The sequence below is a fragment of the Stylophora pistillata genome, chromosome 2 (genome assembly GCF_964205215.1).
Source record: "Stylophora pistillata chromosome 2, jaStyPist1.2, whole genome shotgun sequence".
In the NCBI taxonomy this organism is placed as follows: Eukaryota; Metazoa; Cnidaria; class Anthozoa; order Scleractinia; family Pocilloporidae; genus Stylophora; species Stylophora pistillata.
The window spans coordinates 40,685,407-40,829,585 of record NC_142520.1 but is presented as its reverse complement, the minus strand read 5'-3'; the positions used below and the strand labels follow the sequence as shown (position 1 = coordinate 40,829,585).

Genomic DNA, 144,179 nt, shown 5'->3' with positions numbered 1-144,179 from the left:
GCAAAACTAGCATATGAATTTAAGTTGCTGTTGGCATTATCCGATATATGAATGTCATAGCCCCATCCGAATGTTGGACCGTAATTAGAAATGCTGTAAATGGCATATTCCGGCTGCAGCACCATGCTCTTAAATGGATGAAGCTCCTCTTTGTTCCGGAGAGAAAATATAAACGCATTGGAGGTGGTGGCAGAACCACTTGTAGAGTCTGAAAAACAAGACCGTGCACATTATTGAGACGTGTTTTCGATTTGAAAATGCAACATGTGTAAACCTATTAATAGAATAAGACAAATGGCGAATCCAGCCCTCCTTCTCAGTTAACTCACAAGGGGATTTCTACATTGCTGATTTTAGCATTATGCAGGATTCGTGTTACATGTGAGTGATCTCATCATAGCCTCTCTGTCTCATTTGAACATCACTGGAGTGCGGAGTCTGAAGGTCTCACGTTAGATTCTTCTTGGGAATTCTTAGTTTTCTCTTTGTCCCACGTTCGTGACAGGACGCTTTTCTGATTAATCATGCTCATACTCATGTACACAGTTAAAAGACTATTTAAGTTTTGAAATGATATCAAACCAGCTTTTTCAATTGTTGAAAAAAGTTCTACCTTCCCTTCTTGTGAACTTTGCTAACGGGAAAACCTCGAAAGTTATATTTACCCCAAGGTATATCAGTGTATCCTCCAAACACGTACTGGTCATTTTTGATGATGGTTACGGTGTGATTTTTATGGTCGCACCTGGTGTGGAAGGTTGCAGCAGCCCAGCCGTGTGTGGAGGCGCGGTGACACAGCAACCACTGTGAATTATTTCCAACAGCAGGCTCCAGGAAATGTGAAAGGTTGCCGAGAAACATTGGGTTGCCCACCAATATTGCAGAATTGAGCGAAATAACTAAGAGAGAATATAAATGTCCATTAGACATCAAACGGAATTAAATCTAGCCACTTGTCTGTTGAAATTAACCCGCCAGACAAAACATGCTAAAAGTACTTACTGTTGGCTGCACTCCAGTCACAAGCAGTAAAATAGATGCCTTTTACTTTTTGTTTTCTTTTTTGTTTATTTCAATATGATAAAATAACAAGATGGCGTAGTGCTGAAATTTTTTTTTTTGTGTGTGAAAATTTGGTCTGCTACCAGTGGAACCCATATCCGATTGCACGGTTCTTCATCTCTTAATTTGGATATATCAACAAAGTTGAAATGGTAAATTGGCCACCGTAATGATTACAAAAGCTGACGTTTCGAGCGTTAGCCCTTCGTCGGAGCGAATAAGGGCTAACGCTCGAAACGTCAGCTTTTGTAATCATTACGGTGGCCAATTTACCATTTCAACATTGTTGATATATCCAAATTATTTCGTTACGCCCACCGACGCAGCCCCAAACAGTTTCTTTCGAAAATATCAGCCTCTTCATCTCTTACTTTGGACTCATCCTTCGATCGAATTATATATTTTGGGGATTGTGAGGGATGCTGTATTTTTTACAATTAAAAGGATGTAATTCTTTTGTTCACTTATTTTGCAGTTATTTTTGTTCGTTTCCTCGTCAATTGAGGGTTTGATTTTCACGCAAGAGTAAAAATTACATATCTCAAGCGTTATCTCAGAAATAAATGCACTCTTGTCTGGAAATCATTATTCAACAAGAGCCACAGCATTACTGCTGGTCCTTAATCTTAGATCTTGCGTGTTTAAAGCCTCCAATGGATCAACAAGGGGTTGTAATGAAACATTAGTGTCAACACTCCCGTGCAATTCATGATACATACATACATACATACATACATACATACATTCATTCATTCATTCATTCATTCATACATACATACATACATACATTCATTCATTCATTCATTCATTCATACATACATACATACATACATTCATTCATTCATACATACATACATACATACACACATAAATACATATAATTTATCATCTCGAACTTTCAGAGTAGCTCTATTGAGCTCAGATCTTCGAGAAAGAAAAATACACAAGTCAGTCAAATTATAAACAGAACTACTACCAATACAATAATAAAAAAAAAATCACTACTACAAGTTTATTTTCCTTATGACTATCTTAAAATCTTTAAATGATGTAATTGTTCTCGTGCTGTCCAGGAGCGAATTCCAAGTTTTTGCTGCTTGATATCGGATGCACCCAAGACCATATTTTGTTGTTTTTGGTATAGGAAGAGTCAGAATATTCTTTCCTCTCAGTGAATAAATATATCTTATTAACCAAGCGCGAGGGCTGTACTGGGAGAATATCGGCCCGAGGTCTTGACAGTACGGACCGAGCGCAGCGAGGTCCGTACACAAACAGACCGATGGCCGATATTCTTCCAGTACGGTCCCGAGCAAGCTTGGTTAATACGAGATTTATTACACGACCGAAGTTCAAAGGGATACAAGTGCGGTATCATTCGGGACCATTCGGGACAGTGCCCGTTCCAATACTTAGAGAATATTGTCCGGCAATAGAGCATTTTGATTGGTTGATTTTAGTTATTGGCCCTCTGACTGCCCGAGTCGTGTAATAATTAACAGTTATTCCACGAGCGCGCGTTGGATATGAGATGACAGATAGCCAACTCGGCGCTACGCGCCTCGTTGGCTATAATCATCTCATATCCAACAAGCGCGAGTGGAATAATTGTTTTATTAAAAACGTTAAATTAAATTATTAAATTTTATTAAATTTTTAGCTCCCTTTTAATTTTAAGCTGACACGTACGCTTGCCATATTTGTAGATTATGGTATATTGGCTGATATACCATAATGGCTAAGCCAATAAAAAGTCTTAAATTGCATTATCCAATGATCTAGTTTTTAATAATTGGAATTATGAAGAACAAAAAGCTCTTTTAGATCTTCAGGATAATAGAAACAAATAAGCTCTTGAAAACTACCATTAGAAATTTGTAAAATCTCCCAGTATATAAGGACGCTATCTTTGCTTTCTTGAACAGTTCATCACGACTAGACAGTGGATCATTAAAAGTAAATCGTAAAATACGTTTGTAAAAGACTCTAGTTTATCAAAATTTCTAGAGCCAGAAAAATGCCAAATGAGGAAGCAATCAAGGGCGTAGCCAAGGGGGGTCCTGGGGCGCCCGTAAACCCCCCTTGGTGGGCCTTCTTTAGAGCAAACAACCAACAATATTCATGTGGCGAAAACGCCATGACAATATCTTGACCGTAAAAGCCATTGTTGAAAAGCCCACTTTTTTAAAATTTCTTTTTTTGTAAAGTATTTTCGTCAACGGCTCTTGTATTTAGTTAATATGGGCCTTCATGCCACGATAATACGACGGAGCCTGCTGATACACACGGGAGAGCAGCGGTGTTAAAAGTAAGTAGCCTCTGTGACCCCCACTTTAAAAAATTCTGGCTACGCTCCTGGCAATATTGAAAGTATGGTAGAATAAAAGCTTTCTATAAACGCAGCATTACATTACTGGTAATAATGTTTTTAAATTGTTTCTAACCCAAGGGTCAAGATTTCATCGAAGGAATTGGCAAGTTGAAAAAAATCAGTGTTACGTTAAAGAAGTAATATATATAGCGCTGATAGAATGGTTACAAAGGACAGGAAAGTTTTAACCTAACATATAAAATCCTTTACCTGTTTCGCAGTCTTTCCCCTCAAATCCATTTTTGCAAACGCACACATAGCTATTTTTCTTGTACTGTGCTACGCAAGTTCCATTGTTGTGACAGGGTCCTTTGCTACAAGGGGTCTAAAATGGAACCAGAAGTAATACAGTTAGTCAACAACACACATGAACTTTGCCTTAGAAACGAAAGTATACCCCGCTCACTAATTATAAACTAGTGCCAGTTCTACATAGTTGTATATGTGCTGTATTTTGTCGATTATACCTGCTAGTAAAGCAAGTTTTTTTCGCAAACTCTGGCTTGTCTGATCAGGTGTTTCTATGAGGCTAGAACTTAATCAAGGCTATGCCCATCTCCGGTCTTTGGCGGGGAAAGTACGATACACCTGATTATGCAAGTGCAACTCAGTCACGAACTAATGTAAGACAGAAATCAAGCATTAATTATGTGAGGAAAATGTTCCCAAGGAAAGATGGCAATCACCTTCAAAAGAGACTTTCCTCCTCCATATAGCTTTAGAGGAGCTGGATATCTCAGTAGTCTATCTTCTTCTTACGGTGGAACAGAGAATTAACTCTGAAGCGTAAATTAAAGTGCTAAGTGTAACCCATGTAAAGCTCACTAAGCGTTAGCCCTAGTAAAGGGTATTAGGGAACCACACGAGGTAAAGAGAAAACTCTTATGACCACGGTGGGAGTCAGTCGAACCCACTACCTTCGGATTAGATCTACTTTTGCTCTGCCGACTAAGCTACGAGGTCGGACAAAGAAAGTCGGGGTCGATTAAGGTGGTGAATCGCGGTGAAGAGAAAGTAAAGGCCCGTTTAAACGGTTTCAACATTTGCTTCAACATGCATTCAACACTTTGTTCAAACAAATGTTCGGTGCGTTTAAACAGGTCGTCCAACATTGTTGAAAACGTAAAAAATGTTGAAAGCTTGTTGAAAGCGTGTTGAATGAAAGTTTGAATCGGTTTAAACTTTCATTCAACATCGATTCAACTTTTCCTTTGTAAGATCTTTGTGAGGCCTTTGAAAGGCCTCGGAAAAACTTTGTTTTCGCGTCCAAACAGAGAAAGTCGGAGTCGATTTGTGTTCATCCCTCGTAGCTTAGTTGGCAGAGCAACGGGGCTTTTCAAGGGTTTCACTTCGCACTTTAATTTACGCTTCAGAGTTAATTCGCTGTTCCACCATTTGTGTTCATAGTGCTACGCGGCACAACATTTATATGCATCTTCTTCTTAGTTGAGTAACTCCCCCTTTCCTCGTTCGAAAAAAATATAGAGATATTCGCTTCCCCTCTCTATTTAAAGTAAGTAGTTCTTAATATTACAAAAGATCAAGGAAGGTTTTGTTTAAAGCAGTATAATTATATCATATAGAGACAAGTAGCTATAGAGTAAAAATTATTGTTTCGCGTGAAGAACAGAATAGACATTTTTCTTTAACATTTTGTTCAAATTTTCATAAAAATATAATTTGAATTCTTTCGCCATTAAATTTATTTGACTTTACTCAGCTGCAGCTATCACACATAAGGCTACATAGCTGCGTGAAGAAAGATAATTAAGTAAAAATAGGAGACTTTTTTCTACTTTTAACATTCAATTCTGTGGCAACCGTCTTCTATGCTTCTGTTTTCTGAAAAGTTTTCTTTTGTTGGATGTTTTGCACTCGTGAATTTGCGTAATCAAATTGAATTCCGTAATCATGTCGCATATTCATTGAACACGCAAAAGACGTGACTTTGTAAGCTCTGAACCGAAGCCGAGAGGTGGTTTTCAGTTGTCGAAAATCAGACCACCGCAAGGAAAAACAATTATCTCTTCATACGTTATTTGCGCGCTATGGAGATATGAAGCATTTGAGAGGTTTGGAGAGCACCCAAGATGCTAGAAATACTTCAGGGGACATTAGCTCCAATTAAATCGGAGAGGACTGTTGCGAAACCCTGAACGTGTGTGTTGCAATCCTGTCTGATAGCCACCTGTCTAATTAAATGTTTCTCCTGGGGAACTTTCTCCAACAGCACGTAAAACGTTATTAATGTTGAACAGCAGACCACTCACCTGGATCCTGTAATGATGGAATCTCTGGCTGATGAAAACTTTGTCCGAGTTGTTGTACTTGTCTGATGGTAGCAGCTCACATACACGGGTTCCTGTTTTGGAGACACTTGCCTCCAGGTTGTATGAAAAACACAAAGGGTCGGTAAGGCAGGCAAACCCACACTCGCCATCTTTTTGAACCTCAACTGAATTGATCTTGCTGATGTTTAAGTAGGAAAACGTTTCTTCTACTATCTTCATCAGCCACACGTTGTCTGAGGATTCTCGACTGAGACCTTTGTTAGAAAAGGTCCGGACGTTTTTATCACCTATCAAAGGGAAATGATTTCGTCACTTGTAAAGCTATCCTGAACGCTCTCTAAATTGAACAAAGAAATTGAAATAAACAGAAAATATGCTTTGTAGTACCTTGCGAGGTATGAAGACAGCAAAAAAGGAAGAGCAGTAAAGGCAAACAATAAAGGAGTCTAAGGCGAACCAGCTCCATATCTTTTTTCCTGATATATTGCGTTGTTACTTCACTCAATATGAATAATGTAACTAGGTCCATCTTCATAAGTTATCATTCTTAATAGTTACAGGGAGTTTTTGCTATTGGACGAGATCATGATCAATGACCATTGCGTAATTTGTAAACTGATAATGTTCAAAGGAAGTCCTTAGATCACCTGTCTCGGTGAGATCTTGATTATTGCTCAACAATTTAACAAAACCAACTGCACCTGTATAAAACAATCCCTTGACGTTGTTTTATAAGAGAATGGCTTAATTGCTAAACGGATCGAAGTAGAAATTAAAGCCTTTGAAAGTACGGGGTATATAAGTAACTTTCAACAAGAGATGAATTAGATGTTACATTTTGGCAACCTAAATACCTCCATCTCACCAATTTTAAACCCAATTTGAATATCAAAGAGATGGTAATGTGTGGCTCGCCGTTTGTTTTAAAATTACTCAGTTGGTGACAGGGAACTTAATTGCACGAGATACTGTTAAATACTGATGCTTTATTTTCCATCATCTATCTTGATATCGTTTTAGCTTATTGTTCCATTTGCTTGCTAACTTGATGCGAGAGACTATAAATTCTCTTGCTTCATATCAATGCTATACTTCCACGATGTTAGTTTCTGCCCTGATATCATTAATCACCGTGAAGTTACATGTAACATATTCTACTTTAATTAGCACTTCGCCACTGCTAAAGAATAGGGTTTATGTTCCATTTCAGTGTCTTGATATCGAATCTTATTTTCTACAGCCACTTTTCTAACTGTATATCAATTGGAAAGGACAAAGGCATCACACCAATTGAATGTTCCTACCTCAACATCATTTTATGTAAATTTTACGCAGTATTTTCTTTTCTTTTCTTTTTTCTTCTTTTTCTAAGTTTTGTTTTGTTTGGTCATGTTTTGCTTTGTTTTGTGACTGTTTTGTTTTGGTTTGCGTCAACTTTTTTCAATTTTGAAAGGGTGAAATCAATAAGTATGTTCCAAAAAAATGTATTTGACATCCTTAAAAAAAGTTCTATTACTTCTCTGCATTTCACAGCCACGAAAAGGATGGAATGTAATGCTGCGAAATATTTACCGTGTAAAAGTTATTTAACAGAGTTTTTTCGTCTAAAACTGGGTCTTTTGTTCATGTGGACAACACAGCCCAACTGCCACTCGTGATCAGAACCAAAGACCTCGCTAAATCAGCACTGAGGTCTCGGTTTTCTCACAATTTTTTTTTCTTTCCCCTTCTATGTAAATCAGTGCCAACAAGCAAGACCAGTTAGGGTGTTATACACTAACACCTACGAGAAAATTCGTCGAGAACGAAAGATAATTATTGAAGAAAAATGTAACAGAAGTTTATTTCTAAATGTTTTCATTCGACTGACGCGTTACACCGCATTTGCAATACGTATTTCATGATAAATAACGTGGGACTTTTATTATTGGTAATGGAAAGTTGTCAGAGCGCCGTGAAAAAAACCATAACATTTTTAGCTTCTTCTTTATCTTGTACAATTATTTAAAGGATGGAGTTTCTAATTTTCTCTTTGCGAAAATAACGAAAATGGATTAGGGTATATTTCGTAGTAAGTTTCAGAACTGAGTACTACGCTAGGAAATAATTATGAAACAGACTGCTCGCCACAGATAAATCACAATGCCAATGCGAAAATTGAAGCCGGTTGATCGTCTGGAGATATACCGAAATTTTTCTACTGTATCAAGCAATAGTCTGTATAAATTATTGGCATCAAGCGCTTCAAGATAAGTATACAACCCAAAACTGCTTTGACGACGGGACCTCCGCGAAACATTTAGCTCTGCCCTATCTCACAAAAGAGACATGATCTACGTTCTACAGAATTTAAAAGGTAATTTCAGACGTTATCGAAATTTGCTGTGCGTTCAGTAGGACACAATTCATCAATCACCCAACGAGGAGAACCGAGAATTCTGCAATGCTAATCGATGTTATCCTGGCTTCGAATACAAGCTTGGTAAAGAATGCAAAAACTGTCTTCTGTACGATAAGTGAGCATGATCTTGTTTGTGTAATGCTTCGCCTACAGAAGGTCCGTCGCAAGCCTGTCTATATCAAGATACGAAGACACTTAAATCCATTTTCGCAAACGCACACATAGCTATTTTTCTTGTACTGCGGTACGCAAGTCGCATTGTTATGACAGGGTCCTCTGCTGCAAGGGGTCTAAAATGGAAGCAGAAGTAAAAAAGTTAGTCAACAATACACATGAACTTTGCCTAAGAAACAAAAGAAAACACCGATCACTAACTATAAACTAGTGCCAGTTGTGTATAGTTGTACATGTACTATATTTTTTCGATTATGCGTATTAGTAAACCAGGCTTTTATTGCAAACTCAGGCTTGTCTGATCAGGTATTTCTACGAGGCTAGTATTTAATCAAGGCCATGCCCATAACCAGTCTTTGACAAGGAAAGTACGATACACCTGATTATGACAGTGCAACTTAGTCACGAACTAATGTAATACAGAAATCAAGCATTAACTATGTGAGGCAAATGTTCCCAAGCTAAGATGGCAATCACCCTCAAAAAGAGGCTTGGCTCCTCGTTATAGCTTTGGAGGAGCTGGATATCTCAGTAGTCTACCTTCTTCTTAGTTAGGTAACTACCCCTTTCTTCGTTCGGAAAAAAGTAGAAAATATTTTCGCTTCCCTTCTCTATTTAAAATAAATAGTTCTTAATGATACAAAAGATCGAGGAAGGTTTTGTTTAAAGAAGTATAATTATATCATTTAGAGATAAGTAGTCATAGAGTATAATTATGGTTTCGCGTGAAGAACAGAATATAAATTTTTCTTTGACATTTTGTCCAAATTTGCATAAAATGTAATTTGAATTCCGTCGCAATTAAATTGATTTGACTTACTCAGCTGCAGCTATCACACATGAGGCTACGTAGCTGAATGAAGAAAGATAATGAAGTATAAATAGGAGACTTTTTTTCCACTTTAAACATTCAATTCTGTGCCAACTGTCTTTTTGTGCTCCTGTGTTTTGGAAGGTTTTCTTTCGTTGCATGTTTTTCGCTTGTGAACTTGCGTATTTAAATTGAATCCCGGAGGCATGTCTCATTTTCACTGTGCACGCAAAAGACGTGACTTTATAAGCTCTGAAGCGAGGCCGAGAGAGGGTTTTTGCGCTGTCGGATCTTAAACAACCGCAAGGAAAATATGATGAAATATCTGTTCATGCGTCATTTCTGCGTCCATGGAGATTTGGTCAAACCATTAGAGGGGTTTGGAAAGCACCCAAGATGCTAGAAATACCCGAAGGGACATAAACTCCAATTAAATCGGACAGGACTGTTGCGAAACCTTGAACGCGTATATTGCAATCCTGTCTGATAACCACCTGTCTAATTACATGTTTCCCCCTGGGGCATTTTCTCCAACAGCACGTACAACTTTGTTAACGTTTAACACCAGATCACTCACCTGAATCCGGTAATGATGAAATCTTTGGCTGATAAGAACTTTGTCCGAGTTGTTGTACTTGTCTGATGGCAGCAACGTATTAACTCACATACGCGGGTTCCTGTTTCGGACACCGTCTTGCCTCTAAGTTGTACGAAAAACAAAAAGGTTCTGTAAGGCAAGCAAACCCACATTCGCCGTTCGTTTGAACCTCAAATGAATTGATCTCGCTGATAGGAAAATGTTTCTTCTACCATCTTCATCAGCCGCACATTGTCTGACGACTCTCGACTGAGACCTTTGTTAGAAAAGATCCGGACGTTTTCATCGCCTATCATAGGGAATTGATTTCGTCTGTGATAAAGTTATGCTGAACGCTCTTCAATTTGAACAAATAAATTGAAATAACAAGAAACTATGCTTTTTAGTATCTTGTGAGGTATGAAGACAACAAAAAAGGCACACCGGCAGAGGCAAACAATATCAGGTTCTAGGGTGATCCTGATCCATATCCCGCTTTTTCTGAGATATTGAATTGTTATCAGACTCGATGTGACAGTGATAACCAGGTACCTCGACAAAAGTTTTAATGGCCAGTGAAGGGGCTTTTTAAAAGGATTGTTTTGACAGGAAGTTCTTGCTAATTGATAACGTACGTACTTTGTTAATTAATAGTGAGCAAGGGTAGTTTTAGAGCAAAGGGTGATAGTTTCTAAAGAAACTGTTTGGGGCTGCGTCGCTGGGGGGAACGAAATGATTTGAATATATCAACAAAGTTGAAATGGTAAATTGGCCACCGTTACGATTACAAAAGGTGACGTTTCGAGCGTTAGCCCTTCGTTGGAGCGAATCAGTAGTTTTAGAGCACCTATTTGATTATTAAACTGATTACAGTTTAGCAAAAGAAAATACAACGCACAAACTAATTGTTCGATAATGTTTTTGTACACGGTGGGCACAGGGCCCAAAATGATGCACGCGCACGCAGTAATATAATATGTGGGCAGCGGCAAGTCCGCAAAAATATATCCAAAGAAGGGGAAAACTTGCATTAGTAAAACCTACAATCATGACTTCATTACTAGCGTTACTTTGCTCACGAATAAGTTGACGGCCTTGAGCAGTGCTAGTCAGAGAGAACACTTGAAGTAGTATTGAACTAATGTGCCAGTTTCCTAGCAGAGATTTATTGGGGTTCATCTACCTATAGGTTGATGAACAGTGCATTGACTGTATCTCATCTTCAACGGATTTTTCTGTGAATTAGTGGAACAGGTTAGTCACATCTAAACAACAAAAACAAATAAATGTGACCATTATTGTGAAATCAAAATTAATTTATTATAGATGAAATAGGTGATATTAGCCGTGCTAGTTACCTAAAACAACAAAAGACCCTATTTACACTTCATGCTATTTTAAAACTGAATATGATCAAATTAACAAATAGATACCATTTTGTCTTGCATATGTCTAGTTATAAATCATAGATGACGTCAAAATGTAGTAGGGACAAAAAAGAGGCACGCGAGGTACAGCCTAGCTAGACTATAATTATTTTTATTAGTATTTGCAAAGTATATTCTTAGTTTATCCCTCAGCAAGTTGAATTGTAGTTACTAGTAGTACTCTAAATTTCTCGGTGCAGATAAGTAGAAACTTTCTCGATGATCAATAGAACAATAGATAAAACGTGCTGAGACTAATATAACAGATAATTTTTCTAGTGCTATTGAAAGTAACGCGGTAGCATGTAAATAATCTTTCTGGGGTAGCTCTCATGGCTAATTGAATCCCAGTCTAGTAAATCGTTTTGATGGCAGTAATGTGGATGGAAAGGTATTTCAACCAAGATAAAACACCTCCCAGTCATCAGGTGAGAAGTAATATTTACCGGCCAAGATTGTGGTTAGATCTTGCACTCCTTTTGGTGACTCGTAGTAGCCACCAGAGGCAAAACTAGCATATGAATTTAAGTTGCTGTTGGCATTATCCGATATATGAATGTCATAGCCCCATCCGAATGTTGGACCGTAATTAGAAATGCTGTAAATGGCATATTCCGGCTGCAGCACCATGCTCTTAAATGGATGAAGCTCCTCTTTGTTCCGGAGAGAAAATATAAACGCATTGGCGGTGGTGGCAGAACCACTTGTAGAGTCTGAAAAACAAGACCGTGCATATTATTGAGATTTGTTTTCGATTTGAAAATGCAACATGTGTAAACCTATTAATAGAATAAGACAAATGGCGAATCCAGCCCTCCTTCTCAGTTAACTCACAAGGGGATTTCTACATTGCTGATTTTAGCATTATGCAGGATTCGTGTTACATGTGAGTGATCTCATCATAGCCTCTCTGTCTCATTTGAACATCACTGGAGTGCGGAGTCTGAAGGTCTCACGTTAGATTCTTCTTGGGAATTCTTAGTTTTCTCTTTGTCCCACGTTCGTGACAGGACGCTTTTCTGATTAATCATGCTCATACTCATGTACACAGTTAAAAGACTATTTAAGTTTTGAAATGATATCAAACCAGCTTTTTCAATTGTTGAAAAAAGTTCTACCTTCCCTTCTTGTGAACTTTGCTAACGGGAAAACCTCGAAAGTTATATTTACCCCAAGGTATATCAGTGTATCCTCCAAACACGTACTGGTCATTTTTGATGATGGTTACGGTGTGATTTTTATGGTCGCACCTGGTGTGGAAGGTTGCAGCAGCCCAGCCGTGTGTGGAGGCGCGGTGACACAGCAACCACTGTGAATTATTTCCAACAGCAGGCTCCAGGAAATGTGAAAGGTTGCCGAGAAACATTGGGTTGCCCACCAATATTGCAGAATTGAGCGAAATACCTAAGAGAGAATATAATTGTCCATTAGACATCAAACGGAATTAAATCTAGCCACTTGTCTGTTGAAATTAACCCGCCAGACAAAACATGCTAAAAGTACTTACTGTTGGCTGCACTCCAGTCACAAGCAGTAAAATAGATGCCTTTTACTTTTTGTTTTCTTTTTTTGTTTATTTCAATATGATAGAATAAGAAGATGGCGTAGTGCTGAAATTTTTTTCTTTTTTTTTTTGTGAAAATTTGGTCTGCTACCAGTGGAGCCCATATCCGATTGCACGGTTCTTCATCTCTTACTTTGGACTCATCCTTCGATCGAATTATGTATTTTGGGGATTATGAGGGATGCTGTATGTTTTTGTTTTTTACAATTAAAAGCATGCAATTCTTTTGTTCACTTATTTTGCAGTTATTTTTGTTCGTTTACTCGTCAATTGAGGGTTTGATTTTCACACAAGAGTAAAACTTACATATCTCAAGTGTTATCTCAGAAATAAATGCACTCTTGTCTGGAAATCATTATTTAACAAGAGCCACAGCATTACTGCTGGTCCTTAATCTTAGATCTTGCGTGTTTAAAGCCTCCAATGGATCAACAAGGGGTTGTAATGAAACATTAGTGTCAACACTCCCGTGCAATTCATCATACACACATACATACATACATACATACATACATACATACATACATACATACATAAATACATATAATTTATTTCAACTCGAACTTTCAGAGTAGCTGTATTGAGCTCAGATCTTCGAGAAAGAAAAATACTTAAGTCAGTCAAATTATGAACAGAACTACTACCAATACAATAATAAAAAAAATTACTACTAAAAGTTCATTTTCCTTCTGGCTATCTTAAAATCTTTAAATGATGTAATTGTTCTCGTGCTGTACAGGAGCGAATTCCAAGTTTTTGCTGCTTGATATCGGATGCGCTAAAGACCATATTTTGTTGTTTTTGGTATAGGTAGAGTCAGAATATTCTTTCCTCTCAGTGAATAAATATATCTTATTAACCAAGCGCGAGGGCCGTACTAGGAGAATATCGGCCCGAGGTCTTGACAGTACGGACCGAGCGCAGCGAGGTCCGTACAAAAACAGACCGAGGGCCGATATTCTTCCAGTACGGTCCCGAGTAAGATTGGTTAATGCGAGATTTATTATACGACTGAAGTTCAAAGGGACACAAGTGTGGTATCATTCGGGACCATTCGGGACACTGCCCGGTCCAATATTTAGAGAATATTGACCGGTAATAGAGCATTTTGATTGGTTTATTTTAGTTATTGGCCCTCTGACTGCCCGAGTCGTGTAATAATTGGAATTATGAAGAACAAAAAATTTCTTTTAGATATTCAGGATAATAGAAACAAATAAGCTCTTGAAAACTACCATTAGAATTTTGTAAAGTCTTCCAGTATATAAGGATGCTATCTTTGCTTTCTTGAACAGTTCATCACGACTAGACAGTGGATCATTAAAAATAAATCGTAAAATACGTTTGTTCAAAGACTCTAGTTTATCAAAATTTCTGGAGCCAGAAAAAATGCCAAATAAGAGAGCAATCAAGGGCATAGACAAGGGGGGTCCTGGGGCGCCCGTGAACCCCCCTTGGTGGGTCTTCTTTTGAGCAAACAACCAACAATATTCAGGTGGCGAAAACGCCATGACAACATCTAGGCCGTGAAAGCCATTGTTGAAAAGCCCACTTTTTTAAAATTTGTTTTTTTGGAAAGTATTTTCGTCAACGGCTCTTGTATTTAGTTAATATGGGCCTTAATGCCGCGATAGTACGACGGAGCCCGCTGATACACGCAGGAGAGCAGCGGTGTTAAAGGTAAGTAGCCTCTGTGACCCCCCCTTTGAAAAATTCTGGCTACGGCCCTGGCAATATTGAAAGTATGGTAGAATAAAAGCTTTCTATAAACGCAGCATTACATTACTGGTAATAATGTTTTTAAACTGTTTCTAACCCAAGGGTCAAGATTTCATCTAAGGAATTGGCAAGTTGAAAAAAATCAGTGTTACATTAAAGAAGTAATATATATAACGCTGATAGAATGGTTACAAAGGACACGAAAGTTCTAACCTAACACATAAAATCCTTTACCTGTTTCGCAGTCTTTCCCCTCAAATCCATTTTTGCAAACGCACACATAGCTATCCTTCTTGTACTGTGCTATGCAAGTCCCATTGTTTTGACAGGGTCCTTTGCTACAAGGGGTCTAAAATGGAACCAGAAGTAATACAGTTAGTCAACAATACACATGAAATTTGCCTTAGAAACGAAAGAAAACCCCGCTCACTAATTATAAACTAGTGCCAGTTCTACATAGATGTATATGTGCTGTATTTTGTCGATTATGCGTGCTGGTAAAGCAAGTTTTTATTGCAAACTCTGGCTTGTCTGATCAGGTGTTTCTATGAGGCTACAACTTAATCAAGGCTATGCCCATCTCCGGTCTTTGGCGGGGAAAGTACGATACACCTGATTATGCAAGTGCAACTCAGTCACGATCTAATGTAATACAGAAATCAAAACATTAATTATGCGAGGAAAATGTTCCCAAGGAAAGATGGCAATCACCTTCAAAAGAGACTTTCCTCCTCCATATAGCTTTAGAGGAGCTGGATATCTCAGTAGTCTATCTTCTTCTTACGGTGGAACAGAGAATTAACTCTGAAGCGTAAATTAAAGTGCTAAGTGTAACCCATGTAAAGCTCACTAAGCGTTAGCCCTAGTAAAGGGTATTAGGGAACCACACGAGGTAAAGAGAAAACTCTTATGTCCTCGGGGGGAGTCAGTCGAACCCACTACCTTCGGATTAGATCTACTGTTGCTCTGCCGACTAAGCTGCCAGGTCGGACAAAGAAAGTCGGGGTCGATTAAGGTGGTGAATCGCGGCGAAGAGAAAGTAAAGGCCCGTTTAAACGGTTTCAACATTTGCTTCAACATGCATTCAGCACTTTGTTAAAACAAATGTTCGGTGCGTTTAAACAGGTCGTCCAACATTGTTGAAAACGTAAAAAATGTTGAAAGCTTGTTGAAAGCGTGTTGAATGAAAGTTTGAATCGGTTTAAACTTTCATTCAACATCGATTCAACTTTTCCTTTGTAAGATCTTTGTGAGGCCTTTGAAAGGCCTCGGAAAAACTTTGTTTTCGCGTCCAACATTTGCCCAACATCCGTTCAACTTTTGTTGACGGAATGTTGGTCAAATGTTGAATGAAACCGTTTAAACGGGCCTTAAGAATACATATAAATGTTGCACCGCGTAGCACTATGAACACAAACAGAGAAAGTCGGGGTTCGATTTGTGTTCATCCCTCGTAGCTTAGTCGGCAGAGCAACGGGACTTTTCATGGGTTTCACTCAGCACTTTAATTTACGCTTCAGAGTTAATTCGCTGTTCCACCATTTGTGTTCATAGTGCTACGCGGCACAACATTTATATGTATCTTCTTCTTAGTTGAGTAACTCCCCCCTTTCCTCGTTCGAAAAAAATATAGATATATTCGCTTCCCTTCTCTATTTAGAATAAATAGTTCTTAATAATACAAAAGATCGAGGACGGTTTTGTTTAATGCAGTATACTTATATCATATAGAGACAAGTAGCCATAGAGTAAAAAATATTGTCTCGCGTGAAGAACAGAATAGACATTTTTCTTTAACATTTTGTTCAAATTTTCATAAAAATATAGTTTGAATTCTTTGGCCATTAAATTGATTTGACTTTACTCAGCTGCAGCTATCACACATAAGGCTACATAGCTGCATTAAGAAAGATAATTAAGTAAAAATAGGAGACTTTTTTCTACTTTTAACATTCAATTTTGTGGCAACCGTCTTCTGTGCTTCTGTTTTCTGAAAGGTTTTCTTTTGTTGGATGTTTTGCACTCGTGAATTTGCGTAATGAAATTCAATTCCGTAAGCATGTCGCATATTCATTGTGCACGCAAAAGACGTGACTTTGTATGCTCTGAAGCGAAGCCGAGAAGTAGTTTTCAGCTGTCGAAAATCAAACCACCGCAAGGAAAAAAAATTATCTCTTCATGCGTTATTTGCGCGTCTATGGAGATATGAAGGATTTGAGAGGTTTGGAGAGCACCCAAGATGCTAGATATACTTCAAGGGACATTAGCTCCAATTAAATCGGACAGGACTGTTGCGAAACCCTGAACGTGTGTGTTGCAATCCTGTCTGATAGCTACCTGTCTAATTAAATGTTTCCCCTGGGGCATTTTCTCCAAAAGCACGTAAAACATTGTTAATATTGAACACCAAACCACTCACCTGGATCCCGTAATGATGGAATCTCTGGCTGATGAAAACTTTGTCCGAGTTGTTGTACTTGTCTGATGGTAGCAGCTCACATACACGGGTTCCTGTTTTGGAGACACTTGCCTCTAGGTTGTATGAAAAACACAAAGGGACGGTAAGGCAGGTAAACCCACACTCACCGTCCTTTTGAACCTCAACTGAATTGATCTTGCTGATGTTTAAATAGGAAAACGTTTTTTCTACCATCTTCATCAGCCACACGTTGTCTGAGTATTCTCGACTGAGACCTTTGTTAGAAAAGGTCCGCACGTTTTTGTTACCTATTACAGGGAAATGATTTCGTCACTTGTAAAGCTATCCTGAACGCTCTCTAAATTGAACAAAGAAATTGAAATAAACAGAAAGTATGCTCTGTAGTACCTTGCGAGGTATGAAGACAGCAAAAAAGGAAGAGCAGTAAAGGCAAACAATAAGGGAATCTAAGGCGAACCAGCTCCATATCTTTTTTCCTGATATATTGCGTTGTTACTTCACTCGACATGAATAATGTAACTGGGTCCATCTTCATAAGTTATAATTCTTAATGGTTACAGGAAGTTTTTGCTATTGGACCAGATCATGATCAATGACCATTGCGTAATTTGTAAACTGATAATGTTCCAAGGAAGTCCTTAGAGCACCTGTCTTGGTGAGATCTTGATTATTGCTCAACAATTTAACAAAACCAACTGCACCTGTATAAAACAATCCCTTGACGTTGTTTTATCAGAGAATGGCTTAATTGCTAAACGGATCGAAGTAGAAATTTAAGCCTTTGAAAGTACGGGGTACTGATATATGTAACTTTCAACAAGAGATGAATTAGATGTTACCGTTTGGAAACATAAATACCCCCATCTGATCAATTTTAAACCCAAGCAAGCGAGTTTGAATATCAAAGAGATGGCAATGTCTGGCTCGCCGTTTGTTTCAAAATTACTCAGTTGGTGACATGGAACCGTGAAGTTACAGGTTGCATATTCTACCTTAATTAGCACTTCGCCACTGCTAAAGAAAAGGGTTTATGTTCCATTTCAGTGTCTTGATATCGAATCTTATTTTCTACAGCCACATTTCTAACTGTATATCAATTTGAAAGGAGAAAGGCATCACACAAATTGAATTTTCCTACCTCAACCTCATATCATGTAAATTTCACGCAGTATTTTCTTTTCTTTTCCTTTTTTTTTCTTCTTCTTCTTCTAGGTTTTGTTTTGTTTGGTCATGTTTTGTTTTGTTTTGTGACTGTTTTGTTTTGGTTTGCGTTAACTTTTTTTCAGTTTTGAAAGGGTGAAATCAATAAGTATGTTCCAAAAAAATGTACTTGACATCCTTAAAGAAAGCTCTCCTTTCTCTCTGCATTTCACAGTCGCGAAAAGGATGGAATGTAATGCTGCGAAGTATTTACCGTGTAAAAGTTATTTAACAGTGTTTTTTCGTCTCAAACTGGGTCTTGTGTTCATGTGGACAACACAGCCCAACTGCTACTCGTGATCAGAACCAAAGATCTCGTCGCTAAATCAGCACTGAAGTCTCGGTTTTCTCACAATTTTTTTTCTTAGCCCTTCTATTTAAATCAGTGCCAACAAGCAAGAACTGTTAGGGTGTTATACACCGACACCTACGAGAAAATTCGTCGAGAACGAAAGTTAATTATTAAAGATACATGTAACAGAAGTTTATTTCTAAATGTTTTCATTCGACGGACGCGTTACGCCGCATTTGAAATACGTATTTCATGATAAAAAGCGAGGGACTTTTATTATTGGTAATCGAAACTTTTCAGCACGCGGTGAAAAAAACAATAACATTTTTAGTTTCTTCTTCATCTTTTAAAATTATTTAAAGAATGGATTTTGTAATTTTTCTCGTTGCGAAAATAACGGAAAAGGATATGGGTAAAGGCAGAAATTGCAATATTAAGGATGTAAATTGATTTCAAAGTAGAAAATGAGACACATCATGGTGGTAAATTGATGTTCAGGCTAATAAAATACGATATATGAGTCACTGTCAAATATATTAATAAATAGACAGAAAAATTCTTTACGAGGCAAAGTATATTTCGTAGTAGGTTTCAGAATTGAGTACTTTGCCAGCAAATAATTCTGAAAGAGACGGCTCGCGACAGATAAATCACAATACTAATGCGAAAAGTAAAGCTGATCGTCCAGAGATATACCAAAATTTCTCTATTGTATCAAGCAATAGGCCGTCTATAAATTATTGGCATCAAGCGCTTCCAGATAGCCTATACAACCAGAAACTGCATTGATGAGGACTTCCGCGAACATTTATCTCTACCCTATCTCACAATAAAGACATGTACATCCTAAAGGATTTAAAAGATAATTTCAGACGTTATCGAGTTTTGCTGTGCGTTCAGTATGACACAATTAATCAATCACCCAATGAGGATAATCGAGAATTCTGCAACGCTTATCGACGTTATCTTGGCTTCAAATACCAGCTTGCTAAAGAATGCAAAACCTGCCCCCTGTTTGTGTAATGCTTCGCCTACAGGAGGTCCGTCCCAAGCCTGTCTATATCAAGACACGAAGTTCAAAAGTGAAGATGAGTTGCCTTTCAGAGAGACATGTTTAGTGCCCCTTGGTTTGTTTTTGATATCTTCGACAATGGAGAAGGTAAAGAAAATACATTTCATCTAATATTTAAGAGGATAATTGAAATTTTTGGTTCTCCAATTGGGTCACTTTATCAGGCTCCAGCTTATACCAGGTACACAACATTGCATATCAATATTATCATATTTTCAAAACATTTCTTAATCTCTCCCACCGCTTGTTGAATTTCCTTTACAATGATTACCCTAAGTGATTCAGTGTGCATAAATGGAGGCCATCTATATAGATAATCTATGTAGTAAGTGTAGTGCCGAGAGTAACAGATAACTTCTCTAATTTTTTTTATAACATAACCAAAGTAAAGCGCGCGTTCTGATTGGTCAATTTAGCGTCCCCCATTTGCCCATGGGTGTACGCTGCTGACGTGGGCAAATGCAAAGACTATTTTTTCCGCGCGCGCTTGTTTTTTTTCTGGTCACGTAAGATTTGTTAAATAAAAGGGAACTCTTTAGCTACATTGTATCAATGTTATGTTATAAAACAAATGGTAAAAACCACAGCGTACACTATTTAACAAATGGTAAACACCACAGCGTACACTATTGAGTTATGAATGCACGCGGGAGGTTGCTAAGCACGAAAGAAGCGTAAGAGTCGCTCGAGGCGATAGCCGAGAGCGACTCTAGCTTCTTGAGTGCTTAGCAAACCTTCCAAGTGCATCCATAGCTCAGTAGTGTACGCTGTGGTGTTTACCATTTGTTTTATGACATAACATTGATACATTGTAGCTAAAGAGTTCCCTTTTATTTAACAAATCTTACGCGACCAGAAAAAACAAGCGCGCGCGGAAAAATAGTCTTTGCATTTGCTCACGTCAGCAGCGTACACCCATGTTCAAATGGGGGACGCTAAATTGACCAATCAGAGCGCGCGCTTTACTTTGGTTATGTTATAATGACCAATCAGAGCGCACGCTTTACTTTGGTTATGTTCTAATGACCAATCAGAGCGCGCGCTTTACTTTGGTTATGTTATAATGAGTTATGGTAGCAAGTAAGTAGTACTGAGAGTGACAGATAACTTCTCTAATTTTTTTATGAAAGTGAGTAGCCTAGTGGGATGTACAAAGAGCCTTTTAGGTAGCTTTCATAACCAATTGAATCTCAGTCCAGCAAATCATTTTTGATGGCAGTGATGTTCACGGTTAGCTCAATGGATAGAGCGCTGGACTTTTGTGCGGGAGGTCGAGGGTTCAAGCCCCGGCCGGACCAACACTCAAGGTCTTAAAATAATTGAGAAGAATTTGCTACCTTTCTATAACATCAAGTAATGGTTAGATATTCTAGTCCTCTCGGATAAGGACGAATAAATGTAGGTCCCGTCCACTACAGGGTTAGGGGTAGGAGACGTTCATTTCCCACGCACGAGATTACTGTGTGATGGATGTCCTCCCCTTGGGTGGGATGGGTGGGATTTAATGAGTGGACTACTCGCGTGGATCGCATATGTTCCGTTCTAGTCCTATCCTACTGCGGTGATGCAGTGAAAATGGATTAGAAAATATATTAGAAAATTAGAGTCTAAGAGCTCCATATCTTTTTTCCTGACCTATTGAGCTGGTACTTCATTCGATATGACTACTGTAACCAGGTGCTTCTTCATAAGTTATGATTCTCAATAGTTACAGGAAATTTTTGCCATTGGAGCAGACCATGATACAATAACCACTGCGTAATTTGTTAACTGAAGTGCTTCGAGCATCTGTCTCAGTGAGATCATGATTATTGCCCAGCGATTTAACAAAACCAACTGCACCTGCACAAAACAATCCCTTGAAGTTGTTTTATCAGAGAATGGTTTAATTCCTAAACAGATCGAAGTAGAAATTTAAGTCTTTGAAAATGCAGGGTACATATGTAATTTTATGCAAGAAATGAATTAGATGTTACATTTTGGCAACATAAATGCCCCCATCTGATCGATTTTTAAACCGAAGAAAGCGATTTTGAATATCAAATAGCTGGTAATGTTTGGCTTGCCGTTTGTTTCAAAATAACTTGGTGACATGAGTTACTGTAAAATCCTGATAGGTTATTTTCCATCATCTATCTTGATATCGTTTTTAGCATATTATTCCATTTGCTTGCTAACTTGATGTAAGAGATTATAAATTCTCTTGCTTGATATCAATGTCATACGTCCATGATGTTAGTCTCTACCCTGATATCATTTATCTCCGTGATGTTACGTGTTACATATTCTACCTTAATTAGCACTTCGCCAGTGCTAAAGAAAACGGTTTGTGTTCCATTTCAGTGTCTTCATATCGAATCTTATTTTCTACAGCCACTTTTCTAACTGCGTATCAATTTGAAAGGACAAAGGCATCACAAAAAATTAATTTTCCGACCTCAATCTCATTTTATGTAAATTTCACAGAATAGTTTTTTTTTTGTATTTTGTTTTTTGTTTTTTTCTTCTTCTAGGTTTTATTTTGTTTGGTGATGTTTTGTTTTGGTTTGCGTTAACTTTTTCAAATTTAGAAAGGGCGAAATCAACTAGTACGTTCCAAAAAATGTACTTGATATCCTTTAAAAAAGGCTTTTTTTCTTCTCTGCATTCACAGCAGCAAAAAGGGCGGAAGGTAATGCCGTGAAATATTTTTACACAGCGTAACAGTAATCCAACAGTGGTTTTTCGTTTCAAACTGGGTCCTTTGTTCATGTGGACAACACAGCCCAACTGTCACTCATAATCAGAACCAAAGACCTCGCTAAATCAGTACTGAGGTCTCGGTTTTCTCACAATTTTTTTTTCTTCCCCCTACTTTGTAAATCGGTGTTAACAAACAAGGAGTGTTGGGGTGTTTTCACTGACACTTACGAGACAATACGTCGAAAACGAAAGATAATTCTTGAAGATACATGAAAGAGAAGTTCATTTCTAAATGTTTTCATTTGCAATACATATTTCATGATAAATGGCAAGAGACTTTTATTATCGGTAATGGAAACTTGTCAGCGCGCAGTGAAAAAATCGATAAAATTTTCAGTTTCGTCTTCATCTTGTAAAATTATTTAAGGAATGGATCTTGTAATTTTCTCGTTGCGAAAATAACGGAAATGGATTAGAGTAAAGGCAGAAACTGTAACATTAATGACCGAAGTAAATTGATTTCAAAGTAGAAAATAAGACATCACGGTGGTAAATTGATGTCCAGGCTGATAAAATAAGATAAATGAGTCACTGAGTCAAAATTATTTTATTATGGATGAAGTAGGTGATATCAGCCGTGCGAGTTGCCTAAAACAACAGAAGATCCTCTTTACACTTCATACTAATTTACAATTGAATGTGATCAAATTAACAAACAGATACATTTTTGTTTTGCATCTGTTTAGTTATAAACCATAGATGACGTGAAAATGTAGTAGGAACAAAAACGAGGCACACGAGGTGCAGCCTAGCTAGACTATAATTATTTTAGTATTTGCAAAGCATATCCTTAATTTATCCTTCAGCAAGTTGAATTGTAGTTACTAGTAGTACTCTAAATATCTCGGTGCAGATAAGTGGAAGCTTTCTCGATGATCTATAGGACAGTAAAATTAATAAGAAGTGCTGAGACTAACAGATAATTGTTCTAGTTCTATTGAAAGTAACACGGTAGGATGTAAAGAGTCTTTGTAGGGTAGTTCTCATGGCCAATTGGATCCCAGTCTGGTAAATCGTTTTTGATAACAGTGGTGTGGATGAAAAGGTATTTCAAGCAAGATAAACACCTCCCAGTCATCAAAGGAGAAGTTGTATGTACCGGCCAAGGTTTTGGTTAGATCTTGTACTCCATTTGGTGACTCGTAGTAGCCATCAGAGGCAAAATCAGCATATGAATTTTTGTTGCTGTTGGCATTATCCGATATATAAATGTCCAAGGCATTTCCGAATGTTGGACCGTGACTAGAAGCGCTGAAAATAGCACATGCCGGCCGCCGCATCATGCTCTTAAATGGATGAAGCTCCTCTTTTTCCGTGAAGAAAATATAAACACATTGGAACTAGTGGCATAACCTCTTGTACAGTCTGAAGAACAAGATCGTGCACATTATTGAGACGTGTTTTCGATTTGAAAATGCAACATGTGTAAACCTATTAATACAATTAAATTTTAATAACACGTGGATTCCGTGAAACCATAAAATTACCACTTGCTGGCAAATATTTCATTTCTCTTTGTTCCACGCTCGTGTCAGGACGTGTTTCTGAGTCATCATGCTTATACTAATGTACACATTTAAAAGAGTATTTAAGTTTTGAAATGATATAAAACCAGCTTTTTCAATTGTTGAAAAAAGTTCTACGATCCCCTCTTGTTAACGTTGCTAATGGGAAAGCCTCGAAAATAAGTTAGAGGAAAGTTACATTTACTCCAAGGAATATAAGTGTATCCTCCAAACACGTACTGGCCATTTTTGATGATGATCACAGTGTGATTTTTATGATCGCACCTAGTATGGAAGGTTGCAGCAACATATAACCGTGCATGGAGGCGCGGCGGCACAGGAACCACTGTGAATTATTTCCAACGGCAGGCGACAGAAAATGTGATAAGTTGCGGAGAAAGTCAGTATTGTAAGACAAAATTGTAGAATCGATGAAAGTGCCTAAAACAAACAAACAAACAAACAAAACAAACAAAGCGAGAATATTATATTGTGAAAATTATGGAAATATTCTGACATAGAATTCTTGATAGTCGGAGTGAAGTTTGCAGTTGCAATTTCATGTCTTCTTGAATAACGCAAAAACAATTTGAACAGACAAATAAAGCAAAGACAAATCAACGGTAATAATAATCTTTTAATAATTATCTTTCAAAAGGAGAGATCTATACACAGTTTATAATCTGTTGATCAGAACAATTATTAACTATTTAGAAACCGAGAGTAAGGTCGTTACGGGAAAATCTCAAACTAAGGCCCCACCCTACCAAGCTTTCCAGCTGGTAAGTTAAAAACGCACCTTTCCAAAATGTTTTGAGGGAAAGTATCGTAATTTTTTTCATGTCAATGCCAGTTTTCCAACGCGAATTTTTTTTTTTTAATGTGTTCTTGTTTGCTTGCGTCGTCCCTCCCACTCCTAGCACGTTCTCATAGGTTATTTAACACTGTACCTTAGTTATTCTTCGAAAAAAATTGAGCTATTTGTATCAAATTGAGTCTACTCTCTCTGACTGACTGTGAATTGGGCTTCGTCGTTTTCATGCACTCGAATTTACAAAAGCGAAAAGAGCCACCGAGGTACTTGTCTGACATTTTGTTCTCTTTGTATGCATAATCCATAAACGGCTCGTAAGCATTAATTAACACTGTATTGTGACCGTCTCCGATCTCGCTCTAAGCCAGTCAGAGCGCGCGTTATATCGGCCACAAGCCTAAGCCATATAATAAATCATAAAAGTATTCTTATAGATAATGACAATTTCAGAATCCTTTTAAATTATCAGTACTGACCAATAGATTTGTCTTTGCTAGAAGCGATATTTTTTCATCTTCTATGCTATATATGATATCGTAATCTTTACCTATTTTAAGTTCACATCGAGGGCCAGAAAATCCAACTTGACAACGGCAATCAAATCCATTGACTCATCAATGCACGTTCTATTGTTCTAACATGGATCATTCTTGCAGTCGTCGATCATCTGTATCGAAAACAAGGGGGCATTTAGTACTTTACGAAATAACTCTGAAAGATGTAAAACGAGAAACGAGATGCTGCAAGAGAACTGTGCGGGACGTTCACCTAGAAACACGGCATTTCGATTTGTTAAAACTGAAAGGTCATTTCATTATGGAAGTGATCAATGAAATATTTACGATTACACACAAACGTGGTGTAACGCTTATTCGAAAGTTCAACATATCTCCTTATCTTTTCGAAAACTATTGATCGAAGCAAAAGACAACGTCTATTAACATATTTAAATTTTTAAAGGCTGGAATAGGAAAACAACATTGTCCTAACAGGCTCTATTTTTCAGCCAAAACGTCGTTTCAAAGACTTCAGGCTTGGGTTAAAGTAATGGAATTATAGGAACAACAATAAAATGTAACTGGACTTCGATTCCTTTCTAGTCAACTCCCTTATTTGGCAATCTTTCCCCGTAAACCCGATGGCGCAGACACATACATAACTATTGGTGTAGCACTGTGAAACGCGTGTCCCACTATTCTGACATGGTCCGCTGCAGCAGTGGGACTAAAGAAAAAAAAAAACGGAAAAAAAAACAGTCAGCAACAAAGTGAGTAAGCCGGAGCCCCCCACTTTCCTTCCCCCAACCTCTTTTTCAGGCAAGCGATCAGCGAAAGATCACATTGACTTAACTTAACTTTATTTAAAGAGGGAAGCGCACTAACCTATTATAGTTTTCTGACCTGCGGCCATCATACCCGCCCATCCCATCCCAGGGGAGGACATCCACCACACAGTAATCTCGTACGTGGGAAATGAACGTCTCCTACCCCTAACCCTGAAGGAGACGGGGCCTACAGTTTATTCGTCCTTATCCGAGAAGACTAGAATATCTATCCATTTCTTGATATTATAGAAAGGTAGCACATTCAGTCATCATTTAGCAACATTAAGCAATGTTCTCATCACTCAAAAAGTGGGAGAAACACGCAACTGCGTCTGGACTTCTTTCGTGCTTTAGCCACTTCCTGTGTGTTCCTAATAGAAGAGGGTTTGTGAAATTGATCACAGAAATGGTACTAACAATGTTCAGAACCTAAGTGAGACCACGAGGCGCAGCCAGTAAGAGATGAATGGCAAGAGACTGTTACTCTGAATTGTTTCTGACGCCCACTTGGTTTTCATTTTAAGCCATTTACTTCGACATCAGCAATTATTTCTACAAACTTGAAGTCTTCTTCGGACCGAAAACCGGTTTTCTTTTACTAAAATTTTTCCTTCACTTTTTCTTTCACTTGGACAGGTTTTCCTTCTAAAATATCTCCAGGTATGCCGATCTTGAAATTCGGATATTCGCCACTGTCCATGTTTGAAAAATTTGCAATTATTTTCACGACACATTTCTTCGTCGACATGGTGAGGATTGCTGAGCGTTGCTTTGTATGACACGTAATTATTTTTCATCTAGAACTTTATTGACAATGACTCTCGGCCAATGAGCGCACGATAATTTCTGCAGTTATTGGTTATTCTTGGTTTAACGTGACGTCATCAGAATTAAAAAATAAGGAGTTATCATTCCTTTTGAAATTTTAATTACTTTTTAGAACTATTGGTTTGAAAGGGTTTTTCGTCTTGTTATAAAGCAAGGTGAATTTCTGAGCTCTTGCGTGACACGATGTTGAAATGGTCGTCGAGAGTGCTGCCACGTAGGTTAAAAGAAAGTTACTTATCCGCTAAGATTTCGCAATCTGAATTGTCATTCTAGGAGGATAAGTATTCATAAAGATGTTTGTGACCCTCGAAAGACGATTACAGACTTTTCTATGGCAAAACTCGATGAAATATGTTTTTGTTAGTTTCCGGTCGCCATATTTGTGCCCCTCAGAAGGATACAAACGCGGCGTCTCCATACAAAGCCATATAGATTTGAATAAAACATTTCTTCGAATATGTCCCGCACGAAACAGTGCAGAGACCTGATTCTTTGCAACAATGTTTGAATATCTATCTTCTTTTGTTTCTTGGATTTTTGACTTCATTTGTTAAATGGATTTGATGATGGTGTGACAGTGAAAAACGGCAATACATGCCACAACTAAATTGCCGCCAAAGTTCTATCAAACAGCAATTAGCTAAATTCGCAATTGGTTTAGACTTCGTTTTCTTGTCTTTTATTACTAGTTTGCAAACTAGTTTCTTTTCTGTGCACACAGAACTAACAGATGTCAACTATTTCTTGCAAAACGGCGCCTGCATGCATACACACATGCGCCCACACACAATCATGTCGTTACTTCATTAAATTCAAGTTCTTTCAGCGTAGTGGACATTTATCACAACAAGAAATATGTTTTTACAATCTTTACTGAAACAATATTTTTGAAATTGTCTTTTTCAAATTTTCTCTAACCTATGGCGCTTTGCTGCATCGTAATTTCTATAATTCACAGTTGAACAATAGCCCCACAGATACTTTCGAAAGTTATCATACTTAGGTGAGCCAAGACTAAATATGCGCTGATTAGAGAGGGTCTGAATAATTTATTGTATTGCGTGTTTAAAGTTTCTTCCTCTCAGACTATCTTGCATACGATTTCACTGTTTAGGCGACTTTTTTCCTTTTTTGGTGCTTGTTTTGGCTTTGCTCAATGTTTCAATCTAATTTCTTATTTCTTAGGGGTAACTTTAGTTTCTTGCCCAATCATCGTATTCTCAGCAAAAGCCGAATCATTGAAATATTAGGTATGCGCTTGGAAGGTTGCCATATCGAAATTATTTAACCGCGAAAGTTGCTAATAAAGCAGCATATGAAAATTATGATCTCAGTTTCGCCATGTTTTGCTTTAACTGTGGTCGGAGTTCGATCGCAGAAAATTGCTGTGGACACTAATTAAAGGTTTCGGATACATATTTTAAACACTTTAATAACTTTTTCATCTTTTTTTTTTACGTTTATATGTTGAAGAATTCATTTTGACTCTATCTGAATCATGCCCGATAAACTACATAAAGAAGTTTTTCCTTCCTCCATTTAAAGATATAAATTTATTTCTTAATATTATTTCTTAAGATGATATTTAGGTGTGTATGATTTCGCACTAAAGCACTATTTCTATAACATCTGTTCTATTTCATTCGTTATATATTTTTCTTTGAGGCGTTTCTCCTAAGAACGAACAACCAGATGGCCCGAGCTCGAGCAATTTTTGAATTTATTCGAATTGTTGTCCTTGTCTGATAAAAGCAGCTCACACAGGCGTTTACCATTTACGGAGATATTTGCCTCCAAGTTATATAAAAAGCACTTAGGGTTGGCTGCACAGTCAAATTCAGATTCGCCCCCGTTGTTAGTTTGGAAACGCTATTTATTTTCTTCGTACTTTAGATTATTGCTGAACCGCCTATTGTCTATGCTTAGTTAATCTTTATCTACGTCACGGTTTATTTTTGTCGATTACTGTAATTGGTGTGAAATTATTACGCAATTTATGTCAGTCATTCGCTGATATTACGGGCTTGCGACAAAGAGAGAACCATTTTTTTGATTGCTGTCAAGAGGTCGTGCGCTCCGCTACTCAGTGTAAAATTGTTTTGTCTACTCCGCTACCCGCGCTTTTCAAGTACGCTAGGAGCTCTACCAAAGTAAATTACCTCTATTGTTTATGCTCGATTTAGTTTATCGTTTCCTTTATTATTAGTACAGTTGATTTCAAGAATAGGTCACTGTGCTGTGTCATCGTTGAAGTCGATTAATTAGCTTCGTTTCGTTTTCTGTTACCTTCTAGTTCGAACCACACACACACACATCATTCTACCACATTTGCTATCGCAATCACACCAAGTATTCTGCAACTACCTTATTTATCGCTACCTGGCTACGTTCCATTTTATATCTTATAAAATTAAACACTTGGGATTGTTACACATGGTGCTTGTGCGTTCGTTTTGGGGCTCTATGTACCAGCTATCCTTCCACAGCTAGGCAACGCTACCCTGTGATTCTCTGGAATTCACACCCGTGTTCAACTTGGACGGAAATGATCTTGCTGATATTTAGAAAAGAAAACGTTTCCTCTACCATCATCATCAACAACTTCTTCTGAGGAATCTCAAATGAGATCTTTGAAAGAAAAGGTCCACGAAGATTTTAGAAACTGCCACTGACCTGCTAAATGCTATTACCATCGAAAATTACGAATACAATTTGAAATCATCACAGAAAATAAACTTGTTGTGCCTTGCGAAGTATGAAGACAAGCAAAAAGACAGACCACTAAAGGCAGACATTTTCCAAGTCTCAGCTGACCGCCGAGTTCCATTTCTTCTATCCTTGAGGTGTTGAATTGTTAACTTACATACACGATATAACAGCGCCGACCGAATGGTTGTATTAAAGTTATAATATTTCCTAAAGAGGCTTTTAAGAGGATCGTTTTGAAAAATATTTGTTGTTATTTGACTTAAAGGAAATGTAATTAAATGACGCGAGTGCAGTTTCTAGGTTATTATAACTTAATTGAGTACCTGTCTCCATGAGACCAAAAAGCATATATTATCTTTGGTAAACGTTTTAACAAAACTAACTGCACTTGCATATATGTAATCCAGCTAGTCACTCAGTGTTATCTCATATCGTTGATAGCTTCGCCAAAAAATTGTTATATGGATTAATGTCTGAAACACTGCATAAAAGTAAAATCAGAAAAATTTTGTTCATTCCCTCCAAAATAAAAGTATAATACATGGACGAATACATGAAACACGGGAGACATTATCGCGCCGCTAGCAAGCAGTGTAGACTTCTCATTAGAGCGACTTAACAATGCATATTCAACCGGCTATGTTTGATTAGAGTGGACAGTGGGGAAAGGGACTGGGAAAGGCGAGAAGTAAATTTTATTGCCCAAGCTCACCTCTCCCCTGCCTGTCGCTCACACTCTTTCTACAGATTTCTTTCTCTTTCAATCTCTCATGCCCAACCTTTCGCTACTGTAAAAATCGAAGATGGCAACTATAATTTTCATCAAGAAACTACGGAGCACTCCCTTCCCAAAGTTATGTCTGTTCTGCAGCTTATTGCGCTCCTCATTAAAACGCTTATCTTCTTTCATCTTTTTTCGTACCTTTAGCTTTTAAAGCTTCGATTAGCATCTGAACTGAGCCCGAATTTTAAGCAATGCACCTGATGACTAGAACTTAATGTGAATGATAATGAGGTTGTGTTGTGTGACAATATCTAATGCTGTTCATTCCTTTGAGTACAATCTTAAATTTGATTGATGTCTTGTTTTAGCAAGTTCTTGCCCCCTACATAATTGAATTCTATTGTTCTAATTAAGTCGCTAGCTCTTGCTTATAAGGTTATATTTAGCACTTCATACTTTTGTTTATAAAAGAAATCCTCGTGCATATTGTCGTTAAGGATCTGTAGTCATTGCTACCATCAAAATCATTAACGTTATCACATTCTTTCATTATCATTATTTTCATTTTAATTGTCATCACTATCATTATCATAATTTTGATTTCTATCGTTATTGATATTGCTATTATTATCAGTATTATTACTAATATTATCATTATTACTATTATTTTTGACAGAATTATCCTTTATGTATTTTTAAAGGCATATCCTTAATTTGTGCCCATGTCAATCTGTTGGATTACAGTTACAAGGGATACCCTAAATTTCTCAGTGCGGACAAGTAGAAGCCACCAAGATAATCTAGGATGGCAGATAAATACATGCAACGTTCAAACTAACACATGATATTTCTAGTTGTACGGAGAGTAACATGTAGCTCTTCATAGCCAATTGAATGACAGTCTAGTAAAGCGTTTTTTGAAGGCAGTGATGTTGATGGAAAGGTCTTTTAACCAAGATAAAACACCTCCCAGTCATCAGGTGAGAAGTTTTGTGTCCCAGCCAAGACTGTCGATGGATCTTTGACTCCTTTTGGTGTCTCGTAGTAGCCATTACTTGCGTTAGCAAACTTGGTGTATGAACGGTCGTTTCTGTTAGCATTATCCGATATATGAATGTCATGACCATCTCCGAATGTCGGACCATATCCTAGGGCCCGGAAAATTGCATATTTTTTTTGTAACACCATGCTCTTAAATGGACGAAGCTCTTCTTTGTTTCGTAGAGAAAATATGAAAGCATTGGTAGTTGTACCATAACTACCATGTGGACTAGAATCTGAAAAATAAAAACGTCAAAACCATTTTAAGAACGTGTCTCTATAAGAGTCAAACATCTTGGGAAATGAAAATTTTCACCCCCCCCCCCCCTTCAAATTTTGCAGGCAAATTGACACTCAGGGGGATGCACAAAAATGCCCTTTTTAAAGCTTGCAGCACTCTTGTTGCCATGGTAACAACGGCTGCTTGTTCAAGGCCTGGGGTCTCATTTTCATACAGAAACATCGCAAAAAAAGTGTAAAATGTTTATTTTTCTATCTCAAGCTAAATTCAACATTACAAATTGGTACTTCTACCATACATAGTGACATTATTCGTCTTTACTTTGGTACGTTCAATTTTCCCTGGGAGTGAATGTGAACACACCAATAAATTATTTATCTTGGTACAGTTTCGGTCATTTTTGCTGTAGGGTAAAACAAGAAAAACGTTTGTCTAAAGTTCTTCAAAAGCATACCGACTCTGGAACTGAAACTAAGCAATCAGTTGGTTGTAATATTCTAGTTTTTAAATGTGTAAAATCTCTGCGGGCGGGCCTCCACTTTTAATTTCATAGTGGCAATTCGCGAAAGAAGCTCAAAAATCAGCTATTGCATAAATTGGCAATGTTTACATCTCACGTTCTCAACAACAAACGTTTCAGACAAATGAAAAGTGCAAGGCTTCGAAAGAATGTTATCTTCTGAGTGATATCCCGAAGAGAAGTCTCGCCTCTAGCTTTAATATTTTTAAAAAATGATCAACCTTCATAGAGGACTACCAGACGTAACTACAAACATGTACCTTAAATCGTGTGCATATCATCGTTAGCCCTTCGTCGCTCCGACGAAGGGCTAACGCTCGAAACGTCAGCTTTTGTAATCATTACGGTCGCCAATTTACCATTTCAACTTTGCTGATATATCCAAATTATTTAAGTTTTGGAATGATATCAAACCAGCTTTTTCAATTGTTGAAAAAAGTTCTACCTTCCCCTCTTGTCAACGTTGCTAACGGGAAAAGCTCGAACACAAGTTAGATGAAAGTTATATTTACCCCAAGGTATATCAGTGTATCCTCCAAACACGTACTGGTCATTTTTGATGATGGTCACGGTGTGATCCTTATTGTCGCACCTGGTGTGGAAGGTTGATGCAGCCCAGCCGTGCGTGGAGGCGCGGTGGCACAGCAGCCATCGTGAAGTTTTTCCGACAGCAGGTGTCAGGAAATGTGAAAGGTTGCGGAGGAAGTCAGTGTTGTCAGACAAAATTGTAGACATGATGGAAATGCCTGAAATAATAAAAAAAAAAAAACACCAAAGATATTACATTGTGAAAATTATGGAAATATCATTCTGACTGGTCGGAGCTAAGGTTGCAGTTGCAATTTCATGTATCCTGAAATAATGGGAAAAAAATTGAACAGAAAAATGAAGCAAAGGCAAATCCACGGCAATAATAATTTTTTAAACAATTATCTTTTAGAAGAAGAGACCATTAACAGTATATAATCTCTTGCTCTGTATAATTATTAACTACTTATAAACAGAGAGTGAGGTCGTTGCGGGAAAATCTCGAACTGAGGCCCTGCCCTGCCACGGGTTTCCAGCTGGTAAGTTAAAAACGCCTTTTCCAAAATGCTTTTTAGGGAAAATATCATAATGTTTTCATGTCAATGACAGTTTTCCAACGCCTTTTTTTTTTATTTGTTCTTGTTTGTTTGTGTTGTCACTTCCAGCACAATCTAATAGGTAATTTAAAACTGTACCTTAGCTATTCTTGGGAAAAAAATTAGCTGTTTGTATCAAATTAGTCTACTCTCACTGACTGTTCATCGGCCTTCGTCGTTTTCATGCGCTCGAATTTACAAAAAGCGAAAAGAACCACCGCGGTACTTTTTGCTCTTTCTATGCGAAATCCATAAATGGCCCGTGGGTAGTAAACTTTACCTATTTCAAGTTCACATCGAGAGCCAGAAAATCCTGGTGGACAACGGCAGTCGAATCCATTGACTCGGTCAATGCAGGTTCCATTGTTCTGACATGGATCATTCTTGCAGTCGTCGATATCTGCATCGAAAGTAGGAGGGCATTTAGTACTTTACGAAATAACTCTGATTGGTCCAAAACGAGAAGCGCACAAATACAGCATTTTGGTTTGTTAAAAAAGATAGCTCCTGGAAGTGATCAGTAAAATATTTACGATTACGCACATACGTGGTGTACACTTATTTGAAAGTTCAAGATATCTCCTAATCTTTTCGAAAACTATTGATCGAAGCAAAAGATGACGTCTATCAACAGATTTAAATTCTTATAGGCTGGAATAGGAAAAAAAACAGTGTCCTAATTAGAGAATATTTGGAAATACATTTGATAATAAATGTTAGAAGAATAAAACTACGACGTTTCGAAGTCACCTTGACTTCATTATCAAGTAGGGGTGTTAGTTGCAGTTCCGAGATTAAATACAAACAAAGGTGATAGAGTACGTTAGAATAATAAGTGTTTCGTTGTCATTGGTGTTTGACGGGTCAGTGCGTGCGGTATATGTTTAAATAAATATTTTTGTACGTATTGAGTCCGACTGCGTGTTTAACTTCGGTTTGCGTTCACGAGTAAATAGCATTTCATGAATAAGACAGCCCAGCTTTCCTCGGCACAGTGGTTCCTCGGTAAATAACTAACACCCCCACTTGATAATGAAGTCAAGACGACTTCGAAACTTCATAGTTTTATTCTTCTATTATTTATTATCAACAGTGTCTTAACAGGCCCAATTTTTTCAACCAAAACATCGTTTCAAAGACTTCAGGTTTGGGTAAAATAATGGAAATATTGGAAGAACAAAAACATGTAACTGGACACTAATTTCTTTTTAGTTAACTCACTTATTTGGCAATCTTTCCCCGTAAACCCGATGGCGCAGACACATACATAACTGTTGTTGTCGTACTGTGTAACGCATGTCCCCCTATTCTGACAAGGTCCACTGCTGCAGTGGGACTAACGAGAGAGAAAAATGCGAAAACCAACGAGTCAGCGACAAAGTAAGTAGGCTGAACCCCCTCCCCACCCTCCACACCTCTTTGTCATGCAAGCGATCTCAGAAAGATCACATTCAGCAATATCCTAGTCATTCATATTCATTCGCGAATAAGGGTTTAAAGTGCCCATGACACTTTTTTTTTCTATTCTACATCAAAATATAATGACTCTGAAACATGTTTTCGCAACGGTCAGTGTGGTATTTTGCCTTTTTCTGAATTTTTTATCAAGCTCTATAACCCGCAGATAAAATGTCTAGCCGAGCAAAGAGGGACTGGGCACCATGACGTCACAGTAGGAATCTCTTGGAGAGAAATATTCTTCATCGGGTCAGGGGTATTCGAAGAACCCCAAACTACACATCGAAACGGCATTTTTTGGCTAAAAAGTTTGTAAACAATAGCTTCCACACTCACTTTGCTTCTTTGATAAACTTGGTGTTACTACAGTGACGTCACGGCTTCCAGTACTCTTTAACGCGGCCAAAGAGATACGGGGAGCCTAAGTTCGATACAGTTTCGGACTTTTATCGCCTGGTAAAATAACAAAGACGCATCAGAGAGAACAGAACACCTGTTTTTAAATTCGTCAGGTATTACGTATACAAAGTGCGATTATTATAATTATATAGTGCGACAGATCACGTCCCTTAAAATTTAAAATAAAATGAAACCCAAGAACTTACCTTAATACTGTAATGATGAAACCTTCGGCTTTTGATGAATTTCTCCGAATTGTTGTACTTGTCTGATGGAAGTAGCTCACACAGGCCTGTTCCGGTTACGGAGATATTTGCCTCCAAGTTGTATGAAAAACACTTTGGGTTGGCTGCACAAGCAAATCCACATTCGTCGCCGTCTTCAACTCGGGCTGAGATGATCCCCGTGATATTCAAGTGACGAAATGTTTCTTCTACCATCATTATCAACAACAATCCCTCTGAATCTGAGGAATCTCGATTGAGAGCTTTAAAAGGAAAGGTCCACGAGTTATGATCAACTATCACCGTTCACAAGTTTTTAGATACTGCCACTGACCTAGCTATGCCTCTAACATCTTATTAGCTCTGACCTAACTCTAACATCTTATCAGAAATTTCGAATAAAGAAAAACCAAATTAAAGCTATAAAAGGAAATATACTCCGCAATACCTTGCGAATTGTGAAGACAGCCAACAATACAAACCAGTAAGGGCAAACATTTTCCGAGTTCCATATCTTTTTTGAGTCTGAGATGTTGAATTGGTAACAAAAACGATCAAACAGCACTAACTGGATACCTTTATTAAAGAACGGTATAATCTTCTATGAATAAGCCTTTAGGAGGATTTTTTCGAAACATCTTCACTGTTATTTGACCACAAGGAAATGCAATTAGACGTTTTTAGATCATTGGCGCGCAAAGCAAGTTATTTGGTCACCTGTCTCTATGAGACCGAACTTCAAATTATTGTTCAAGTTATGATTAACTGAGTAATAAAACCGACTGGACCGGCATAAACCAGTCGCTAGTTACTCTTTTATCTCGCGAATAACTTGGTATCTCAAAAACTAAAAGCCTTTCAGGGTATGGTGTACGCAGGTATACAGGTGAAATCATGCAGGTAGTGCATGGTGATGGGAACATTCACGGTAAATTACTTATACGTGAAAACAAGAAATGCGTGAAATATTAATTTTGGAAAGAAACTTAAATATGCCATCATTGGACTGACAATGGGCCAAAAAGAGCAAATTTGAATATTTTATGGATGGTACTATGCAAAAATATACGGTTCCAACGCGAGAAAATTAAAGGTGATTGCATCAAATTATGCGATAGCGTCCATAGCTGGCAATTGTGTCTCAAAATCCAATCCGCGAGGTAAAAAAAAGATAAATAAAAGAAAAGCGACGAGAACGTACTTCCTGCAGGCTGTACGCGTTAACAGTAAAACCGTTCAAATACAGAAAAGAGTTTGTTCGTTTTACTCTTGACAATTCGTGCATCGTACGGAGAGCATTCGCTTTCCGAATGTACCTTGCTTGGCATTCTAAAGAGACACCAATTAACTCTCAATCAATAAATTAACTTCGCGCCGTAACTTTGAGAAAATACTTCCATTAAGCGTTCAATAGATTAACTTTGCACTGTAACTTTAAGGAAAGACTTTCACTAAGCCCATTCTAAAGAGACGCCAGTTAACTGTCAATCGACAAATTACTTCGCGCTGTAACTTTGGGGAAATACTTCCATTGAGCGTTCTAAAGTGCGCCAATTAACTGTCAATCAATATATTAACTTCGCACTGTAACTTTAGGAAAAGACTTTCACTAAGCCCATTCTATTTTAAATCAAGCTGCAGTCCCAGAGGCAATCTATTGCTTTGTACTAACCCGGATTGATGCAAGTTAAATTTTCAAGACATTATTGTGGAGGCGTAATACCCGTTAAAGTAATACCCAGCGGTACGAAAGTCACGGACACATCAGAATAGCGTACAGTAAACTTTTGTATTGTAGCGTGTTTTTAAACATCATTCGTCAATATCAAGCCTATACATGCATATAGCTTTTTTATTTTTTTTGAAAAAACCAAAACAAAACAAAAACAAAACAAACAAACAAAAAAACAAAAACAAAAAAAACAAACAAACAAAAAAAAACAACCGGAACGATTCTAAAGAAGTTTGCACCGTTGCAAATTTCAGAATGCTCCAGCATTTTTGTTTCCAGTTCAATCTTTGTAGGTGATGTTGCAGAAAGAATCCTGTATTCAAGGCTATTGGGATATAATCCCAACTCGGTTTGGTTGATTTTTTTTTATAAGGGGTGGCGGGGGAGGGGGAAGGGGGAAAGGAGGCATTGTCAATCAATGAGGAATGTCGGAAGCTCATGATCACTTCCAGAGCTTGTGTTGCTGCACTCAGTTTGTTAAACGCTTGTTCTCATCTTTCCTCAAGTCTATCCCTCCAGCTTCCTAAGTTTCGATTTGTGACAGAGATTTGTTTTTACGTGATGGATGCTAGGTGTACTATCTATCTTGGGTTCGGTTCGAGCATCATTTTTCCAGGAAGGAGAAATGCCAGTGTAAGTGCAAGTGTGGTAAACGATTGAATTAAGGAAGGTAGCGAACCACGATATTGAGTTAATTCTTACACGAACTACGTAAACGATTCAAGAAACCCTTTCCGTTTGTGAGGGATGCCAAAAAATTTGTGACTGAGGCAACCCCGAAATTTTAAACACCAGCTTTCTACAGGGCGCCCGATGAATACCATTAAAAAAAAAAACACCTTTTTTTCTAATTATAATTGCTATTCTTTCCTTTACATGCAGTCTTGAACATAAGTGATGTCTTGTTTTATCAAATCATTGGCCCCGATGTAATTTGATTAAAGTTGTTCTGATGAGTCACTAGCTCTTGTTCATCAAGTCTTACTTAATACACCGCAGTCAATTCATAACCGCAGTCAATTCTCTTCACCCGGATCTGAAATATACCTGGGAAATTTCTGACAATTCTTTATCCTTTTTAGCCATCAAAGTTTCAATTGAAGGTGACGGTTTATGCACTAGTGTGTATTACAAACCAACAGACTCGCATAATTACTTGTTATATTCGTCTTCGCATCCATCTCACATTAAGAATTCCATTCCTTTTTCTCAGTTTCTAAGACTTCGTCGTTTATGCAGTGATGACTCTGATTTCCACCACAAATCAGAGTCAATGTGCCAGTTTTTCGATAAACGTGGTTACCCTGTTTCTGTCGTTCAAGCGGGTTACCACTGCGCCCATCTTATTGATCGACATTCAGCACTACAAACGTCGCATAAGGAAGACTCCGATCACATTCCATTCACTCTCACGTTTCACCCTCACAACCACTCAGTTAAATCCATCATTTTTAAAAACTTTAAACTACTTCAAAACGATCCAGAGACAAGCACTATCTTTTCGCAGCCTCCGCTCATTTCATTCAAACGCGACAAAATCATAGGCAATTTTTTGGTCAGAAGTTCTTTTCAGACTTATGACCAACCAGGCACTTTTAAGTGCGCTCGTGCACGATGCAAAACGTGTCCTTTCATTCACAACACTGATAAAATATCGGGACCTAAACGATCCATTAAGTTCACCGATCACTTCACGTGCACCACCGCCAATGTATTCTATTGCATAACTTGCACTTATTGCAAAAAGATATACATCGGCGAAACAGGCAGAAGACTAGGTTACCGATTCCGGGAACACCTTTGAGACGTGGAAAGGAATGACAAGGACACATCGAAACCAGTCGCTAGACATTATAATTTACCTAATCATTCTAAGCAACATATGACAATCTGCGGTCTTTCCTTACACTTAGGTAGCACGGAAAGCCGTAAAACTCTTGAACAAAAGCTCATCTTTCAAACCGGCAGTCTAAATCCCACAGGGATCAACGAACGCTTTTTATTCCACTTTTCTTCTTGATTTTTTCTCGTTGCCATGTTCCCACCAATAATGTAGCTTCATTTACTGCCTTTAAAAGCACACACAACTCACAATTCCTCTATTCGCTACGACGAAGGGCTAACGCTCGAAACGTCAGCTTTTGTAATCGTTACGGTGGCCAATTTACCATTTCAACTTTGTTCATATATCCAAATTATTTCGTTACTCCCACCGACGCAGCCCCAAACAGTTTCTTTCGAAACTATCAGCCTTTACTTAATACACACCATTCTTTGAAAAAAAAAATCATGCTTAAGAACGTAACTATTGGTATCATCGATTTTGCTATCGTTATCAAAACATGGAATTATCGTCATTGTTTTTATCACTATTATCATCATTATCATTGCTGTTAATCGCATGATACTTTCTAGTATTATTGTTACTGATAGTATTATCATTTATATCATAATTGCAACAATAGCATTATCATTTTTATATTTGAAAGCAGATCCTTAATCTATCAATCGGCTTGGTGATTTTCTCGAAGATTTAGTTTTTGGATTAAGGTTAGGGTCTGTGTTGCTTTTACTGAAAGTAACCCGGTAAGATACAGTAGTTCTCTTCGGCTAATTGAATGACAAAAAGCTGATAGTGTCGAAGGAAACTGTTTGGGACTGCGTCGGTGGGAGTAACGAAATAATTTGGATATATCAACAAAGTTGAAGTGGTAAATTGGCCACCGTAACGATTACAAAAGATGACGTTTCGAGCGTTAGCCCTTTGTCGGAGCGAAACATATGGCAATCTGCAATCATTCGCTTCGACGAAGGGCTAACCCTCGAAACGTCAGCTTTTGTAAACGTTAAGGTGGCCAATTAACCACTTCAACTTTGTTGATATATCCAAATTATTTAATTGAATGACAGTCCAGTAAAGTGGTTTGGGTGGCAGTGATGTTGATGAAAAGGTATTTTAAACAAGATAAAATACCTCCCAGTCATCAGGTGATAAGTAATGTGTACCGGCTAAAACTGTGGTCGTTTCTTGTACTCCTATTGGCGACTTGCAGAAGACAAGATTGGCGTATGATGCGCTGTTGCTATTAGCCTTTCCCGAGATGTAAATGTCATGGCCACCTCCAAATGTTGGACCATATGTAAGGTCCTTGCAATTTGTAAATTGCAGATGAAGACTGTACCACCATGCTCCTAAATGGATGTAGCTCTTCTTTGTTCTGTAGAGAAAATATGAAAGAAGTTATACCATATGTACGAGAAGTATCTAAAGAACGTTAAGAGCGTGAATACCAGTGAAATTAAGGGCCTGTTTGGGTACACACGACGTTACAGTGCTTCAAGTTGCAAAACTTGGCAGTTATTATTTCAGAACCTGATTTATGTGCTAGTAAAATTTTCCTAGTTTAGGAATAATAAAGGTTCTAACGTTTTGGATAAATTTAAATATTAAACGTGTTTTTTTTCTTTTAATCACAATTTCAGCGAAGGAATTGCATAAAGAACAATATAACAGCACATGCCACGACCACTGTCAGAATTTAAACGTGAACATTATGGAGACTGGTGACCTGTATAAGCATTTGAGTGAATAATGTTCCGGTCAGGAGTTCTTGCCATAAACATGTTTTCAATTAGTTATGCTATGAACTTGAAAGGAAGAAGGAGCGAGAGAGAAAAAAATTGGCTGGAGATCATCCCCTCGAACGCGTTGCTTCCAGTCTGCTCATTAGAAATCTACTACTGAAAAACATATATCCTTTCTGCGTTAAATGATATTAGATCAACTATTTAAGTTCTGGATTAATATTCAATTAGCTTTGCAAGTCTGGCAAATACCCCTACCCCCCTCCCCTCCCGCTCGGTGTTGGTAACTAGACAGTCTCGCGAAAAAAGGCTCTACATTGCGAGGGAAGTGTAGTCTTTCTATTATAATTGACAAGAGTTGTGGCCATCAAATCTACAAAAACTATTAAAGTTCTGCTTTTGTTTTCCTTGTAACCCCTGACAAGTTTCGCTTTTTTATTCGTTCAAGAACAACGCAATGCGTGCAGCATATCTTATTTCATATTAGGGTTAATAATCTGGTTTTCGCCGAAATATCAAAACAAACAGACAAACAAACAAACAAACAAACAGACAAACAAAAACACAACAACATATACCAAAGAAAAAACATAAAAAACAAGCAGAGAGAGATCAAAGCAAGACTTTTCCCTTAAATGGTTTGGCCTTCCAAGACAGTATTGATGTTCAGTTCTATGAAAGTTATATTTACCCCAAGGAATATTAGTATATCCTCCAAACATGTACTGGTCATTTTTGATGATGGTCACGGTGTGACGTTTAGGGTCGCAGTTGGTGTGGAAGGTACTTACAGCCCAGCCGTGCGTGAAGGCGCGGTGGCACAACAGCCATCTTTAAGTGTTTCCCACAGCAGGTACCGGGAAATTCAAAAGGTTGCCGATAAAGCTTCCGATGTTTGACAAAATTGGAGAATTGATGGAAATGCCTGTGAAAAAACAGAAACGAGGTCACTTTGTGAAGATTATGAATGGTCATTTAAACACAAATAGGGTTCTTGATCGTCATGATCGAGGTGAAGTGTGCAGATCGCAATTTCGTGTATCCTGCAATTTTGTGATTGCTACACCAAAGTAAAGCCAATTTACAGGTAATAGTAATAATTAATGATCAAATTGAAATTATCATCAACTAATAATAAAAGAATGTGGCGCTATTTTTATGAGCTCATTGAAAGCGCCTTACAAGAACATTAGAAAAGATGGACAAAACAGAGCGAAATAAAAGTAAAACTGAAAAACATTAACAAAATCACCAAAAATCCTTTGTTGGACTGGCTGACTGACCATAGCTTTAGGACTAGCCAGAACGTTGTATCAATTTTAACAATTCTAGGTGAAAAATAATAGCACTAAAATTGTCATAGCCTCAGCAACAAAAACCGCTACAACTTTTTCATAACATTATCCCCACCCCCCCCCCCTCCCCCGCTATCTTTTAACTAGTTAACTCTAATAAGTAACCTTTACCTTATACATCTTCCCATCGAGGACCAGCGAATCCGAATGGACAACGGCAGTCGAAACCATCGACTCGATCAATGCAAGTTCCTATATACAGACATGTATCATTCTTGCAGTCGTCGGTATCTATATAAAAGGTTTAAAACAATTGACATATTACAAAATAACTCTTGTGGGGTTCGTGTGATCGTTACAAGGCTTAAAAGATTCAATCTTGCTATTAGCTATGTGGTAAAAGTAACATAGCTGATGACAGTGCAGGAAGTCTCTGAGACGTTCAAAAAGAGAAACAAAAGCCCGTGAGGACGTCATTGTTTTCCAAATGCAGTTGGTTCGCCATGGAGAGCATCATTTTGTTTTGTTGGAGATAAAGGTCTTGTTATCTTGGAAGGATCAGTAAAATATTGACGATCACACGCAAACGTGATTTCTAGTAATTTGAACGTTATTCATAGCTTTTCGCTTTTCGAAAACTATCGATAGCAACAAAGAAGAAGTCGATCAACACATTTAAGTATCTAGTTGTCAAAATATTGATACCTCTCTGAAGGCCAGAATCGAAAACAGCAGCGTCTTAACAGGTTCTTCTTTTCTATTTTTCGACCAAAGTGTCGTATGCATGTCTAAAACTTCGGGTTCCATTTAAACAGCAAATGTAAGAAAAAATGTAACTGGTTACTGGTTCTTCTCTGGTAAACTTACTTATTTGGAAATCTTTCCCCGTAAATCCAAGGGCGCAAACACATACATAACTATCGTTATCGTACTGTGGCACGCATGTCCCACCATTTTGGCAAGGTCAATTGATGCATGGGGACTAAGAAGGAAACACGGATGAAACAATATGTAAGCAACACATTAACAAAGACCAGCGCTTTAGATCTTAACTGAACGAACGGTTCAGCTAAGTAAATAAAAGTAAGCACGAACTCTCTCGGTCTTACTTTTAAGTGATGTTTACAAGGGATGCAGAGTTACCCTTCAATCGATATCCAATCATTGTACTTCTCAGAAGATCAAAGGCGGAAGAAATAGACTGTCATGCACTATATATGCCGTCAATAAACTGTTAGCAACATTATGTTGGACAACAATTAGCTACGTTCGCAATAAGTTTCGGCTTTCCTTTCTTATCTTTTTATTACTACTTTTTCAAGTAATTTCTTTCCTGCGTACATAAGCAGAAGAATTGACAGACGTAAAATACTTAAATATGTCCTAAAAAAATATCCACACAAACACGCATGCATGAATTTCGTTACTTCATTAAATATTCAAGTTCTTTCACCGCAGAGGGCATTTGTTAGAAGAAGAAATAGAACGCATCATTGAAATTTTGTCTTTTTCGAATTCCCCATAATTTGCCGCGCCTGGCTGCATAGTATTTTCTAGGTAACAAAGTTGAACAATAGTCCCACAGATGTTTTAGATGTTTTACTTAGGTGAGAAAAGACGAGATATGCTCTGAGTGGAGAGCCTGAATAATTTATTGTTTTTGACGAATTTTCATTTTTGTGACGTTTGTTTACCTTCGCCCAATGTTTCTCTCTAATTTCTTATCATTTAGAAGTGACTGTGTTTTTCTTAGCCACATCATCGTATTCCCAACAAAAGCCAAATCATGGAATTATTAGCTAAGCGTTTAGAAGGATAAGATATCGAAATTATTCAACAACGTACAGCTGTAAGGCGTTTCGAATGATATGATGTACAAATGATTTTACCACGTTAGTCTCTAATTAAGCAGCAAGCAAACTTATGATCTCAGTTTAGCCATTTGGAAAAGATGTATAAGATATAATTTTAAGCGTGTATCGTTTCGAAATACAGCATGGTTTGATGGCAACTTTTGGACTTCATTAAACAATTATTTTCCCTGGAGGCATTTCTCCTGCATGAAGAACAGTTATGAATAATTTTGAACCAGATAACTTACCCAAATACTTTAATGATGAGATCCCTTTTTTTTTCATGAATTTATCTGAATTGTTGTACCTGTCTGATGGAAGTAGCTCACACTCCTTTCTTCCGGCCACGGAAATACATGCCACCAAGTTGTAAGAAAAGCACTTTGGTTTGTTTTCACAGGAAAATCCACATTCGTCGCCGTCTTCAACTAGGAATGAACTGATGTTGTTGATATTTAAGTAAAAAAACACTTCTTCTACCATCAGTCATCAACAACGCGTTATCTGAGGAATCTCGATTGAGACCTTGGAAAAAAAAGGTTAATGAAGATTTTAGAAACTGCTATTGATCTAGCTCTTCAAAACGCTATTGCCATTACAAATTACGAATTTATCGCAGAAAATAAACTTTTCAGTACCTTGCGAAGTATGAAGACAACTAAAAAAGCAAACAAGTAAGGGTAAACATTTTCCAAGTCTCAGTTGAGCGCCGAGTTCCATTTCTTTTTTCTCCGAGATGCTGAATCATTAACTTATATACACGGTATAAAAGCGCTAACAGAATGGCTGTATTAAAGTTGTAATATTTCCTAAAGAAGCTTTTAAGAAGATTGTTTGAAAAATGTTTGTTGCTATTTGACTGGAAGGAAATGCAATCACATGACGCAAGTACGGTTTCTAGGTTTTTGGCGTTCGAAGTAAGTTCATTAAGCACCTGTCTCCATGAGACCAAAAAGCATATATTATCTTCAGTAAACGGTTTAACAACGCTAATTGCACCTGCATAATTCAGCCAGTCAACATTATTTTAGATAGCTTCGCAAAAAAATTCGTAAAAATTGTTGTATGTTGAAACACTGCATACGTGTATATGGGGAAAAACAAGAGAAGCATAAGCTTCCATTGCGCTGCCTGATTAAACCGCTTCTATCGACATCCTTTTTCGCACCTTCAGCTGTTTCGAATAGTAGTAGAACTATTTTAGGCTTACTGAAGAGTGACACGATGACTAAAAATTAAACTGAATGATAATGTTAATGATTGTTTACTGTTATCTCTTCCTAAACGCTCAAATTGAATACAAATTAAATAATGTTTTGTTTGATAAAATTCTTAGCCCCTAATTAATTTAATTCTAGCGCTCTCAGTAGATCACTTGCTCGATCCTTTTTATCAGCCTATATTAATTTCATAATTAATAATAATAACTTAATAATAACTTACACCTTTGCCAAGAAACGAAATTACCGCGCTTGTTATCGCTAAGAATCTGTAATTATTGCTATCATCATCATCGATAAAATTTCCTCAATTTTTGCCATTGATATAGTTATCACTATTTTGTTATTATTATTGCTACCATTAGTAATGGTAATAGGACTGAGTAAAGTCCAATTTGGTCCTTAATCATACTCGTGATAACAAAATCGGACAACCGCTGCGCGATCGTCCGATTTGTCTATCACAGCATGATTACAAAACCGAATTGGACAATATGAAGTCTTACTATATGGCTGTGTCTCACAAGGACAAGGAACTACCGAGATCACGAATTTGATTGGCTGAAATCAACATTGAAAGCGGTCTAGATTTTCCAACCTAGATCGCCATCTAGACCGGTCTAGAAAAAAAGTTACAAAGAATAAAAAAAATTGGCATAAAAGACAGCCATATAATAAACATCTTATTAACCGAGCTAGGTCGGTCTGTATGGGAGAATCCTAATCTGGGTCGCTGGTACAGACCTCACTGCGTTCAGTCTGTACTGGCGACCTCGGTCAAGATTCTCCCATACAGACTTCTCGCTCGGTTAATAAGAACTAATTATTACTAAATTAATCATTAAAAACAACAAAACAAAATAAAACCAAAAAAACAATACCCGAGAAAAGGAGGCGGCGTGGCCGAGTGGTTAAGGTACTAGACTTGTAATCCGGTGACCCGGGTTCGAGTCCTTCGTCCTCTTCTCGCTGGATTTGTTCTCGGTTGCCCCGAGTTCAACTCCTCGGCTTTGCCTCCTGCCGGTGAGGATTTTCATGCACTTTTGTTTATTTAAAGTCTTTGTTTGATCTACTGGAGGGCTACAAGTTTATCAGTGGAATTACTAGAGAGCTTACGCACCAGACGTTCTTGAGGTCACGAACGCCTACCGGAAGTCATTAGAGGAACTATGTACATACTGCGCATGTCATGACGTTCGCGTGGTCACGTCGCAGACGCCAGAACGCTACTTTTCAGGTTGAAGGTAGGACGCCACAAAAATATGCTGTTATTTTGTTTATAGGAGATAAATTATTGACTCAAAACCATAAAAAGCTCTTCTGCTTTTCATTAAGTGATTAAAAAACGTTTTCGTAGCGCGTAAAGTTGTTTTTGCTGAATCGATAGATTAAACGGGATTCGACAATGGCAGACAATCTTCTCGCCAAGTCTGGTTGAGTTAAGTCATTTGATTTCATGTCCATTTGAATCATCAAATGCAGAACTAAGACTTTTTTAAACCGGGTTTAAGCTTATCACAAATTAGTTTGAGCGATAATTTAGAATTAAGACACTTAAGCGACATTTAGATACAATAACAAAGTGCAAAATGAGATAGATGATTGTCTTTCTGCATCGTTTGTATTTTGTAACTGCACATTGTATAACGTATGCATGCCTGCTAGGTTTTGAGCAACCGACTACAAACATAAGAATAACAAATCTCGCTGTGGTTAACGAATTTAGAAAAAGAGAAATGGTCCTCTAGGCATCCAGATCATGCACTGAAAAATTCATGCTCGCTCGTTTGTTCGCATTGTTTACACAACTATGAAGTGGTAAATTTCAAGTCGCCTAATAAATATGAAAGACGAATTATTCATTCTGTCAAGAGAGTGGGGTAAAGAAACTTATTCCCTTGCTCATTAAGGTCATATCTCTAGCATCTTTTAGCAAAGACATGTTAACACGGGTAGAAGTCCGTGTCTGAAAAACGTCGACTGCTTAACCTTCCTATTTCGCACCAAGAACGAGGGCCTCGATTCAGTCTTACGCGGCTTCTCTGCCGTTCGTGTTGTCAAGAACGTCTGGTGCTTAAGCTCTCTACTGTCATACGTTACCCTCCTTAAATAAAGTTGTGATTATTATTGTTATTATTATTATTATTATTATTATTATTATTATTATTATCATTATTATCATCAAAAGAAGAATCGCCAAGTAATGAAAGAAGGAGGAAATTTGCATTGATAAAACCATCTAGCCTGCAATCATGACTTCATTACTAGCTTTACTTTGCTCAAGAATAAGTTGACGGCCTTTAGCAGTGCTAGTCAGAGAGAAAAGATTGCAAGTAGTCTTGCACTGCGCAAGTTTCCTAGCAGAAAATTAGGGTTGATCTAGCTATAGGTTGATGAACGGTGCCTTGACTGTATTTTCTCTTCAACAGATTTTCCTGTGAATTCGTGGAAGAGGTTAGTCACGTCTAAAGCAACAAAAACAAATAAAAGTGACCATCATTGTGAAATCAAAATTAATTTATTATAGATGAAATAGGTGATATCAGCTGTGCGAGTTGCTTAGAGCAACAAAAGATCTTCCCTACATTTTAACGTATTTTACAATTAAATGTGATCAAATTAACAATTAGATACCATTTTGTCTTGCTCCTGTTTAGTAATAAATCAAAGATGACGTCAAAATGTAGTAGGAACAAGAGGCACACGAGGTGTAGGCTCGCTTGACTATAATTATTTTATTATTTGCAAAGCATATCCTTAATTTGTCCTTCAGCAAGTTGAATTGTAGTTACTAGTAGTACTCTAAATTTCTCGGTGCACATAAGTAGAAGCTTTCTTGATGATCCGATAGGACAGTAAATGAGAATTGAAGTACTGAAACTAACAGATAATGTTTTACTTCTATTAAAAGTAACACAGTAGGATGTTATGGGTCTTTGTAGGATAGTTCTCATAGCCAATCGAATGCCAGTCTGGTAAATCGTTTCTGATGGCAGTAATGTGGATGAAAAGTTATTTCAACCAAGACAAAACACCTCCCAGTCATCAGGTGGGAAGCGATATGTACCGGCCAAGATTGTGGTTAGATCTTGTACTCCTTTTGGGTGACTCATAGGCAAAATTAGCATATGAACTGCTGTTGCTGTTGGTATTATCCGATATGTAAATGTCCCAGCCATATCCGAATGTTGGACCGTAACTAGAAGCGCTAAAAATGGTATATGCCGGTTGCCGCACCATGCTCTTAAATGGATGAAGCTCCTCTTTGTTCCATAAAGAAAATATAAACGCATTGGAAGTGGTGGTAGAACCACTTGTAGAGTCTGATCAACAAGAGCGTGCATATTATAGAGACGTGTTTTCGATTTGAAAATGCAACATGTGTTAACCTATTAATTTGATAGACAAGTGACAAATGGTGAATCTTAATTTCGGAATAAAATAACCAGTAAAAAAAAAGAAAAAAAAAATGTTTATTAGCGTTTTGTTACAAGCGGAAGGAAAAGAAGAAATAAATTCAACTGATCTGAAAAATTTTCACATGACCCGCTTAGCCACACACTGGGTGTGTTATTAGAGAAAATGCAAACAAACAAAAACAAAAATGTTCCCAGTCAGAACGTGCGGACTTTAAGCAGCAGGGTCCGAACGTCATGACATTCAGCCAAATGTTTTCCCATGCAGCCCTCCTTCTCAGTTAACTCACAAGAGGATTTCTATATTGCTGATTCTGGTATTATGCGGGATTCGTGTTACATGTGAACCGAGTGATCTTATCGTAGTCTCTGTGTCTCAGTTGAACATCACTAAAGTGCGGAGTCCGAAAGTCTCTCTTCTTGGGAATTCTTAATTTTCTCTTTGTCCCACGCTCGGGAGAGGACGCTTTTCTGAGTCACCATGCTCTTACTAATGTATACATTTTGAAAAGTATTTAAGTTTTGAAATGATATAAAGCCAGCTTTTTCAATTGTAGAAAAAAGTTCTACCTTCCCCTCTTGTCAATGTTGGTAACAGGAAAGCCTCGAAAATGAGTTAGATGAAAGTTATATTTACCCCAAGGAATATCAGCGTATCCTCCAAACACGTCCTGGCTATTTTTGATGATGGTCAAGGTGTGATCTTTATGGTCGCACCTGGTGTGGAAGATTGCAGCAGCCCAGCCGTTTGTGGAGGCGCGGTGACACAGCAACCACTAGGATTTGTTTCCGACAGCAGGCTCCAATAAATGTGAAAGGTTGCCGAGAAACATTGCGTTGCCCACCAATATTGTAGAATTGATTGTGATTCGCGCTTTCGTTTTGAAGCGTTACTGTAGCTTTGAAGGTTACAGATGTATGGTGGCCCGTTTATTTTCGTACTGGTTGCCAGAGGAAGCAAGTCAAACTAAAAAACAAATACAGAATTTTTTAAATATGGAATAAAATTTGAGAGTTTATTAAAATGGAACTTACAATTCGTAGGGCATTCCATTCATCTTCTAGATCTTTACGTTATCTCTGGCTGACCGTTCTTTTAAATATTGGATTCGTCGCGTCTTTAAATAAAAAGAGGGGCTGTTCCCCAGACTCCCTGGGACAACGCTCTGGCGCCAAAACTATTAAACACTAAGTGCAAATCAGATTGAAATACCTAAGAATATAGTTGTTCGTTAGGCATTAAAATGAATTGAATCTAGTGTAGTCACTTGTCTCTTGAAATTTAACCCGCCAGACAAAAACATGCGAAACGGTACTTACTGTTGACTTTTAGCACTCCTAGTCACAAGCAGTAACACAGATGCCTTTTACCTTCTTTTTCGTTTATTTTAATACGGTCAAATAGCAAGATGGCGTGGTGCTGAAATTTTCACCGTTTTCCTGTTCTTTTTTTTCTTTTTGTGAAAATTTGGTCTGATACCAATAAAGCCCACATCCAATCGCCTGGTTCTTCATCTCTTACTTTGGACTCATCCTTCGATCGAATTATGTATTTTGGGGATTGGGAGGGATGCTGTATTTTTCACAATGAAAAGCATGCAATTCTTTTGTTCACTTATTTTGCAGTTATTTTTGTTCGTTTCCTCGTCAATTGAGGGTTTGATTTTCACGCAAGAGTGAAAATTACATATTTCAAGCGTTAATTATATCAGAAATACGTGCTCTCTTGTCTCGATGTCGTTCAACAAGAGCCACAGCATTACTGCAAGTCCTTAATCTTAAATCCTCCGCGTCTGTATAAAATTATTGTTAAAGGCCATCTCGTAACAAACCTGACGTAATTTCGCATTGCCTGCCAGAAAAGTCCTTTTGACCAGGGCATCCGAAAGCTGTTGACTTGATCAATGCAAGTTCCACCGTTTAGACACGATTCTTTCTCGCAGTCGTTGATATCTGTAGAAAAAAACAAACAAACAAAGTAGAAAAATTATCAACACATCAGGAACGTATATAGTCTAACTCAGTGGATTTTTGGGTGAATTTTAACATTATTCCTTTATTCTCGTTGATTTAAAATAAAGCCCCAATGGACCACCAAGGGATTGTAATGAAACATTAATGTCAACACCCCCATGCAATTCAAACCCAAGGGTCAAGATTTCATCGAAGGAATTAGCAAGTTGAAAAAAATCAGGCTTACGTTAAAGAAGTAACATATAACGCTGATAGAATGGTTAGAAAGGACAGGAAAGTTTTAACCTAACACATAAAATCCTTTACCTGTTTCGCAGTCTTTCCCCTCAAATCCATTTTTAGGCCTCACGAAAAGGTACCCCACCCATGGAAACCGTAACCCCATGAAAATCTCAGACATGCGCAGATTACATTACTTTGTAACACTGCTTGAGAAAAAGAACGCGGGCTCGTGCCGTGAGTTGTTTACATCAAAGTTATAGACTGCAGTAAATGGTTTGAACCCGGGGGTAACATGTGAAGGTTTAGTCTGATCGTCCGGGTGAGTGTAGTCCTGAGAAGGACTGTTGTCAGTGGTAGTGATCATTTCACACGAACTGGAATAAGAACATTCTACTGACAACAATCATTCACTTGACTCTGATGATGACTTCCGCACAGGTTGTCGAAACGTCAGTCACTACCACCGACAACAGTCCTTCTCAGGACTACACTCACCCGGAAGATCAGACTACACCTTCAAAAGTTATAGACTTTTGTTAATTAAATCGCCGGCCGACTCGCCGACGATGAGACCTGATGGCACGTAAAAGAGCTCACGGCAGCCAGTTTTCTTGCAAAAATCAGCCACCAGTCAAAGAGAAGCCGAGATAATATGCGAATTATTCCGGATAAATAGAAAAAAGCAGCGTTGCAATGCAAGTGTGCAGCTTTTTAAATGAAGAAAAACTCGATCGACTCGAGAGAGAGTGTAAGGGTTTGAGATCCGAAAACGCCAATCTAAAAGGAACAGTGAAAACCCTAAGACGCAGTCTAGGCAAGTGTTTTTCAGAAGGGAATGGAAATGCAAGCACTTGCAAATGTCTACGAATACTACTGCAGATCGTCTGAGCCACCAATTACGGTGACTGATTTTCATTCCCATTCTGAAATTTCGCCGGTTGCAACTTGCGCGATCGTAGTTGATACCACTTTTAAATGGTATCAATCATAAACCGATAATAATCTTACCAAACAGAAGCCGAAAAAAAAAAACCTCTCGAATGTTAAGGTAGAGTGGTCGATATGGCCGCATAGTCAGTAATAAATGTACAGGCAAGTTAGTTTTTCGGGCAGCAAATCATAACCACGCATATCTTTAAGTGTCATACAGTATCGAGAGTTTTATGAGTGAAGTTTTAAGGCTTAAGTTGGAAGTTCCAACAAACATGAACAAAATTATCTGCACACGGACCGCCGTGGAAACGTAATAGTAATAATTTCGGTTATTCAACCTTACAATTGTGATAACCATTTTTTTTACTAGATTTATATTTTCTAGTCGGGCATTTTTACTTTGTATTCTTTGTTTCCATATTCTATCATGTGAAATCCGTGAGTTACATTTGACTAATTTAAATTGTGACCGTTCCATAATTTCAGTATTTGTAAAAGGAAAGAACATCCAATTGAAAAAGGACGCGTTGAGGCTCCAAATTCAACCGAAAAAGTGTCAAAACAAACTTACGTCTACTGAAATAAAAGAAAAACAAGTCGGACACAAGCTAAGGGGGACAAGATCTGCTTCCTCAAACCTAAAAAAGTAATTGCAGGGGAAAAATGAGTTTGTCAAAAAGGGATATTCCCTTGTGGAGACATTTGCACATGGTAACAATGGATACAACAAAAGAACTTTGATATTTATGGCTGTGTCAGATACATGCAACATGCCTCTTTGTTATCTTATCAAAACACACCTGTAGCATTACATCTGATTTTCAATATTCTGTTTGACTGTAGCCCCCCAACAAACTTTGTTGTCTCACCAAGTACACTTTCTGACTGGAATGTTCTCTTAGGTGAGGCAGACAAACTAATTTCATGGAAGCGCTTTTCAAACTCCAAGTACGATTTTCATCTCTGGAGCGATGACTCCCTCAAGGGAGGAGAAGAGAGGCACATAGTGGGTGTTTACACCCGGTGCCCTATAGAGAGCAAGCCTCGAGCTTACGTCCTGGCAAACAGCCTTACAGCAAGCGGGTCCGGAAAACACCAGTCTGACGTAGATTATCACGTTGTGAAAAATGAATATGACATCACCAATGTTTCGGGGTTGGTTGGGGACAATGCCTCTACCCAAAAGGGAAAAGTAAATGGTCTCTTAGCAAACAACACCAAAATTTTTGGAAAGGAAATGTTTTTTGTAGGATGCTACCCACATGTACTAAACATCATGCTGAGAAGAATGTGCCAGGCTGGGTTTGGGGCAAAGGGTGACATGAGTAACCCCCATGTTTTACAATTACTATATAAAATATCTTGGCTCCATCATGAGCGTCCAAGCCAATACAAAGTTATGAATGTTTCTCTAGGTATTCTTAGTAAAGAGTCACCCCTTCCTCAGACATTCATTGACACAAGGTGGACATATTACTATGAGACTCTTCAGTGGCATCTTAAGTATGGAAAAGCTTGTTTACAGCTTGCTGAGCATCTCCTTCAAAGATTGCCAAAATCAGATAGCCATCATACTATTTGGCAAGATGTCATTAAGATGAGCTCAAGTCCTACGATCCAAGTTGAAATCAAGTTTTTGTTTGAATTTCTTGACAAGTTTATCATCCCATCTCTGAATACATCCCAGGCTAGTGATGCAGAACTTGGTTTTTCCAGTGGTTACCTAGCATGGTTATGGCCAGCAACTGTTTTGAAGCACCATGAAACTTTAAGTGAAATTTTAAAGTCTCCATCAGAACATTTTCCTTTAACATCACAACAGGTAAAGATGTCATTGAAAGACCCTGCAGCTATTGACCATTTTTACAAACAAGTGAAGAGGTCAATGTTACAAGAAGCAATTAAAGTAATCAAAGATCATGGAGCAGAGTGGTTAACTTTTTCTAAGTTGTTTGGAATGGGAGCTGATCAGAGATACCAAAGTCATTTCTGGCATTCGGTTTTAAAGCTTCTTGGAATTGCTTTCAGATCTGAGAATCAAAAAGAAAAGTCAGTGAACTCCCTTTCGTGTTCATGGACATAATATTCTCATGTTGGTCTCTAAGGACAGAGTTGGATTAATTAAATGGGCCACTCTTTGGAAATTAAAGGAACCTCAATGGCTATGTGAGATCAAAGAAATGGCTTTATCACAACAGAGCTCACTCATAAGTAAAGAAGCCACTCCAAACCTGTTTGAGTTCTACACGAAGCACATTTTCAGTCTTCCAGTAAACAATGTTCTTGCAGAAAGACAGTTCAACCTTTCACAACTGTATCTTGATGATAACATGTCAGAGTTATCAAAACAGGCCTCAATCACATTTGTTGAGAACATTCTACACAGTGGAAAAACCAACACCAGGACCACAGAAGCTACACGTGAAGTTCATGAAGAAAGAATGAAAGAATATGCCCAAATACTCACCACAGACCTTTTGCAAGAGGCAAGAAAGAACTTAAACAAGATTAGAGAAAATAGCACACACGGGCCACTTACAGCAAAGAATGTTTACCCTAGAGCTTGAATAAAAAAGAAAGCAAACAAATGACTTACCAGATATGATTCAGTCAATAAAAGCTGATGATCACAAACTTAACCTTCACTGGAAGGCTTCTGCCAAGGGAACATCTCCACTGGAGGGACAAAGGTCATTCAGCCCAACAGTAATTGAGGGAGTTACCAGTACACCTGATGGACAAGTTCCAAGACTCATGCAGCTAGCAGCACTAAATGTGTGGAACTATGAAGAGGAGCTACCAATTTATGATCTACCAAGAGAATGCCAGTTGTGTCTACAAAACCTTCCAAATGTCTTCCAACCTCCAACTACTTGTCTTTCCAGGTCCCACATGACTGTACATATTATGCCATTGCCTACACATGAAGAATAAAGTAGTCATGGGGGTGGCTCAGTAGTTTTTAAAGATTTTAGATTTGTACATAAGAACTAATTTCACTGACCCACACTGCATGAAGTAAATGTATCTTAACAAGAATGCATTTTTTTACAAACAGAGACACAATAATGAATAAATGTTTAAATGCAACATGTTAGAACTAACCTGATAAAAGCATGTTGTATATGCCATTTTAGTTAAGTAAACAAAGCTGAATATTTTAGTGTTTGTAGCATGTTAGCTTTGCAATATTGTAACTGGTTTTACCGGGTATAAGTAAAGTGCATGGAGCCAAAGCTGAGACATGTATGTATAATCATGTTGTATTGGATCTTGAATTAAATGAATTGTACATTACATTCAAAATGAACAGTGGGTAAATGAAGCTGTAATATATCTGATTTTAAATTGTTATGCATGACTGTAGCTTAGTAGAATATTAAACAAACATTGAAATGCTGTCACTTCACTACAGTAGTTTAAGACCATAATAAATGTAATATTTAACTGCATGTGTGGAGGCGCGGTGGCCTCATAGTTGGTACGCTCGACTCTGGATCGAGTGGTCCAGGTTCGAGCCCCGGCCGGGACATTGTGTTGTGTTCTTAGGCAAGACACTTTACTCTCACAATGCCTCTCTTCACCTAGGTGTATAGATGGGTACTGGCATCCCATCCAGGGGGGAGTAGAAATACTCCTAGCCGCTTCATGCTACAGAAACCGGAGTTAAGCACCGGCCTAATGGCCACTAGGCTTGTAAACAGACTTTACCTTTACCCTAACTACATGTAGATTATATCATTATACTGTTGCACATGTATAATTCAACATATCATTAGCAGTATGTAACTTTTAATGCGATAAGTACATGACTTGTGTATAGGTGTTCTTGTACATAATAAGTGAATCATTTTGTACAGGAAGGGCAAAGCTAAGTGATGCAGCCAATGTTATGTTACATACAGTTAGTGTACAATGTATAACAGTAATAAATTAGATTTAAACACTGAATCAGTGTAATGGTCGATCCTCCACATTAAAAGCGCCCAAAAGAAATAAGCATTGATTTAACCATCGATATCAGTCGAACATCGTCAATAGTACCAGTGAGTACCCAAGAAGTGATTGATAACCTGCTCTTGGTTCCTGTTGACGAATAAACCGGAGTTCACTCTCGATCTCGGGTGGGCGATATTGAATGTAAGCCAATTGACCCATTACCACCAACACACCCCAAGAAAGGGTCAAGATAACCTAATTTATAATCTTACCTCGAGCATCATGCGCTTCAGTTGCTTTAACTCAGCTCAGTCGATATATTTTATTCCTCCATGACATCTCGAGCGCGCGTCAAAAACATGAAAATAACTTTCATAGGAACAACAGTGGACTCCAAACCTCAGTTACGCTTGAAACTACAATGCCAATTCTTGAACTTGTCCGTTTCCAAATTCCAAATAATAAACACCTCGCGTAGTGAAAGACAAAACAGTACGAAAAAATAGCATTTCTACCACTAAGTCGATGAAAAGAAAAAAAATAAAACGGTAGAATCCTTAACTCCGTTGCAGTCTTCGCGGTTTAAGTATTAAACTACCAGAGACTTTGTGTTTTGATAAGATATTCAACGGTAAAGTTTTAAAAGCGTAGAGGGGAGAAGTAAGCACAACGAGGGACGTCATCTGCGCATGTCTGAAATTTTCCTTAACTGACGTGCGTACGCTGTTCCGTGAGGCCTAATTTTCGCAAACGCACACATAGCTATTTTTCTTGTACAGCGGTACGCAAGTCCTATTGTTTTGACAGGGTCCTTTGCTGCAAGGGGTCTAAAATGGAAGCAGAAGTAAAACTGTTAGTCAACAATACACATGAACTTTGCCTAAGAAACAAAAGAAAGCCCCGCTCACTAATTATAAACTATTGCCAGTTCTATATAGTTGTATATGCACTGTATTTTGTCGATTATGCGTGCTAGTAAAGCAGGCTTTTATTGTAAACTCGGGCTTGTCACCGGGGAGACACCTCCGCAAGAACGAAATGTAGGAGAAGTTCGCTTCTAAGTTTTTTCGTTCGAATAAAATGTTACACCGTTTCGCAATACGCATTTCGTAATAAATGGCGAAGGTTTTTGGGGAGCTCGCAGCCTAATCCCCTTCGGAACTCTATGGCTGATAATGTCGATAAAATTCGTATCTTCACCACGAGTAAAAGGCGTTTAAACTTTAGGAAACCATAATTTCTAGGTGATACCAAGTTTTTTGACATCATTTGTTTTATGTCGATTGTAGATTTTAGCCCCGAAAGCCACTTAGTTATGGCTTTAAATGTACTGAATTCAATATATATTTGAGACACAGGACTCTCTTGAAGGGGAGCTCAAGAGGATAGAAAGTTTTTCAGGTAAAATTAGATTTATACGGCTGTATGTTACTATTGGTCCGCACTGTTGTTTAGTAATGACACATGATAGGCGTTTGCGTGACAACTTTCGTAAGCCTTCAGCAAGGTCATGGAGAGCTAACAAGAGTACAAAAAATATTAGATAAAATTCGGAAAAAAACACAGTAATTCTCAAGGCAAACCAATTACACTTCTCAGTACAAAAGTGCATTGTTACATACCGATTCTGCGTTCATAGTCTGGATGCCAAAAAATTGAACGTGCTAAACCCTACTGAAAAATCTAACAGGCTGTTGTTTGCATGTTTGACCCCCTTCAGAACAAGAGACAAGAGACGTCCCTAGCTACTGGGGAACACGTTCCCCTTTAAATCTTCCTCTTAGACTTTTTCCTTTTGGGCTTTTTATCTTAAACGTTATCATCATTATCTTTGTTATTATCTTAGTTACCATAACATTTATAGCCTCGTATATACCTTTCGTTAAAGTTCTCAACATTTCTTGCATTTAGAGTAAGGGAGAAAAATCTACACGGCTAGCATCATCATTGAAACAGCAGTTCATCACATGGTAACTACTTCAAGACTATCATATATTCCATCAAATAAAACAGAAAGAGTTCAGGAAGAAGAAACGAGGGAAGCGCAAACTGTATTTGAAGAAATTGCTGAGGCTAGAGATACTTCCTTGATGAATTATCACGGACGCAATTTATATCTATTATGTTATTGTCGGTTATGGTGAAAGTAACTGAACAGTTAATTTTAGTAGCATTTAAACATCATATAAATGGAGTCATTTTATTCAGAACTTCAGAATGTTGGCGAAGTCGGCGAAAGCAGAATCGTAAACTTGGCAAACTCATAGATCAAAGCCGGAGAAAAGATATGTCTACAACACGTCTGCTTTTAGTAGCCTTGTTGCTGGCGTTACTAACCATGTATTGTTTAGCTTCACCAAAGCAACATTCTTCGGGATCGAGAACTGAAAAACGTGAGTACGTATTTTATTTTTTGTTATGTTACAGTGTTGACAATTGCCGAAACTTTTCGATGACTTAGCTATTGTTTGTTTGTTGCTACCTTGTTGCTGTAATATCTGTTTATTCACTTATCTATTTACCAGGTTATATTTGGTCACGATTGAAAGCATTGCCGCTTCTTAAAGCAATTTGTTGACGATATCCTGTCATATAGTTAGAATGTGACTCCTTAATACTCGATGTAGAAATGTCCCTGTTTTGTTTACAATAGAATGAGCAACTACATCTCTTTTAAAATAAGTGCGTTTCAGAGTTAAAAACAAAATAACAGGATGTTGCGTTATGAAGACAGGACGGGATTAAATGTGCCCCCAGGTGTTAGTTTCTATAGTCATCCGATAAACTCGTCCACGTCTTTTCCTTTTCTCTCAAATGGATAATTCATCTACCGACTAAATTCAATTTTAATTTCAGGTGAAGTTAAGATCAATTCAAACGACGCAAACTTTTTTCTAAGTAAGAAGAGGCAAGGTCGCGGATTAACTGAAGAATGCGACGAGGGCTGTGATTACGAAGAAAGAGAAGAAAAAAAAGAAAATGAAAGGGGCAACAGTTGGTGGAGATAGGTAATTATGGCAAAATTTTTTTCCCTTCAATAGCCCATTTCCGAATTACCCTTGGCCTTTTTTTCAAAACGAGGCCTGGTGCTCAATCGATTCTTGTGAAAATGAATTTAATTTGCATGTGAATGAAAACTTATTATCATATGAAAGGATGAGCAGCAGGACTCGTTTTGAAAATGAGGCTAAGGGTAATTCGGAAATGGGCTATTCAAATAAGGCTTTTTTGGGATGACATTATCAATATGATTGCCAATTATCATCATGATTATCTTTGTCTTTTTCATAACGTAATATAATTATTATCATAATTGTCATACTGTGTAAAAAGTGTGATAATAATAATAAAAAAAATGATAGTAATAATTACAAAAATAATAATAATAACGATGATATTAAAAATTATATTAGCTTTATAACAACTAGTAGTAATGTTTTTGTTATCATCATTATTGCAAAAGTATATCGTGAACCGTTCCCAACCCTTTTGAATTGCAGATACTTGAAGAAGATTTAACTTTTCAATGCGGAAGAATAGAAGCTGTATAGTTTAACAAGAAATGTAATGATGGACGACCAGTTGTAAAGAAAGTGTCCGACAAAAATAAATAGTCATAGAATGAGTGACAAGCGTGAGACCTGTGTCATAAAATAGGAAAGACTGTCGTTCAAATTTACACAAAAATGTATTTTTCATTCAATTGAAATTTCTTCGCAATTTAATTGATTTGACTTTTTTAAACTTTATTCAGCGCCTTCAAAGTGCCTCGGTTTTATGGCAGCTATCACACAAGAACCTACTATGCTAGGAGAAGGGGAGATATTTCAATAAAGAATATGCGCTCGTGAATATGCTTAATAAAATTAAATTCCACGAACTTGTTTCATACGTCAAAGACGTGACTTTGATGGCTCCAAAGAGGGAATTCCGCCTAAGAAATTTATCGCACTGAGACAAAGATTCGATTAATAATCTGTCCATGCGTCAGTCGCGAGTCCATACCGATATTAATATGAAGCACGAGAGGTCTGGAGAGCACACAAGAAGCTAAAAATGCTCCAAGGGACAATAGTTTCAATTTCTTGGAAGAGATGTATAATTGATAGAACTGCGAAACTGCCCTTTTCCCGTCGATGTTGCAAATCCATTTTTTTGAGCGCTTGTCTGACCAAATTCCCCCCCTCCAGGGGGGGATTTCCCCTACAGAACATACAATCTTGTTACTACTGAATCACATCACTCACCCGGATAATGTAAAGATGAAATCTCTTGCTGACTTTTAATTTATCCGAATTCTGGTACCTGTCTGATGGTAACATCTGACATACGCTGGTCCCTGTTTTGGTATCCTCCAAACACGTACTGGTCATTCTTGATGATAGTCACGGTGTGATATTTATGGTCGCAAATTGGTGTGAAAGGTGCGTGCAGCCCAGCTATGCGTGGAGGCTCGGTGGCACAACAGCCATCGTGAATTCTTTGCGACAAAAGTTTCCGCGAAATTTGAAAGGTTGCCGACAAAGCTCTCGATGTTTGACAAAATTGTAGAATTAATAGATATACCTGTAAAAAATAGCAACGATGTCACATTGTGAATACTATGAACGGTTATTCAGACATAACTCGAGTTCTTGACCATCATGATCGGAGTGAAGTGTGCTGATTGCAATTTCATGCATCCTGAAATTTTGTTAAAGCTTTCGAACAATTAAACCACAGCAAATACAACATAACGGTAATGATCATTATTAATGATAATTTTAGAATGATCATCTAATAACACATATATGGCACTATTTTCATGAGCTGATTAAAAACGCGTCACAAGAATAGTAATCGGAAAATAGGACTGACAGACATTAGCAAAACTAACAAATATTTTTGTTTGACTGGCTGACTGACCACAGGTTTAGGAATAGTCAGAACGTTGTATCAATTTTAAGTTCTGCGTAAATTATAATAACCGTTACGACTGTTCCATAGCATTACCCCTCCCCCACCCCAATTGAGCTAAATTAGCTCAATTGGTTAGAGCTCAATTGGTCAGAGCGCCGGATTGCGTTGTGCGGGAGGTCGAGGGTTCGAGCCCCGGCCGGACCAATACTCACGGTATTAAAATAAGTGAGGAGAGTTTGCTACCTTTCTATAATATCAAGAAATGGATAGATATTCTATTCTTCTCGGATAAGGACGAATAAACCGTAGGCCCGTCTCCTGCAGGGTTAGGGGTAGGAGACGTTAATTTCCCACGCACGAGATTACTGTGTGGTGGATGTCCTCCCCTGGGTGGGATGAGAGGGAAAGTGAGATCGTTACATGGACTTAAGCGGCTGCCAGAGGCGCCTGATAATGCTTACGTCCGATCTCAACCTTATCATTGTAACTAGACACGTTTGTTGTTTAGAGTGCTTAAGACTTTCTTTCTTTCTGACCCCCCGTCTTCGACTATCTTTTAAATAGTTTTGTAAACTTTACCTAATATATGTTCACATCGAGGACCAACAAATCCAAGTGGACAACGGCAGTCGAAACCATTGATGCGACCGATGCAAGTTCCTTTATTCTTACATGGATCATTCTTGCAGTCGTCGATAACCGTATAAAAAAAATTGACATGTTACAAAATAAGTCTTGTGCGGCTCGTGTGGTCCTTGTAAGGGTTAGGAAATTCAACCTTGTTGTTAACACTGCGGCAAGAGTAACCTAGCCACTACAGTGCATGGAGTCTTTGATAGGTCTAAAACGAGAAACAAAAGACTGTAAGGATGCGATTGTTTTCTAAATGCAGAGCGTCCGCCAACGAACGCATCATTTTGTTTTATTGTAAATTAAGGTCATGTTATCTTGGGAAGATCCTGACAGGCTATCATTTTCTATTCTTTGACCAAAATGTTGTTAGCATATCTAATACTTCGGGTTTCTTTTAAAGTGCACCGAAACCCAAATTTTTTTTTCGCTTAACGAAATAAGCTTATTTTTTGGAGTATTTCTGTGCAAAAATTTTTTAATTTGCTTAAATCTTAAATCTTCTGTGCCTAGCCAAAATACGGAAAATCGGCCCCCATCTTGCCCCACGACCGAGTTTAAAGAGGAATGGCTCTAGCGGATAATGTGACGTCAAATCGAGAACACGAAAGTCTGCTTTTCACACATTTTCACTTGTTTGGGAAGGTTGTGGTCGATATTGTCCGAAATATGCCGACCAGGTGTATTGTATGAGGAATGTATGAAGCGTGATACCCTCTTGCAAATTTCGCACGTTACTACATCCTCCTATAACACACTTAGTCGGCATATTTTCGGACAAAATCGACTACAACCTTCCTAAACAAGCGAAAATGTGTGAAATACAGACTTTCGTGTTCTCGATTTGATTTTGATTTACTCACTTTCACCAGAGTGTGGTGAGGGTCGCACAACAGAGCGAGGCTCCTTATTAAGTGCGCCCTATATCCCACCCATCCCACCCCAGGGGAGGACATCCATCACACAGTAATCTCGTGTGTGGGAAATTAACGTCTCCTACCCCAACCCTGCAGGAGACGGGACCTCCATTTATTCGTCCCTATCCGAGAAGACTAGAATATCTAACCATTTCTTGATGTTATAGAAAGGTAGCAAATTCTTCTCAATTATTTTTAAGACCCTGAGTGTTGGTCCGGCCGGGGCTCGAACCCTCGACCTCCCGCACAACAGTCCAGCGCTCTATCCATTTGAGCTAACCGGGAGGCGGTTACCCGCTAGAGCCATTCCTCTTTAAACTCGGCCGTGGGGCAAGATGGCGGCCGATTTTCCATATTTTGACTGGGCACAGACAATTGAAGATTTGAGCAAATAAAAAAAATGTTTGCACAGAAATACTCCAAAAAAATACGCTTATTTCGTTAAGCAAAAAAAAAATTTTGGGTTTAGGTGCACTTTAACTTAAAGCAACTCTGAAAATCCTTCCCAGGAAATCCGATGGCACAAACACATACATAGCTATTGGTATCGTACTGTGGCACACACGTCCCACCATTTTGGCCAGGTCCACCGATGAATGGGGACCAAGAAGGCAACAGGGGTAAAAAAATTAGTGAACAGCACATGAAAGACCAACGCTCTTAACTAATGACTTAGCTAAGTAAAAAGACGTAACCACAAACCAGGTTGAACCAATGTAAAATAAATATCACTGAGGCAGAACTTGAAGCCGATGTAGTTCAGAAATATTAATTTTGGGTCGTTTACATGTTTATATATAAGAAGCAGAATTACCCTTCCATCGCAGATCCAGTCTTTGTACTTCTTAGATGAACGAAGGCTGGGGTTTATTTCGAGCGTGAGACTAACCAATGGGATCTAACTTTTTAGGTGCATCGTATTTTTTGGATGACACAGTCGACCAATAGCCCCACAGATGCACTTAAAACATATCCTTTTTAAGTGAGTTAATTCCCTTCCCCTGTCTATCTACTGTAATTTTTTTTCTAATAACTTTATTGGGTCTCAAATTATACGACTTAGATAATCTTTTAAGAAAAGAAAAGAAAATAAAACACCCAAATGGACGAGCACGAACGAGACCGAAGGACCCATGCGAGGTGCTGCCCAAAAGAAAAAAAAAAATAAACAAAAAAATACGCTAGGGAATCTAAAAACTCAAACAAATAATATATATCAGCATGTGAACTATGAGCGGTGGCAAGCGCACGACCTCACAAGAGACCAAGTGCAAGGGTATTCCACGTCAAATGTTGTACGCAAAAGGCTCGTCAGAGTTCATTTTAAAGAGTTAATAAAAACATCGAAACTGGAGAAGCTGATCAGGCACAGATTTACAGATAAAATTCCATAACTTTACAATCCTTTTAAAATAAGAAGCTTGAAATGTAGAGCTTTTGCAACTAAGGATTTTTAAGTTGAAGGAATTACTAAGCCTAGTACGGCCATGAGTTACAAAAGAAACGAATCCGTGGACATTTAGATCTAATTGTCCACACAAGCATTTATAAAAAAAACGTCATATCTTTAAGCTCTCTATCATATACTAGTGGTAGCAAATCCAGTCTAATAAGTCTTTCCTTATAAGAGATTTCTCCAATGCGAGACCGCAGAATTCATCTGGTGGCTCTTCTCTGCACGCGCTCAATCTTGTCTTGTAGGTAGCTATGATTTGGAGACCACATTTGCGTTCCATAGCAAAGTTGCGATTTAACAAGGGACAAACATAGTGTCCGTCTGACTGCCACGTTTGTCAAAAGCGGGCAAGTACGCTTTAGAAGACCAAGTAACTTATTCGCTTTCGACACAATAGCATTAATATGTTTGACCCATGAAAGAGTATTAGTGGCAACGATCCCTAGGTCATTCTCTTCAGCCACACGAGTAAGTTGCACGTTGTTAAGGGTGTAATTGTAATGTGCAGGTTATTTCTTGCGTGTGACTGTAGGGACTTTATTTTGATGTTATTCTATCGCGTCCATTCACCCATATATGAGAGGGTGTTCCGCATAACTCCGCAATCGTGAACGCCCTTGACAGCACCAAATGTCTTAGAATCATCAGCATAAAGCGCGGTGTTTACTTCACCATTTGTAGCGTCAGGTAGGTCGTCAACAAAAATAACAAACATAAGCGGACCCAAGAGCCTCCCTTGGGGCACTCCAGAGGTGACAAGGGCCCATTTTGACGAAGCACCTTCAAGAACGTTGAGTTGGTCTAGGTATAAATTGCTGAAATAAATTGTCACTCACTGATCGCAGAATACACTGTGATCAGACCTCGATCCAGTATTTACTGGAGCAGTGCAATCTTCCGACCAGTCAAGTTCCGAAAGATTAAAATCTCCAACCACCGTGACATTACAGCTATTTTCGCTAGTTTCAACAAGCGAGGAGTTCAGTCCAATAAGAGGCTCAGGCGCAGTGCCAGGATGGTAAAAACAATACAAAAGCACTGGTTTGCCGTGATCGTTTTTGAGCTCGAGTACGATTAGCTCGACTTCCTCCCTCTCTCGGTCTATGCGCCTCAGGGATCTAATATCTACTTTCACAGCAACGAGAGCGCCGCCTTCAATGCGTTCTCCTCTATCTCTCCGAAAGATGGAATAGTCCGAAAGAATCTCGCTATCGAAGATCGTTTAATGCAGCCAAGTTTCACAAATACAGACGATGTCAAAATCACCGCTATCGGAACGAGCTGCTGTAATATTAACACGTAATTTTTTAAGTTCAGATTTTCTGAAGTAAGAAATTTGGAAAAAAATGAAACTTTGCCATGATATACTTACTAAGGTTATAGCAAAGAATTGCCAAAATCACCGAGCGGTTGTCCATGAACTAAGACTCACGGCTCAATCAACAATTTCAGTGAGTCAATCGGCCATCAAAATTTATATTTGTTTCAGTCAATTTCAAAACAATTTAATTGGTTTCTTTCAACTTTTTACTAAACAGTAAAAAAATGAGCATGTTTGCGTCTACTTTCCCAGTTATCAGTGGTGAACGATATCCTAATATTATAATAACTCGCCCAAACAGCGGCACATATATCCCTCGAATCGTTAAGTAAACCATTTAAATGTCGATTTCTTTTTCAGAGAAGAAAACTTGTCAGTATTCTTTATGATTTCAATACAATTGTGCCAAACAAAAAGGCCATGGAAATTTCCATGTAATACTCATTCACGTATACTTAACAGTATCAATCATTTTTAAACAAAATTGAAAGGGGTACAAGCAAATTTCCATGTAATATCCATTTACGCATAAAAAAAAATATTTTCAAACACTTTTGGCCGAAACAGGCCTATGGAATTTTCCATGTACATGCAATACTCGCGTACACAAAACAGTATCGAACATTCTTAATCAAAACAGGTACATAAAAATATTCATGTAATACTCATTTAAACGTAAAAAAAAAAAAAAAGAAAAAAAAATTGAACGGGTACATGGAAATTTCCATGTAATACCCATTTACGCGTAAAAAAATAAATTCAAACACTTTTGGCCAAAACGGGTCCATGGAATATTCCATGAACATGTAATACGTATTCGCGCATACAAAATAGTATCAAATATTCTTAATCAAAACAGGTACATAGAAATATCCATGTAATACTCATTTAACGTTAAAAAAAAAAAAAAAAAAAAACAGTTTCAAACGTTCTTGGCCAAAAAGGGAGGGTACATAGAAATTTCCATGTGATACTTATTCACGTATACAAATAGTATCAATCATTCTGAGCCAATTTAAACAAGTACACGGAGAATTCCATGAAATACTTTTACGATTTCATTTTGCCGGATAGTGCCTACCAAAATGATCCATGGAAATTTCCATGTAATACTTTTTATCCACGTATACAAGCAGTATCCAACAGTCCTGACCAAAGCGGGTACATGGAAATATCCATGTAATACTCTTTCACACGCAAAAAACTATAATAATTTCAAACTTTCTTAGCCCAAAATGGGTGCATGGAATTTTATAAGTAATACTGACTCATTTGCTAAAAATTTAGTGTCCAAAATACCTTTTCAAAACAGGTTTATGGAAATTTCCATGTAATACTCATTCAAATATTCATAATAGTATCTAATTCGTGTAAAAGAAGGCCCATGGAATTTCCATGTCATACCCAATCACGCGTATACGAAGGAATTACAAACATTTTAGACTACACTGGGTCTATACTCAATTGTTATTCACGTGTGTTCTTTGATAAAAGTGTCTCAATAGGGTAGTGGTTTTTACAGCTAACGGCAAATTTCTTCCCGTTGCGTTCAAATGAAAAAAATATCGCGCTAGACTTTTTTTCAGACAAACGGTCAAAAATTTTCAATCTTTTCGCCTTGCGGCGAAATTTGTTTGCTTTTTAACGGCTAACGGTTAACCTCATTGAAATGACTCTTGACTGATCTGTTGGAAACTTTCACTCAAACAATTTTTCCGGCGAAGGGATCATAAATCTACATTCAGTACGATTGTCTTGCAAAGCAATTTCTCTACTCGTCGTTATCTTTAGACCCTGATCCCTCGCATGCTGAACGGCTCAGTGTGACAGCTTCTTTCCTAAAACCGGAAACAGTCTTCTCGTCATTATATACGGATAATAAGTTCACGCTCCTTTGAACAGACATTTTCAGGCAGGAACTCACTGAAACATAAAAATAAGGGATAAACAAGTTATTACCTTTTGCAGCTATTGGTATTGTTTAAAGATGTTTTGACTGCAGGCTACTGCAAGTCAGCAGTTTTGTCTCACTTCCTTTAACCATTTTCGTAACTGTATTATGGCAGAAAATAAAGGACTCAATGTCTGTAAAATGTGCAACTTTAGTACATTTTGTTTGTATAATTGTGTCTTACCTAGAGTATACGAGTCTCCAAACTCTAATACAATCCCTCTTGGAGGCACGAAAAACTTTATGATGTGTTGCATGAGGTCCACCTCATTCTCAGCCACAAACCAATTTGTGGCACTTTTCGATGGTGTGCCAGCAATAATGACACAATTTTTTTCGACGACATCTGTCAGTCCAGGGCCAGTTGTTTGCAAGAGATTTAAGCATTCAGAGACTATCATGCCACACTGAGTCGTTTAATTTATCACTAAATCAAGACTTAGCACTAAATGGAAATTAAATTGGAAATTTTCTAAACCAAATGAAAAAAACAAAGTTAAATGTTACCTTCAGCGGACATCCTACTCCAGGCAACATACAACGTGTAAGCCTACCCTCCCGGGCTGCATTCCTCCAGGGTTTGTGTAAGGGATTCATCTCTTTCTCTTACAACAGTGATGTAGTGAGTCATCTTTAGCCTTGTGTTCAGGCCACATATCTGCCTTAAAGTAGACTTTAATTTTTCCTCACTCCAGTTCTGGAAAGTTGTCAAATTTGAAAAATTAAAAGCAGTCAACAATAGCCTCATTTGCATGTAAGAATCTTGTTAAGAGAATTTAAGAAAAAGAAAAAAAAACCAAAAAAAAAAAACCAGCGATGAGCTTACTTTCTGTTTCTGTATAATGATTAGATCAGCACCACCAAAGGGGATTCCTTTCAGTGATACGGCAGAGACAGAAGAAATTGCGCAATAAAATTGCCCGTTGATGCGCGAAAGTATAGAGAAAGAAAGCTGAAAGAAAGCTGAAAAGAAGCCATATAAGTACAGTTTAAAGTGATAGCATCGATTGCTTTCGACGCAGAAACATTCTTCTGTATCATTTCTAAGCTGTTGGTACGGTAATTAACCAAAAGTGACAAAATTACCTAAATAACTTGCACCTATTATCGCCTTCTATTAGTTGTAGGAACTATACCGTTGTCTTCTTCTCCCACTTCAGCTTGAAGGGCTCTTTCGACAAGTGCCATGAATTCGGCACTTGTCTTCCCCTTTTTGTCAGTGCTGATAGACGGCTGAAGAACATCGCGTCCAGTGAAATGGGGAAACCTCTAATGCCAAGCGAAGGAAAAAGCTGTAAGAGCACAATTACTCCCCTCCATAAAAAAATTATGATAATAAAACTGTACTTGGCAATTTATCTTGTGGCTTTGAGCTTGGTGTTTTTGAACCATTTCACTATTCTACAACAAGGCCATTGTACAGAAAATGGATCATAAATTGATAGGTGCATTTCAAAGTAAGAATTTTTTATCACAACGGACATGGACACATGAACAAAACTTTATGATTAAGTAGAAGTGTAATCAATAGTGGTAATAGTTGAGTTTCGAAGTTGTTAAACTGTTATACTGAATGAAGACCTCTCTTCCGCCTCCTTCCATAATCGACAGCCAGCTTTCTTTACGAATTCCACCTTCAGAGCTGCTGTGTTTTTTACCTCTACTGCCCTTTCCTTTAATTCTGCAAACGACAGTTTACCATCCGCCAAATTCCCCAACAGCTCCGCTAGCTGTTCAGTGTCTAGTCTCCTCAGGCACTTGAACTTTGAGGCAACGATGTTGGGCTGTTGCACCGCTCCGGAAGGCAACTTTTTGGCCTGAGAGGCGCTGCTCGTCTGGTCCTTTATTTCCAATTTCTCATATGCCAGAAACACTTGTTCTAAGGTGGAGAAGGCTGCAGCTGGCTCCACGAATCCGCTAAGCAGATATATAAATTCAAGAGACTCCTACAAAAGAGTGCAGTGTTGGATGCTTTTTTTCATTTATTCCTTATCAATATGAGTTAATTAGTTTACCTTTGAATCAATAACTGAACTGCAGTAGTTTCTCCATTCAGTTGTCTACGGTTTGCATTATTTTTGTCTCCGTCACCCTGAGTACCGGTAGATTTAATCTTTCTAGGGCACAGGCTAACTAGCCCTTAAAACATAATAGGTTTAGTGATCGGGGCAGGTAACACAAAGGTTTCCTTACACAGTAAAAACCTGCATGTCAAATCCTAGTGGTTTGACCCTGCTGACAGAAATTTGCCCTTTTAATTATATAGCCATAAAAAGAACCTGATGTTTATGGGTTATCGTTAAATTATTTTACATTTTAAACAAGCAATCGGACTACAGAACTCTTCTTATCATTGAGAGATATTTACACCACATGTACTTTCTGTTATTAGATTTGTGAGGCTAATCATAGTACAGTTGTGAGTAAATACTATACATTTATACAGAAAAACCCAACTTTATCTTTTTGTATAGGTAATCACATGATTTCGAGTGCAATTTGGAATAAATAAGCACGAGTAAATTTTTTCAAAGACTAACAAAATTGCATGAGCCCGTGGGCGAGTGCAATTTGTGGTCTTTGAAAAATTTTACAAGTACTTATTCATTCCAAATTGCACGAGAAAGTCATGTGATTATCTATTAATAATATACATGAAAAAATACGAGTTAGCTTCTCATAACTACGCAGAAGAAAAGCGCGCGCATCACGTGCAAAAATAATTTATTCAAACCCTGCAAGTGACATTGACCGGACATTGACCTTGACCTTGACCTTCACATTGACATTGACCAATCATTCTGACCAATCAGAATGCCTGGTTTGTTTCCTTCTTTGCACTGAATTAACCCTCTTCTGCACTGAATTAACTCTCTTCTGCACTGAATTAACTGAAAACTGCATTCATTTTAACCAATCAGAACTGAGAAATTTTCTCATGTATATTATTATGTATCCAACAACTATATTTCCTTTAAAGAAATTAAGAACCAATTAAGAACCTATTGAGGCCTAAATTGCCAATAATTAACTGCCTTTAAAATACAGGGACTTATTTTATTTGACATAAAAAAATATAGGTTCTTACAGATGGGTTTTACTGTATTTTGTATAGTAACTCGAGTCTCTATATGTTATATGTGTAGGGAACATGTGATCACACCCTCCGTTTCACAGACATTTATGTGGGATGGCCTGGGTCTGTTCATGATGCTAAAGTCCTGAGAAATTCCCCCTTATACCATGCAGCTGACAACCTTTTTCCAGGTGACACCCATCTTCTTGGGGATTCAGCCGGCATATCCACTCCAAAGGTGCGTAATACATTAGCCTGAATAATTCTGCTGAAGTTTTGTGTGTATTCTGTTTGCTGATAAAAGTATACATAGTCCTTTTGCCATCCTGTTTCCTCTGTAAACACAGAGATGTAATAATAATAATGATTTAGCTTTAGTTTTATAAAATTTTAACACATCTGACAACCTGGTATACATCTTTGTACTCCTTTATATGATAGATTTATAGAATTTTGACATTCAGTCAGTAGTCACTAGCCATTACTTCTTAGTGAAATGTGATACAACATTTTCCTTAGGCAGTTGCTGTCGCCATTGAGAGACAATGTAATAATTTGGATATATCAACAAAGTTGAAATGGTAAATTAGCCACCGTAATGATTACAAAAGCTGACGTTTCGAGCGTTAGCCCTTCGCTCCGACGAAGGGCTAACGCTCGAAACGTTAGCTTTTGTAATCATTACGGTGGCTAATTTACCATTTCAACTTTGTTGATATATCCAAATTATTTCGTTACTCCCACCGACGCATCCCCAAACAGTTTCTTTCGAGACTATCAGCCTTTATTCATTGAGAGACAATGGTCACTTAACAGGACCACAAATTTCCTATAACAGTAAGCATGCCCATAAACGTCAACCCATTGAAAGAGCCTTTGGTTTGTTAAAGGGCAGATGGAGGCGCTTGAAGTATGTTGAAATGGAGAATGTTGAGGATGTTCCATCAGTGGTTTCCGCAGCATGTGTTCTGCACAATTTTTGTCTCATCATCAATGATGGGACAATTGAAGATTTTTTTGATGATGGTGATAATGATTATGACCGCCAAATTCCTTTTCCAGTTCCAAGGCCGCAAGCAGTTGCAAAGAGAAATCAGGTGGTCATCTTTCTTCACCACTAATATTATTTGTTAATTTTTTCTTGAATGGTCAAATGATTGGAGGACAAAGGGCATATATACAACATAAATGTATAAACATTGACTTTTAATCACAATGCTCTGTTTTGCTCATGCATGTATTGGCATGATTTTTGGTAGGTTCCATCCAAGTCAGGTAGTGTTAAAAAAATCGTTGATCAATTCGATCAACCAAAGGGAAAGTTTTGTGTTTAAATCTTTGAAATGTTTTTCAAAATTATGGGCCAAACAGGACGAAGAGTGTTGACCTAAAAAATTAAGTAGATAGAAAGAAAGTCAACCTAAACATTTAATCAAATCTAAACAACGGGAAAATAGCTTTAAAAGTCAGGCTAGAGTTTATTTTATTTGCCCTTGATCATACACTCAGCCCTTTAATTCATTCCTTGTGTTTGGAATGTAGGCTAGAATGAAAGAACTATAGGGCTATTTGAAATCGAATTATCAACAAAGCAATTTGGACTGAGAGGTAGTTGTGGACAACCCTCAGAACACAGTCAACAGTATAAATTAAAAACACAACGACTTTATGTAGGTCTGTCATCACAAAGTTTATTCGCAACAACCTGTACCTACGTTTACAAAGGGAAAATTCAAAATGTATAGTTGCATTCGGTGTGTGTTCAAACCTGACAAACAGTAAATAAAAATTCGGTCCCCTTAACTAAAACAGGAGGATGATGAGGTAACAGAAAATATAAACTTGTCAGTATTTCGTTGGGCAATACATTACAATGCTGCTTACAGATTGTGAAGGGAGACAAACTAGCAAATGAGTCGAAAATTCCAGAAACGTTAACACACACGGTGAGCACAACAAATAAAATTTATCTTGGGATAGAATGAATATATGAAGTTCATATACTGATTTTCGCTATTGCATAAATAGCGCTATCTACCGCGAGGATCGTGCATCATACGTATCTAATACCGCAGTTCAAAATATATGAACTTCATATATTCATTCTATCTCATTTATCACTTTCACAGGTTTATTACGAATCAACTTAACGGCCTGCTCCCAGTTGGCTTGTTAGCTCAATTGGTAGAGCGCTGCACTAGTATCGCAGAGGTCAGTGGTTCGAGTCCCGTACGTACAGGCCTGATTTTTTTCAGGTCTGATTTAATAATAATAATAATAATAATAATAATAATAATAATAATAATTTTATTTATATAGCGCTAAAATCCAATAATTGTCCAAAGCGCTACCTAATTACAAAATAAAATATAAAAAATATATAATATAAAATATCTACAATATACAATATAATTCAAATATAGCCTAAGTTATCTACTATATAAATCAAAAACATCTCAAAACAAAACGAATCTCATAACCTATATGCTAACTTAAATAAAAAAGTTTTAAGGGATTGCTTAAAAGTTGCCACTGAAGCACATTTCCTAATCTCTAGAGGTAAATCGTTCCACAATTTAGGTCCTGCAATAGAGAAAGCTCTGTCTCCATATGTTTTCAATCTGCTTCTTGGAACCACTAAATATTCTTTACATGAAGAACGCAATGACCTAGAGTATGTTTTAAAATTCAAAAGGTCAGAAATATAAGAAGGTGCAAGGCCATGAAGGGCCTTGTATACCAATAAAAGGACTTTAAAAGTTATTCTAAACTCAACTGGTAACCAATGAAGATTAATTAAAATAGGAGATATATGAACATGCCTCGGTGTCAATGTGACAACACGAGCTGCAGCATTCTGAACTGCCTGTAGTCTAGCTAACAGATACTTAGGAAGGCCATGCAATAAGGAATCACAGTGATCAATTTTCGAACTAATAAATGCATGGACTAAGATTTTACATGTATCTTGGCTTAAGTACTTGCGGATTTTAGCAATATTTCTCAAATGATAGAATGATGATTTACAAATGTTCTTAATGTGCTCCTCAAAACTAAATATGCTATCAAACTGAACCCCTAAATTACGAACAGAGTCACGAGGTGCAATGCACTCAGAACCAACAGTAATGTGACCGATGTCAGGCATGGGATGGAATCTGGAACTGATGACTACAAGGTCCGTTTTGTCCTGGTTTAGTTTAAGATAGTTTCTTATCATCCATTCATCAATGTCCCTCACACAGCATTCCACTCTCAACTTCACTTGTTGGATGTCATTCAAGCTGGTAGATTCAAAGGTAATATATAATTGGGTGTCGTCAGCATATAGATGGTATGATAGTCCATGATCATTTATTATGTCCGCAATAGGTGATGTGTATAACAAATACAACAAAGGGCCCAGAACTGATCCCTGAGGGACACCACACTTCAATGCACGTTGTGAAGAATGACTATTCCCAACTTTAACAAATAGCTATTGCATAAATAGCGCTATCTACTGCGAGGATCGTGCATCATACGAAAATTTATCTTATTATAAATCTGGTAATCTGAAGTTAATTGGAAATAAAATCTTAACCTCAACGCAAGGGTATATTAAACATAAGCTTAAGCATACCTTACGCTCGACAAATTTAACTCTACACATTTTGGGCTCAGTCTTCATTTACTTGGTGGTGCATTGATCTTGCCACTTTCGACCAGAAAATAATTGCTGAGATGCTGACCAGGGCCCAGTTGTTCGAAGGCTGATTAGTGCTAACCCAGGGTTAAATTTTTTTCGGGATTTCTCTATCCTTTTGTTCCAAGGCCTTTCTGGGATAATTTTATCTATTCTTTGAACGGGCATCCAATCATTAAATTGTAGACAAAACGAATTGTCCTGAATTTTGTTTTAAAGCTTTCAGATCCAAAACGAGATTTCACACTAACCCTGGGTTATCTCCACCCAGCTTTGAACAACCCGGCCCAGATGATTACGAGTATTGACCATGCATGAAGGATGTGGAACCTTTCTAAAAGTGGTAAATAATTTGTGAGGTGGATATTTTCACGGAACTTAATGAAAAAAAGACAAATCGTATGAAGCGAAAGTTACTTTGCATGGATCATGCTAGTTTTTACAGAGTTAACTGAAGACGAAACCTGTCCCGGTAAGAGTTGGTGGGCTACAAAGATTATAAACCGGACCTCCAAGTTTTTAAAGTTCTCAATTTGCTTTCTTCGACAGGACGTCAAGGAATCTCTCCATTATGCCCATTTTTTCATTATGCATTTTCTGCGCAATGAAAATTTTTGCTTCTTCCTCTTTCCGCTTTTTTTCCTTGTACAATACAATCATTTCAGTTGCGGACGACCTCGAGCGTCGTCTCTTCTTCTTCTTTGGTGGCTCTCGGCAGCTTGCTAGAGGTAATTCCTCCTCATCATCCGTTGACGTATTGCCTGTGGCCGGTTTTTGCTTCCATTTGTTAGAGTACTGTTCTCCCGTAACTTTAACTGATGAAGTTAAATTGAACTTTTCGGCAATTCTTTGCCAAGCCACGTTTTTACGGACTTTGCCTTTTGCGAATAGATCGTCATTTTCACGTCTTAGTAAAATTAATAATTTCGTACTTTTTGTCGACCAAGTGAGTAATTTCGTTTCTTCACCGTCGATTTCTGCAATAAAAAAAATTACATAAGGTTTGCACACCACCAGTATGGTTAGAGAAAGCAATAGTAATATCCTCGTCAATCAAGACAAGGTGAAAAAATAATTAGATTCCGTATACTTACCACAAGTCCGTGAAGCAGCCTCTACCATTTTCTAAACATTTCACGTCCTTTGACTGTATAAAAACAAACACTCAAAATTCCCGCGAATTTCACGTGTGTAGCCGTGCAGGAGCGAGAGAACTAGCTGGCCCTACTCCAAGAGCAGGGCCAGCTGGACCAGAACCAGTTCTCTCAGTTCTCAGAACTGACGCATTGCATTTACGCTCGGTCCGAACCGACCGGTCAGTTCTGAAAAATGGTAAGCGCCCTAAGACTTCAGGTTTGGGCTAAAGTAATCCAAATGTAGGAACAACAAATTAAAAAATGTAACTGGATACTGATTCTTCTCTGACTACCTCACTTGTTTGGTAATCTTTTCCCGTTAACCCGATGGCGCAGCCACGTAGTATTTCATAACTATTGGTGTCGCACTGTGCAACGCATGTGTCACTATTTTGACAAGGTCCAATACTGCAGTGGGATCAACGAGAAAAAAAAAGCAACAAATTGAGGACGCTGAACCCCCCTTCCCCACCTCTTTGTCAGTCCCCCCTCCTCTTTGTCTGGCAAGCCATCATCGAAGGATCACATTTAGCAATATCCTAATTATTCATGTTCAATCAAGGGTTTAAGAGTCAGTGAATACAAAATAATCATAGAGTTACTTAGCCTAGGTGTAGCCGGAAGGGAGGGACGTCTACACAAACCTGACACAAATCTTGTTCTATGACGTCACTCTTTTGCATATACAATGATGCCTTTTATGCGTCCGCATTGTACTCCTTTTCACTATAATGCAACGGGGTGTTTATAAATTAAGGATACGCTTTGAAAATACAAAGATGATAATACATTTAATAATAATAATAATAAAAATAATAATAGCAATATCAATAATGATCATGATAAAAATTATGATGATAATGATAATAACAATAATAATAATGATAATAATAATGATTGAAATAACGTGATACGTTAACGATATTGATCATAGCAATAATTGCAGATCCTTAGCGATGATGAGCACGATGGTTTCTTCTTTAAGCAAAAGTGTGAAGTTCTAAACACAAACTGATAAGCAAGAGCTAGCGACCTAATTAGAACACTAACATTCAATTATGTAGGGGTTAGGAATTTGATAAAACGACACATCAATTGAATTCGAGACTGTATGAAAAGGAAGAATAACAATAAATATTAGCACAAAATACAATTTCATCATCATTATCTTTTACATTAAGTTCTCGTCATCGGCTGCACACGCTGGAAGCTTCGGCTTGAAATTCAGGGCCAGTTTAGATACTAATCGAAGCTTTAAAAGCTGAAGGTACGAATAAGGTGAAAGATGAGAAGAAGCGTTTTAATCGAGAACGCAATAACCTGCAGAACAGACATAATTTTGGTAAGTAAAATCAAATATAACCGGCGAAAATGCAACGTTAACTCGCCCTAATAAGATGCCTACCGTGTAGGCTAGCAATAACATTTCACGCGTTTCTTGTTTTCGCCCGTTTATTTTGCTTTCATTTAGGGGGGAATGTACAACAAACCTGATTTCACATTTATGAATTGCATTAATATACCATGCCTTTTGAGAATGTTTGTGCCAAGCCAAACAATATTGAGCGACTGGATTATGCAGGTGCACTTGGCTTTGTTAGATCGTTTGAGAAAGTTATTATACGCTTTTTCATCTTAACGCATTTTACACACTAATCATCTACAAACCGTACTCATGTCGTATAATTGTTTCCTTTCAGTCAAATAAAAAAAACTGATATTTTCTAAAGCAACCGAGCTTTTTCAGTAAAGATAATAACTTTAATACACCCATGGATTGGTGCTATCATACCATGCGCGTTAACAATTTAACGTCTCATACCTCGCAAGGTACTAGAAAGAATACTTCCTATACATATTTTTTTTTCGTTTAATTTAGAGGGGCATAGCCTTCAGCATAGCTTTTTCAGTGACGAAATCATTTACCTGTGATAGGTAATAAAAACGCCCGACCTTTTCTAAAAGAGGTCTCAGTCAAGAATCCTCAGACAACTTGCGGCTGATGTTGATGGTGGAAGAAACGTTTTCCTATTTAAACATCTGCAAGATCAATGCATATTTTTGTTTCCCATTCAAAAACAGCTACAGTTACGCTTATTTAAGCAAACGAAGAGGCCTGATTTCAACATAAATAGCACTGTATCCCGGCACGAAATAGTTATTGATTCTATTCACTTCCTGCTACCTGTTTTGTTCCCTCATAATCATCGTTGATATCAATTTTTATTGTACTTCTTACATTATTACTTAGGTAAATATAAATTTTGGTGAGAAACAAAACATGACATAACTACAATTTTTACAAGTGATAAAGTTACCTTAGCCATAGATTGCTGTGTAATAATTGGATACATGAATAAAGCTGTCAAACAGTAATAATCAAGACTCTGATTTTACTTATACAAAGTAGACTCCTTTGACACAGTTAGTGGAAGTCACTATTTACGAGATTCTTTCTCTGAAAATTAAGTTTAATCTTTACTAATGCGAATGAAGGTATGGACACGGAGAAAGAAGGTTAACTTATCACCTTATGAAAACCCTTTCATTTTCTTAAACCTTTTTTAAATCCAACGGTGAAAAACATTTAAAATGTCCGTTCAATGACATAGCAATATACTAATCTCCTGCAAGTGTTTATTTAACATCTAAAAATTGTCACTTGTCTACATGCATGAACTAACTGAGAACCTTTAAATGGCTAAATACCTTCCACACCAGGTGCGACCTCAAAAATCACACCGTGGTCATCATAAAAAATGACCAGTACTTGTTTGGAGGATACACTGATATTTCTTGGGGTAAATTAAACTTTCATATATTTCAGCGAAAACCGGATTATTAACCTTAATATAAAATAAGTAAATAAGTGAATAGAACTTTCGTATAACACATTTTCGAGACTTTCCAGTTACCAACGTTGACAAGAGGGGAGGGTAGAAATTTCTTCAACGATTGAAAAAGCTGGTTTTATATTATTTCAAAACTTAAATACTATTTTCTATGTTTACATTGGTTGGAGAATGATGACTCAGAAAAGCATCCTGTCACAACCGTGGGACAAAGAGAAAATTAAGAATTCCCAAGAAGAATCTATCGTGAGACCTTCGGACTCCGCGCGTGCACACCAGTGCAGTTCAACTAAGACACAGAGACTACGATGAGATCACTCGGTTCGCATGTGACACAAATCCCGCATAATGCTAGAATCAGCAATATAGAAATTCTCTTCAGTGTGAGTTAACTGAGAAGGAGGGCTGGATTCACCATTTATCGTATTCTATTTGTGGATTTACACATGCTGCATTTCAAATCAAAAAGACGTCTCGATAATGTGCACGTTCTTTTTCTTTAGGCTCTACAAATGGTCCTGCCATCACTTCCAATGCGTTTATATTTTCTTTACGGAACAAAGAGGAGCTTTATCCATTTAAGAGCATGGTGCTGCGGCCGGAATATGCCACTGATAGCTATTTTGATTAAAGTCCAACATTCGGAAATGGCTGGGACACTTACATACCGGATAATGCCAACAGCAACAGCAATTCATATGCTGATTTTGCCACTGATCGCTTCTACGAGTCACCAATAGGTGACAAAATCTAAATACAATCTTGAGTGGGACACAAAACTTCTCGTCTGATGACTGGGAGGTATTTTATCTTAGTTAAAATACCTTTTCATCAACACCACTGCCATCGAAAACGATTCACTGGAATTTGATCCAATTGGCCATGAGAACTACTCCAGAAAGACTCTTTGCATCCTACCGCGTGTTACTTTCAATAGAGCTAGAGCAGTTGTCTGTTAGTCTCGGCGCTTTTTATTTACTGTCCTATTAGATCATCGAGAATGCTTCTACTTATCTGCACCGAGAAATTTAGAGTACTACTAGTAACTACAATTCAACTTGCTGAGGGATAAATTAAGAATATGCTTTGCAAATACTAGAATAGTTATAGCTTGGCTAGGCTGCATCTCGTGTGCTTCTTTTTTGTTCCTGCCACATTTTGACGTCATCTGTGATTTATAACTAAACAGATGCAAGACAAAATGGAATCTGTTTGTTAATTTGAACGCATTCAATTGTAAAATAGTACAAAGTCTGAAGAAGATCTTCTGTTGTTTTAGGCAACTCGCACAGCTGATATTACCTATTTCATCCATAATAAATTATCTCTGATTTCACAATGATGGTCACTTCTATTTGTTTTTGTTGCTTTAGACGTAACTAACCTGTTCCACAAATTGACAGGAAAATCCGTTGAAGATGAGATACAGTCAAGGCACCCTTCATCAACCTATAGCTAGATCAACCCCAATTTTCTGCCAGGAAACTGGCGCCTTAGTGTAATACTACTTGCAGTCTTCTCTCTGACTAGCACTGCTCAAGGCAGTCAACTTATTCGAGAGCAAAGTAAAGCTAGTAATGAAGTCATGATTTCAGGCTAGTTGTTTTTATTAATGCAAATTTCCCCCTTCTTTCACTACTTGGCTATTCTTCTGTTCTTGGAAATTGTTTTTTTTTTTTTTTTATGATTAATTGGTAATAAGACTTCATATCGTCCAATTCGGTTTTGTGATCATACTCGTGATATACAAATCGGACGATCGCGCAGCGGTTGTACGATTTTGTTATCACGAGTATGATTAGAGACCGAATTGGACTCCACTCAGTCCTATTATCATTACTAATGATAGCAATAATAGTAACAGAAATAGTGATAACAATATCAATGGAAAAAAAATGCGGACGTTTTATCTATAAAGATGATAGCAATAATTACAGATTCTTAGCGATGATAAGCGCCCCGCGCTAATTTCGTTTCTAAGCAAAAGTGTAATTTATTATCATTTATTATAAAATTAATATAAGCTGATAAGAAGGATCTAGCTAGTGATCTACTAAGAGTACTAGAATCAAATTAAGTAGGGGCCAAAGATTTTATCAAACATAACATTATTTGTATTCAGCACTGAATGTTGAGGAAGGGATAACAATAAACAATCATTAGCATTATCACTCAGTTTAATTATTAGTCGGATCACTCTTTAGGAGGCCTACCCTAGTTCTGCTATTATTCGAAACAGCTGAAGGTACGAAAAAGGATGTCGAAAAAAGCGGTTTAATCAGGCAGCGCAATGACAACTGATGCTTCTCTTGTTTTACCCCATAAACACGTATGCAGTATTTCAACATACAACATCTTTTACGAATTTTTTTTGCGAAGCTATATGAAATAATGTTGGGTTACTGGATTATGCAGGTGCAGTTAGCTTTGTTAAACCGCTTACCAAAGATAATATATGCTTTTTGGTCTCATGGAGACAGGTGCTCAATTAACTTACTTCGAACGACAATAACCTAGAAACAGTACTCGCGTCATCTAATTGCATTTCCTTCTATTCAAATAGCAACAAATATTTTCAATCAATCTTCTTAAATTTCCTCATTAGGAAATATTATAGCTTTAATTCAGCCATTCGGTTAGCGCTGTCATACCGTGTATATAAGTTAACAATTCAACATCGCGGAGAAAGAAGATATGGAACTCGGCGGTCAACTGAGACTTGGAAAATGTTTGCCTTTACTGGTTTGCCTTTTTGGTTATCTTCATACTTTGCAGGGTACTGCAAAGCTTATTTTCTGCGATAATTTCGTAATTTGCGATGACAATAGCGTTTAGCAGAGCTAGGTCAACGGAAGTTCCTAAAATCGTCCTTAACCTTTTCTTTCCTAGGTCTCAATCGAGGTTCCTCAGAAGACGCGTTGTTGATGATGATGGTAAAAGAAACTTTTTCTTACTTAAAGATCGACAGCATCAGTTCATTGCAAGTTGAAGACGGCGATGAATGTGGGTTTGCCTGTGCAAACAACCCAAAGTGCTTTTCATACAACTTGGAGGCAAGTATCTCCGTGAAAGGTACACGCCTGTGTGAGTTACTTCCATCAGACATGTACAACAATTCGGATAAATTTATCAAAAAAGACGGATGTCGATTTCATCATTACAGTATTTGGGTAAGTCATCTGGTTCAATATTATTCATAATTGTTCGTGATGTAGGAGAAATTCCCCAAGGGAAAATATTTGCTTAATGAAGTCGAAAAGTTGTTGTCGAAACCATGCTGTATTGCGAAACCATACACGCTTAAAATTATATCTTACATTTCTTTTCCATTGAAATAAGTTTATATATTTATTGAAGGAAGAAAACTCAACCTTTTTTTGCACTTTATTGGACAGGATTCTGATACCGTCAACACCGGTTAGTTCTTCTGCTTATAAAGATGGAAATACGATCTTACAATATATTTTATTTCTCATTTGACGATAAAAAATCTTATTCCCCTGGCTACGTAGATAGCAGTGCTAGTCGAGGCCGGCTAGTAAAAGAAGAGAAAAAGAAAAAAGTAAAAAAAGAGGAAAAGAATTAAAAATTTGTCAAAATGGTATATAAAAATAGAGCTTAAAACTGTTAGGACCTTATCTCATTGCTGTCTCATATATTATCATATATCACCAGAAATTTAGTTATAACATTTACAGAATGTTATGGTTGGCAATTTGACAAGTTTCCTGCGATAGAATTCCGAATTAATTGAGACGAAATATGGCTAAACTGAGATCATAAGTTTGCTTGCTGCTTAATTAGCGACTTACGTGGTAAAATAATTTGTATATCATATCATCCTCAACGCTTTACATGGTTAATTAATTTTCGATATCTTATCCATCTAAACGCTTAACTAATAATTCCATGATTCGGCTTTTGTTGGGAATACGATGATTTGGCAGAAGAATACATTCACTCCTAAATAGTAAAAAATTAGAATGAAACATCGAGCAAAGAAAAAACAAACACCAAAAAAAAATAAAAAGTCGCCAAAAACAATTTATTATTCAGACTCTCAACTCAATGCATATCTCGTCTTTGTTTATCTAAATAAGGTATTTTTCTAAGCATTTCTGTGGGACTATTGTCCAACTTTGTTACCTAGAAAATACGATGCAGCTAAGCGTTGTACTTTATGGGGAACTCGAAAAAGACAAAATTTCAATGATGCGTTATATTTCTTTTCCGTCCCTGATAAACTTCCTGTACGGTGAAAATACTTGAAATATTTAATGAAGCAACTACTTTGTTGTGTGCGTGTGTTTGTTTGCGTATACGCAAGCGTTTTTTTGAGGACATACTTACTTTGTATTTAACATCTGTCAGTTCTTCTGCTTATTTACACAGGAAATAAACTATTTTAAACAGAAGTTATAAAAAATTAGAAAGGGACGAAAACTACTGCGAAACTAGCTAATTTCTGTTTAATAAAACGTGGTTGCTGACAGTTTAATCAGTGACGGCAGGTATAGGGCATTACAGTCTATTTCTTCCGCCTTTGATATTCTAAGAAGTACAAAGGCTGGATCTTCGATTGAAGGGTAACTCTGCATAAAAGCTACCGATTGGTTCTTTTTTTAATGGGTGAAGTCCTTGCGAGTGGTTCTTTTTTTAATGGGTGACCCACCATTCAGTAATATTTTTTAAACCACATCGGTTGAGTTTGAAGTTCTGCTTGATATCTATTTTACATTAGCTTGGCATGGTCTGTGGTTACCTTTATTAACTTAGCTAAGTCATTAGTTAAGAGGCCTGGTCTTTGATCTGTTTCTCACTCTTTGTTTTCCACTGTTTCCTTCTTAGTCCCCATGCATCAGTGGACCTTGCCAAAACGGTGGGACATGTCTGCCTCAGTACGATACTAAAAGTTATGTATGTGTCTGCGCCCTCGGATTTACGGGGAAAGATTGCCAAACAAGTAAGTTTACCAGAGAGGAATCAGTGTCCAGTTACAATTGTTTTGTACATGCATCTCAAAGTCTTAGACATGCATACGGAACAACAGAAAAGAAGATCTTGTTAAGGCTTGCTGTTTTCAATTGTGGCCTCCAGAGAGGTGCGAATATTTCGACAACAAGATACTAAGAGGCTGCCTCTCTTATTTCCACCCGGTCAATTTAATTTCGCGTCAAAAATAATTTTGACTGAAACTCTGTCAACTGGAAAGACTCTACTCAGGAAATAACTAAACTACATTTGATTTGATTCGAAATAATTTTCTGACTGCATTAAGGCCATCATTATTTCCCCTGTCTGTAGACCGTCGCAACGTCACGAGAATTGAAAAATAGGCATATTTTGTAACATTGTAAAATTTTTGATTCCCAAAGCTAAGCCAAGAAATTTATATTAGATTGCTTAAAAACCTTTGTTTTTTTCCAAGAAAGTTAGAATTTGCCCTCTCGATATATCTGAAAAGGCGAATTTTAACATATTCTGACCCCTATAAATCGCCATCGGCTGATGGCCGTAAATAGCCTCGATTTAAACATTAAGTCTTGGGATTTGCGACCTGATTGACCATTCTCTCCTTTTTAACTGTTAATTTTAGACCTTGATGAGTAAACATATACAAAAACCCCTGTACGTGTTCGTCTTTTCAAAAGTTATGAGCGTTTAAATCAGCACATGTACAAACATTTGCAATGGTTAATGCGGACCTCTGTGAAAGTAGCATCACTGCCGTGCACGGTAGGACGATCGTTCAGCTGCAAATTCCAAATTTTAGCCCTCAAACTTCGACTTCAATGCCTGATTCTTGAAGAAAATGCAGCTGTAATCTAAAGTTTCGGCAGGACATTAAACGCGAAATATGGTTTTTAGTTACGAGTTTAGTTTGCAACAACGAGTTAGAGAAGAGTGTCGACAGATGCCACTTAAGTCTGGAGTTACTTACTGGAGTTTTAAGTTCACCCCTTTGAGGAGAGAGGAATGTCTGAAACTTAACATAAACCCAAGATGCGTTGAAGGTGAGTTGTATTTATGACGAGATCTGCTCTAAGAGTTCGATTTTGGCGTAGGCGAAAAAATCGCAAGTGCTCGTACATGTGCTGATTCAAACGCTCATAACTTTTGAAAAGTCGAAAACGTACAGGGGTTTTAGCATGTATTTTCCTATAAAGGTATAAACTTAACGGCTGTGTAGGGAAGAGTTGTCAATCAGGTCCCAAATCCCAAAACTTAACGTCCAAAGCAAGGCTATTTACGGCCATCGGCCGGTGGCGATTTATAGCTAAAGAGGGACAGAATATGTTAAAAATCGCCTTTTCAGATGTATTGAGAGGGAAATTATAACTTTCTTGGCAAGCAAGAAGGGTTTTTAAGAAAACTAATATAAATTTCGTGGCTTAACTATGCGAATAAAATATTTTACAACGTTACAAAATATGCCAATTTTTCAGTTCGCGAGACGTTCCGACAGTCCCTACGGAGTGGGGAAATAATGATGGCTCCTAATGCAGTCAGAAAATTATTTCGAGTCATCCCAAGTCTAACTGAGTTTTTTCCTAAGTAAAGTCTTTTAGTTGACAGAGTTTCAGGCAAAATTATTTTTGACGCGAAATTAACCGGGTAGAAATAAGAGAAGACAGCTTTTTGAATGTGTCGATAGATTTAATCTTGTCTTTTATCAGTAGTTTTCGAAAAGCTTTGGACAGATGTCCAACGCTACTTAACGACTGAAAACCACGTTTGCCTATGAGCTTCAACATTTCACTGATCCTTTCCAAGATAACAGGACCTTCACTTCCAACAAAACAAAATGATGCGTTTGTTGGCGTACGCACAGCACTCAGAAGCAAAGGCGTCCTCACAGACTTTTTTTTCTCGTTTTAGACCACTCAGAGACTCTCTGCAGTGTCGTGGGCTACGTAACTCTTACCGCAATGCTAATAACAAGAAGGAATTTTCTAGGACGCGAGCCGCACAAAAGTCATTTTGTAACTTGTCAATTTTTTTATGCCTTTTATAAAGATATTGATGACTGCAGGAATGATCCATGTCTGAATAAAGGAACTTGCATTGATCAAGTCAGTGGCTTTGACTGCCGCTGTCTATTTGGATTTGCTGGTCCTCGCTGTGAAAATGTATCAGGTAAAGTTTACGCAACTATTTAAAAGATAGCTAGAGGTGTGTGTGTGTGTGTGTGTGTGTGTGTGTGTGTGTGTGTGTGTGTGTGTGTGTATGTGTAGGGGGGGGGTTGGGGTTATAACGCTGTGAAACAGTGGGAGCGATTTTGTGCCAGCAGGAGGTGGGACGCTTTCAAAAGAATTATCGCTTCATTATACTTTACCCAAAACTTAGATTGATCCAACTTTCTGACTTATCCTTAACATATTGTCAGTCAGTCGAACAGTTAAATCAGGACATTTGCTGGTTTTGCTAACGTCTGTCGGTTCAATTTTTCATTCCACTAATTTATTCATGTTTTTCTCGTTGCCATGCTCCCACCAATAACGTAGCTCCATTTTCTGCCTTTAAAAGCACACACAACCCACAATTCCTCTATTCGCTCCGACGAAGGGCTAACGCTCGAAACGTCAGCTTTTGTAATCATTACGGTGGCCAATTTACCATTTCAACTTTGTTGATATATCCAAACTATTATGTTTCGTCTCTGTTTTCTATCATTCTTGTGACGCGTTTTTAATCAGCTCGAGAGAATAGTACCATATAATTATGTTTTCAGAGAATGGAAATTTTAAAATGATCATTAATTATTATTATAACCGTTAAATTGTCTTTGCTTTGGTTTGTCTGATAGCTTTCATAACCTTTCGGGATAAGTAAAATTGCAATCTTCACCCCGATCATCATGGCCGAAAACTCTATTTGTGTGCGGATGACCGTTCATAATCTTCACAATGTGACATCGTTGCTATTCTTCACAGGTATTTCATTATTGGCGGGCAGCGCAAACTTCCTCGGCAACCTATCATATTTTCTGGAGCCTGCTGTGGGAAACACTTCACGATGGCTGCTATGCTACCGTGCCTCCACGCACGGCTGGGCTGTAGCAAGCTTCCACAGCAGATGCGACCATTTAAATCACACCGTGACCATCATCAAAAATGACCAGTACGTGTTTGGAGGATACACTGATATACCTTGGGGTAAATATAACTTTCATCTAACTTATTTTCGAGGCTTTCCCATTAACAACATTGACAAGAGGAGAAGGTAGAACTTTTTTCAACAATTAAAAAAGCTGGCTTTGCATCATTTCAAAACTTAAATACCTTTTTAAATGTGTACTTGATTATGAGCATGATGACTCAGAAAAGTGTCCTGTCACGAGCTTGGAAAAAAGAGAAAATTAAGAATTCCCAAGAAGAATCTATCGTGAGACCTTCGGACTACGCACTCCAGTGCTGTTCAACTGAGACACAGAGACTACGATGAGATCACTCGGTTCTCATGTGACACGAATCTTGCATAATGCTAGAATCAGCAATATAGAAATCCTCTAGTAAGTTAACTGAGAAGGAGGGCTGGATGGGAAAACATTTGGCTGGAAGTCACGACGTTCGGACCCTGTTGCTTAAGGGCCGCATGTTCTTTTTGTTTGTTTAAATTTTTTTCAAGAACAGAGTCAGCGTGTGGCTAAGCGGGTCATGTGAAAATTTTTCATATCAGTTGAATTTATCAATCGATCGATCAATGCACACAAATAATGAATTTTTTTTTATCATTATTCGTTACAAAATGAATGGAATTGAAATCGAAAACAAAAGAAATCGCAGGCGGATAGATCTCAATTCTGTCTTGAATTTCACAGATTAATAAAAGTTTTCTTCTTTTCCTTCCGCTTGTGGAAAAACGCTGATAACCATTTTTTTTCCAGTTTTACTTGTCATTTTATTCCGAAATTAAGATTTACCATTTGTCATTTGTCTATTAAATTAATAGGTCTACACATGTATTTTCAAATCGTAAAAACGTCGCAATAATGTGCACGCTTTTGTTCTTCAGACTCTGTAAGTGGTCCTGCCACCACTTCCAATGCGTTTATATTTTCCCTACGGAACAAGGAGGAGCTTCGTCCATTTAAGAGCATGGTGCTGTTGTCGCAACATGCCATTTGCAGCCGTTATAATTACGGTCCAACATTCGGAAATGGCTGGGACATTTATATATCGAATAATGCCAACAGCAACAACAATTCATATGCTGATTTTGCATCTGATGGCTACTACGAGACACCAAAAGGAGTACAAGATCTAACCACAATCTTGGCAGGTTCTCTTTACTTCTCACCTGATGACTGGGAGGTGTTTTATCTTGGTTGAAATACCTTTTCGTCAACACCGCTGCCATCAAAAACGATTTACGAGACTGGGATTTCATTGGCCATGAAAACCACCCCACAAAGACTCTTTATATCCTACTGTGTTACTTTCAATAGAACTATAACAGTTATCTGTTAGTCTCAGCACTTTTTATTTACCGTTCTATAGCTCATCGCGAAAGCTTCTACTTATCTGCGCCCAGCGAATGTAGAGTTCTACTTGTAACTACAATTCAACTTACTGAGGGATAAATTAAGGATATGCTTTGCAAATACTAAAATAATTATAGTCTAGCTAGGCTGTATCTCGTGTGCCTCTGTTTTGTTCTTACTGCATTTTGACCTCGTCCATCATTTATAGCTAAACAGATGCAAGACGAAATGGTCTCTATTTGTTAATTTGATGACATTCAGTTGTAAAATAGTATGAAGTGTAAAGAGGATCTTTTGTTGTTTCAGGCAACTCGCACGGCTGATTTTAACTATTTTATCCATATTAAATTAAAGTGGATTATTAAATTAAAAATGGATTAAAGTAAAGGCAGTTTCTGCCTTTACTCTAATCCATTTCCGTTATTTTCGCAACGAGAAAATGACAAAATCCATTCTTTAAATAATTTGACAAGATGAAGAATAAACTAAAAATGTTATCGTTTTTTTCACTGCGCGCTGGCAAGTTTCCATTACCAATAATAAGAGTCCCTCGCCATTTATCCTGATATGCACCGCAAATGCGGCGTAACACCTTATTCGAATGAAAACATTTAGAAATAAACTTCTGTTATGATGTATCTTCAGAAATTATCTTTCGTTCTCGACGAATTGTCTCGTAAGTGTCAGTGAAAACACCCTGACAATTCTTGTTTGTTGGCACTGATTTATTTTCATAGCAGGGGAAAGAAAAAAAAAATGTTGGAAAACCGAGAGCTCAGTGCTGATTTAGCGAGGTCTTTGGCTCTTATCATGAGTGACAGTTGGACTGCGTTGCCCACATGAACAAAAGGCCCAGTTTGAAATGAAAAAACACTGTTAAATAACTTTTACGCTGTGGGTAAATATTTTACAGCATTCCCTTTCCGGCCCTTTTGGCGGCTGTGAAATGGAAAGAAAGAAAGCTTTTTTTTAAGGATGTCAAGTACATTTTTTGTAACAGACTTGTTTATTTCAACATTTCGAAATTTGAAGAAGATAACACAAACCGAAACAAAACATCACCAAACAAAACAAAGGCTCGAAGAAGAAGGAAAGTAAAAATTAAAAAAAAAAGAGGAGAAAAGAAATTACTGTGTGAAATTTATATCAAATAAGATTGAGATAGGAAAATTAAATTTATGTGATACCTTTGTTCTTTCCAATTGTTATACAGTTAGAAAAGTGGCTGTAGAAAATGAGTTTCAGTGGCGAAGTGGTAATAAAGGTAGAATGTGAAACATGTAACATCATGGTGGTAAATGATATCAGGGTAGAGGCTGATAGTTTCGAAAGAAACTGTTTGGGGCTGCGTCGGTGGGAGTAACGAAATAATTTGGATATATCAACAAAGTTGAAATGGTAAATTGGCCACCGTAACGACTACAAAAGCTGACGTTTCGAGCGTTAGCCCTTCATCGGAGCGAATAGAGGAATTGTGGGTTTGTGTGCTATTAAAGGCAGAAAATGGAGCTACGTTATTGGTGGGAACATGGCAACGAGAAAATCATGAATAAATTAGTGGAATGAAAAGCGTTCGTTGATCCCTGTGGGATTTAGACTGCCAGTTTGAAAGATGAGCTTTTGTTCAAGATGTTTACGGCTTTCCGTGCTACCTAAATGTAAGGAAAGACCGCAGATTGCCATATATTGGGTGAAACGTGACAGTGAATGATCGACATTCAGCACTACAAGCGTCGCATAAGGAAGATTCCGACCGCATTCCATTCACTCTCACGTTTCACCCTCACAACCACTCAGTTAAATCCATCATTCTTAAAAACTTTAAATTACTTCAAAACGATCCAGAGACAAGCACTATCTTTTCGCAGCCTCCGCTCATTTCACTCAAACGCGACAAAAACATAGGCAATTTTTTGGTCAGAAGTTCTTTACAGACTAATGACCAACCAGGCACTTTTAAATGCGCTCGTGCACGATGCAAGACGTGTCCTTTCATTCACAACACTGATAAAATATCGGGACCTAAATGATCCATTAAGATCACCGATCACTTCATGTGCACCTCCGCCAATCTAATATTTTGCTTAACTTGCACTTATTGCAAAAAGATATACATCGGCGAAACAGGCAGAGGACTAGGTGACCGATTCCGAGAACACCTTCGAGACGTGAAAAGGAATGACTAGGACACATCGAAACCAGTCGCTAGACTTTTAATTTACCTAATCATTCTAAGCAACATATGGCAATCTGCGGTCTTTCCTTACACTTAGGTAGCACGGAAAGCCGTAAAATCTTGAACAAATGCTCATCTTTCAAACCGGCAGTCTAAATCCCACAGGGATCAACGAACGCTTTTCATTCCACTAATTTATTCATGTTTTTCTCGTTGCCATGTTCCCACCAATAACGTAGCTCCATTTTCTGCCTTTAAAAGCACACACAACACACAATTCCTCTATTCGCTCCGACGAAGGGCTAACGCTCGAAACGTCAGCTTTTGTTATGGTTACCATTTCAACTTTGTTGATATATCCAAATGATATCAGGGTAGAGACTAACGGTAACCTGGTTAGCTCAATTGGTTAGAGCGCCGGATTGTGTTGTGCGGGAGGTCGAGGGTTCGAGCCCGGGCCGGACCAATACTCGTGGTCTTAAAATAACTGAGGAGAATTTGCTACCTTTCTGTAACATCAAGGAAATGGATAGATATTCTAGTCTTCTCGGATAAGGACGAATAAATGGAGGTCCCGTCTCCTGCAGGGTTGGGGGTAGGAGACGTTAATTTCCCACGCACGAGATTACTTTGTGGTGGATGTCCTCCCCTAGGGTGGGATGTGTGGCGGGAAAAGGTGAGTAAGGTGAGTTCGTTACATGGACTAAAGCGGCTGTCAAAGGCGCCTGATAATGCTGACGTCCGATCTCAACCTTAGTAACACTGTAGACCTTAGCAATTCAGCCTATGCTGCTATTAAGGTATGGAATCATTCACTTCACTTCACTTCACTAACATCACGGAAGTATAGCATTGGTATCAAGCAAGAGAATTTATAATCTCTTGCATCAAGTTAGCAAGCAAATAGAATGATAAGCTACAAAGGATATCAAGATAGATAATGGCAAATAAACCATCAGGATTTAACAGGAACTCATGGAATTAAGCTTTATGTCACCAACTGAGTAATTTTGAAACAAACGGCGATGGGGGCATTTAAGTTGCTAAAATGTAACATCTAATTCATCTCTTGTTTAAAGTTACATATATATATGCCCCGTACTTTCAAAAACTTTAATTTCTACTTTGACCCGTTTACCAATTAAGCCATTTTCTGATAAAATAACTTCAAGGGATTAGTCTAGGCAGGTGCAGTTGGTTTTGTTAAATCGTTAAGCAATAATCAAGATCTTAACAAGACAGGTGCTCTAGGGACTTCCTTGGAACATTATCAGTTTACAAACTACGCAATTGCTATTGTATCATGGTCTGCTCCAACGGCCAAAACTTTCTGTCACTATTAATGATTATAACTTATGAAGAAGAAGCACCTGGTTACATTATATTAGTCACTTTATTCGATACTAAAGGTGTCTGCAGTAGTGATTTCCTTGTTTCATGGACCTTTCACTTTGCCAACAGCTGCCAAAGCTCATGGTATTGACTACCCAGGAAGTATCACTCTGTTCGAGAGACTTGCAGCCAGTCGAATCATTTTTGTTGTTGATGAAGATGACAAAGAAAGGAAGTATGACATTGATGCACTCCTAACGTAGTATGCTGATAGTATCAAGTGTCTTGCTCCCTCCCTAGAGGCAAAGGGACGCTTTTATGAACTTTTCACATCCAGAATGGAGAATCAGAACATGTGATTAAGTCACCGCTCATCAGCCTTGATCGGCCCCAGTGTTCTGCTGGGAAACTGGCACAATAGTGCAAGAATATTTGCAGTGATCTTTATATAGAGGATGAAATAGAAACCTTTCTTAAGATAAGGACGAAAACTGTTTATTCACAGCTTTCTGACAATTTCCTAGCATCAGTAATCCCCATCCAATTATCACGATAGGAATGAATATTGTGAATGTGGCGAACCACAATAATTTGAAGCGAACTTCTCTTGGATGGATCTCCTCCATTAATTCATCGTTCGCAGTTGAAGATTTGCCGCTTCGGTGTCGGTGAGAAAACGCCATAAAACTTCTTCCTCACTTGCATTTTCGCAGAAAAAGTGCTGGCACCGCCCAAGAGGGTCTCAATGGGATTAACCGTTGGTTGTAAAACAGCAAAATGATTTGCCGTTAATAAACAATTAATGGATGAGGTTTTTGTGATATCTGGAATAATCAAGGTCGAGGTAAGTGTTATCAGCCGAAGCCGAAGGTTGAGGCTGATAACACTAACCGAGACCTTGATTATTCCGGATATCACAAAACCGAATGCAATAATTGTTTTATTCTACATTGTTTTAAAGAAAATAACGCCAACCGTATCATCGCAGCGAACACAGTTTATTTTCTTACTTCGCAGTCCGTGAACTTGACATTGCTCCACCGGAAAAAAGACAATGCGCACGCAACCTACAGATTATTCACTAATCTGTAGGTACAGATTAGTGAATAATCTGTAGGTTGGGCTGTTTCCCAGAATGAAATGTGGGCATTTTGCCAATGAGAAGATAGATGGTGGCTACAATGTATAAAAATAGTAAAAAATTGTCCCCTTTTAACCGTTAGTCGTGAACAAAAATAGACCTTATAGTAAAATATTTAAATCATTTTTAAACCAGTAACTTTTAAAGCCGCCCAGCATAGCCCCTTTGAGAACCTCCAGCCAACAAGGCCTCAGCGCTGATCGAGGAGATCTCTGACTGTCAGCGACATTTGCGTTCTGTTCACTTGAACAAAGAAATCAGGGGTGAACGTAAAAAAAAACCTTGGCTTCAATGACTTCTACTTATAAGATATTTCACAACCTCGATTTCCTTCTAAGCCCTTAATGCTTCTCTAAAATGAAGAAAAAGAAAGCTTGTTCTAAAGGATGCTAAGTACATGTTTGTGAAACATCCAGAAGTTGTCTTTGATGATAGTCACGATAAAGTTAATCACCGAAACAAAACAAAACATAGCTAGAGAAAACAAAAAATAAAATTGTGTAGTTAGTTTAAATAAAATGAGATTTGGGTGGAAAACTGAATGAATCTGTGCTATCCGCTATCATTCAAATTGACATAATGTCCAATTCTTGCGGCTCCAGAGCATAACATTCGATATTAAGGCTAAGAAAATAAAATTCCAATACTATAATGTAATATCGGGATAGAGTGTAAAATCTCGGTAGTGAAAGTGATATCGAGGTAGCAAATGGAATGCCATGCTAGTGATTCATGTGAAGATAGAAAATGTAACAATACGGTAGTAAACTATATTATATATTTGAGTCCTACGTCACAAAATGATTTTGGAACAGACGGCGAGCCAAACATTACTATCTGTGTGAAATTTGTATTCGCTTGCTTCTTCTTAAAATCAGTCAGATGGTAGCATAAATATTGCCGAAATGTTGCATCTCATTCTTATTTTGTTTGGAGTTTGTATTTTTCCTCCTAACTGATTGGAAGTCCCTGCAGTACCTAGCTTCACGTTTATCTTTTCATACACCATATGCCGTTGTCTCAATAAAACAATATCGGGGGATCGGTTCAGAGTCGAGCAAAGAGTAGAAGGCAAGGTGTTGGATTATCAATGCAAAGCGTAAAAAATATTGGAGCCAAAGTTTTTTGTTTTTCGTTTTGTTTTGTTTTGTTTTTTTTTTCGTTTCCCACAGGGTCTTGTTCGTGTACTAACAAAGCCCAACCACCAAACACCTCACGATGAAAAACGTGTCCTTTCATTCACAAAACTGAGAAAATATTGGGACCCAAAAGGTCCATTAAAATCACCGATCACTTCACGTGCACCTCCGCCAATGTAATCTATTGCATAACTTGCACTTATTTTTTTCTCAGTTCGAGAGCGGGCGGTATTCTACGAGTCCTGCAATCTGATTGGTTCCGAGAGCGGGCAGTATTCTCCCCATCCAGCCCGCTCACGGCGGGCGGTATCCGTTTCGCTTGAGTTAGTTTGCACAACATTTCAAGCTTCGCTGCAGTTTTTCACAAATATATCTCATTTTGCAAGCTGGGCAGAGTTTTTCAGCAAAGACTTCGATCACGACCTTTTGGCGATAAATAATATTAATTCTTTCTTCTCACTCGCTCTCAAATCACTTTGGTTTTTCGGCAAAAATTGATCTTGAAATAAATTTTGAGGTACTAAATTTGTTTTCAAAAAGATTGAAACGCGGCCTAAAAACGATTTGATATTTAATAATCCTTCCCAAAAAGTAACTCAGAAAGTTAAAACGAGAGTTAGTTGCAGTTAACGATTACATTAATTAATGTTACTCTCAATCGTTAAGACAGTCTCTGAATTCTTCATCACAATTCGTTCGTTTGTAAAACGTTGAGCGAAGTTTTGAGTTCTATAAATACACTTTCGCCTACTCTTTCCAAGTCCCTTGAATTTGGACATTTCTACCATAAATTTCGCCACAGCAACCGAAGGAATTCGATGAATAAAAGTCGCATTAAATTCTTTTGTGTCTAGCTGGAAAGAGTCTCACTGACTTTAGCCTTTCGGTGGAAGAACAACCGATGTACACACACCATTACAGAAAACAGACAAGCAGACTGACTACTCCAAAGCAAACATTTGCATTCACTTACAATTTGACTTTCCGTGACATTTAAAAAACGGAACAGAGGTAAATCTTCGAAGATTAATCGTCCCTGGAAATAAGCAATACTTTTCGTGAGATCTACGAGTGCTTTTTTTTTTCTTTTTGTTTGTTTGTTTGTTTTTTTTTACGAGAAGATCGTCGCATACTCATTTAACTCGTGCGTGTTTGTCATGCCAGTACTGTTGTTTATTCAAAGGCGTACGCTTTTTTCCTCTTCAGTTGACAAGCGTCACATCATGATAGCTCCTTATCAAAAAATGTTTCAAAGTTTTCTCGGAAGCCTTTTAAGTTACCTTTACAAATAAAAATGTTTCGGTGAAAGCTTTCTCCACAGGCGGCCCAGGCTTTGTCACAGGCTCTTTCACAGTGGACTATTATAGAGCTTGTATAGTAGTTTAGTTGGACTTGCTTTTGAGCTCCATAAATATAAAGTTGTGTGAAATAATAAAAGAAATAAAGTCTTACCTTCATACAGAGTAGTCTGTGTTGTTCTTGTCGCGATTTGAGGCCGTTTTGCTGTGTTTCAGCTCAACTTCCTAGCACTACCAAGTAAAAGGTAAAGTAGGAAACTTCTGTCTCAAGCATGCTCGTTAAAATCGCTCGAAAAACACACTTAAATGCTTCACCTTGAATCGAAACTTGGCAGCACAAAAGCCAAATAGTTTCCTTTCAAGTTCATCAAAACAAATCCCACAAAAGTTATGTTGTCGAGCACTCAGCCCAGCGAAAACCCCAAATTGATCGCCATTTCAACGCAGTTAGAATGCGCGTCCGTCAAAACCTGTGCAGTCAAAAGTTCGTTACGACGCGGTCAGCCTGGACACTAGCAAAATCAGTCCCAACTTGTAGCCCCACGATATGAATGATTCAGTCAGAAATAAATACCAACCCACAAGTGGAGGGAATATTTTGCTAAATGGCTTGCTATTTTGCTAAACATTAGCCACCAATGGCAAAATAGGTGAATGAATCAACATTGCTGTTGGCATTATCCGTTATACGAATGTCATGGTCTTTTCCGAATGTAGGACTAAGCCCTGGGCGCTTGGCAATTGCAACCGTTTTTTGGAACACCATGCTCTTAAATAGATGAAGCCCTTCTTTGTTTCGCAGAGAAAATATGAAAGAATGGGTAGTCGTGCCATAACTTCCGCAAGAATCTAAGGAACAAGAGCATGAATATGAGTAAAACTAATAGCCCTTTTGGGTTACCATGCCACTCGCTGCAAAACCTCATAGTTTATATTTCAAAAGTCTGATTTACATACATAATATAATATTCCTAGTTTAGGTATAAGAAAATTCGTTGCATTTTTGGACAAATATAATTATAACCTTGTTTTCTTTGTATTACAACTTCAGCTAGAGGATTGCAGAAAGAGCAATACAATACAACGTCACGGCTCTTGTAAGATTTGAAAGTGAACATTATGGAGACACTTGACCTGTATAAGCATTTGAGTGACTGAAGTTCAGATCAGGAGTGCTTGCTATGAACGTGTTTTTAATAAGTTATGCTATGAACTTATTAAAAAGAAGGAGCGTGAGAGAAAATAAATTAGCTTGAGATCATCGTTCGGACCGCGCTGTTTTCAGTTCGTTCATTACATTTCCGAGAATAAAAATTTACCGCCCTTCTTTGCTGAATAATTTAAATGAGGTACGAGATGACCACTCATTACCGGTAAAGGGCCCCTTATAACGAACCTGACGTAATTTCGCACCGTCTACCAGAGAAGTCCTTTGGACAACTGCATTCGAAGTTGTCGACTTGATCGATGCAAGTTCCACCGTTAAGACACGAATCTTTCTCGCAGTTGTTAATATCTGTAAAAAACAAACAAACAAACAAACAAATTAGAAGTGTTATCAACACACCAGGAACGTATATAGTCATACTATGGATTGTTGGGTGATTTTTAACATTATTCCTTTATTCTCGTTGATTTAAAGCCTCCAATGGACTACCGAGAGGTTGTAACGAGACATTAGTGTGAACACTTCCCGCGCAATTTAAACCCAAGGGTCAAAATTTCATCTAAGGAATTGGCAAGTTGAAAAAAATCAGTCTTAAGAAGAAGTTAAAGAAGTGATATATAACGCTGATAGAATGGTTAGAAAGGAAAGGAATCTTTTACTTGTTTCGCATTCTTTCCCCTTAAATCTATTTTCGCAAACGCACACATAGCTATTTTTCTTGTACTGCGGTATGCAAGTCGCATTGTTATGACAGGGTCCTCTGTTGCCGGCAAGGGGTCTAAAATGGAAGCAGAAGTAAAACAGTTAGTCAACAATACACATGAACTTTGCCTAAGAAACAAAAGAAAACACTGATCACTAACTATAAACTAGTGACAGTTGTATATAGTTGTATATGTACTGTATTTTGTCGATTATGTGTACTAATAAACCAGGCTTTCATTGCAAACTCGGGCTTGTCTGATCAGGTATTTCTATGAGGCTAGAATTTATTCAAAGCTATGCCCATCTCCGGTCTTTGCTGGGGAAAGTACGATACACCTGATTATGCAAGTGCAACTCAGTCACGAACTAATGTAATACAGAAATCAAACATTAATTATGTGAGGCAAACGTTCCCAAGGAAAGATGGAAATCACCCTCAAAAAGAGACTTAGCTCCTTGTTATAGCTTTGGGAGGAGCTGGATATCTCAGTAGTCTATCTTCTTCTTATGGTGGAACAGAGAATTAACTCTGAAGTGGAAATAAAGTGCTAAGTGAAACCTATGAAAGTCCATTGAGCGTTAGCCCTAGTAAAGGGTATTAGGGAACCACACGAGGTAAAGAGAAAACTCTTATGACCTCGGTGGGAATCAGTCGAACCCACTACCTTCGGATTAGATCTAGCGTTGCTCTGCTGACTAAACCACGAGGTCGGACAAAGAAATTAAAGTCGGGGTCGATTAAGGTGGTGAATCGCGGCGAAGAGAAAGTAAAGGCCTGTTTAAATTTTTTCAAGATTTGCTTCAACATGCATTCAGCACTTTGTTGAAACAAATGTTCGGTACATTTAAACAGGTCGTCCAACATTGTTGAAAACGTAAAACATGTTGAAAGCCTTTTTGAAGGCGTGTTGAATCAAAGTTAAATCGGTTTGAACTTTCATTCAACATCGATTCAACTTTTCCTTTGTAAGGCCTTTGTGAGGTCTTTAAAAAAGACCTCCGAACAACTTTGTTTTCGCATCCAACATTTGCCCAACATCCGTTCAAATTTAATTTTGATCAACGAATTAATGTTGGTCAAATGTTGAAACCGTTTAAACGGGCCTTAAGGGTATATATAGATGTTGCTGGATATCTCTAACCGCCTCCCGGTTAGCTCAATTGGTAGAGCGCCGGACTGTTGTGCGGGAGGTCGTGAGTTCAAATCCGGCCGGACCAACACTCAGGGTCTTAAATTAACTGAGAAGAAAGTGCTGCCTTTGTATTAATATCTAGTCTTCTCGGATAGGGACGATAAATGAAGGTCCCCTCTCCTGCAGGGTTGGGGTAGGAGACGTTAATTTCCCACACACGAGATTACTGTGTGATGGATGTCCTCCCCGGGGTGGGATGGGTGGGTAAAAAAAGGGGTTAGGTGTCAATTGGAACGAAAGTTCTGTTCCTTTCTCCTGCCATTCCTGTGGCGAACAAATTAAACTTAAACTTAAACTGTACTGCATAGCACTCTGAACACAAACAGAGAAAGTCGGGGTCGATTTGTGTTTATCCCTCGTAGCTTAGTCGGCAGAGCAACGGGGCTTTTTCATGGGTTTCACTTAGCACTTCAATTTACGCTTCTGAGTTAATTCGTTGTTCCACCATTTGTGTTCATAGTGCTACGCGGCACAACATTTATATGTATCTTCTTCTTAGTTGAGTGAAAATTATTGTTTCGCATGAAGAACAGAATACACATTTTTCTTTGACATTTTGTTTTTCAATTTTTGCGTAAAAATGTAAATTGAATTCTTTCGCCATTAAATTAATTTGCCTTTACTCAGCTGCAGCTATCACACATGAGGCTACATAGCTGCATGAAGAAAGATAATTAAGTAAAAATAGGAGACTTTTTTCTACTTGTAACATTCAATTCTGTGGCAACTGTCTTCTGTGCTTCTGTTTTCTGAAAGGTTTTCTTATGTTGGATGTTTTGCAGTCGTGAATTTGCGTAATCAAATTGAATTCCGTAAGCATGTCTTGTATTTATTGTGTACGCAAAAGTAGTGACTTTGTAACCTCTGAAGCGAAGCCAAGAGGTAGTCAGTTCCGCTGTCGAAACTCAAATTAACCACCGCAAGGAAAATGTGATAAATTATCTCTCCATACGTTGTTTGCGTGTATATGGAGATATGAAGCCTTTGAGGGGTTTGGAGAGCATCCAAGACACTAGAAATACCCCAAGGGACATTAGCTCCAATTAAATCGGACAGGACTGTTGCGAAACCCTGAACGTGGAGTAGAAGTAGTAGTAGTCTTTATTCAGAGGGGTAGTTCAATCATCTGTCTAATTAAATGTTTCCCCTGGGGCATTTTCTCCAACAGCACGTAAAACTTTGTTAATGTTCAACACCAGACCACTCGCCTGGATCCTGTAATATATGATGAAATCTCTGGGTGATGAGAACTTTGTCCGAGTTGTTGTATTTGTCTGATGGTAGCAGCTCATATGCACAGGTTCCTGTTTTGGAGACACTTGTCTCCAGGTTGTAACAAAAACACAAAGGGGCGGTAAGGCAGGCAAATCCACACTCACCGTCCTTTTTAACCTCAACTGAATTAATCTTGCTGATATTCAAATAGGAAAACGTTTCTTCTACCATCTTCATCAGCCACACGTTGTCTGAGGATTCTCGACTGAGACCTTTTGTTAGAAAAGGTCCAGACGTTTTTATTACGTATCACAGGGAAAGGATTTCGTCACTTGTAAAGCTATCCTGAACGCTCTCTAAATTGAAAAAAGAAATTTAAATAAACAGAAAGTACGCTTTTTAGTACCTTGTGAGGTATGAAGACAACAAAAAAGGCAGAGCTGTTAAGGAAAACAATAAGGGAGTGTAAGGGAAACCAGCTCCATATCTTTTTTTCCTGAAATATTGCGTTGTTACTTTGCTCGATATGACTAATGTAACCAGGTCCATCTTCATAAGTTTTTAACGGATAATTACCGAGGCATATGGCATTATGAGAAATATTTCTCATAATGCCATGTGCCGAGGTAATTATCTATTATAATTATTGATCCCCATGAAATCCTATTGTTCTGTGTCTGTGTTGGATCTTCGATTTTAGTCGCACCTATGTGGGATAATTGTGATGCTCATTGGTATTGTTCTTTGTTGTGATGAATATATCTTAGATTTGAATTGTGCCGAGGGTTGTTATTGTAGCTCGTTGTTATAGTTGTTCCAAACAGTTCTAATGATGGAATTAATTTGTGCAAGGCGTGTAACACTACTAATTTGCATACTTTATAAACCAGAGATGTCAGTCATTTTACTCAGTGCGAACCTGGGTTTAGAAAGAGGATGGATTCGTCGAAGACGAAGGATTATTTATTACCCAGAGCTCTACGAAGGTAGATATTTCAGCAGAAATCGAAGGTAATGTAGTGTAACGATTGTGCTCCATACTATCAGTCTCCTTGATTGTATTTATTTTCACTGTTTGAAAGTTTTAGTTGATTAAAGAGGCACTTCGAAACAAAACATTAGGTTGCAATGAACTTGAGTTAAACGCACACGGTAAAGTTGACAATGTGGTAAGGTATCCGCTTTGGTGCGCTTTATACATTAAATTTCCTTAAACAAGCTGCAATATTTTTAATAATTGTAACCTGCACACTGCGATATTTTTAATATTGCAGCATGCTTATTTAGCGCGTTTTATTATATTACCCCTGATAATTTCCCTGCTAACAAAAAGGACCCCCTCCGTTTTCCTCATACAATTGTTTTGTAATCTTAAACACGAAGGCGCGCAATAAAAGGAGGCCTTAGGTCCCACTGGACCATTTGTCAATCAGCCGTCGTGAAGGAGGTGGTTCGCACGTTACCTCATGCCACCATGCTGGTGGAAGTAAACAATAGATATCTTATTAGCCCCTTTTGTTCGTCTACCAGCATTTAAATTTAACCCGCACACGTCAACGGGGAGTGACAAATGAGCCTAGGTCTTCCCAGGGAAGACTTCGTTATGTAGCGCGCCTTAGTGTTTAAAGACTACAATCGTTGATTTAATGCAGAGAAAGAACAATAGAATTTCATGGGGATTAGTAATTATTAATTCTTAATACTTACAGGAAGTTTTCGCCATTGGAATAGACCATGATCAATGACCATTGCGTAATTTGTAAACTGATAAAGTTCAAAGGAAGTCCTTAGAGCACCTTTCTTGGTGGGATCTTGATTATTGCTCAACAATTTAACAAAACCAAGTGCACATGCATAAAAACAATCCCCTTACGTTGTTTTATTAGTCGAGAATGGCTTAATTGCTAAACGGATCGAAGTAGAAATTGAAGCCTTTGAAATTACGAGTTACATATGTAACTTTAAACAAGAGATGAATTAGAGTTGAATATCAACGAGATAGTAATGTCTGGCTCGCCGTTCGTTTCAAAATTACTCAGTCGGAACTTGATTGCGCGATTTACTGTTAAATCCTGATGGTTTATTTTTCATTATCTATCTTGATACCGTTTTTAGCTTATTATTTTATTTGCTTGCTAACTTGATGCAAGAGATTACAAATTCTCTTGCTTGATATCAATGCAATACCTCCGTAATATTTGTCTCTCCCCTAATATCATTTATCACCGTGATGTTACATGTTACATATTCTACCTTAGTTAGCACTTCGCCACTGCTAAAGAAATAGAGGATATTACATGGCCGCGCGGGGATACGAATTTTATCTTCTCGTGCTGAAAGTATCTCTTACTCGTTCGCTGCGCTCACGCGTGAGAGATACTTTCAGCACTCGAAGATAAAATTCGTATCCCCTCGCGGCTATGTAATATCCTCTATTTATGTTCCATTTCAGTGTCTTGATATCGATTCTTATTTTCTACGGCCACTTTTCTGAATGTATATCAATTTAAAAGGACAAAGACATCTCACAAGTTAAATTTTCCTACCTCAATCTCATTTTATGCAAATTTCACGCAGTACTTTCTCTTTTTTCTTTGATTTTTTCTTCTTCTTTTAGGTTTTATTTTTTTGGGGGATGTTTTGTTTTGTTTGGAGATGTTTTGATTTGGTTTGCGTTAACTTTTGCAAATTTTGAAAGGGTGAAATCAATAAGTATGTTCCAAAAATAATGTACTTGATATCCTTTAAAAAAAGCTTTCTTCCTTCCCTGCATTTCACAGACGCGAAAAGGATGGAAGGTAATGCTGTGAAATATTTACCGTGTAGAAGTTATTTAACAGTAATTTTTCGTCTCAAATCGGGTCTTTTGTTCATGTGAACAACACAGCCTATCTGCCACTCGTGATCAGAGCCAAAAACCTCGCTACATCAGCACTGAGGTCTCGGTTTTCTCACAATTTTTTTTCCTTTCACCTGCTATGTAAATCAGTGCCAGCAAGCAAGAACTGTTCGGGTGTTTTCACTGTCACCTACGAGACAATTCGTCGAGAAAGAAAGATAATTCTTGAAGATACATGTAACAGAAGTTTATTTCTAAATGTTTTCATTAGACTGACGCGTTACGCCGCATTTGAAATACATATCTCATGATAATAGCAAGGGACTTTTATTATTGGTAATGGAAACTTGTCAGCGCGCGATGAAAAAAACGATAACATTTTTAGTTTCTTCTTTACCTTGTAAAATTATTTAAAGAGTGGATTTTGTAATTTTCTCGTTGCGAAAATAACGGAAATGGATTAGAGTAAAAGCAGAAATTACAATATGATTATCCTGCTTTGGTCCAACAGAACACGGGCCAAGCAAATCAACTGTCGTTCTCCTAGGCTGAAATTTGCTCCATGCTCTAACAACTGATGATCCAGTCGCCCTTCCAGCCTTTCCACCAATTCTTTTGATTGAACATCTTCCAGGGCTCGCCATAGATCTTGATCACGAAATTGTTCCATAAGATCAAGATTTTTTCTCAACGATCCACTGAAAAGAACAGGGCTTTGATCAAGAACAGATATACATCGTCGAGTCTTTTGAAGATTGATCTCCTTTATTGGAACATTGTCGATCATTATGACACCTTGGGCTTCTGGCATGCGCTGTAGTGCTGCCACAAGAGATGACTTTCCGGCTCCTGTCCGTCCTGCAACTCCAACATTCATTCCTCCTTTTATTTGGAGATCAACTTTCTTCAGTACTCGTGGTCCCCTTGAGTAGTACCTCATGGACACGTCTTGAAAAGTAATGTTTCCTTCAAGCGGCCAATGTTCTGGAGGAGCTCGTTGCGCTCTGTAGCCAGGCTCATTTTCAATTTCGGTGTAAGTGATAACTCTTTCAACTGACGTCATATAGCTCTCAACTTCGGATGTTTTTCTGACAGAGACAGCCATTTGTTCAAAACTCAGGAAGATGTATGCAATCTCCAATCCAGCGAGCGCTATATATAGTAAACTTGGATTAATGTCAATGTTAAAACCCTTTTTAATAAGTCGGTTTGTGAGGGTTGTGTGGAAGTACTTCTTTCATGATATCTAATCAAATTTATTTTGCATAAGTTATAAAAACAACAACAGAAACAGAAAAACAAAACAAAACCATAAATAATACACAACCAAAACTCCGCATGACATGGTATAACTGGACTTGCATATCTAACGACACGTTTCGACTTAAAGCGCGTGAGTGACGCATCTATGCATGCCATACATGTGCGGTCACAGGTATCCAGTAACACCGCTGATAATATACATGAAAAAGTTACTGGCTTCTGATTGGCTGAAAACAGGTACATTTTTTCGTGTAACTCAAGTGCAAAGTTGTAACACGAGTGCAAGGTTTTTGAAATGTTGTAATTGCCATTTTTCAAAAAAAAAATGTAAGAACTCAAGAATCATCCATCATTGTTTGGAACAAAAGTTGCAAAATTTTCTAGAAAAATGCCTCCGTTTCACTCATTTTATGGCAAATTTTGCTACTTTTGGCCCAAGCAATGATGGATGCAATATCGCCCTGGTGATGGCTGATCAGATTGTAAAAATTTCCATTGATTTTAAAATGGATTTAAAATCCAGAAATGAATGTAGTAACAAAAATGGCAAACTTTGACGAAATTTCATCAAAATCTTCAAAATTCCGCTAAGCTGATTTTGCTTTGATGAATTTGACTACAATTCGCCAAAATCTTCAAATCCATGAACATTCACTGGGTTTGACGAGATTTCGTCAAATTTGCCATTTTCGTTACTGCGTACGTTTCTCAACATAAGTGTGGATGTAATGAGCATACCTGCGTCTTGAGATGTAAGGATCGTAGAAAGAGCTACTGCACACATCAAGAGTAAGACTAAAACTGACCAATGCACACCAAGCCATCTCTCACCGGCCAGCACCGTGATATACGACTGCAAATGAACGTCTTGATATCTGAAAAGAGGACGGAAAAAAAAAAGAATAATAATTATATCAATGACATGCCAAGTCAAGAGGTACAACTGGCCATTTTCTTCACGTCCTTCAATAAAATAAAATTTCAAAGTATGTAATATTTTCCTTTTGATCGCGACTGGCCATATGTTCCACTTTTTAAGAATATGCCAACCCGTGGTAAAATATTGGTATTTCAAAGGTCTCTGCATTTTACGATATTTCCCAATTATCTCTGTGTAGTTCTTGACTCAGTAAACTTTCTGCCTGAAAATATTAGTTGCTCAAGTGAAAGAATTAAAGGATGACAATCCTATACCTATAGAAATTTCCATCGGTAACTTTTGGCGAGTGGAATCTTGTAAACGGAATGCAGTAAATGTTTATGGACTCTAAGGGTAACCCTGTTAGTTATTATTACAACCAAGGTAATACTGAACACACCTGTAAAATTGTTCCACAAAGTTCCTCTGTCTTCCTCTTGTTCTGATTGTCTCCAGTCCATTCAAAGTCTCCTAAATATGTGAATACACCGGGCTTCGGTTGATTGACTCTAATCGTTTCAACTGTCTACAGGTTTTTAAGTAATACTTACAGATGTACACGATTATTACAGCCACTGGATTAGCAATAAACAGAGGCCAAGGATTGGTGGCAGTGGCTACAAGAACAGAGGCGAGCATTAGCAATGTTAATTGGATAGAAAAAAGGAAACACTTGGGCAACAAGTCGTCTAAGCAGCTTATATCTTCCGAAAATCGATTAAGAATTCTTCCGACAGGGTTTGAGTCAAAAAACAAAACAGGTGCTTTCAGAATCGCTCTAACCATTTTATCGTGGAGACATTCAGAACATCTCAAAGAAGCCCATAGCAAGCCAAATGCCCGAAATTTTGCCAATAAAAATGTTCCAAGCACTAGAGAGCCATAGATGATTAGGTTTGTTCTGTTCTTAGGATGACACCGCGTTCACCCACAACTGTTTGGTCGCCGTTCGGAAACGTCTGCAGGTCCTCCATGAGGGCACATGCATCAACTACTTTGGAGTACATAGTTTCATTATACGGTTCACCGAATAAAATGTTTCGTCTTACTGTCCCAGAAAATACCCATGGAGTCTGTAGTACATAAACTAGTGAGTAGGGTCAAGTAATTGTTCCAACCGTGACTGACTCCTCACCGGTGATAGCTAGGAGAAGAGAAGATTTACCACTACCCACCGATCCAGTGATGACAGCTAAACCTTGCGAGACAGTAGAAAACTCGATGTCCTGGAGAATGAACCCACTATAGCCCTTATTTTCTTTCGATTTCAAAATAGACACTGAAAGGGAATCTGGCCTGACCAGTTGGTCTCTTCTACAGACTCTGATGTCCTGTTTATAAGGAGGTGCTCTCTTCAAATTGGACTTTCCCTTCTGGCTTGCGTCAGTAGTGCCCTTTAAGAGGTTCTTATGTTCAATTCTGGGTAAGTCCTTAAAAAGAAGAAAATCTTCAATTCTCTTGAGTGAAACATAGGCCTCGTATGCGTCCAAGAAACCATAAGGCACGTAAAAACAAGCGCTCATTCTTGCCACGTTGATGAAACAGAGAAGCATGAAAACGTGAACCGGTGTTAGGAGCTGACCTGTTAACACAAGTGTGATAACTGACACCATCATCGCCAGAGGTACAGATGCATACTCCAAGGAAGCAACGATTGAGAGAACAGCATTCTTTTTACGGATGAGGGTGATTTCATCCCTGCAAAAAAATCATATACACTACCACGACATTTTTTTTTCTACAAAAGGAAAGATCAAACAACAAACATATGAAATACATATATATGAACTGCGGTTATGAAACGTATATGTGCACGATCCTTCGCAGTAAAGCACTATTTAAGCAATAGTGAAAATCAGACCTGAAAAAAATTCAGGCCTGTACGGGATTCGAACCACTGACCTCTGCGATACTAGTGCAGCGCTCTACCAATTGAGCTAACAAGCCAACTGGGAGCAGGCCATCAAATTAATTCGAAATAAACCCGTAAGATGATAAATCAAACAACAAACATATGAAATACATATATATGAACTGCGGTTCATTTGCTCCTTGAGAAATTTCCTTTCTCTGTTGGCTGTTGTGGTTACCTTAGTTTTATGAAACTCATTGGGAAGAGGCTACATACATCAGTAAATACTTTAGTTTTCTTACCTCCTGGTGCGTTTGATATTTTCTCGATATTTATCTTCCCACGCGTGTGTTTTGATCGCACGAATTCCAGAAATTGCTTGGTTTAGCAAAGAGATGCGCCTATCCGAAACTGCTGCGGTGCGACGGTTATGCGCCACGCTGATGTAGGCCAACCCAGCAAAATAAGACAACAGCAAACACAGGTATAAGACTCCCATAAGACCTTGCCAACCAATAAAATACAGGATTGATATCGTTACTATGGGCATGACTATGGAAAAGTCCACAGTGGAAAGGAGAGCCACCTGAATCGTAATTCCTTTGAGTCTCTGAGCATCGTTCGATACGCGGGCCCGTTGTATATTGGAATAAGTCAGTTCTGTTAAGAAGAAGAACCTGCAAAACACACATAAATATAAGTTAGAGAGAGATGATTTTCGTCTTGTCACAAGTGTGGGACAAAGAGAACATTCTGAGTCCTCCTGACCCACAGAGAATCTATGGTGAGCAAGCTCATACTACTAAGACGAGAAACATCTGTCTTTATTCCTTTGCCGAGCTTAAAACTTACCATCTTCCTTATTCTATTTACACACATAAGTGTTGTCATACATGTGTTTCTCCACAAGGCCATTTGGTTCCAAAATGAAGGAACTTGAATTAAAAAAAGAATGAATAAGTTTCCGTTTTCCTTCCTTGCCTTCAAACAACCTTTGACCACATCTTTTTTACGTAGGTATTGCAGGGTCTATAGACGCCCTATACTCCCCAGCAGGCGCAAAGATTCTATTCTATTCTGGGACGTAAAGGAGACCGAATGAGGGCAAGATCCTTCTTAATGGGGGAAAAGTACTCACCTTTTGGTAAATTAGACCCTTTAAAGCAGTACTCATTCCGATACCAAGTACGTCACAAGTAAATCCAAAATAATTTCTGGCAATTACCGAGGTAAGACCACAGATGGCCATAGCCATAACGCAACTATACAATAGAGGATTATTACGTAGATGCGACCCAACTTCCATTAATGAAGAAAGCAGGTAACCGAGAAACAAAGGCTTTAGAAGACGCCAAGCTATATCTATCAATTCAGTGACTAAAATGAGCATTGCATCCTTGAAAGAAATCGTTTTTAAAACGCTTTTCCAAAGTTTTGGACTCTGTCCATCACGTCTCCACTTAGCTTTTTCTCTGTTCCAGTTTGTTTGGAGACGTTCGGTGAGAGAATCAGTGGAGGTTTCTCTTGAAAGGGATGGAAAGTCACTCTCTTGAATAGTTCCTTATCTACCTGTCTTAAAGACGTTCTTCATCCATTGAAAAGAAAGCCGAGAAAATAAGCTGATTTTTTCTTCATTGCCACCGGTTTTAATCTACTGGTACCCACTGCCTTTCATGACTCAATAATTATTTGTCATCACCAGTAACTGGCCTTCGAATAAAAGATCGTCATTTCACATCAGTTATAATGCGCGTAATTAAAGCGCGTGATATCTCGTTCAATTCTAACTTAGAGTAAGTGTCCACTTGGACCAAATTTATAATAGGCAAATTTTGAAATTCGTAGAGCCCTCATCGGAACCCCGCCTTTAAACAGAACTTTAACTCGTGGAGTTTGTTGTAGCCCATCTTCAATTTCTCTCAGCTGTGAATATAAAAGAAGAAAACTTGCCCTCCCACAAAAATGCGTTCTCGAGTATTTCGTTTCGAAGGAAAGGAATCAGAGTTTCGTTTTCATGCAGTCTCCGGCTAGAAAATTTCTTGTAAGCAAAGATCATCGCGATTCAATGCTTAAGCAGTCAGAAAAGCAACGCCGTAGGAGACATCAATAAAGAGAGAATGAATTAATATTTTTTCTCACAATTTTGCGAATGGCCAGAAGTGTTAACCGTTCACGGCGCCACACCTCAGCCTCAGCATAACGTATGCGAGCAGTGTTGAGTTCCAAACAGAAACTTATATTATTTGCCATTGAAGTTCTTATTCTCAGACCACGAAAATGTGTTTTTTATTGGTGTGCAGAGGACGGCTAAGAAATGTGCTGTTGTAAAACGCACAAGCTAAGCTATTGTTCTGCACTTAATGTCTCTTATTCTGCGATATCATCCTTATCGTTGACGTCGCGGTTTACATATATCTTATTAACCAAGCTTGCTCGGGATCGTACTGGAAGAATATCGGCCGTCGGTCTTTTTTGTACGGACCTCGCTGCGCTCGGTCCGTACTATCAAGACCTCGGCACGGCCCTCGCGCTTGGTTGATAAGAGATTTATTACACGACTGAAGTTCAAAGGGACACAAGTGCGGTTTCATTCGGGACCATTCGGGACAGTGCCCGGTCCAATACTGAGAGAATATTGACCGGCAATAGAGCATTTTGATTGGTTGATTTTTCTTTATTAACCCTCTGACTGCCCGAGTCGTGTAAGAAATGTCCTTATTAAGCGCATTGAGATAAACGTGTACTGGGATATGGCTCGAGCGGCGAAGAAAGATTTGGATCGTAGCGTCGAAATTTTAACAATGGTGCCTAAGGAAATTTTAATCGATAAGCGCAGCATACTAATTTATATTAAAATTTGGTGCAGTTTATTATTCTGCGGATCTGGATAACAGCTTTAGAAAAACCAAACGATGTGGCATCGAAAAACATTTCAGAGGTCTTTCAGTCAGCTTTTACTTTAGAGTGTAACAATAACATACGAACCCAAGTTTCGATATTACACGTTCAAAAATCAAAGCAGACAACAAATAGCGCAATAAGTAATCGCAGATCTATGCAGGGAACTTTTGTGTAATTTTCTCCTTAATTAAGAGTAGACGTTCCGAATAATAGACCATTTTGTTTTCGATCTACTGCAGTTGTTTTCCTCATGCGAATGAGGATGCAATTTACAGAGAAAATTTATCACCATCTGTAATACAAATAGCAAATCATCATGGTCTCAAAACTGTTGATTTGAATATATCAATGAAATTATTGCCTCTTTTTTTTTCCCTAGCTATAATCTGAATAAAACATGTGATTTTAGGATCTAATGTTCAGTTGAGTTAAGGCCGGGTATATATGTATGTATGTATGTATGTATGTATGTATGTATGTAAATCTTTATTTAAACACGGAAAATCATCAGTTACATAATAAAAACTAAGATTAATTAACTGCTTTACATGATTGCCGTGTGGGAATCCTATATATCGACCACGTTAAGATTTCGCCTAAAATGGTTAATGGATGAAGCATTTTTTTAAGTTTTTGGGCAATTTATTCCATAATATGGTCCCGCTGTAAGAGAAGCTTCGTTTCAAATAATTGGTGTTTGGTTTGGACAAGGCCAGCCTTCCCTCAGAGTTTCTTATGTCGTACACAGAGTGACGCTAAGAGAAAAGACTTTGTAGATATTCGGGAGCAAGGTGGTTTATAATTTTATACATCATTAGGGCCTTTTTCTCTCGTCGAAGAGATAGCCTCTCCCAATCGAGGGTGGAGAGAAGGTGGTTTAAGCTCGTATCAAAGGGTAATTTAGTAATAATTCTGGCTGTTCGATTCTTTACTTTTTGGAGCTTATCGCTTAAGTAGCCACTTAAACAGTCCCAGATGGGGCTGCAGTAATAAAAATGAGGCATAATCAAAGCGTTATAAATTTGAATTGCAGTTTCTTTGGATATAAAGGACCGTACACGTTTTGGGGCGCCTATAGCTTAAGATACTTTCTTGCAAATCTCTTCAACGTGGCTATTCCAAGAGAGTTGGGCATCTATAGTAAGACCCAAAGATTTGGTCTGGTTGACTCTCTTGATAATTTGGTCATCAATTCTGATTTCTAAGTCGTTACATTGGGCAATTCTGATTTCTAAGTCGTTACATTGGGCAGATAGTCTTTGTCTTGATCCAATAATCATTAACACTGTTTTAGCAACATTTAGACTGAACTTGTTAGCTTTCAGCCAACGGCTAAGGTTATTCAATTCAGGGGTTAGAGCTAGTTTAAGCTCTGTTAATGTCTTAGCAGATATCGTAAGATTAGTGTCATCGGCAAACATTCTTGGTGCGGCGCCCCGCAGGGAGTTGGGAAGATCATTAATGTATATTAAAAATAGCACAGGACCCAATATGCTACCTTGCGGTATATGCACCTTATGGTGTTTATGTGGTAATTAAGCTTGCTCATACTTTGAAATGATGCCGAACCTAGCGCTAACTTTATCTGAGAGCTTTCTCCGTTTGATTGTTTATCTTCTAGAATGGGTCGGCTGGCGCGCTTTACTTTGTCATGAAATTCAAATGAAGAACTTTCTCGCTAGCACGAATAAATCCTGACATCATCGTGCCAATGTTCCGAATGAATGGTTTCTCGAAAGACGAGCTCGGTCTAACTAACGCGGGGGTTCGTAAGGAAAAAAAAAAAACGACAATAACAATAAAGAGGAAGAAAAAAACTTATAATTATAAGTCGTATCAGATCGAATCGATATCATCATTTGCAATCTCTGCGGAAATTAACGAACCTTGACGAGTTCATGTAAGACCCGACTGCTCTTTCGTATATTTGTCTGACTAAAACTAATGGCTTAGTAAATATACATTCAATAGCAGTAGTCAATTTCAATTAGGGCTAAAAAAATTTAATCACGATAAAGGGAGCTCACGAATTTCATCCTTTGTTTCTGGCACTGCCGCAGAGATTTACTTAAGTAATGTAGGTTTACTTGAGCCGTGATAATGCCAACACCCCCGCAGCATTTAAGAAAAACAAGAGTTACCTTCGTCTTAGTTAAGGCGATGCGAACCGCAGCTTTTCGGTGTCTTTTCGAAGCTAAACCACGATTTGAATTACTTCTTTAGCACGATCACTTTTGCTGTGTGAGCGGTAGGTAACTGTGATAGAATTAAGGGGCTACAATACTTTCTCTCAAGTTGAAGACAAGAGAGCTCTCACGCACACAAGACTCGCACTGCTGTTGTTCCAAAAGAATAAGTCGGAGTGCCTGACATGAAAGGCATACTATACTCAAGAAATTTATTCCATCGGTTCTGATTGATATAATAGCATCTGAAATCTCTGGGAAGATTATCTTTACTCAGGTCGAGTTTTTTCTTCCTTGACTATAGTTGAATGCCTTTTTGGCAAGTTATCCCCAAATGAACGATTTAGTCCTCACAGAGGGTATATCTTTTGTTGTAATCCGTAACCAATAAGTGCAACTCCAGATAATACGGTTCAATTTCGGGCTTTGCTTACCTCAACAGTGCAGAGTTTTAGAGGTGTCTGCGTTGGACGAAAGTCCTCTGATACACTATATAGCTAGAGTTCTTCCAACATCTAGTGAACAACTGTTGCGGCTCACTGATTTCTTCCCACGCATGTAACACTGTAGCTTGGCCTCCAGTCTTATCCCTTGGGCCTTTTTTTTAACCAAATCGTTAAACTGAACTTCCTAAATTTTATTTAGGAGATGTCACCATTGCTGATTCACCATCATTCAGCAAATTCTCAGACTCAGTGCGTGTAGCACTAAATTTTACAGGCGAATTCCTCATTAAAGTTGGCCTCAGCGTTACGCATTACGTATCCTGATCAAACAATGATCCGTCACTTGTCAGACCAAATCAGCCACTTGTTTTTTCGGATGAAGGATTGACCGTTTGTGTGCGCGTTTCGATTTATTTTAGGGTCGTTAAGGGTGAGATAGTGTAGGTGTATCGGACATATGAAGGGTTGTTAGTTCGTGAGATAATTCAAGTTATTCTTATCGTGGTGGCGCATTCAGACCACCACTGCAGGTCGCCTGGTGTTAACCGAAGCAAGAGTTTTCAGTTATTACTGTGTGGATGATGAATGGGAAATAAAATCCCTCGTTAAATAAAAAGTTAAGTTAAAAAGTTAAGTTGAGTTAAGAGTGGTAATCGGTTATGGGATTGCCCGTGCCGATTGAAGACGTTGTTTTTAGTACTCAGCTGTTTCGAAGGAAAAGCGGCGTCTTTTCATGAACCACCGTGTTCTTCTAGAAAAGGAACTACTGAACCGTTGAATTTTTCTAAGCGCAAAAGAGCCGTCGTTTTAGAAGCTAGGGGGATATTTGTGTCATTGGTTTTCAAAAGGCTCCCTGACAATGAGATTCTACAACTTCTGAAATGAGCTTTGAAGTTTCCTCCGTAAAATCACCCAGCACGAGGTTTTTGTTTTTCCTCTACACAAGCTTGGTTTTGAAATAACAACTGTCGACTATTTCCTGTGTTTTGAATAATTTTCTCTTTGCAAATAAATCAGGTATAAAACTAGGTACAAGACTTGTTGTAATGGTGAAAACTATGGATAGAGGTTCAATTTTTGAAATCCCTCCTGAACGGCTCTTGGGGTCTACTAATGCCGAGAAAACTCGATGGACCACTTCAACTTTGTCGCATGATCGATCTTTCAACACATCTCGGCCGCGCGCATGCTGCCCACATTTGTTGGCAAACATTGGCAATTGTGGTACTCTACCTAAAATGTTTGTGACTTTCTAACGTATTCTCATTGTGTCTAAGTAATCCTCCGTTTGGTAAGCTGAGGCAGCGGTAGGGACTTTAGAATGTAACTCGGCGGATACCAAATTTTTCTTCAAAACAGCCACCTGTTTTGTTACCTTCCCTTGAATCGATGACACAAACAGTCATTATTCTCGTGCTGTAACACGCATATTTTACCATTTTGACAATGTCCACTGGTGAATAGGGATGAGTCAGCAACAAAATTCGGAAGAAGGGTATTCTTTAAGTAAAACTGGAAGGACCCTTGCTCTGAGCCGGCAGATTTGACTGCCGGCCGCATGCAAAGAAGAATTATTTCATCTTTGGATCAAATATTTGAATTTCCCCCCTAAATGTGGTCAAAATAGGGACTTCGTTAAAGTCTCAGTAAGGCTCACAGTTCGAAAGTAATAGTGGTCGATCGACCACTCTGAAAGCCTTTGCGTTTTAAGAAAGTTGCTCTGATAGCGACAAATTTTTTCCCTGCCTTTGGTAATCACTGGCTAACATCCTTTATCTGTGAGCTTTGCTAACCATCATCGTTTACCATGCTTGTCACCAAACATTAAGAAGTCGTTGGTTTACTTCGCCGATTTGGCAGATTCTGTGAACGATCTTTGAGTTTATAGGCAGGTTTCTACGTAAGGTTGTAAGAGTTTCAGAACACGAATCGTCCATAGCTAGTGTTGGGGAGTTAGAGGAAAGATAGCTTTCGCAAACTCGCTGAGCTAAGAGTACTAGGCCCGGATTTTTGGATCACAATAGCTTCTTTTTTTTTTTATATGCACCACTACCTTGCTGCAACAACGTGTACTAACTTCAACTACAACTTCAACTACTATCATCAAAAAGCTAGTGTTCAACGTAATTTTTTATTGTAACCTAACACCTGCTGAGATGCCTGTTTTTTGTTTTTTGTTTTGTTTTGTTTTTGTTTGTTTGTTTTTTTGTTTGTTTTTTTCAACTTAACAACATACATTCGTTAAAATTTTGATGGTGAATTGGTGTAACTCCAAAGAATCTACCCGACATACATTATACTCATTGCTTACCTGAAAAAAAAAACAAAGACAGCCCAAATGTCGACATAATTAAAGAACTGAAAAAGTACCCTGGGTACGATATTCTGTGACCCTCCGTTAAACTGTACCCTTGTGAATTATAGGATTACTCCTTAATCTTTCTCTCTCTCTATTCTCTCCCCCTATCTCCCTCCCCCTCTCTATCTCTCCCCCCTCCCTCCCTCTCCCTCCTCCTCCCCCTCTCTGTCTTCCACCCTTCCCCTCTCTCCCTCCCCCTCCTTCTCTCTCTCTCTCTATGCCTCTCTCTCCCTCACTCACACAAACTGATCGAGGAGGCAAAAAATGAAAACAGCAATTGCCATAAGATTTGCAACCGCACAACATGTACCAAGTCGCCAGCTTGGGGTTTCTCTTTACAGATACATAGCTTCTATGTCCTCTACTAAAAGTAAGCTTTTTTCTTTAAGTATCCTCTTAGACTTATGCTACTGTAGACGAAATTTATCTAAACGTTTTTTAAACGTTCCCTCTGAATAAAACAGTACAGGCAAAATTGCAGAGTTGTAGAAAACCTATTGTTCCTTTCTTTTTCTACAACGAACTACTGTATTTCATCATTTAATGATTTCCACTGTCTTGCCTTTCCTTCAAATCACTCCCTGAAGCAGGAAAGTATGATGACGACGCGAGATAATATAAAAAGGGCTAAAAGCAAAAAACAAACACAAAAATAGACATTTAACAACGGTATTTTTTTTTGGCACCCTCAGATTGAACTGAAGCATACCTAAGCATGCCTAAAGATCTTCCAAGAGAAGGGGAGAACTCGAATAGGTGGTTTCATGAGGCACTTGAGAGGGTACTGGAGCATATATTTGAGCTGTTCCTGATGCGTTAGGCAGTTTCTGCATATTTTCTGCGGGTACCATCATTACAGCAACTGGACTGGTTCTTAACTGGCCCATGTATCCTTGGGACGCCATCACAGCTGGGGAGAGAGCTTGTGGTGCAGCTTGTGGTATTAACTGGTAGGTTTGTGCGCCGGTTGGGGCCTGGACAACTCAATTCCTTGAGAATAAAGGGAAAAATGTATAAATGACTTTGAACGAATTTATATCACTGTAATTTGAGACAGCCTCCTAACTCTTACATCTTTTTTTTGCGCTTTGTACCTGAGATATCTACATTTTTTGGTCTTTACCTCTCGGTGAACAGTCAAATCCTCTATTGGGTAGTCTCATAGCAGTTTTTTAAGTGATGATCGAAAGAAATCTAGGATTGCATCGATTTCGTTTCACTTTGATCTTTGATTGCTCCAGAAAACTTATGCTAGCCAGCAAAACTGAGATCAGCTGCTCTTCGTCACCAGCGTAGTTATATAGTACGTTAGGCAGTTTGTTTGTTCTTGTACTGATTTCCCAAGAGCTCCTTGTGGCACAGCGATAGGTATCATTTGCTTTGATTGGTGCTGAGAATTCTTTCAATTTTGCCTGACTCGAAACTGAAAGCATTCTAGACGGTTTACACCCGAAGTTTCTCGTGAGAGGGTAATAGAAGGTGTGATGTGCCTTAGTAGATTGTTATACATAAAAGGGATTTACTACATTAGGGCTGGGATTTTAACATTTTGGAGAACAAATGACTCAGTTTCCAAACTGAGAAAATAATCTCTTTTAGCGATCTTTTACTCTATCATTTGTCATAATTGGCTGCTGCAACGATCTAATGTGTTGTAAGATTATGAGGTTAGCCAGCTTTTTCCCATCTTAACTCTTGCCAGCATAACGCAGATTTTTGACGAGCCATATCCAAGCTCTACTAATGTAGTTAAAAGGCATAACATTTAAATAAAGGCTGATAGTTTCTAAAGAAACTGTTTGGGGCTGCGTCGGTGGGGGTAACGAAATAATTTGGATATATCAACAAAGTTGAAATGGTAAATTGGCCACCGTAACGATTACAAAAGCTAACGTTTGGAGCGTTAGCCCTTCGTCGGCGCGAATAGAGGAATTGTGGGTTCTGTGTGCTTTTAAAGGCAGAAAATGGAGCTACGTTATTGGTGGGAACATGGCAACGAGAAAAACACGAATATATTAGTGGAATGAAAAGCGTTCGTTGATCCCTGTGGGATTTAGACTGCCAGTTTGAAAGATGAGCTTTTGTTTAAGAGTTTTACGGCTTTCTCTGCTACCTAAGTGTAAGGAAAGACCGCAGATTGCCGTATGTTGCTTAGAATGATTAGGTAAATTAAAATGTCTGGCGACTGGTTTCGATATGTCCTTGTCATTCCTTTCCACGTCTCGAAGGTATTCTCGGAATCGGTCACCTAGTCTTCTGCCTGTTTCGCCGATGTAAATCTTTTTGCAATAGGTGCAAGTTATGCAATAGATTACATTGGCGAAGGTGCACGTGAAGTGATCGGTGATCTTAATGGATCGTTTGGGTCCCGATATTCTATTAGTGTTGTGAATGAAAGCACACGTTTTGCATCGTGGACGAGCGCAGTTAAAAGTGCCTGGTTGGTCATTAGTCGAAGGGCTAACGCTCGAAACGTCAGCTTTTGTAATCGTTACGAAGGCATAACATATAGTTTTTAGCTTGTTAAAATGACATGTGCAAGTTTTCCTAGAATATTACTTCTACCAACGAGTGCAGTGCAAAGCTGTGACATGGAAAAAATTTTCAACAATTCCGCTGGTATTTAATTCATTATTGAATTACCCATACAATAACTCCCGCCGGTCAAAGGGTGTAAACAAAATCTGGACCCCTCCCCCTTCCTATTCCCCTCTCTCCTGCACCCCTTAAAGTGAAAGATACCTTTTCCTTACTAGTTCCCTTGAATTCTAATGTTTAATTTTTCTGAACAGTTTACACAATGATATTTGGGACATTTCTTTGTAATCATACATCTACATTGTATCTCATTTCATTCATTTTTGCTTCTGTCATATCTGCAGTTTACAGATTGAACACATGTAACCGAGTCGTGTCTCTGTTCTTGTGCGACAAGTTGCAAGCAAAGCAATAAAATGTAGTTACATGTTTGTCCGCCCAACAAACACTTAAACTCAAAAAAAAAAAAAAATATATATATATATATATATATAGTTGTGAACAATTTTTCGAGAGCAAAGCTTGGGGAAAACTGTAAGTTTTAGAGGCACTGATGGTGTTGACAAGGACAAATATGTATATACAAGTATATTTTTGCGCCAAATGGAAGCTATTGAGTTTAGTATCCTGCAAATATTTTTGCAAGTGCCGGTAAAATGTTTATGAACAATTTACTGTTCACTGCGTGTGGGATTTTGTTTATTTTTTTTTTAGTGTTCTATGATATGACTCTATTCAAACAATAGAGTGTTTCTGTCGAGGAACTATCGGTCTGATAGTTGCCCCTTGGAAATTTGATGTTCTTCAAACAAATATTTGCCCAAGAAGCAAAGCTTCAAGGGCAAATATGCTAGTTTCAAGAACATCAAATTTCCAAGGGGCAACTATCAGAGCGATAGTTCCGAGACATAAACACTCTATTGTTTTTATTGTTCACCACTAAATTTTCTTCCGCGCTTACAGCTTGTCATAAATGTCAATAATTCGCAATCGTACATTGGCTAAATAATACGTTATACCTGTCAGAATTGAAAAGTCACTGTTTTTCCGATCTGCCTAACTTCACGGTCGTCAAACTTTTCAAAACTTTTCACGGATGAGTACTATCAATCCAGGTATTTTGCACGGACGGGCACTCTCCATCCGGGTATTTTCTACGGGCGGGCACTCTGGGCTGATAGTGTCCCTCCACGGATGAACACTATCGCGTCACATGATCGATTTAAACCAATAAGAACCGGAGAAAATTTAGTGGTGAACTATAAGAACGTATAAACATGCCCCTTCGATTCTTATGTAGCAAAATCTACAAACACTCATCTTTAATGAAATGTTAGTGAATATATATATCTTATTAACCAAGCGCGAGGGCCGTACTGGGAGAATATCGGCCCGAGGTCTTGACAGTACGGACCGAGCGCAGCGAGGTCCGTACAATAAAGACCGAGGGTCGATATTCTTCCAGTACGGTCCCGAGCAAACTTGGTTAATAAGAGATTTATTATACGACTGAAGTTCAAAGGGACACAAATGTGGTATCATTCGGGACCATTCGGGACAGTGCCCGGTCCAATACTTAGAGAATATTGGACCGGCAATAGAGCATTTTGATTGGTTGATTTTAGTTATTGGCCCTTTGACTGCCGGAGTCGTGTAATAAAAATCTCTATTAATATGAAACTAGAAATCGATAACCGAGAGGTCTGTGCTGGATATAGGCAGTTTACATGTTAGTCCTTTCCTTAAGAATCATGAGCAATTTGTTCATCATATGCAAATCATAAGACCAGTTGGATAGAGCCAATTATGGCTATGCGCCATGCTGGGGCATTTTCAATTCAAAATTATTTTAGTATATTACTGCTTAGGTATCTTAGTTGTGTACTTAACAATTATTCCACGAGCGCAGGTTGGATATGAGATGATAGATAGCAAACGAGGAGCGTAGCGCCGAGTTGGCTCTAATCATCTTATATCCAACAAGCACAAGTGGAATAATTGTTTTATTAAAAAAAAAAAAAAAAAAACACTCCCAAGATATTAGAAAAATCTTCTTGACTTTATTTTGTAAGAAGAAACTGAATGTTACAATGTACAGATATTAGATTATGGTATAATTATTGGCTCATATACCATAATCGCTAAGCCAATAAAAATTCTTGAATTGCATTATCCAATGATCCAGTTTTAAATAATAGTTATTAGCAGTCTAGCAAGTAAGTTAAATAAGTTTATTTCTAGCTTCTAAGAAAGTCTTATTAGCCTTCTCTCCCACCCACTTCTGATAGCCACTTTTGATTGTTTCTATATTAGTGTTTGTAATTAATCCTTGATTACTGGATGGTTGTTTTGGTGTATATGTTGAATGGTTAAAGGTAAGGATAAAGCCCACTTACAAGCCAAGTAGCCCATTGGGCCGGCGCTTAACCCTGGTTTCCATAACATGAAGCGACTAGGAGTATTTCTACTTCCCCCTGGATAGAATACTAGTTCATTGCAGGGTTACCCCCAGCATTAAATTTGCCAGCACCCATTTGTTCCCCTGGGTGAAGAGAGGCACTTGCCCAAGATCATAACACAATGTCCCCGGCTAGGGCTCAACCGGGACCACTCGATCTGGAGTCGAGCACTAACCATGAGGCTACAGCACTTCCACACATGTGTTGAATACCTTTGATTTAATAGTCTAGTTTTTTTTATGTACATGGGTTTTATACGTTTAATAAACTGATGTACCTGGTCCCAAAACAAGCCTTTGTCTGTTGCAGTATTTAAAACTAATGCTTTTATCATTATAAATGTAAGGCTTGAAAATTGGGGAATTATGACTAGTGGTATATCCTAGGATATTCCCCAGTTTAGGCTGAGGCATATTCTGTCACATAATGTATTCAGACTAATTGTGTGGGAGCAAAAATATTTCATGGATTATTACATTGAATGGTATATTTCTTGGGATTATTCCACAATATCATTTAACACACAAGAAATGGTCACATTTTGAAAAGCTGATATAAACTGTATAGTGAGCACTTCACAACCTGAACAAGTCCACTTGCCACAAAATTACTTCCTTGAACCTGCAAGGAAGGTGAAGGGGTTGTCATCTCCCTGTCATTTCAATCCTCCATTGGAGAATCAACAAGCTTAGAGACAAAACAAATTGAGATAGACAATAGACAGCTATAATTAGTCACTGCAACAATGACTGATTGATTCATTGATTTTCGATTACCTAATTATGTAATATCTATTTAATCATTTTACTTATTGCACATTCATTTAATACGTACTCATGCCATTATTAAAAATGATGGAGTTATGGATCATTGAGTGCATATGTTAATATGGTAATTAATTAAAACACACAACAATTTGATGAACAGCAGTGAATAAATTGTCATTTAGCTATAGCGTATCTAGCTTGTGTAACGAATCATGTGGACTACAAGCAGTCCCTCCCTTTCAGCAAAGTCTGTCACAAGAGTCAAAAAAAGTCGCTGAAAAAAAAGCTGCTGTTAGAACACAGCAGGGAACTCTTGGAGTGTGGCTGATATACCATATAGGAGCTCCATGGGTGAGGTGCTCAAACTACTTTTTGAGAACCTCACTTATGTAGCTCCTGCAGCACATCTGTGTCACTTCAAGAGTTTCCCATGGTGGGCTAATATCAAGCTTTATTTTCACACTTTTTTCACTCACGTGATGGGTTATGCTGAAAAGGAGGGCCTGCTCAAAGTTTAAGAATGATGAACACTGATATCTCCTAAATTATGGTAATCTCACTGCAGTATTTCAATTAACCTATATTGTAATTCTCAATGGTAAAGGAGTGTATGGTCATTTTCATGCGAGGATCTAAACAATATCTCAAACATGTAAGACAAACTATGTGGTTACCTTTAAATAAGGATTTCTTTCCATTGAGGCCATTGTTGCCGAGCTGAAAGGAAAATCTCAATTATTGCTGATGAGGCTACGTAAGATGATACAGAGTATATTCATTGCTCTGTATGTAATGACCTGTGGAAGGTGAAATGTATGTATACAGGATGAGCATTTGTTTGTTTTTTGTTGTTGTTGCTGTTGTTGTTTTGGCTTTATATTCTAAATTTCAATGGATTAAAATCAATTAAGTACCATTACTTAAAATCTGAAGAAAATCAATTCAAGGGTAAAGAGAGTGCTTCTTCTGTGGGATACTAATAAGGTGATGCCTGAAATAGTTTTTGACTTTTCATTCAAAACAAAATAATATGACATTTTTCTTCTGAACACATACATTAACAGATTTAATATTCATCTGTGAAAAAGCTAATTCACTCAACATCCACTGAAGACTATATTATGTATGCCCTGCATGGATCTCCAGCCTACAATTTATTACTTTATGTACCATGCACTTAATGAACTATTTTTCCTTTCCTTCTGCCCTTCTCTCATTGTTCTACTCTCTTTTTCAAATGAAGTGAGTTTGACTTTCTTACAGAATGAAAGAAATAACATATTGTGGATTATGCATATTGCATTATGCATAATTGCATTATGCAGGGTATAGGGGAAGTGCAGAGGATTTGAAATCCTGACCCTGTTTAGTATAGGTAATCACATGATTTCGAGTGCAATTTGGAATAAATAAGCAAGAGTAATTTTTTTCAAAGTCTAAGAAAATTGCATGAGCCCATAGAGCAAGTGCAATTTGTGGTCTTTGAAAAAATTTACAAGTGCTTATTTATTCCAAATTGCACAAGAAAAATCATGTGATTATGTATTAATAATGTACACGAAAAAATACGAGGTAGCTTATCATAATTATGCAGAAGAAAAGGGCATGGATCATATGCAAAAATAATTTATTCAAACCCTGCAAGTGACATTGACATTGACCAATCACTCTGACAAAGCAGAATGTCTGGCTTGTTACTTTCTTTGCACTGAATTGACCCTCTTCTGCACTGAATTAACTCTCTTCTGCACTGAATTACCTGAAAACTGCATTTATCTTAACCAATCAGAACTGAGTAATTTTTTCATGCATATTATTACCACTGAAATACCGGTACTCTAAAAATCCTACCAAGTGTAGGACAACACCCTCTATTTTAAAACCCTGTTCAGGACAAGAGACCAATACACGCTCACTCCATTTACATGAATTTAAACTTTGTAATAACTCATTCCAGTTAGAGAAATCGTGTCTGATGAGTCTAAAATCACACATCTCTAAACTTGAAATAAACAAAAGGTCAGCAAGCATTAAGCTCTAAACTAGTTAATGTAGCAAAATGCCTCCACTACATCTATAGAAAGGTGATTTTGGTAATGGAAAATCAAAGAGAAATGATTACTAAATGAACTGTTTACTTGTGATTAATCTGAAAGAAGGAATTGTATAATCACAGAAAGTAACTGTAACTTTGAAACATCATAAAAAATGTTTTGACTAAAACACTCATAGAGCTCTAACAGAGAAAAAACAACCCTGAACAATATTGTGTACAGCAGGATGCACTGATTCATGCCTGTGTGACAAAGTGACATCTTACCATCTTCACATTCATCCAACTCAGAAAAACTAAACCTACCATTATGATCTACTCTGTCAGTGCACACTCATTATAGTACTGATAAGTGGTAAAATGATTTAAGTTAAAAGATATAGACTAGAATAGCATTCTCATCCAGGAATGATCTGATATCAAGTTAATTGATGACCTTGTAAGGTTGGTTAACATCTCTTAGCTCATAATACCATACCCTGTTTAGGACAGGTTTGCACTCACCCTGTTTTGAATGGGCGCAAATAGATTACCCTTTTCACAATAATTTAATTTATTAAATTAAAAGATACAAACTAGAATAACATTCTCATCCAGAAATGATCTGATGTCAAGTTAATTGATGACTTTGTAATGTCTGGTTAACATCTCTTAGCTCATAATACCATACCCTGTTTAGGACTGGTTTGCACTGACCCTGTTTTGGACAGGGGCAAATAGATTATTTACCCTTTTCAGGATAAAATAATTTATTAAATTAAAGGATACTGACTTGAGTAGCATTCTCTTCCGGAAATTATCTGATCTCATGTTAATTGATGACCTTGTAATGGCTGGTTGACAACCCTCAGTTCATAATACCATACCCTGTTCAAGACAGGTTTGTACTCTGTTCAGGACAGGGGCAAGTAGATTATTTACCCTTTTCAGGTTTGTCTCGGGTAGCCGTGACCATGTAAACGGGGCCTTAGTAATAAGTGATCGCGCTTGATAGAGGTGCGAATTGCTGTAATTAAAGGGTAACAATTTCGGGACTTTGAAAATAGATCGCGTAACAGTGTGACCGCTAATTAGAGTGCCGCATTGTGCAGTTTCGATGCACGCGTATCTATATATCGTTCTTTGGATTCGATGTTCGTTCTGTATGGGGAACTGTATGTTATATCAGTACTCTGTAACTTTATACTTTGTTTTAATTTTTCTACATGGTAGCCATCTGATTTGGCATGACATTGAGGATGTTTTAGTGTGTGTGTGTGTGTTTTTTTTTTTTTTTTTAATTTACGAACGAGTTATCTGACTGATAGCGTGCTTCATGAAACGAACGCGAGTTAAGGTCATCCGCTGTTTTAGATACGACATCCTAGAAAACTTACCAAAAGTCCCGTCCAAATTGGCATAAAGATATAGCTGCGAGTGGAATATTTTCCATAGCGGTCTAAGATTCCTGTTGTGGTCATTGACAGCGCAAAAAGTATCTGCTAGTGGAAACCAAACCGCGTAAGAAATTGGAAGACATGATTGCCATGACAGTGTAGTAAAAATTAAAACTCGTGCTATTGTTATAGCTCGGATGGTCACGAAATCTTCACGAAATCACTAATTACAATTGTTGTTTTCAGACCTCATTCACATTTCGGCTGAATTTTTCATCCTGATGTTTCCAAGAGTTTTTAGAAAACTGAGGATCATTACCATTTACCCAAAAAAAGGTGAAAAAAGTTCCAATACCAGAGAAGAAAGATTGTACAGTTTTTCGTGACTACATGACCACGGGCGGTAGAGACTTTAGACCGTGTTCAAGAGCTCGGGAATTAGAAGGTAGAAAAATGCACAGAATTTTGGCGAGTGTGTCTTCGAAAAGCACCGTTTTTTGACGGAAGGACAATTTATTCAATTGGTGAAAGTAAAAGTGGTAAGCCATACCGAGAACTGTGGCTCAAAAGGCTTTATTTTTTAGGGTTTAATTTATAAAGGGAAATTTCCTTGATAAAGCTCCATGAGATAAACCATTCCACATGACTTGCTGAAGGGCTCGAATTACACTTAGCCTTAGCTGTGTTTGTTGATAGCTAAGTACTCGAACACTTTTGTTGTCCTTGCAACAGGTATCAGGACTTCAAGAACGTTTAACCGTGTCACGGGTTTTTGACATTCTTTTCATACGAGTCTGATATTGTCTTCAGCCAGGCTAATGCGATATAAGCCATTGCATATATTATAGTTTATGTACGATGGCAAGAGGAAGCATGAACCAACCCACGCCACGCCTTCGGCAAACCTTTCTGGCTAATGAATCCGGTGTACAAAGATTGATCACAGCTCAAGAAGTGCTACTAGAATATAGCCTGGTCATTATTGTGCTTGGATGCTTCGCTGGAGTGATATTCTGTTTAGAGGTGATACGAAGGACGACCGTATTCGTTGATGGAAGAAACATCGGTGTATGAATCAAGTTCTTCGAGCTTCGATTGAGTCATCATGAATTATATGGTATCCATGTAGCCCCCAATTTATAGCAGACAGTCAACTGCGAAAGGATAAGGAAAGCAAAGAATTAATACTGCGAATTGTTGCATTTTAAGAGTGCCGATCGAGAATTTTTGGAACTTCGTTGGAGGATAATCAGCTGAAGCTCACGCCATGATCTTTCTGTTACAATATCGTGCTTTAGCAAGATATTCTACTCAGAGTGCTCAAAACCTTAGAGAACCCTACGCATCAGAAAGAGTGTGATGTGTGTACCGGTGGCATATAAACTTTATCCTCTGACTTCGTCGATTTTGCGTTGTAATTCGAAATAGAGAGGACACTTTTCATATTCACACTTCAACTTTAGGATCACGCTACTTCACGATTGTGTACGCGAAAAATTATATTAAGTAAGTTTCTTTACATGCATCATTTCAGCATAGGGAGAGTGTTTGGTGCATCTAATAACATAGACTATACGTGGCCTGCCTGCAACGACACGCATTGCAGTGCTTGCCATATAACCCAATAAGTTTTTGCCTTTCCCTCACCACCAACCCCCCCCCCCCCACCCTTTTCAGTTTACCTATATCCTCACCCACAACCCTCAGGGAAAGTTTTTCCAAACTCGATTTTTCGTCTTTGAGGAAAGAGAAGTGCTGATAATGTTTACAAAGGTTCTTTAATTCCCTCGAACTAACTACGGAAAAAACAACATTTTATTCCTTGTAGTAGTAAGAATCAATAAATGACCTTAAGCCGTTATTGCCTGCCAGATAACGAAATGAAGTCAGCATTGATAACGGTACTCGTGTTTTCTCATTTGTTAAATAATTTTGTTGTTACCCTTAACTTATCATTTTATCGTTTTCGCAATAGCCTAGTTATTTTATCCCTTTATTTTGCTCTGTCTTTTTGCTTAACCCTTTGAATGCCAAGGACGTATATATACGTCCTAAAATAGGACCCTCAGATACCGAGGACGTATATATACGTCCTCTGACAAGCATTTTGTTTCTTTTCTCGGTCGTTCAAGGTTTTTATCCGTGGTTGTTTCAAAGGACCTGGGAACAATTTGAGAATCCGCTGACCACAGAATTTTGCACTGTGGCACAACATAACACCCAGAAGGCTTTGTTTATTTTCGCGGCAAATCCTTGCCAAATCCAACATGGCGGCCAGCACACGTCGAATGACAGCTGAGGAAGTTTTGGTAGAAGTTTTCGCTGATAGAGACTCTGATATGAGGAAACGAAAGGCGATATGAGGCGAAAGGTGATATGAGGCGACGAAAGTGATGGAGATGTTTCAGAGTACAATGAAAGTATTTCGAGCTCGGAGGATGAAGATGAAAGCGGGGAAGAAGTCGAAGAGATCGACGAACTCGAAAGCGAGAATGAAAATAACGAAGATAGTGAAAGTGAGGAGGACAATGTCGCAGCTAAAAAGAGTTATACAATGCCAAAGGGCTCAAATTGTTGAGTAAAATTATTTTATGAAAAATCCAATATGGCCGCTGGTTGCGAGGCATGCACCTGGGTTGGCATTCAAAGGGTTAATCTGTTAGACTTCTTTGACTTTTCTGCGAATTTCTACTGCTGTTTGTTTTGTTTAATTTGTTATTTGCCCGGGCGTGCACATATGAACGTGTCGACTCCTCTTCTTTAACAATAAATGTCGTGGAAGCTGAGTTGAGTTGATCGGGTAAACAAGACAGTACTGCGGAAAAAAATGCGAAAAAAAATTATGATAACTGCATGTAATCTTGATATCATGGGTCATTCACTGTAAGGATTATGATAGCAACTGACAACCCTCAGGCTGTCTTTAACTGATTGCATGACCGGCGGAAGATCTACCTAAAAAATATTTTTCTCGTGTTACTTAGTAACAAGACTTAACATTTTTGTGGTCTCTCTTCAAGAGTTGTAAACACATCGTCTTTCTGTACGGTGTGATATTTTATACCTTACTTAAAATGGTAGAAGTCCTCCGTCAAAATAGCTGAAGAGAACTACGTTTGATATGGCGTTACTTCAGATCCACTTACAGACGGGTGGATAGAACTGTTTAGTTATGTTTTATGGTTGGCACGTGGAGCACCATGTATTCTTTACAAATATTCAAATTCCATTGGTCGTCATTAGATCGACTGATCTTTGAAATCCGGCGTCGCCCGTATCATCAGACTTTGACCTCGACTCACGTTTATGATATTGATAACAAAACGTTCAAAGGGGGTAAAAAAATTGCTACTGTTAAGTGGAAAATTATAAGCAGCAACGTTGGATACTCAGGTAATTATAATTGATTGCTTCAAGCGGTTAAAAGTTAAGTGCCGGTGCTTTAAGTTCTGTAGTGCAACATTCCCTTGACACCTGATAGTTTACTGTTACCTCATGCAAAGTGAGCCGGGCTTTTTTTTTAGTTTTTTTCAGGGGTTTCATTTGTCCCCGTTTAAAGTGTTGACGAGACTCGATGGATTAAAGATTCATTCGTAGGTCGTTTTGGGTATAACTGCATCGAACGTTCGGGTTTGAATTAATTGCTGTGCCGTCTGCTCCGTCAGTTATTTGCTTAAATCTTCGTCTGATTGTTTCTGTAAGCACTTACCACAAATTTACTCCTGATCTCACAGATAACTCCACTTGTGGGTCAGACGAACAAAACTCGGCAGAAGAGGTCAAATTTTGTCAGTACTCGATAAGCTGCCAGATAAGCTAGAGGCTAAAGCAAACATCTACAGTCTAGAATCAGACAGACTTTGCGAAAGGAAACATTCACGATGAAGATGAAGGTAATTCAAGGAGAAACATGCGGGTTCTGACAATTTTCAAGCAAAAGATTTGTTTTCTTTTTTTCGCAGGCTTTTCATTCTGCTTGGCTCCTCTTACTTCTCGCTAATTGTACAATTTCAGGTATAATTTACTAAACCCTATATTATATATATCTTATTAACCAAGCGCGAGGGCCGTACTGGGAGAATATCGGCCCGAGGTCTTGACAGTACGGACCTCGCTGCGCTCGGTCCGTACAAAAAAGACCGAGGGCCGATATTCTTTCAGTACGGTCCCGAGCAAGCTTGGTTAATAAGAGATTTATTATACGACTGAAGTTCAAAGGGACACAAGTGCGGTATCATCCGGGACCATTCGGGACAGTGCCCGGTCCAATACTTAGAGAATATTGGACCGGCAATAGAGCATTTTGATTGGTTGATTTTAGTTATTGGCCCTCTGACTGCCCGAGTCGTGTAATAAACCCTGATATCCCCTGTTATGTCTTTTTGGTAGAGCGACATGTACAGACTTGGCTCTATTGTTATTCAGCATAAATACGGACTCAGTTCTCTTTTTCGAACTGTAGCTTCGAGTATTTGATTCCAAATTATAAAACCTTTACAATTAATTTTTCCTATTCTGTTCGTTTCGGTAGAAACGCAACATTTTTTCAATCGAATCACGTAATCTTTCCAAATACTTGTTTTGATATACACCTGCCGGATTTACAAACATTGCAAAACTGAGTCTCTGTTTTCTAATAGATCTCCTCTTCGCACACTCATCAAGAACCGAGGGCACAACAATCCTATCAGCTATCGAACAGCAATTATGTCCAAGTAAGAGCATACAGAACTAAAGATCTTCAAAACTGCCGAGATATTTTTACTCAAGGTATGGTGCAGTTGATCAGTTTGGTTCTACGTGTTGTGTTTCCAAGATACATATGGCTAAGCTCTGCATCAAGCCTCTTCGTTCTTGTTCTCGTTGTGTTATTCCAGTGGACCAGCACAGCTTTTTACCTCTACATCCTTACCTGCGCAATTGCACTTTCTATGTTGTATATCCATGTGTACATAGAGTGTTGGAAGTTCATCAACTCGTGTTTAGCAACAGATTTGAGGGACATTGAAAAGACTTACATGACCAACGATGGATGCCACTTGTGGGTGGCTGAATGGAGTGGTAAAGTTGTTGGAATGGTTGGACTCGTACATAATGAGAGCCACAAACCCGGAGTGGCTGAACTTCAAAGGATGTCTGTATCACCAGCCTGTAGAAGAATGGGAATCGCCAGGAAACTACTCGACGAGCTCCTTAATTACGCGAAAGATAAACGACTAGAAAGACTTGTACTCACCACAACTAACGCACAGACACCAGCCATTCGACTCTACAAAAAATATGGCTTCAAACTCGTGGCAGTTTTCCTTCACCCCTACAAGACTCTTTCAGATCTGCAATACCAGTGCTTTGAACTGCACCTAAGAGAAAATGATTTTACAAACAGAAAGTCGATGCAAAGTCGTTAGCTGCCTAAGCTTCAGACTGATCGTCAACAAATAAGACTATCTTAGCCAATCTTACTCTAGGACTCGGTGGCTTTGTTAATTTATACTCTCTTTGTTGTGTTTGTTTTTGTTTTTGTTTTTATTTTGTTTTTTTGCTAGCCAATTCGTTGTTTTTTATCTTCCTATCGTTAGTTTTTTTTTTTTTTCGGTGGCTATTGTTTTCAAGGGTTTCAAGTGTTCTAGAGAGGTTTCATCTATTGAACTCTGTTGTTTATACTTTAGATGGATGTGGTGTTCTATTCCAACTTTAATCAAAACTCCAAGGCAAGATCTATACCACACCAAACGCTTTTGATAGATTATTAATAAATATTATTAAAGAGCTTTGTCCAGTCGAAAGCCTTTCCAAAGGTGAATTTTAAAAAATCCAAATAAATATAAGAAACAAAAATGTACACGTATGATGCACGATCCTCGCAGTAGAGAGCACTATTTATGCAATAGCGAAAATCAGACCTGAAAAAAATCAGGCCTGTACGGGATTCGAACCACTGACCTCTGCGATACTAGTGCAGCGCTTTACCAATTGAGTTAACAAGCCAACTGGGAGCAGGCCGTTAAGTTGATTCGTAAGAGACCCGTGATAATAAATCAGAAGTTCAAGATATATGAACTTCATATATATATTGTATCTAACCAAAAATGTACATAATGACAATTACGATCGCGTAATAACATTGACACAACATTCGTCGATTTCAAAAAAAGTATCAAACTTTGATCGGATTTATGGGTTCAAAATTTCATTAGAATATGTGAGAGTCAGATAGAAATATGAATCTAAAGAGCTATCGGTTATTAACTGATGTATATAATAACCAAAGGGATACGTTTACACATATATTTAGTCCCATAATTTCTTCCTTGATATTAACTCTTTACAAGGCAATAAACAAATAAAAAAGCAGAACAAGCAGGCAACAAACGAAACGAGCCACATTGAAGGACAACACATCGCTCATCGCCTTTATTCGTGAAAATTGAAATTGCTTTTGTCATAGTAAACAAGCTCCAACGAATAACCCTAAACTGGTTGACGAGTAGAAGCTGTTTCAGGAACACTCCCTGGCATAATCACAAATAAAGGAAAAACCAACGATGTGCGAAGTTCTTTTTGCTGACTATATTAGTTTGCACTTGACGAAACTGGCGACTCGATCTTCCTCAGTGGAGGCTATTGCTAGAATAAACATGCAGACTTAAACAAGAATTTGTGCTATGAACGGCCTTGCCTGGGCGTGTTTTTTTTTTTTTTTTTTCTTTTTTTTTTTTTTTTTGTCAATGATGGTAAATTCTAACATTGGCCCAGACAAGAACTATAATTCTTTCTTTTATATCAACAAAGAGGAGTTTCATTCCTTCAATAGGCTGGTTCATTTCTATTACTGATAAAGGTTATCTGTTTTGCAGTTTTCTGGATGTAACATAAATCTCTCCCAACGAAACAACCCTGTAGTTACTTATGGGGAAATGAAAGACTCTAATCCATTACGTCAATGAAATAGGTCAAATTTTACGAAAAACATAGTTCTTCGCATATATTGTCCTTCTACTTTCCTCGTCTCTCAAGATTTGAATTTCTTTGATTTCTCTGTTAAAGTTTACTTGATTTAAATCCACTTGAGCACAAAAGGAGGGATTGTGATCATAAGGCGTCCTTTGAATATCAGTTCCACACCCATGAGATGTTTTCGTGATCACCCCCTTTGAGTTTTAGTGAGAGTGATATCATCAAAAACCATCCCTGCACTAAGCTGTACTTCAGCAACAGTACTTGAGGCGATAACTTGAAAAGCATCCGGCACTATTATAAACAAGCTGTACTCCAGCATCAGTTCTTGAGGCGATATCAATCTATTAGTTCTGGGTTCAGTTCTCAAAATGCTTGATCTGACTGGTGGAAACTCCATTCATATAATTAGTAAAAACTAATGTTAAGTAGTTTTGTGCTGACAATTAGAACCATGGCATGTCTTTCAAATCTGCGAGGTATCTTCCTATTTTTCTGTTAAAAGTTTTAGGGGACTAAGGTCAACTACATTCACAAAGAAATTACTTGTGTTTTAGAAAATTATGTTCTGTAAAAATAATGTATTATATATAAAACAAAACAAAAACCGAGGATATATTGGCGACAGACGGCCCCAGACAGTTGAGTAATAGACAACTGTCGCAAAAAAGTGTTTTTTTTTTATTTGAATTTTGAGTATTTTTTTAATTCCCTTAGTTAACATATGAGGCCGTTGCCAACGAATGCAGAACTAGGAACAGGGGCGTAGCCAGAATTTTTCAAAGGGGGAGTCAAAGAGGCTACTCCCCAGATTGTCATGTCGACCTCCACGCCGTGCATGTTTTACTTAATGTTACAGTTTTGGGATGAGCAGTGAGAGTATAGTGGGAAGGCCAAGATATTGTCATGGCATTTTCACCACCTGAATATTGTAGGTTGTTTGCTCAAAAGAAGGCCTACCATGGAAGGGGGAATCCTCGGGCACGCCCTTGTGGAATGGACAACCAAGAGAAAGTAATCAAGCACCATGGAGAGTAGAGACTGACTAACAACATTATGCTTGGAAATCGGGCTTATAATTTGAGGATTGTCATTGGCAATGTCCTGTAATGATTCAGCAGAAATTCACCCAGCTTTCCGTGTGCCGCGTTGCATTCGGCTTGACTGCACTGACAGGCTTCAACCCCAAAAAACGTTAGGTACCAGTTTCAATTAGTGACGTCAGTGGTAATGATGCCACCGCTATTGATCCGTCATCGGTCGCCCTTGCCGAGTGGGGTAACGAAGATTATGACTGAAACTCTAGCTCCTCTACAAACAGAGCAAACCTGTCTGCAGACCTCGTTTTTAGCTATCTCTTTATCTGGGTTGAATGATGGAAAAATAATTCATTTCAATTATTATCTATGTATTACTTCTTTTGTTGAGTCGATGAAAAAATCCGTTGATACCCTCTGAAGAGTGTTAGTTTCGTACAGCTGTGCTAATGTTGGGGTCAACAGCTAGAGCATACCGTGAGAAATTATTTCCGAGAACTCCGATTCTTTGAAAGTATGGAAGCGACGCTACTTCCGTAACTGCAAGGGGAATTTAGTGTCACGTCTATTGTCCGGTAGTTACCTAAAGTAAGGAGGAAACTTTGTAATGAGACTTTTTTTATTAACTACGCATACAGTGTAGTCTCGATAGAAACAAATGTACATTATTGAAATGGGGGTATAACTCACACCGGTCTAGTTAATACCAGTGAGTGTACAGTTTAGTCACGTTTTATTCGCTTGAAGTTTGAGCCTTGGGTTAGCACCAGGTCAAAACACTTCCTGCGACTATTTTGATCTTCGCAATAAAAAGACATTATGTAATGCCACAATCATAACACGTGCAGAGCCGGTTTTTTAGAGTCCTACACTTTGTTGAAAGCAATGTCTAGATAGCAAGGAATTGAGTCACTAGAAAGGTGGAAATCATTATAGATTTTTTTACCCTGAAAGAATTATCATACATTTTAAAACACATCTTTAAAATACAAACAGATGAAAAGAAAAAACAACAAAGACAGCCCACAGATATATCCATATTGCACTCGCGAGTTAGTCTTTAGTAAAATAAACAAGGAAAGTTATGCAGACATCCGATCCCTGCAATTTTCTCTTTACGTTGATTATATTCTTGTACAAAAAGGCTAGTCTCACGGAACTCATTGCAGTAACAAGTTCAAGTTCATCGGACCAAAAAAAAATCGATTCCGAAATTTGAATGCGCACATTCCTTGTCAGCAGCCAGTGCTGTTGAGGTACTTAACTCAAACCAAATAACGGAAGTCATTAAATTGTAATCTTTAATCCTTCTGTTGTTACGGAAGTTCTAACATAGACTAAATTTTTTGGGGTCAAAAGCTTCAGCATAATGTGCAGATCATTTTCGAGAATTCGTATTCTCGGAAAAGATGGAAGCATGGAAGCGATATTGTTTCCGCTCGTGCTCATAAAGACCCAGAACCGGGCTCAGTGCTAAAAAAAGCAACTTGAGAGACGGAAGAAAACAAAATAAGGATACTTACAAAAACACCTTTTTTAATGTAGCTTTATGCGAGAAAATAAATACTTCACTTAATTTCAGTAACGCAAAAAACCATTAATTAAATGTGTTGTTTCATGTGGTCATGTGATTTTTTAAATCCTTGGGTCAAGTTGAAAACGCTTCCTGTGACTATGTTTAACCCACACTGTTAAAATAGACATAACGTCATATATCAACATCCTAACACTCTCAGAATAATTTGGATATATCAACAAAGTTGAAATGGTAAATTGGCCATCGTAACGATTAGAAAAGCTGACGTTTCGAGCGTTAGCCCTTCGTCGGAGCGAATAGAGGAATTGTGGGTTGGTGGGAACATGGCAACAAGAAAAACACGAATAAATTAGTGGAATGAAAAGCGTTCGTTGATCCTTGCGGGATTTAGATTGCCGGTTTGAAAGATGAGCTTTGAGAGCTTTGCCGGTTTGAAAGATGAGCTTTAACACTCTCAGAGTCGCTTTTCTAATGATATGGCTAAAGGTAGCCGTTTTTTATGTTTATGGAACCTTGATCATCGTGAGATATCTCAAGGATCAGAAACTTTTCTCCAAAAATAATGATGAAACTAATGAAACTAGTGATGAATAGTAAAAATAATGTCAATAGTTCAATCATGAAGTGCACATACATCATCATTTTGTAGACGGAAAGATTAATCGGTTTGGAAACTTCCGAAGCGTTTTCACATCTGCATAAAATACTCAGATATGTGTGATATTTAAGGCAAACTTTTGTTCGGTGTAAATAGCACTAGAATTGGAAGCATCTTTTTTTATTATTATTATTTACTGTTACAGTAGTCAAGGACTTTTCTTCGTTCGATAACACTTGTTTGTACCCCTGGGAAAATACCGTTCTTGGAGCCAGAACAAATCATGAGAAATAATACACATGTGGCAGAGAAAATTAGGAGGCAGATGAGGATTTATCCGACCGTTGAAAATCTTCCTTACATTTTTTTTTTGTTTTTAACTTCTGGAGACTCGTATTTATTTATCAAACCTTAAAGGAAGGCGTTAAGTAAAGCGTCGATCAAGATCATCACCTCTTTCACTGCGTTACATTTATCCTGATAATATTGACTTGTTACACTCCCGCCCACTAAAAAGAGCTCGATTTTTAGGGTAATTTAATGTGTCTTTTTCTCTCGTTCATTTGTTTTTCAAAAATCCCTGCAAGAAAAAATGTTACCCACAACAAATGATGATTCGTTGTCTTTATTTCAAATATCCTTTACCAAAATAAAGCTATAATTCAGTGGCTGTAATAATGATTTTATATATTGACGCATGTGTCAGTGAAGCTTTTTGACTGAACGGCAATATCATTGCAGTTTCTTAATGGAATGTAGAGAGCGGTTATATAAAAATATATTTATCGGTGAGTAACGCAGTTCGGTAGCTGTAGGTCAGCAGATACGGATACATCTTACACGTGTCGTTTCCGAGAAATCCCATTCACCAAAACGATGGAAGTTGATACTGTTTCCGTGTTTTTAGCTATGTTCGGAATGTTTCCGGTAACGCGCAACTTCAGAAGGACACTGGAACAAATCCGATCCCTAATACATGTAACACTGGCGATGATAACAAATAAATAAGAATACGAATGTGGTCTTTAAATAGCAATAAAAATGGAAAGTTTGACAATGAGTTAGAGCACTGAACACGCCTCTGTTCGTAAGGCACTGTTAAATTTGTCCTTTAAAGTCTTCCATAGGTATCACAGGAGACTATCATGTCGGAATATTGCATTTGTCTTTATTTTCTGGCTTCATCTCTCAAGAAAGGGCCACCTAGCACCACGGGGCCAACTCTGTCTCTCTGATACAACTTTACTGTGTTTGTGAAGCAAGTTCTGCTTTGCTGCATGACTTCTCTCTCCGCTGGTACCAACTGAAAGGTCACAACGTTCTCCAATTTGTAGCTCTGATCCAATACTGACTCGCACAGTCGAGGAGAGACTGTTTGGCTAGATGTGCATCACTTGTGTAGCTATCCTTTTAGTGCATTCATGACCATTCATTGTGGCCTCCTCGCAGAAGGAACTTTGAAGAGGTAGAAATTGCAAAAAAGCATCCGATGGCAATAATGACGATGCAGTATTCGAGGCAAATTTCATGGAAGGAATAATGAACTCTTCTGACGTGAGATTCGTCTTCATTTGATGAAGATAACGTAATGGGAACATGAAGATACTGCATAACCGCTGCTTGATCTTGGTCCATTTTGTCTCTGATGTTTACGATGCGCTGAATCTTTTGGCAATTAACCTCTGTCTCACTAACTGCCCTTTTATCTTGTTCTTAAGACAATGAAAACGGAAACTTAACACGGAAGTCTGTGACATCCAGTGTCCGTCATGTGGGGCATGTGGAGCTTAGCCATTATTTTGTGCGGTAAGATTAACTTTACCAATATCATCCGTGGTCACGCTGCATGCAAATACAATTTTCCCGAGTAAGCCAAGCATATCAAGATCATTAAAAACTTTTAAATACACAGATGTAGCAAATGTTCCCAAAATATGAACATAATAACAGTGCCCGAGAAAAAAAATGATAGATTAACCCTGCAATTAATGATAGCTTTTCATTGCCCTATTTGATTTGTTATTGACTTCCTCTCACGTACTGGGATGAAAAAATTCCTTTTCCTTACGAGCATGCACGTCGCTTCGATTGAATACGTGTTCCTTGAGTTGTGAAGGAAATAAATATTTTATTCTTAAAACGAAATTTGGATTTATTCCCTCCGTGTGCTCGTGTATTCTCATGACCTAATGTATGCGGAATTCTCTCCAGTTGGAAATGGTTCTCGAAAAAAATTAACATGCAGATGCGTTTGGAGGGATGATAAAACCAGGAATTGGAAGATTTAGGCTGATTTTTTTGCTTTCCAGCACGCATCCTTCTTGTGCGTGATTTTCAAGCGTGAGCAGCGCTCGCAGTGCATGATTATAAAGAGGGTTCTATTAAGGTTGGAATCTTGACCGGGATGCCAGAGTAACCGTGATTTCAGAATATCGAAAAACCCTGACAAACTTTGGTTGGTTGATGCCTTGCAAATAACACTGTGTAGTCATTTTGCTTGTGCTGCGGCATCCAATACCCGATAAATTCAATAGAAGAACCTTCGGTCGTTTCACGCTTTATCGGTTCTTGACATTCGTTCGCTTAAATATTTTTTGTTTGTTTGTTTTTGTTGTTGTTGTTGTTTTTTATCGCAAACTGCATTTATTAAGCTTTCTTCTGATGTACAGTTTACTAGGATTTTATAAAAACTAGCGCGCGTACGATTTTTTCCCCAAGGACACCCGCTCAGATGGGAGGTAACCTTAAACGAACACGGTAACCCGCTTTTCATTTAGAGAATAGCGCCTTAATCCCAAGCAATTTGATTTTAACTAGGATATTACCAAGTTTTGCTTGCACAAAAAATAAGGACTGATTGTGCAACAACACGGCTACCACGGGTTAGTGTATTCTTGCGTTGGAGGGGAAGGGGGGACAAAACCTGTTGATTCGTTTTGTGAGAAGGAAATTAGTTGGCGAGAAATTTAACGTAATCGATAAATTTAAATGGAACACGATCGCAAACACATACATAGAGCACATGGAATAAATCAAAGCTCGTGCAGAGTCATGGTCGATCATGCATGCAATGAGGGCGCACTCGCGAATACATAAACATCCCTCCTTGTTTAAGGAAAAGAACAACTTGTAAAAACTACAACGGCTAAGAATAAACTTTCAAACACTATAAAGTTCAAACACTCGAAGTCTTATTCTTGGTTTTCACTTGACGTCAGAGCCCTTTCCAAATATGGGCATCCACCATAGTTGTGTCCTTCAGTGTGCGAAATTTATGTTAATCGCAAGTCATCTTTGTCGACCTTCTCCTGGTTTTTGTGGAATGTTTCGCTTCCATCATGGATTTAGCGGAAGGTGAAGCTGAGGAAGACGTGAAGACCCTTCCCTTTAATATTCCTGTGCTGTCAGATTACGCTAAGGCTTTAGACAAGCAAGTAAAGGGACCATATCTCGAAAAGATATCAGTCGTAGGAGTTGACCCTGTCAGTATTCCTTATAAGCAGTTTGACTCCGAGTGTTTGCCACAAATAGAAGCGACTGATTTGCTTGGATATTTCGTCTTAGAGACAAGCTTTTATACAAGACAGCAGTTTAAAGCCTACAAGATGATGGCGATTATCAAACAATTCTTAGCCCAACTGGTTGGCTTACTGGTGATATAATACAACAGGATCAAGTGCTGCTACAGAAAGAAAATTCAGTAATCGAAGGATTGCAGCGGCCCACTCTAGGCCCAGCACATAACTTTGATGTTGTTTCTGGGAAATTTGTGCAAATTCTGCATACCAGAAGTAATCACTGGGTTTGTGTAAGCTCCATCGGATGTTTGCCTGGCCATGTAAATCTCTATGACAGCCTCTACCATGATGCCATTTCCCAAGAAGTAGAAGACCAGACAAATGACTTGCTCGGTGGGACACTGGCTAGTCTACAGTTTTTTTCTGTGCAACAGCAAACAAATGAAAGCGACTGTGGCGTTTTTGCCATTGCCTTCACCACATGCCTTGCCTTGGGAATAAATCCAAGCCATGTGACATTTGACATTCAAGGAATGCGTTCACATTTAGCTGCATGTTTTAAGACAGAAAAAATTAGCATGTTTCCATGTTTTTTATTCTTGCCAATTCTGTTTAATTAAGGAGGAGTGAGATATTTTTCTTTGGTATAACAACAAAACCACAAGTTCTTATAAGTTTCCCAAATTAATATTGTGTGGCTCCAGAAAATGTCCATACTCACCCTATGGAAGGTCAATGGAAATTCAAAAGGGGAGGGTTTAACCAAATCCACAAATTTATAAGTCAAAGTATGAAACTTAATTGGGAATTTCAGGGAGGGAGAGAGGGTTCAAAATGGTAAAACCTTTCATGTTGGAGGTATGGATATTTTCTGTAACCACACATTTTACTTGAAGGCTAATGTATGTGAACAACGCATAATTTCTAGGAATTACTACTCAACAAGGGTTAAATGGGTCTCACCAGGTGAAAAGTTCAGGTCAACAATATTTGTTTATTTTGGTCATTATTTCAAAATGCTAAATGTTCCAAACAAAGGTCTCTTCATTTCAGTCTACTAGTTTTAGTTGAGAGACATTGATGGGCTTCTGACTGCAAAGATTAGTTAAAAGTCAAAAGACAATACATATTTACTGATTATTCCCTTTGTTGATATGAACTGTCTGTTTTATTGTGATGTGCATGTAACAATGAATTATCATGTTGCAGGGCTTGGAAAAACTTGAATACCAGCTTTCCCTGCAAACAAGCAGCTCTCGAATTTCAAAAACTTTATCATCGTTTAATGAGCTATAAATACCCTTTTCTTTTTGAAGAATGATATGCTAAGTATAGAGAACAGGTGTTTCAAAGACCTTGCGACTGAAATGATTAATCAAAAGGAATTATTGAAGGGCATAAATTAACAAGGGCAGAACAAACCCTTACAATTTGGTCTATCATGGGGATCTTAGTATCTGGAGTTCCTCTGCGGTTGGAAGAGAGAAAATCTGTAGGCAGTGTTCCTTCTAGAATGGTGTACTTTCGCTTCAACAAACCAATAACTCTCTCCACATGGATTCTCACATTTGCAATGCCCCTTGTTCGCTCCACATCTACATGATCTAACTGTGACTTTCCCTTAGTAAATGCTGGGATTACTAACTTGGCTTGTTTCAGCCCAACGATATCACAAATAGTAAATCCCCGATCAGCCATGACCATGTCATCAGGAAGTAGGTTTTCTAAAAACCCACAATTCTCAGTCAAGTACTTGTCAGATGTGCGGCCACCCCAAGCCTCAGACACAAAAAAGACAGTTCCTTGTGGAGTAATTCCAATAAGAAATTTTACTGTTATGATGCTTATAATTATAGAAAGTCTGTGCCCAGGCAAGTAAGTTTGTTGGCCCATCAATAAACACCTCAAAGCAGTCAATTACTACTGTGGCCTGCTTACCAAAGGTATACTGAAAGGACATAGGCATTTTCCTCCATAGTCTTTCCCTGTCTGGCCCAAAAACCAGGGGAGACAATCGAGCATCCATCGCCATCATCCACGATGAAAAGATCCTTGAAACTATGGATATTGAAACCACAAACCGGTAAGCTAGGTCTTGAAAGGGAACGTTTAGCCGCAGCTTGATGTGCACCATGATAAATTCCTGAAATCTGTTCAGGGATTGTGTGCGGCGGGTAATGTACTTGGCAACATGCTCAAACGCCACCGTGAGTATTTCCCAAGAAGGCAGTCCGGTGTAAAATCGAACTTTTTCGTCTGTATCAAAAAATTCTTAATCTGGTGCCTTGTACCCACTTTGCCTAGCATTCAGAAGGTAGTCAAATTCTTCGGTTTGTGTTTCGGCGTCCAGTTCTGTCACTGCTGACACGCAAGAAGCGGTGCTCGTTTCACTCTGTTCTTCTGTTTGTGTTTCGACATTCACTGCAGTCGCAGTTGACACGAGGGAAACAGTGTCTGTTACACTTTGTTCGCCACTCGCACAAGGCTCATCTAGCATCATTGCTTCGCTCTTTTCTTCGCTCTCTGAAGTTGACGTGCTTGGTGGAGCGGTAAAGTCTATGTAAATTATACGCTCTCCGTTTCCATCGATGAATTTTCTCTTCTTGGCTGCCTCTTGTTCTTGCCGCTCGATCGCACTCTTCCTTCGGGCCTTCACTCGCAAAGGTTGTCAAGTTAGGGGTCACGTGGGTGAGAACCAAGAATTGACAATGTCATGTCTGATGTGCAAAATAAACAATGTCGGGGCAAATAGTCCTTCCGACTTGAGGGCTCTACTCGGTCACGTAATCTTTGAAACGGATTGGCGATTTTATTTCACGCCTTGGTATGTTGGTATTAGGGTGCAACGTTCTCGTTCACGCAACCCGGCTGGCTGCTTATTGCTGGAGGGTCTGTCGGTGGGTTACACACTTGAGGGGCTTTCTCTGGTAGTATCAATGGTGTCACGTCAAGAACACGAGGCGAGAGAACAGGGGACAGGTCTCAAGCCTTTGGTATAGTGCTGGTCGGTCTCATATGTACGCGATTTCTTCTGTACACTCCTACATTGGGACCACTGATTTGGTAAGTGTTAGGACCCAAAATGTCAGTGACTTTGCCTAATTTCCAGTTCTGCCCTTCAGTGTGTTGGAAAAACACCGACTGTCCCACATCTATTTCTGAGAGTCTTTGGGACTTCCGGTCATGAGCTTTCTTAACACTGCGGTTGTGTGCCTCCCGCTTCTCTTTCACAAGAGGGTCCTTTGGGCTATCGCTTACGCTAGGCAGGAAAGTTCGCGTTCTTCTGTTGAACATCATTTCTGCTGGACTAAGACCAGTATCTTGACGAGGGGTGTTTCTTTGCTCTAGCATTGCTTCATAAGGACCACCTCTTTCCTTATGGGTTTTCACGAGAAGGGATTTCATGATTTTCACGGCAGATTCTGCTTTACCATTGGCTCTTTGATGCATTGGTGATGAGGTAACATGAGTTATACCCCAGTCCTTCACGAATGAATTAAATTCCTAACTGGTGAACTGCGGGCCTCCATCCGACACAATCATTCTCGGTATGCCATAACGAGCACAATGTTTCTTGAGTAATGTTACAATACGTACGCTCGTCACCGTTGTGAGCAAATCGATCTCGATGAAATTTGAGTATAGTAATCTACTGCTGTCAAGTAGTGCTTTCCAGCAATTTCAAATAAATCAATACCGATCTTTTGCCACGGTTCGTCGCCATCACTGCGCTGCTTGAGTGGTCCGGGTGAATTTCACGGTTTCATCCCCTGGCATGTTTCACACATGTCGGCTATTTGCTTGATATTAGAGGCCATGTTGGGCCAATACACTGTTCCCCTGGCTCGAAGTAACATACCATCACGGCCTAGATGGGCACTGTGCAGTCTTCTCTTGATTGATGGCCTTAGAGCCATGGGAATCACACCTGCTTCTCCTTTTACCAGAATTCCATCTACAACACTTATACCGTGCCAACCGCCTCCCGGTTAGCTCAACTGGTTAGAGCGCCGGATTGTGTTGTGCGGGAGGTCGAGGGTTCGAGCCCCGGCCGGACCAATACTCATGGTCTTGAAATAAGTGAGGCGAATCTGCTACCTTTCTACAATCAAGAAATGGATAGATATTCTAGTCTTCTCGGATAAGGACGAATAAACCGTAGGCCCCGTCTCCTGCAGGGTTAGGGGTAGGAGACGTTAATTTCCCACGCACGAGATTACTGTGTGGTGGTTGTCCTCCCCTGGGTGGGATGGGTCGGTATTGGCCCTGAAAACCCCCTTTGGGGAGTGGTCAATTAACCTGTGTATGTATGTATGTACAGTCTCGCACATCAAAATATGGCAATGTGCATACAGGGGTTCCACGCTTAACTGCTAGCCATCCTTCCAATACTAACTTCATCACGGCCTGCAGAATAGAGTCACACGAGGTCGCGTCACGTATCTCATCAAGTCGCTTGTCTAGGAGGTCAACAAACATGTTGACCTTCATGATTCGAGCACGGTTATCTTGGTCATTTCCTCTATCGTTTTGGTGAGCTCTACTCGTGTGTCAGCTATGAGTAAGTCAGTACCCTTAACAAATGCAAAGTAGACATCGTACCTATGATATCGCATCATAATGTCCAGAAGACGCTTGGGTGCTTGGCTCAAAGGCTTTCGTAATATGGCAGCAAGAGGTTTTTGATCATTCTCAACTTTCACAGGTCTGCCATATGTGTACTGGTCAAATCTTTCAAGACCATACAAGACAGATAGGGCTTCCTTTTCGATCTGCGCCTAGTTTCTCTCGGACGGTGTTAGTGCTCGCGATGCATACTCTACGGGACGACCTTCTGGAGGTAGAACAGCACCAATCCCATGTTTGCTACTGTCCACTTGAGTCACAACTTCTTTTGAAGCATCAAAGTAGGCCAGGCATGGTGATTCAGAAAGGTTTTTCTTTAGTATGTTCAGAGCATTCTCACATTCTGTGGACCACACAAATGGAGTGTCCTTTCGTGTTAGAGCACGGATTGGTTCGAGTGTCCCGGCAAGGCCAGGCATGAACCTCGACATGTACTGTACCATGCCACAAGGACGTTTCACAACCGCTACATCGGTAGGTGCAGGCATGTTGCGGATAGTTTGTACTTTGGCCTCGTCAATTTTTACACCATCCTTTGTGATTCTATGAACGTGGAAGATAATCTCAATTAAACCAGTCTGCTTTTTGTCCTCGTTCAGGACAATGTTCTTCTCAGCACACCTTTTCAAGGTTTCCGTCAGTTTACGTTGGTTGTCAATTTGAGCTTCATCTAATGTCTGGCCACACCCAGCTATGACTACATTAGCAACAACACTGAGCACACCTTCTAGACCTCCCAAAGCTTCATCAAGCCTGCGCTGGAAGATCTCGCTAGATACCTTGAGTCTGTTTCGTTTTGTAATTAGGCGTTGCCTTTGATGAGAGATATAATTTAATTAACACAACTCGTGATTAACATTAACTCTTTACAATGATTTATAAGTGTTAGCTTGTCGTATTTTAAACCAGTTTTTTCAGAAGAATCAGTAAGAGAGAAAAGTCGGTTTTTATATCTGTTCGCTTACCCGAGTCTGCTAACCTGAAGTGAAAAACCTGTTTTTACGACCCGCCACAGAAGTAAGTTTCCAATCATGTCTTTCTTGAATTTTACTACGAGACTAAGACTTAATTTGTATTTACTGATTACCAATTACAAATGTATTTCTCTTAGATCGAATAATTATTAAAGCGTGGAGTATTATACGGTTTGTGACAGTCATTAAGCGGAAAGGCGAGCTGCATCGCGAAACAGAGTCCAAAATGGAAGCCTTTTTTACCAGTACCGGCCAAAAGGGGTGATCATTGTGGTGAGTTTGCTGGACTCTTCGTCTAATTTGACGTGCCAATAAGCTTCTCGCGCATCAAGCTTGCTAAAAACTGTGGTATCCCTGAGTTTAGGGAGCACATCGTAAAGTACTGCACTGGTAGACTGTAATGTTCGCGCTTGAGGGCTTCGTTTAGTGGTTGCGGGTCAATGCACATGCGTAATTTGCCGCTGGGCTTGTCTACAAGCACACCTTTTTCTACCAGTCGATCCAATTCTTCTTTCAAGGCATCTTCAATGGCAAGGGGAATTTTTCTACATGGAAGTACTTTCGGTTGAGCATTTTCATCGATCCGGAGAGTGGCTACTCCCAGACTACCAGGTTGAGAGACATTTATGGTTATGAAACCAAGTGCCTTAGTGGTCTTCAGGCCTAGCAGGTTAGTAAAACCGTTTGGCACCACAATAAGCTTTACATCGGATTCTTCCTCAGTACGGGGATTCACAACTCTTAGTACTGCTTCCCCCAGAGGCTTCAGGTTAGTTTTGTTTTGTTCCACATATTCAGACGTACTGTTGTTGGAGACACTTGGTGTTTCCTTACATGTTTCTGACAAATGGTGTTGACGTCAGCTGCGCTATCGAGTTGAAATCTGAAGTCATGGTCATTCACGGTTAAAATGGCAAAAAACCATCTTCCTTATGGCTTACAGTCATGAGCCACCGGTCATCATCATCATCATTACCACCTGGGGACTGCGACACTGCGTGTACTTTCTTGCATTTGGACTTAAAATTATTTCGACCCTTGCACTTGTCACATGTTTTTCCCCATGCAGGACATTTCTCTCTGTTTTTCTCATGTTCGTAACCACAGAAATTACAGTCAATTTTCGTACCTTCATTGTTTTTTTTCACATGTGTGTTGCCACCTTCGAGTTTATTGTTGGAAGGAACTCTCGGACCAGGTTTCTGAGGCACTTTATTCACTTTTGCTGCTGAATTGGAGGGGTTTGGGTTGTCTCCAAACTCCTTAACTTGCTTTGTAGACTGTTCATAAGCCCTTTAGACTTTCAAAACTTTCTCGAGGGTCAAACCATCCACCCTAAGAAGTAACTCTTGAAGTTTTCCGCTTACAGTAAATACAATTTTATTTCTCATCATCCTGTCTTTTTCCTAGAAGCTGCAGGACGCTGCTTTCGTTTTGAGCTCTGTAAAGAATTTATCAAACGGCTCTTGGTATGGCGTGTTCCAAAACCTGTGCGACTCGAGGACTTCATTGTCTCTCGGATTACAGTAATTCTCTAAAGCTTCCACTACTTTATCGGGCTTATGTTTGTCTTCGGAATTTACCCAAACGATGTTGTCATAAACTTCTAACACATGAGGACCGCACGATTCAAAATTATTTCGTTTTTTACCTCTCCATCCTTCTCAGATGTACCAGAAGCGGCTAAAGAGATCTCCATTTGGCGCTTCCATCGTTTGTAATTCTCTCATATGTTTCCCGAACTCACCTCTAGCGGGGGTGTAATTCCGAACTGTCCGGAGTCTGACGTCGCCATTTGCTTAACTGAATCCCGACGCTGCCACCATGCTGATTTGTCTCGTGAGAAGGAAATCAGTTGGCGAGAAATTTAACATAAACAATAAATTTAATGGAACACGATCGCACACACATACATAGAGCACATGGAATATATTAAAGCTCGCACAGAGTCATTGTCGATCATGCATGCAATGCGGGCGTACTCGCTAATACATCAACATCAACACCACAATTCTCTTACTCCCTTTCCCTACATTTATAAATTTCATTGTGATTCGCTTAGTCCAGTGACAGATACAGTGATAATAGAAAAATGGTATGAACAAAATTTTTTCAAATAATTAGTCAATTTCTATCATCGATTAGGAGAAAACAAAGCGCGCTTGATAACATTGTACTTTCAAATCGTTTCAGTGCTTTTACACATGAAGTAAAATTCAACTTCCGAAACTAATTTAAAATATGTTAGCTCCTGGGTGTTTACATCCGTTTTAAACACGAAAAATGGTGTGAAAAAATTTTTCAAATATTTAGTCAATTTCTATCAACGACTAGAAGAAAACAAAGCGCGCTTGATAGCATTGTACTTTCAAATATTTTCAGTGTTTTTATGGAGCAAAATCCAACTTCCGAAACTAATTTAAAATATGTCAGCTCCTAGTTGTCTACATCCGTTTCAAACACGCCTTTTGGTTAGAAGATAATGGAAAAAATGTGTCTATGAGGGATAATGGCAGCTCAAAAGAGAAAGTTTAACAGAAATAGATTCCATAAGGGGGCAGATTAAATCACCTCACTTAAACTACTTCTTATTGAGCTTTCCATGGAGAAAAAAACTACCAGTTTCTGAGTTCTCCTTATGTTTGTTTTTGGGAATGTTAAAAACATTTCCCGATATTTCTTAGAGACTAATTTAGAACGGAGGTTCTGGGCAATAGGTCATTCATGAGCTGAGAAAAATAAAAGAAAAGCAGGTACTTCCAGTTAACTGTAGAGGGCAACACTAGAGGTTGTTAAGGGACATTGAGGACGATACTAATCATAGATAGATTGGAGAGAAGGAAAAACATCTTTAACTATTGATATGGAACATGGATGATGTAACTTAATCTTATCTAGAACTAAATCCAGAATCCAGAGAGGAATAGGATGTCATCGATGAAGAAATGTTGTTGGAATACAGTGTGTTCCCTTTTTC

General features: G+C 38.3%; 8 protein-coding genes, 1 long non-coding RNA gene and 5 pseudogenes across 11 annotated transcripts in view; 4 read left to right on the top strand and 10 right to left on the bottom strand.

Annotated features, from left to right (window-relative positions):
• LOC148739511 (uncharacterized) overlaps positions 1 to 7,399 on the bottom strand; it is a 10,996-nt gene extending 3,597 nt beyond the window's left edge. Inside the window, exons 1-5 of the mRNA XM_088747332.1 lie at positions 6,112 to 7,399; positions 5,704 to 6,011; positions 3,644 to 3,758; positions 666 to 899; positions 1 to 208 (exon numbers count right to left, since the gene is read on the bottom strand). The exon at positions 1 to 208 is cut by the window's left edge and continues 3,597 nt beyond it. Of these exons, the coding sequence (XP_088603458.1) occupies positions 1 to 208; positions 666 to 899; positions 3,644 to 3,758; positions 5,704 to 6,011; positions 6,112 to 6,259 (1,013 nt within the window). The 5' untranslated portion in view covers positions 6,260 to 7,399. The remainder of the gene's footprint in view (positions 209 to 665; positions 900 to 3,643; positions 3,759 to 5,703; positions 6,012 to 6,111) is intronic.
• A 140-nt stretch (positions 7,400 to 7,539) lies between these two features.
• On the bottom strand, positions 7,540 to 17,796 carry LOC148739510 (uncharacterized). The gene is made up of 6 exons (XM_088747333.1): positions 17,225 to 17,796; positions 16,817 to 17,124; positions 14,632 to 14,746; positions 12,285 to 12,518; positions 9,688 to 11,827; positions 7,540 to 8,415 (listed from the first exon to the last, which is right to left on the bottom strand). Exons 1-5 carry the CDS (start codon positions 17,370 to 17,372, stop codon positions 11,511 to 11,513), a joined length of 1,122 nt encoding a protein of 373 aa, XP_088603459.1. The 5' UTR covers positions 17,373 to 17,796; the 3' UTR covers positions 7,540 to 8,415; positions 9,688 to 11,510.
• A 5,111-nt stretch (positions 17,797 to 22,907) lies between these two features.
• On the bottom strand, positions 22,908 to 25,872 carry LOC148739509 (uncharacterized; annotated as a pseudogene).
• Positions 25,873 to 29,408: 3,536 nt separating this feature from the next.
• LOC111333885 (uncharacterized) lies at positions 29,409 to 36,912 on the bottom strand. Its single transcript, XM_022939521.2, has 6 exons — positions 35,503 to 36,912; positions 35,037 to 35,317; positions 34,195 to 34,309; positions 33,254 to 33,373; positions 32,362 to 32,595; positions 29,409 to 31,324 (listed from the first exon to the last, which is right to left on the bottom strand). The coding sequence occupies exons 1-6, from the start codon at positions 35,564 to 35,566 to the stop codon at positions 30,996 to 30,998; spliced, it is 1,143 nt and encodes a 380-aa protein (XP_022795256.2). The 5' UTR covers positions 35,567 to 36,912; the 3' UTR covers positions 29,409 to 30,995.
• A 1,859-nt stretch (positions 36,913 to 38,771) lies between these two features.
• LOC148739508 (uncharacterized) lies at positions 38,772 to 45,758 on the bottom strand. Its single transcript, XR_015996157.1, has 6 exons — positions 45,621 to 45,758; positions 43,827 to 44,044; positions 42,534 to 42,648; positions 41,838 to 41,957; positions 41,063 to 41,296; positions 38,772 to 40,004 (listed from the first exon to the last, which is right to left on the bottom strand). It is a non-coding gene; the product is annotated as an uncharacterized LOC148739508 (long non-coding RNA).
• Positions 45,759 to 45,780: 22 nt separating this feature from the next.
• Positions 45,781 to 98,482, bottom strand: LOC148739503 (uncharacterized; annotated as a pseudogene).
• On the top strand, positions 51,436 to 53,851 carry LOC148739507 (uncharacterized; annotated as a pseudogene).
• On the top strand, positions 56,794 to 59,092 carry LOC148739506 (uncharacterized). Its single transcript, XM_088747352.1, has 3 exons — positions 56,794 to 57,616; positions 58,080 to 58,231; positions 58,724 to 59,092. The coding sequence occupies exons 1-2, from the start codon at positions 57,346 to 57,348 to the stop codon at positions 58,229 to 58,231; spliced, it is 423 nt and encodes a 140-aa protein (XP_088603478.1). The 5' UTR covers positions 56,794 to 57,345; the 3' UTR covers positions 58,724 to 59,092.
• Positions 66,460 to 68,607, bottom strand: LOC148739505 (uncharacterized; annotated as a pseudogene).
• Positions 73,687 to 74,280, bottom strand: LOC148739504 (uncharacterized). Its single transcript, XM_088747946.1, has 2 exons — positions 74,253 to 74,280; positions 73,687 to 74,135 (listed from the first exon to the last, which is right to left on the bottom strand). The coding sequence occupies exons 1-2, from the start codon at positions 74,278 to 74,280 to the stop codon at positions 73,687 to 73,689; spliced, it is 477 nt and encodes a 158-aa protein (XP_088604072.1).
• On the top strand, positions 79,788 to 87,266 carry LOC111333880 (uncharacterized). The gene is made up of 6 exons (XM_022939514.2): positions 79,788 to 79,922; positions 80,036 to 80,316; positions 81,995 to 82,109; positions 84,164 to 84,283; positions 85,081 to 85,302; positions 86,162 to 87,266. Exons 1-6 carry the CDS (start codon positions 79,841 to 79,843, stop codon positions 86,476 to 86,478), a joined length of 1,137 nt encoding a protein of 378 aa, XP_022795249.2. The 5' UTR covers positions 79,788 to 79,840; the 3' UTR covers positions 86,479 to 87,266.
• Positions 98,483 to 101,012: 2,530 nt separating the features above from the next.
• Positions 101,013 to 103,378, bottom strand: LOC148739502 (ATP-binding cassette subfamily C member 4-like). The gene is made up of 2 exons (XM_088750391.1): positions 102,838 to 103,378; positions 101,013 to 101,988 (listed from the first exon to the last, which is right to left on the bottom strand). Exons 1-2 carry the CDS (start codon positions 103,184 to 103,186, stop codon positions 101,315 to 101,317), a joined length of 1,023 nt encoding a protein of 340 aa, XP_088606517.1. The 5' UTR covers positions 103,187 to 103,378; the 3' UTR covers positions 101,013 to 101,314.
• A 10,176-nt stretch (positions 103,379 to 113,554) lies between these two features.
• LOC111333890 (uncharacterized) lies at positions 113,555 to 122,298 on the bottom strand (annotated as a pseudogene). Its single transcript, XR_015996748.1, has 3 exons — positions 121,956 to 122,298; positions 119,201 to 119,243; positions 113,555 to 113,752 (listed from the first exon to the last, which is right to left on the bottom strand). The product of XR_015996748.1 is annotated as an uncharacterized LOC111333890 (transcript).
• Positions 122,299 to 122,303: 5 nt separating this feature from the next.
• LOC111333889 (N-acetyltransferase 8F1) lies at positions 122,304 to 127,725 on the top strand. 2 transcript variants are annotated; one of them, XM_022939524.2, is made up of 3 exons: positions 122,304 to 125,348; positions 125,690 to 125,848; positions 126,596 to 127,725. In XM_022939524.2, exons 2-3 carry the CDS (start codon positions 125,837 to 125,839, stop codon positions 127,361 to 127,363), a joined length of 780 nt encoding a protein of 259 aa, XP_022795259.2. In that variant the 5' UTR covers positions 122,304 to 125,348; positions 125,690 to 125,836; the 3' UTR covers positions 127,364 to 127,725. The 2 variants fall into 2 exon arrangements, with proteins under 2 accessions (XP_022795259.2, XP_022795261.2); XM_022939526.2 differs by lacking the exon at positions 122,304 to 125,348 and having other exon boundaries at positions 125,376 to 125,848.
• The last annotated feature ends 16,454 nt before the right edge of the window (positions 127,726 to 144,179 follow it).

What these genes read in the sequence shown, in the direction of transcription:
- LOC111333880 (XM_022939514.2), top strand. Translation starts at nt 79,841, where the DNA reads ATGGAACTCGGCGGTCAACTGAGACTTGGAAAATGTTTGCCTTTACTG. An exon ending in TTATCTTCATACTTTGCAGG is followed by an intron (nt 79,923 to 80,035) that starts GTACTGCAAAGC and finishes TTTCTTTCCTAG; the next exon opens with GTCTCAATCGAGGTTCCTCA. An exon ending in TCGCTGTGAAAATGTATCAG is followed by an intron (nt 84,284 to 85,080) that starts GTAAAGTTTACG and finishes TATTCTTCACAG; the next exon opens with GTATTTCATTATTGGCGGGC.
- LOC111333885 (XM_022939521.2), bottom strand. Translation starts at nt 35,566, where the DNA reads ATGGAACTCGGAAAATGTTTGCCCTTACTGGTTTGTATTGTTGGCTGT. An exon ending in TTCATCATTACAGTATTAAG is followed by an intron (nt 34,310 to 35,036) that starts GTAAGTTCTTGG and finishes CTCTCTCGTTAG; the next exon opens with TCCCACTGCAGCAGTGGACC. An exon ending in ATACACTGATATACCTTGGG is followed by an intron (nt 31,325 to 32,361) that starts GTAAATATAACT and finishes TTTATTTTTCAG; the next exon opens with ATTCTAGTCCACATGGTAGT.
- LOC148739506 (XM_088747352.1), top strand. Translation starts at nt 57,346, where the DNA reads ATGTTATTGTCGGTTATGGTGAAAGTAACTGAACAGTTAATTTTAGTA. An exon ending in GGGATCGAGAACTGAAAAAC is followed by an intron (nt 57,617 to 58,079) that starts GTGAGTACGTAT and finishes TTTTAATTTCAG; the next exon opens with GTGAAGTTAAGATCAATTCA.
- LOC148739502 (XM_088750391.1), bottom strand. Translation starts at nt 103,186, where the DNA reads ATGCAGAGACCTTTGAAATACCAATATTTTACCACGGGTTGGCATATT. An exon ending in CCTTACATCTCAAGACGCAG is followed by an intron (nt 101,989 to 102,837) that starts GTATGCTCATTA and finishes TACTATATATAG; the next exon opens with CGCTCGCTGGATTGGAGATT.
- LOC148739504 (XM_088747946.1), bottom strand. Translation starts at nt 74,280, where the DNA reads ATGGTAGAGGCTGCTTCACGGACTTGTG. An exon ending in GGCTGCTTCACGGACTTGTG is followed by an intron (nt 74,136 to 74,252) that starts GTAAGTATACGG and finishes TTTTTATTGCAG; the next exon opens with AAATCGACGGTGAAGAAACG.
- LOC148739510 (XM_088747333.1), bottom strand. Translation starts at nt 17,372, where the DNA reads ATGAAGATGGACCCAGTTACATTATTCATGTCGAGTGAAGTAACAACG. An exon ending in TCCATCATTACGGGATCCAG is followed by an intron (nt 14,747 to 16,816) that starts GTGAGTGGTTTG and finishes GTTCCATTTTAG; the next exon opens with ACCCCTTGTAGCAAAGGACC. An exon ending in GGGGAAAGACTGCGAAACAG is followed by an intron (nt 12,519 to 14,631) that starts GTAAAGGATTTT and finishes ATTCTCTCTTAG; the next exon opens with GTATTTCGCTCAATTCTGCA.